The following is a 144,179-nucleotide window of genomic DNA, read 5'->3' as shown; positions in this document are numbered from 1 at the left end:
AGCGCAATCGACGGAAGCAACTTTGCACGTAATTGGCTGTTACAGTATCGGCACCATAAACACCTTTCACAATTTCAGCGGCCTGGATTCTCTTGCATTTTCGCCTTTATCAAAGAAAACCTGTAAAATTTACCGAATTTTTTTCTTTGTTGACTTCCATTATTAACATCTTGTAACTCACAACTGAGTGGAACAAACAAAAAACAGGAAGAGAATGTGTTTAGAGAACTAACTCTATCACCTTCAAACCTGGCTCCCAGCTATGGTTTACTGATGGGTCCAAATTGGAAAATGGTAGAACAGGGGCAGGAATCAATGGGCCCAAATTCAAAAAATCGATTCCGATGGGATCCTACCCAACAATATTCCAGGCAGAAATACATGCCATTGAAATATGTGTGAGAGAATGCCTAAGAAGGAAAATGAGAGGTACTCACATCTACATACTTTCAGATAGCCAAGCGGCTTTAAAAGCCCTTCTATCTACAACCATCACCTCTAAATTGGTAAACGATTGCCTAAACCTCTTAAACACGTTAGGAAACCTCAACACAGTAGCACTATGTTTAATTCCGGGACATGAAGGACATGAGGGAAATGAAATGGCTGACGACCTTGCAAAACAAGGAGCAAATATGCAACTTACTGGTCCTGAGCCTTTCTGTGGACTGACAAAAGGCCACATTAATGAATTCCTTAGGAAATGGGAGGAAAGAAAACTTGCCGCACACTGGCTAAACTGTGCCGGTCAGCGTCAAGCCAAACTATTCCTAAGTCCCAACAAAGGAATATCTGACAAACTTCTCTCACTAAACAGAGTAGATCTGCGTCTTTTAACAGGATACCTTACAGGTCACTGCAGCCTGAGGTACCATCTAAACAATATTGGTCTATCCGAGACCAATGTCTGCCGCTTTTGCGAAATGGACATAGAAAGCTCAGAACAGGTGCTTTGTGAGTGTCCTGCGTTGGGCAGACAAAGACTTCACCACCTTGGTGGTATCGTAGTATCTCCATGCAATCTTTGGAACAACAAACCCAAAACTGTGCTAAAATTTCTAAAAAGTCTAAAACTCTAGGGTTACAAAATAGGCCTTTCACAATAGATCAACTCTGGTCGCAGTGCGTAATGGCCTTCTAATAATAATAATAATGTGTTTAGTGTGAAATGAAAACGAGCATAAACTTTAAATTGTTTGATCGATCACTACAGTCATCTATCTAGAAAATAATGGGTTTATTTTTCCAAATTTTTCAAAATTGTTGAGATTACCAAATTTTTATTATATGCTCAAAACTTACAAGACCTCTCACTCACATTACGGCACGTCTATATCATAGATCGATTTACGTTTGCGTTTCCCATAATTTATAAAGCGAAAAATATTCATCAGATAATAGCTCATACTGTGGGTACCGAATTAGCTCTCAGTGCTGCAAATTTGAGTATGGTCGTGGACCCAAATTTGCCAATTCGACAGCGCAGGTACTGTCTGCCCACTGCGTGGAAGATTTTCAGCACAAACCTAGGCCTACAAACTAAAAAAGTTCAACTGGTGTAGGAATTCAAGTCACTGGACTATTGTTTGAGTATAGTTTGACGAATGGGTTGAAAACTGAAAGAGGAACCGGTTTACCTACATATACATATACTCGCACTAGTATTTATGTGTAAGGCTTTTTTCATTTAAATGGCTATAGAATGAGAAGAATCGGTACGAGATCATCAATATTGAATTAATTTCAAGGCACATTGAAAAGGTAGTAACAGTAGAGGAATCACAAAAATAGGAATTCATTTTGTTGTTACTTTTGGTCCCTGGTTGATCTACTAATAGGACTATGAATAAGTTCGTGCGGTTTTACAACAGATGGCGTAACTTGATTATTATTCCATCGATCCACATTTCCAAACATTCATTGGAGAGCTACTGTCGTAAGGCACAAACGTCAGTATAAGTTTTTTATTTGAAGCGTAAACAACAATATTTTTACCACACTTGAAAATGTCGAATTTCATGCCAAATAATGTGTTTTTGCGGGGAATTCTTCTTCATTATTTTAATATGAAGAAAAAAGCAGCCGAAAGTCATCGTATCTTGGTGGAAGTTTATGGTGAGCATGCTCTATCTGAGCGAACGTGCCAGAAGTGGTTTGCACGCTTTAAAAGTGGTGATTTTGGCTTGGAAGACGAAGAACGCGAGGGTGCGCCGCCAAAGTTCATGGATACCGAATTGGAGGAATTGCTCGATCAAGATCCGGCTCAAACGCAAGAAGAGGTTGCAAAAACTTTGGGAGTTGATCAATCAACCATTTCCAAACGTTTAAAAGCCATGGGAATGATCCGAAAGGTAGGCCATTGGGTGCCGTATGAATTGAAGCCAAGAGACGTTGAACGCCGTTTTATGGCATGCGAACAACTGCTTCAACGGCACAAAAGAAATGGTTTTTTGCATCGAATTGTGACTGGCGATGAAAAGTGGGTCCATTACGACAATCCAAAACGTCGGGCAACGTATGGATACCCTGGCCATGCTTCAACATCGACGTCGGCGCAGAATATTCATGGCCTGAAGGTTATGCTGTGTATCTGGTGGGACCAGCTGGGTGTTGTGTATTATGAGCTACTGAAACCGAATGAAACGATTACGGGGGATGTCTACCGACGACAATTGATGCGTTTGAGCCGAGCACTGCGAGAAAAACGGCCGCAATACGCCGATAGACACGACAAAGTTATTTTGCAACATGACAATGCTCGGCCACATGTTGCACAAGTGGTCAAAACATACTTAGAAACGCTCAAATGGGATGTCCTACCCCACCCGCCGTATAGTCCAGACCTTGCGCCATCCGATTACTATCTCTTCCGATCGATGCAACATGGCCTGGCTGACCAGCACTTCCGTAATTACGATGAAGTCAAAAAATGGATCGATTCGTGGATTGCGGCAAAACCGACCGAATTTTTCACAAAGGGAATCCGTGAATTGCCAGAAAGATGGGAAAAAGTAGTAGTAAGCGATGGACAATATTTTGAATATTAAATTTGTGACCATTTTACGTCAATAAAGTTTCAAATTTCGAAAGAAAACCGCACGAACTTATTCATAGCCCTATTATTACATTCTATTTGATGTGTCTGGGCTACTTCACTGGTTTCAGATTAGACTAGGTTAGGCTAGACGGGTTGCTTTTAAATATAACTAACTCGGTGGCACACAGAAGCCTACTGTACTACCAAGTAATAAGTTTTTTCATCCCTTCGGAAATTGTTATGCGGTGTTCTCAATTGGGCGATGATACGGCTAAGTGACAAGTGCTCCATGGGTATTCTCGTAAGGGGCCGTACCTTCGTTTTTAGGCGCTCCAGTTTATTCCGTGTCCTTCAATCATCACGTGGGGGCCAAAGTGAGTGTGTTACTCTGCCGGGCTCCGATGACTCTTCAGCTTACGAAAAAAGGCAACCGAGCAAAGCTTGCACTTTTTGCATTACATCCTCCTCTATTTCCTCACTTCTTTGAGCATAGCCATATCCAGCTATCTATAACAGATTCACGGTGTGCTATCGCAATGATTGTAGGAATCTTCGACCATTTTAAACACATGTCGATTTAGTCACTAGTCGCAGCGTGGCTGTTTAAAAGAAGTTTCGAAGGACTACCATTCAGTAGGGTACACGTTTGAAATCCACTGTGGACATAAAACACCAAATAATAGAAAAGATGTTTCATCCTGGAAGGCAATTGCAAATCTTCGAATGTTTTTCTGCCACGAAGAACCATCTGCTGTTCGGAGGTGGCATAAAACTCTAGTTCCCTCTATTTGTTTAACAATAACAAGACGTAGGCCACAAATATGAGGAGGAGTTTGGCCAAACACCCAAAGGATGTACTCAGCAATTAAACCCTTCTCTCAATGAGAGTCACTAGTAGAAGAAACTAGACATTGTTCAACTGCCTATTTTAAATCGTCTGTGAAGTTTGGATAGAACTATGTTAGGTTTTTAGTCATTATTGTTGTAGTTCATTGATTTTTGTGTGATTTATTTTGCGAAAAATGTATATCCGACTAAAAATACCCGTTGCGATACTCAAGTAATGCGACGTTCATGCTCAGCCTTAACCTTCGTTAGATCCACTGGGGATGGATGGATTGTGGATTGTTTATTTCTAACATCTGGAAATATACGTTAGCTGTATTTTAGCAACGCCGATTTTACTCTTCGAATTCATGCATGGTGCGCACTGAATTTATGCAAAAGTGATTGGTTGAAATTTACCCCAGTGTCTAGTTCGCATATTTTTGCATATACAGTCACTTCAAAAGAAAATATAGACCATATATTAGCAAGTCTAGGACATGCTCTTCGTCATCAAAATCAATTATTTCGTCATCTAAAATCCAAATCAGATTATTTTAGACGCCGACCACATTGCCATAATTTTTTTTTTTTTAAAATAACTTTTATAGAAATACATTTCGATGCATTTAGAACGCAAAACCTTTTTCGGATAAAAAATTTCTTTATGTGAACAAAATCCAATCATGTTATTATATTATCTGATATCTTTGAATAAATAATTTTATATAAATTTTATCTAAATACTTACAAAAAAGTGTAAATACAATAATAGCTTTAGCTCTGCTTGGGGAAAAAGTTTATGAATTGTGGTAAACTTATCTCAGTGTCCGTTGACATTTACGTAAAAAAATAAGTGTGCCTACCGAAGGTTAAATGCACATTTAACACTTTCGAACATTGTTTTTTCGAAATGTGTTCAGGATGTCCCATTTACTAAATTTGAGAATCCGGACGCTTTTCTTATGTCTTTTTGTAAAGGTGTTACTACTTAGTCCTGCCATAAGTTCTGTTCAGGTTAAGTCGGTTATAGATATGAAATTATAATACTTTTTTTAATGAAGTTAATTTTATTTATTCATTAAAATATTAAAAAAAAATGTTAAATTTTCAAGCCTTCAAACGGTTAGGCCATTCAGCTATTGCAGCACGCACGGTTTCCATGGATATTGACGTCGCTGCTCGATTGTTTGAGACACTAGAAATTTCTGTGAGGTCTTCACCAGGCCGTGTTCTCCAATTCTCATCACAAACTCTAGTCCAATGGATTCAGATCTCGGCTTCTGGACGTCCAATCTTCTGCGGGAAGCCAGGAATATTGTTTTTTTGCCACTGCAGGGTACTTTTTGCTTATGGGGTGGAGCGGAATCTTGCTGGCAGATCCAACGCTCTCCATTGAAGAGGGTGCTGCTCAACTGCTTCTCCACGCCTTCTAAGACATCCTCCTGGCCCACTTTTGCCCGGGGTTGGATGGCGGCCACGCTGAACATTTCGAAAAACATTTTTTGCGTTATTAGAAGTTTTAGCATGTCGCTTTGCTTATTAAAAACTTCTTCAACAGTGAACATTTTCACATCTGTAAAAAGAATATTTTCATGGCCGTTGACCGCGTGCCGCCGAAGAAGCTGCTTGCAACTGTCGAGTCGAACTTTCTTCAAGCGCGTTGTCAAATGATGACCAGTTGAGCCACTGAAGGCTTTTATGTGGAGATCATCTTTAATTAGTTTGCCATGGATTTGGTGGACACATTCATTTCTCGGACATGATTTTCTGCTTTCTACGGAGATTTCTGCGAATTCTTTTTCGAACGGCTTTTATGGCTGCACTGGTTCGAACCACGCGAGGACGACCGCTTCTTTTTCTGCCTGTCACTTCTGACGTTTTGGGAAAACGATTGATCCGTGCGGTAAACAAACATTCTCGAAATATTAAGTTTTTGTAGTAATTCGTAAACCTCACTTGTGCTTTTATTACACTTTTGCAATGCAATCACTGCAATGCGATTTCCCTCAGCTCCCAAACGATATTTGCCACGAAACTGAGTATAATTTATGAGTAGACAATGCATACGAACAAAAGCAAACATAATTAAACTTTTTTTGTGAATGCTTTCTCGCCGTATGCATTGTAAAACTTGTCACATAATTTATGTGAAGAAATGAAATCTGTGTGAAAAGTGTCAAATAAAGTTTATCTTATTTATGGTGTAGCAATCTTGGAAACCGTGTATTGTTAAAAAAGTGTTCAAAATGCTGTTCGAATTAACTAATGTTTCGAATATGACAGAGCTGCTTTCAGCATTCAGATTGTCAATGCAAAAACTATTTAGCTTTAGTGGCATTTAGGTAGAGAATTCTGTATGGATTTTGCATGAGTTGTATCAAGAGCTAAATTCGCTAAATGCACATTTAGTGTTCAGCATGAACGTTCTATAAATTATATAGTACGTAAAAAAATATCTCAAACTTGCTTAATAATTATTTCAACAACAGAGAATCTCTACGTACAGCTATCATGGTTACACTTCAACTTCATAATACTTAAATAATCACCACCAAACTCACACATCTTTTTATCCTTCGCTTCATTCTTCAATCTCTCAACGAATATCGTTCATGCATTCAACATCCGAACAACCGTACGTACATAGCTTTTCATTTAACTTTTTGTTGTGTTGACGACTATGGCTTCCATGAGGAAAGGTGATGGCATGAATGAGATAAGGAATCACACTTGCAAATAATGTTATAGAAATGTTTAATACGCACACCATCTGCGTAAAGGAGCACACACATATACATATACACATACAGAAGAGTAGAAAACCCTCAATCTTCATTCATGTAGAAGAAGTATAGTCATAATAATAATAATAAAGATTTTTTGCAAGAGAGTAGAGCATATGACAACTGCAAATTACTTAGTATGTATATGTAAGTATGTTTATATGTACACTAATTGTCCAAATGTTGTAAAGAACACAATTTTATGGCTGCGCGAAGTTTGACAAAAAAAAAAAAAAAAAAACCGTAAAATATGTATGTACTTTAATAACGGTACAGCGTAATTTAATTTTAGAGTCTGTTTTTGGTATTTTGCGAATTATTTGGTGCCATCTGTTTAGTGACACAGTGTTCCATTTTGCAAACTATCCATTTCTTAAAGGAATCTTAATGCCTTCGATGAATGGATTTGAATACCAAAAAAGCTAGAATATATGTATGTAATCCATTGATTGGCAAGACATGACTTTCTTCTGGTTTAATAAAGGGGCGATTCCTCAGAAATATGCTTATATGGCGGGTTTCAAATAGTAACACTACTCCACTCCACGAGGAAAACAGAATGGCTGAGTAGTAGATGCAAATATGTTGTGGTTGATGTTGAAGTGGTTGAGTATTTCCACTGAAATAATCCTAATTAGTGACCAGAACCGTTTTACTACCACCGTCCTTGTGTAATGATTTTTTTTTTTTTGTTGTTCTAAGTCAAATCCATTTAGTGAGGTCCAAGTATAGCAGCAAATTTTTTATCTCGATGTCTGAGATCTCATTAATTTGCTGCAGGAAAGGCTTACCAAAGGAGCGGAGTCGTGCCCTAGCTAGTCCTGGACATTCACATAAGTAGTGGAAAAGACTTTCCTTCGCACCTTCCGCTTGACAGCTCCTGCAGATAGGATTGAAGGGTAGATTGAGTCTAGCTGCACGATCCCCTACTTTCCAATGGGCTGTAAGGGTTGCAGTGATGCGTGAGATGTTTGGCCGGGAGCATCCTAACAGATCATTCGTCTTTTGGATTTTGTATGACGGCCATGTGTTTTTTGTTGTAATACATGTAGTTAGTTGCTTCCATCTTCTTTCGGCTAAAGCATGATAGTGTGAAGCAATGGATGCTTTTAATGCGTTGAGTGGGGTGGATACTGCCACCACCTCTGCTATTTCTAGTGTCGAGCCTTTTCTTGCTAGCTCATCCGCTATCTCATTACCCAGTATGTTCCTGTGACCGGAAACCCATATCAGAGTGACTTCAAGCCAATGACTGAGCAATTCCAGCTCCTCTCTACACTGTAAGACTAGTTTGGATGAAATGGAGTTGGAGTCCAAGGCAAGCCAAAGATGACTCCAACTTAGCATTTTTGCGGTAGCTAGTCTCCCTACATAGATTAAATAATCGATGTCAACTACAAATATCGAGTCTTACGACATTGTTAGCCTTAGGAGTTTCTTCAAGCTGCTCCGATCCAATGTTGGAGCTTGCAAGTCAATGTTTTGGTTCAATGCTCGCTTAGTTAGCTCGGGGCCTACATATTCAAGGGCAGATTAAAGGTAATCAAGAGAACCATTGCACTATATTTGCATGGGAAAAACAACGTACGGGTTCCCTGCTTCAGCGACTTATCAATCGAGCAGTTTGCTGAAATGCCTTGGGGACCTCATGCCAATAGAACTTGGCGAGAAGTCAGGCATTACCTGATGAAGAGCGCATAGAGCAAAGAACCTTGATTGCCGCTTGACTATCAGCATATAAACAAATGTTAAATAACCCCTTAAAGATTATTGCACTAGTGAGCAACGTATTCCACTTGGAAAATACTGCAGTGCTACGAAATCCTAAACGTGTGCTTCTAGTGAGGTCCTTCCCATCACGAGGACTCGTCCAATAAGTCTTCTGTCCAGCTTTCAACCATCTCTCAAAAGGTTCACTGGAGGTTGTTTCCAGATGTTGGAGCCCGTCAATTTCTCGCTTTAGGTAATGTAAGTGTATAATCCTCAGTTAAGGTGGTAACGAATTCGAAATTTCTAACAATTTCGGCGTGGCCGTGGGTAATCTAAACCTATATTTTGCTCTTCTTAGTCTGATTGCAGCGCAAGTTCTACCTGCATTGTATATAAGTAGGTGTCACATTTGGAATACCATTAAATGCTAGAGTAGAGATGGTCAGAAGTGCACCATTGATTTTAATGAGCTCAGCCAATTACAATATTTCTAACTGCTTAATAAAAGTTTGCTTGTTCGACAACATAATTGGTTTTATAATGGTTTCATAGAGTCAAAAATCTACCTTAGGCAAAGAGATCACGTTCTACTAACGGTCACCTGCTGCCATACAAGGTACCTGATGCCTTTAGGAAGCTTTTTGGGGTAAATTAATTTGCTGTTTCATTACCAAAGTGTCCACTAAGACCTAGTGAGAAATACCCTGCATTAATTAAAAATGATAGCAAACTAATTTGAAGTTATTTTGAACTCAATTCGTGCTTGATTAGCAGTCTAGCAAGCAGAGTAATTTAGTGAAGAACTGAGTTTCCTTTTCTGTCCATACTTCATAGTGGCGTAAGGCCCCCAATAAATAAGAATAAAGCCTGAGTTACAATAATCTAAGCAATTTCCTTCGTACCGAAAAAAAATTCGCCGTACACTCCAGGTCTGTAGAATTTTTGCAAGATAACTTCGAAAAATTATTTTTTTTGCCCTTTTACATTTTTTGCCATATCTTTGGCATTTATAGACGGATTCAAATTTTTTCAAGTACCCCGTTTTAGTATTTATCCACCACCTTTCAGTTCCTAACACTCTAACGTACCACCCTAATACCAGTCAATTAAAGCTCGCCAAAAATGTTCAAACTTAAGCTAGGGAAGTATTTCGATTAGTAGAAATATTTAAAAAAAAATTTTATTGTTAAGTGTAGGGGTATAGTATGGAATATCGACAATATGACGAAAAATAAAAAAAGACGACTACTACGTTTGAGCAAAAGAATTTTTGTTTTTTCGCAATTGCTTTGCAAAAATATTATAACAAAATAAATAACTAAATATTATAAACAAAAAGATAAATAACTGGTCCGAGCTCCTCCTATTTGTTGTGAGGCAGTCACGCACCCATCCATTCGGATACGGCGGCCGCCGCAAAAATATTATACTTCAGACTGTTTTAGAGGGATACTTTAGGGGGTTTATAGCGCTCTAGGGTGGTTCGGTCTAATGTACATATGTTTGTATGTATGAGTGTATGAATATTACATTGAAATTCTCATTAATATTATAATTTATTTGTATACCATCCTTTGGTTAGGAAAACACTGTACTTGAAGCGAAAATCTAAAGTTTCGGTAACTTGTGAGAGACGTACGTATGTATGTATGTATGTAGCTGGCTGAGAGACGGACGAGCATGGAATGGTAAGATAGGCCGAGGATGGTAGAGCGAATTATCAGTAGCTATTGGCATTCTAATAATAATAACGAATTTTGATTTCATTTCATTTCAACTCCTTTTATTACATTTATTTTTATTTTTGGGTGCAAATTAATAACGAACGAGTAAGCGAAGAAAATAAATGAACGGGTGAACAACTGAACAGTTGAATGGTTGGAGAGTGCGAACTAACGAGAACGGGCAAAAGAAAAGGGACTAATGGACGACCGGTTGACTTGATGAAAGTACGTAGCATAGAATAGATTTTTGAATGCTCGATTGGGTGGTTGTGACTAGAAATTGCTTAGAACGACTCAGCGCACGACCGAACGGCAGCCGGAAGCTGTTGTGAAGTTGGTGATACTTATTGTGAGGGTGAGTGTGAGAGTCATTCTTGCCAGAGCTACAATATTTGACTACTACTGCTCATTATAATTACGCATGTAGAGCATGAATAACTGGGCGGAACAGATTTAGTCTAAATAGTAGCAATGTAACAGTTGTTAATGATGGCGACAGCAATCGAAATGAATGGAAATGCGGAATAGCCGAAAGGAAGTCGAAAGGTAGACTAGTCGTCAAATGCGTTGCGCGCCCATCGAACACAATCAGCCTCCGGGTAAATGGACACGCGTTTGATTCTACACACATACATATATGTACATATATATAAGTATGGAAAGCTCCCAGCATACGATGAATGGATTCATTTCTCACACAAATACATACATACGTACACACTTACACACAAACAAGCACAGGAATACGCAGCTGCTTCTGAGTCACATTGTAATACGAGTATTAAACTTTGTATTTTAGTAGCAATTGTCAAAAAAGGGGATGTATCCGTGTGCTCAACTTAATACAACGGTAGTACAGTTCGATAAGTATCTGCTGTTACTGCTGCTGCTCGTTCTGATACGCAGGATAGGGTCGTTGAATTCGGTTACTACTATTTTATTTGTTTTCATATATTTATGTGTGTCTGTAAATCTGCAATTGTGTTTATGTATAAATCTGTTTATTTTCATTTGGGTATTGAAAAATTTTGAAGCGATGCGCAAGAAGCCGGGCAAGTTGCAAAAGTACATTAACTAAATATAAGTCCTTTATAGTATATATGTATGTACATATATGAATATGTGTATGTGTATGTAATGTATTAATATTTGTTTGCTTTCTTTGCTGGGGTAGCGCAGTGGGTTGGCAAATTCATAAGAAACATGAAAAGCTGAATAATATTAGAAAGAGGGATGAAGTTTTATAACTCAAAATCTAAATTACATCCATCTTAAATTATACCTTTGAAAATTTGTTTTTGTAATTCTGAATGCCCGTTTGTTATAAAACTAAATTAGATTCGACAAAGCGAGTTTTACGCAAAACCTTACACAGCTATGGGCAGAGAAATCGCGCACTTCGCCACAATAACATAAAATGATGATTATTTTTACTTGATGACCTTTTGTACAAATCTATTTCAGTATTATCAAAAAAAAAAAAAAAATAATAATAATAGTAACAATTCAATATCTACAATTATAAGGAGCTCGAAAAATCGGAATTTATCACATTTTGAACTGGACACTGAAATAACGCACTTTTACTGATCTGCTAGAAATTTGGGTAAATTTATATATTCATTTCTTACCTGATTAGTATTTTGTTCCATTATTTTTGAAAACTGCTTCACAGCTACGCGATAAACTTTCGATGGGATTAAGAGTTAGAATATATAGACTATTTTAGTTTAAGAAAAATATATGTATATTTATTTAAAACACCTTAACAACTAACTATGATACTACGTTACACAAAGACTGTAAAAAGACTGACTTAAAATTAATGTTACATTATTATTTATTGTTTAAATTTTCTCTATGTTGCATATTAGCACGGTGAATAATTCTTTGGAATTGTTTACTGTTTATTTGGCAAGTGCCCTTAAGGCAAATTCGGCAAAAAGGTGAATTTATGTTCAATAAGCAATTCTTTGGGCCAACCCGATTCTAAGAAAAGTATGCCCAAACTATCAAGTTACCCCCACTGTGTTGCACTTTGAGTTGCGATGGAAATAACATAAAAGTCGATGGGAAGTAAGAGCAAAACGACATTCAGGGCAGCAATTTTCGTATTTTAATTTCAAGATAGGTTGGGCAGCTCCAGTGAGAAAAGTAGGTCTGGAGACTGTTTTTGGGCAAAAAATGCGACATGCATAAGTAATTCGAAGGCATTTGTTGATAAACGTTTGGAGGAGTCTGCTTATGTGCCGAGAGATGAGCCATGTCTCTGATCCATACAGAAGGACCGATTTTACGCTGGTATTGGAATTTCTGACGTGGCCGAATGGGTTGGTGCGTGACTACCATTCGGAATTCAGAGAGAGAACGTCGGTTCGAATCCCGGTGAAACACCAAAATTAAGAAAAAGTTTTTTCTAATAGCGGTCGCCCCTCGGCAGGCAATGGCAAACTTCCGAGTGTATTTCTCCTAATAAAAAAATATCTGCCGTTCAGAGTCGGCTTGAAACTGTAGGTCACTCTATTTGTGGAACAATATCAAGACCTACACCACAAATAGGAGGAGCAGCTCGGCCAAACACCCAAAAAGGGTGTACGCGCCAATTATATATACATATATACAATATATTGAAATTTCTAAGTTTTGTTCTTAGTTACAGAATGCGGTGCGTCACAGTCGGTTAAGCTGACAGGGTGTCACAATCTTTTGTTATTCGGCCACGGAGGTAACAGAATTACATAAATGTTAGGGAATTCAATAATTTCGGTAAGAGTGTGCTCAGCCTAGTTTATATCATCAATTATATAAATCAAAGTATAATCGAAAACAAAAAAAAGTTTTGTGCACAATAAATTACAAATTGTAGGTGTCGTAGGTACGCCTTCGGGCCTCCTAAAGCAAAAACGAAGTTTCGCTCTCGAAGCTGTGCAGCTACCATTTTATGTTATATTATTTGGGAAAAAATTATTTATACAGTTTATGACACTCACAAGGTGGCGCAAAATTAATCACCCTATCGAAAGATTTGTAATTTTTGCGATTTTGCAAATAGCATCGTACGCTGTCATATTTGACACTTGAGAAATAGAAAGCTGCAGTATTCAAACAGACCAAGTATTCAAACTGTAAGGGTCTGAATGTAGGATTTCATCACACAAATTTATTATTTTTTGTTTAGGGAAAAAGTTATTCAAAAACAAAATTTGATGATTTATTTTTGTATGTACAATAAATTACTTTTTTTTTATTTTAATTTATTTTATTGCCCCACTGAAACAAATTCGCAAAAATATGTTTTCTGCCGCCACGTTAGTCCTTTATATGAAGAATATTTTTTCCAAAGCTATCAAAAATAACTTCAAAGATAAGTTCTGATTGTCTTAACTACATATTACTAAAAAGGAGTTAACATGCAAGGGTGTGAAATATATTGCATATCCTTCAACGCCTTGATTTTTAATAACGCATGGCATTTCAATTTTCATGGAACTAATGCGTGTGGACTTACGCTATTCAGCTTTTGTTGTCACAATTTCATACCAATGAAAAAAAAAAAATAAAATTAATATCAAAATACACACCGCGCAACGTTGCTGCCGAAGTAAACAAGATTGCGGATAATTATGTGGCACTGAGCTGTGAGATTATTTGCTTCGCGGCTGTCCTCACCTCTCTCAACTCACCACTCTTTCTGCAATTTCCCGTTTATGGTATTATGCTGCTGCGTACTGCCGAAAAATCACATATGCTCAAGTGTGTGTGGCAGCTTTCAGCCACTTACAGAGCTGCCCATTTGATTATGTGCATTGTTCTTCGAGAAAAAAAATTTTAACTGCGTAGTGTATGACTAGAAAAACAATGTTCTACGAAAAAGTGGAGGGTTATACTTCTTACCTTCTTCTATGGCCTATTGCCTCTGTACCTAGAAGAACGCATCAAACAAGTGCGTTTATGCAAAAGTACAGCCGAATGAAAGCAAATTGGATTTTACACCCTTCACTAAAGGATACCCGTTTGTTTGTAGAAAATGCGAGTATACACCATATACATAAGTATTTATGCGTATGTATGCATGCACATAACTGCGTAAAAACTAAATCTAGGTGCACGTGTATGCGACTTTCATTTGGTGAATATAAGCACATACATAAGTACACTCTTGTACGTACTTTTTGGTGCTTTGATTAATGCGCCTGTGAATAGGCAATAGGCATTGAATTTCAATAAATCTTTGATTAGTAGTTGTTGCTGTTTGGGTGCAAAGGGCACTGCTTAATTTTAAATACGCACACATGCCCGTAAACAAAAGTTGTAATATTACAAACGTATCCAACTGATGCGAATACAATAATTCTACACTTATACACACACATACATGCGTTTATTCAGGGATAGTATCTACATAATTTTTGGTGTACTATGACAGCTCGCAAAAGGCTTAACAAAAGTTAGGAAAATGGTGGAATTAAACAACGCTTTCGAAATAAGCTGCAACATTATTTCAACCCCTATTTTTTATTTTCATTAAATAAACACCTTAGAAAATCTGAAATTTAGTACTAAATTTCTCTCTTGTGTTATATAACTTCGCTGTTAGCAGCCGTCGTAATCACGAGGATTTATGAGTAAATCCTGTTTGAGTTTTTTTTCCAAAAGCAATAGCCTTTCAGCAGAGATTGGCAAACTGAAATAACTTTTCACAAAAACCATCAGGTTGCCCATTTGTGGAACAACGCCATGATGCACACCAGAAATTGTAGTTTGGGATAAACACTTTTTTAAAATGCCGCGGCGTTATATTAGTAATACGAGTGTCGTTCAATAAGTCGTTAGAAAAAGATATAAAAAATATACAAGAATTGTAGATATTTTCCAACATAGCCTTATTTTAACTCTTTACACTTTTTCAAGCGCTGCCCAGACCTTTTTAGGCCGTTCCAATAGTAAGATCTTCAATCTTGGGCGATAAACAAATGATGTGAGCCGTTCTTCAATCAGAGCTTCTGTTAAGTTTGGTAATAATAAAAAGCCACTAAGACCGCTAAATGTGGTGAATGTTGTAATAATTTAAACTTTAATTTCATGACTTTGGCCGTTGAAACTGCACGGGTGTATTTAATCAACACTTGAAACTCACTTCATTCTATTGTTCCAAAGTATTTTTGTTCAATCGGCAAACAAATAAAACCATGTGGGGGATATAACTAAAACTTTGACAGCTATCTAGTGAGTAATGGTGCTTGGTAATGGTAATGGCAATGGTTATATGGGTCAGGCTAAGGCCTTTATGCACTGCGACCAACTGGGTCTATTGTGCGCCCCTAATTACTTAATTATAATTATTTAGTATACCGAGGAATCGAACCAACTCCTAAGGAGGGAGGAATTTATAGGTGTTCCTTCTCTAGTAGGCACTAGCCCAGGATTCTGTGTCTCCTGTGGCCTAATGCCTCACAGTTGGTGATTAAGTGTTCCATAGACTCGTCCTCATCACAACAGAACCTGCATTATCTTTTACTAGGTAACCCTATTGTGTTAAAGTGTTTATTACAGGCAAAGTTACCTGTAAGTGCTCCACAGAGTAGTCTGAGGACTTTTTTATCTACGGTTAGAGCAGATTTTGAACTGTTGGCATTGAAGTTCAAAAACTTTTTGGAGTGATTAAGGCCGCTTGTGCCGTTACAGTGTTCCCTGATTTTAGTTTGGATCCATTATTTGGTTTCCTGTTTTATATTATTTTTGTTAAAGCCGAAAAATGGGGTTGGCCCAGTAAATAGCTCTTCTGCACCTTTTTTGGCATAAAAGTCTGCCTTCTCATTTTCTTCGTGTCCCTCATGTCCTGGTGCCCAAATCAGTGAGACCTGATTATGAGTGGCCAGTTTGTTGAGTGCAATGTTACTCTTTATTAGGACTTTTGACTTGAATGTGAAGCTATTCAAAGCTTTGAGAACCGATTGGCTGTTCGAAAGGATTTTAATTTTTACTTTCTCGAACCCTCTTTTAGATATGATTTCCACCGTTTCCATTATGGCAAAGAGCACCGCATGGAAAATCGTGGTACCTGTATTTAGTATTAGGGATTTGTATGCTCTAGGCTCCACTACTCCTGCTCCTAGTCCTTGGAGCGTTTTGGAACCATCTGTGTACCATAATGTAATGGTGCTTACTAAACACTGATCTTTCTCGACGCAACGATGAATTTTCTAAGAACTTAAATAATGATCCTTGTATTGTTAACTTGTATTCCACATACTGCGCCCTTGCATTTTCACTGTTGGGCGAATCATATGCAACTATAGGTGTTGCCTTATTATAGAATAATGCCATTTTTTTAGTTAAATTTTGTGGAATGGTGATTGAAAGTGAAATGTTTTTAGTTTCGTATGCGCACTTTCATTAAATATTTTCGAATTAAACAAAACCCATCCTTACAAGAGCAAATAATTCAATTTTTTATAAAAACGTATTCTGTTTTCAAAACAAAATTAAAATTATGTTCAACTTAAGTTTTTGTAGCAAATCCATCGTTTTTTTGTTTTGTTTGCCAAGTCTATTGAAGAGATCATCGCTATTGCTTACGCTACTTTTATCTGTCCGCCTATTAACCAGCTCCAGAAATTCTCAGGAAAGGCTCGAATCCCGATAATGTGGTTGTCATTCCATTTTATTGACATTTTTGGCGCTAAATCATGACTGAAGACATGAAAAATAGTTTTACTTTGTATCAATATTCTATGAAATTTAACTAAAAAAAGTGTGAATATTCTATGTATAAAAGGGCAATAGTTGCAAATGATTTGACCTCCACTGTAGTTAAGTTCCACTTGTTTTAAATGAAAATCGTTCAAAATTGCGGTATGTTAATAGAAATTAGAGAGTATTTTCCCGCCTTTTTATTCCTAAGTACTAATAATAGAAACTCGATTCTTGCACACCCCGATACTTGCGACACAATTTTTTCTCATTGCGTACCCAGTATTGGCGACATTAGAACATTTTTACATCGATAGTTGCAACATTTTTTTTGTCTTTATCTTTGGTCTTTTTACGTTGTATTTTTGAGAATAAAGTTAGGGGAAGAACTGTCGATGTCACTCTGGCAATGTAATTTTTTTTAATGAATCAGCTGAATGAATTTAGGAGAGGTACCGTCTAATTGATTTGCTGACGAAATGACAGTTTTGCGTTAATTTGCATGGTGTACTCTCATAGTGGTAAAGAGAAATTTTACGCTGCTTAAATAAAAGAAAAGGCTGACACTCGGAATAAATGAATTGCGGGAGTTTCCATTACTGCATTAGCTAAAAATGTTTACGGGCATAGAGCAACAATAACTCGTATTAAAAAAATGAACTGTCCATAAAGAGGTTTGTTAGGTGATCTGAATCTGGTCCAGGTAAAAGGGAAACTCTCAAGATTTTTGAGTTTCCACAAATGGAAAAAGCGTTGTTCAATTGGTTTGCGGATCAAAGGGATAAATACTTACCAATTACAAGCGATATGCTAAAAGAGAAAGCCAAGTTATTACATGCCAAAATTCTGGAAAAGCCTGGGGGCTTCCACGCTAGCAATGGTTGGGTTGCAAACTCTAAAAAGAGGCACGGAATATGAAGACTAAAAATTAGCGAAGAGAAATTATCAAATAAGAGTGACATTATTAGACAAATTTAACAAAAAAATTATTGTTTTAAGTTTGACAAAAGACCAGATATACTTATACATTGCCGATGAGCCTGGTTTATTTTGGAAGCTTTTACCCGATAAAACTCTTGTGCGCTCAAAAGAAACCTCGTGCCCGGGGCGTAAGATCAGTGAGAAGAGAATGGCGTGTAGTCCTTGGATTATATATATATACAATATATTATTGGCGCTTCCACCCTTTTAGGGAGTTTCGCCGAGCTCCTCCTCCTATTTGTGGCGTGCGTCTTGATATTGTTTCACATGTGGAAGGACCTACAGTTTCAAGCCAACTCCGAACGGCATATATTTTTATGAGGAGCTTTTTAAGGGTAGAAATACATTCAGAGATTTGCCATTGCCTGCCGAGGGGCGACCGCTATTAGAAAAACGTTTTTCTTAATTTTGCTGTTTCACCGAGATTCGAACCTACGTTCTCTCCTTTTATTACTTTAGCTTTATTTCAAGCATAGTTTTGCAGAGTATTTGTTCCAGAGGTTCATTTCTTGCCAAAAAAAAATATTCTGTTTTAATCAAAAATTTCTTAAATAAGTTCCTTCGGGCGCAAAATATTCCGGAAACAGCACTTCTTTTTATGCTCCGTGTCATCCCAAAAAAGGCAAGTTAATAAACTACGTTGGCCAAATATCGTAATATGCTTTCCTCCAAACTATACAGCTCTAATGCAGCCCATGGACCAAAACGGTATAAGTAGGCCTTATACTAAATTGAACTATAAAAAGTCCCTCTTAAGTCACATTGTTGCTCGTGGAAAAACTATCGATGAGTCACTGTAAAATATCGACCTGAAAAATACAATATGCTTTTTAGCTAGGACATGGGATGCTGCAACTTCAATTAAATCATCATTTCAAAAACTGTTTGTAAAAGCGTCTGACTGGGATTGTGACGATATCATTCCTCTTCCGACTACAGATAGCAGATGATGCATTCAATATTCAATTCATTGCCACTTTGCTTTGGGAAGTAGAACCATTGCAGCAAGGTTCCCGATCTGAAATCGTGCAATGGGTTGCAGAACTGCTTTCTGTATTGAAGAAGACGAAATATTCGGTAAAGAAACTAACGGCGTGATGCTAAAATCAAATCAAATTACATCGAGGGAGGCAATATCAGCATTCAATATATACTGGGATCGCGCAGAGCAAAACAGTGCTTGCTCAAACAATGTTATGTCCCTGCAGATGGTCAGAAACAGTGTAGTACTGAACAAGCGACTGTGTACAAAACAAATCAAATTCGAAAATGTCTTCAATTTAAAATGAAACTTATCGCTTTAAAGTGAATTTAAGTAATATAATAAAATCTAACAAACTTGGATTGCTATCAGTAAAACAAACTATTTTAATTTGTAAGGAAAAAACCCTTAGTACTTGCGACAGCTTTGAAACTTGCGCCGTGCCCGGTTCTCATTGCGCACAAGAATTGAATTTCTACTGAGTTTGCTATATGAACATATGTACATGCCTTCCCTTCTCAAATCACACTATATACTACATACGAGTTCGATACATTCTTCAGTATCCTTAAAACCAAGGTAAAAAGTCAGAGCAGGTAGTTCAAAAATTTGTGGTGCTTATGGACCCAATACACGAATATTCTGTACACTGAAGTGCCGCTCATTCATTCACGCTATTCTGCTTTAAGTGAATGTGATAGAAACTCTATGAGACGTGATGTGACGTCATAACACCTGTACAGTTTATACATGTGTGTTATTGCGCAATTTTTTCTTCTTGCATTTTCACATTTCTCTCACGAATCTGGGCTGGTGTGACGTCGCGCTTCTCTGATGGCCGTAATCTTGTCTTCTATCACTCTTGGACCCATTTCGTTATTAAATGCAATAACAAAGCGGTGATTAATATTGATAAATCACGGAAATCGTCCATATTGGATCCGACCTAATTGTCTAGGAATTAGTCAGAAAACGTTGAGCATCTTTTGCCCCACCTAATATACATTGGTGGCCGTCGTAGCCGAATGGGCTAGTGCGTGACTAAGAAAAAGTTTTTTCTAAAGTTTTCGCCCCTCGGCAGGCAATGTCAAACCTCCGACTGTATTTCTGCCATAAAAAAGCTCCTGATAAAAAATATCTACCGTTCAGAGTCGGCTTGAAACTGTAAGCCCCTCCATTTGTGGAACAACATCAAGACGCACACCACAAATAGGAGGAGCAGCTCGGCTAAACACCCAAAAAGGGTGTACGTGTCAATTACCATACATATATACATTATTACATAAGTATGTACAAGGTGGCTTAAAATTAATCACCCAATTTTGTTTTTGAATAACTTTTCAACAAAATAAAAAATATATATTTTGAGTGATATAAATCTTTATTTAGGCTTTTACGTGCTCCATTGCTTGTGTTTGTCCATGTTCATAAGTATCAAATTATTGACGTAGAACGCTATTCGGAATTAAAATCTTCTGATAGGGTGACTATTTATGTACCAGTTTGTATTAGTATGACCTATACAATTTTTTTTCGCGATGCTACCTCCAGCATTTTTTTATTTCCAAAATGCGAATACTAATTTTTTTTTTAATATACTAGGTTGCTCATTAAGTTTTGCGGTTCGATAAGAAAAATACAATTTTATGGCTCAAAATACACTTTATTATTCAGTTTAGACTGCCTGAAAGTCAATACACTTGTTCCAACTAGATTCCAATATATGAATTCCATCCCTGAAGTGAGAGTCTCGAAGGACTGCAAAATTCCCATCCACAGCTGTTATGACCTCATCATGAAAAACGCTTTCACGCACGAATTTTTTTAGGTCTGAGAACAGATGGAAGTCGCTTGGGACCAAATCTAGTGAATACGGTGGACGTTCCAACAATTCGAACTTCAATTCAGGGATTTTAGCCAATGACACTGTGTATTGTCTCGATGAAAAATATTTTTTTTCTTTTGCAAACTGGGTATTTTTCACAAATTTTTTGCTTCAGCTGGTCTAAAAAGTTACAATAATATTCAGATCTTATTGATTTACTCATTTGTAAGTAATCCACAAACAAAATTACTTTCGCATCCCAAAAAACTGCTAACACCTTCTTGGCCGATTTCTAGACACGAACTCGTTTCGGAGCCGAAGGGCCAGGTTCACACCACACTTTTGCTTCTTGTTTTGATTTAGGATCATAGTGATAGACCCAAGTCTCATCCATAGTAATGAATCGGTGATTTCAAAAACGCTTAAAATGTGGCTCAGAAAGTCGCATTTGAAGGTAGTAGTCTGGTCAAATACTCATTTTTTATAGATATATTTTAGCAATTTGTTTTTTAAGAAAATAAAATGCGATCGTTTTGATTTCATAGTATGTTACTATTGACATCAAATAATTTTTTGTAGTAGTGTGGCACCAAAGAGAAAGATAGCTGGCTTGTCAACAAGATTTTGGCTCTTCAGGACATTTGAAACGGAAAAGTTAAACTGATGATTATTTTGTAAATAGGTTTGTCATTTTTCCATTCTTCAGTAAAAATATTACTCACACTGCCCAGTGAGATGCCTAGGGCTTCTGATAAATCTCTTTCAGTCACTCGACGATTGTTGTTGCTGTATTTGGACGTCCTTTACGAGGATCGTCTTCAAGGCTTTTACGACCACGTTCAAATTCAGCAAACCATCTTCAATAGTCGTTCATAAATTTCCTCTACTTTTAACTTTGCTTTCACTGCACGATACTTGATTTTTTCCATTTTAGAAAATACGTCGATGCCAAATGACTTGTTGTTGTTGTAGCAGTAACTTTGCCTTGTCAGTGCAATTTAAATCACCAGTCGTCTAACTCATCTAACGGTGGGCACAGGAAATGTGCTGTTTCGACATATTGGGTTCAGAGGGAGAGGAGTGTTAGGTGAGTAGGTTTGATGGGGCATGCGAAAATGTGGTTAGTATCGTGCGGTTTACCTTTACATGCAGCGCATATGTTGGGTATGTCGGGGTCGATTCTGGATAGGTATGACTTTAATCTGCTACAGTATCCAGAACGGCCAATTGGGCAAGAGTTCGCGCCTCTCCGGGTAGTTAAAGCTCTTCATCTGCAATAGGTGGTCGGGAGTTTAAGAAGGTGGTAAGTGTGTCCCGATGAATGTCCTTTAGCGTCTGTCTGTTCGGCCCAGTAGTTGTAAGTTCGTTTTGTCCTGACGTGCCTGGGAGGCGGCTCAGGTTCTAACAAGTGTCTGCAGAGGTGAAACCTTCGGTAGTACTGAAGCAGAAACTTCTTGCTGAGCATTTCATTGTGCTCCCTAACGGGAATCATTGTTCTTGTTGTTGTTGTAGCAACATACAAATTCCCCATACATATACGGGGAATGCTGCTGAAGTGACAGTCCTTGGCCGGATATAAATCCGGGTCGTCCCGGTTCCGTACAACCGACTGTCGTGGGAAAGGACGGGAAGCATGAATACCTCATTCTGTAGGTAGTGTAAGGGGACATTAGAAGGCATCCCGTGGCTATTCTGATTGCAGTATTTTGACATGTCTGAAGCTTCCAATGCGAATCACTAGTTCCAGGCGATCAGACAGGTGCATCATAATTCAAAACCGGCCGACCAATTGCCCATAACATTTCTTTGCCTTTGCCTCAAGTACTGCCGGCAAGCGATATGAGGACCTTGTTGCCGTTTCCACGACAGTCGGTTCTACGTTACCGAAACGACCCGGATTTATACCCGGCCAAGAAGCCAGTCACTCCAGCAGCATTCCCCGTATGTAAGTATGGGAAATGTTTATGCTGCTACAACAACAACAACAGGACCTTGTTGCGGTTTTAGACTTTAGTACTAATTCCGGTTGCGTGCGCAGAAAAAAGGAGCAAACTATCGAAGATGATTCCTAATATTTTGGGGTTGTTTACTGTCGGTTTTGGTGTGCCATCGACTTTGACCTTTAGCTGCTCCTTTGTCCAGATGGTAAAGAGAGTCGCCGTGGATTTAGTATTTTTTGTAATAAGAATTAAATGTTTTTGTTTTATAAACATTTATGTGCCATGGATTTCATTATTATTTCTTTTGCAGGGGTTTTTTGGGAAAATATTTAGAGTTTTTTCATCTTGCACGATTTTCTAAAGAACGTATCGTCCGTGTAAAAAAATTGTAGGGCTTATATGGTACACAGCTATGGCAATAATTGTATCAAGAGGTGCCGGTGATCTAGAGCTCGAGAATTTAAGGTATTTTCAGGAATTTTTTTACAATAAAAAAAGTGAAATTCGATATTTAAATTTTTTAGGCTTTTTATTTAGCTTCTTTTACATACGAAAATGAAAAACAAAAATTTTAAAAATGGCGCTGAAGTTGACCCTCCAGAAAAATTGGACCTGAACGGTGTGGTCTTCTATTTATCTGAAACCCAAAAATCAAAAAAATTATTAATCAGTATGACTGTAGCTATGTTCCGTACTAGAATAAACAAATTTACAAAATGGTGCAGTTTTGAATTTGACACTTTAAAAATTGGGATTTTTTCAGTTATTTAATAAAAAAAATATGAAATAATTGAAAGAATAATATGATTCTAGTACGGGCGATAGCCATTGATGTTGTGAACAACATATTAAAATTTCAGACGATTCGGTTGAATTGTTTGTTTTTGTTTTTAAGCCACCAGGCCGAAAAAAGTCGTTTCGAGATAAATGGCCTTAAAATTTGAGGTACAGGAGCACGCGGACCGCTCGCTGCCTAGTTAACGGGCTGTAGAAGCTTTAATATTGGGAATTTCCGCATGCAAATTTCACATTATATTCCTAAGATACTATACTTTCGAAATACCGAAAAAACAAAAAATCGACTTTTTGAAATTTCTAGACCACTGGCTCTCCCTAAGTTCTGCATTTCTCTTACCCACACACTGATATTCTTTTCTAATACTCAACTACCAAAATTCGTTCGCTTTCTAAATCATTTCTAATTCCTATTCCATTGAAATTATTACTCATTTATTTACTATGCGCTTAATGTTGTTGGCGTTGTTACAATTGTTGGTGCTGTTGCTGCTGCTACTTGCTACAGTAGCCCTTGTTGTTGTTTCTGTTGCTGCACATTGCTGCTGTCAGCAACAATACCGCACCTTAATTCGCCGGTTTTACGGTTTGTTATTTTTCCTTTTTCTCATTTTTGTTTTTCATCATTTTCTCCTTTTTGCTATTGCTTCAGGTTCGTTTTTTTAGTCGTGCATTTTTTTGTTTTGTTGTTATCTTCACTTTCGTATGCACACACAAACGTAGCACTAAAATAAAATGTATATAGTACAATAATAAAATTGCAGATATGCTTGCGTACGCATTTTATAGCTTTGCATGTATCTATGTACATACTCTTGCAAATGTATACAGTGCAGAGGTAAATACGTCGAGTATCTCTTGCTACTCATCATCAGCCATGCCACATCCACTTTCTTGCCACAATCTTCTTCTTGGAATTTTACTCAAATTTGTAATTCATTCAATATTTCCTTTTAACGGATTTTGCCTTCTCTCAAAATGTGTGCGAACTGCAATATTTTTCTCTCCATTTCTCTTGCGTTGATACGTAGGTACATATGTATGTATGCATTTGTAATAGGTATGTGTAAGTGTTTGTTTTGGTTGTGCATATTTGAATGATTATCTGCAGTTTTGTTTGAGTTTCCTTTAAGATTGTCCTTTTTAACCCTTTTTAACTGGCAGTATGGCTGTGTACCTACATACATAATACATATATAAATAACAGAGACGACTTTATTTTCCTGTTTTACTTGAGACTTCTTATTATAATACCTCCTTGGAATCCATAAATTTGTTGTTGCGTTGTTATAATGTTTTTTACCTTTTCTGGGGCTCAATTGAGTACACAAATGGATATACGTCGATGCCTACACATATACATATGTATATGTAAGTACATATGTATGTACATGTCGGATATTTCTTTTGCTGATTAATTGCAGAATATTTGCTCAAAGAATTCCAAATGCATTCTCCAGTGCAAATCGAGCAAGCATTCCAGTAGGAAATTGAAATTTTACGCTTGCCAAATATTTTGTCAAATATAAGTAAACCATAGCTTAAAAATATTTCGCAACAATAATATAATAATATTTAGAATTTTCACATTTTACGTCAAAAAATCTTTTAATTCTTCTTTTGTTCAGAAATGCCTTAATACCTGTGGAGCAAATTTCTAAATACTTCCATTTTAAAGTTTGGTCCAGTGATCCAGCCCGTCTCATTCGGCTGCCTACCGCATCGAAAAGTTTAAACTTTTTTTTCGAAACTATACTTTCCAAGTCGGCCGGACTTATAACTTGCATAAAACTTGTATATTTGGCTTGAAATTTGAGCTCAACTCACGACTACTTTCTTGGAGTTGTGCATGTTTTCAAAGGAAAATGTACCAAAGTAAGAATAATGCGGTTCCAACGAAATATACCATATACTGCCAGTGACATAAATTTTAAACTATTTAATATCCATAAATACTTTTTTCTTTATCGACATACGAAGTTTTTATGCAGCGGCTGGAAGGGGCTTCCCGTGAAATACTCGGAAATTATTTTTCAATATCTCTGCAAGTTTTTAGCTTCAGCTAGAACTACGTAACAAGCTTACCAGCCTCACGTATATATGCTCTAATTTTTTATATATAAATAGAAGAGAACACTCAACACCAGCAGCAAAAAAACAGTCAAAAATGCACGCGATTTTTGAACAACTTGAAACTTGAAAAGGCTATAAAACTGCATACCTAACATTTTTCAAAAAATACTGATTAAAATTTTTAAATTTCCAAGGAAATTTGTTGATTTCTTATTAACACAAAGCTTGAAAATTCTATGCAATTAGTTTTTGTAAGAGAATTAACTATATTTCCATAAAAAGATTATAGTTATATAATGTTGTATATAATGCAATACCTCCTGGGTTCGTTCCGCTTAAATGAAATAAATTACGACACTGATCACCACTAACAAGTATGAAAAAGCTGTATGGTGTTCAAGACGCAATTTTCAATGCCTCATTTGCGAATCAAACTTTAAAAAGATTCATTTATGAGTGTATAAACAAAAGGTAAACATTCTAGTACTGGACTATACTATTTTCCTGAATTTCATTTAACATTTATTATTTGTGACTTTTGTTACTTCTATACGCCCAAAAATATACTTCATTCATTAAAAAATAGTAATATTAAACTACTGCAGCACCTTTCCCTACTGACCTTTTTCTTTTTGATAATTTCACACACACATTTGAAGCGTAACACCAAACACCCAAGTGATTACCGGGATTCTATCCTTTTTCTTCTGTTTCAGAATAGCGCTGCCCGTAACTGTCGCTGCTGTAGTCATTGTCGCTACTCTAACGTTTCTCTATGTGAATACCTAAGCATAGAGCGAATATCGTTAGCAAAAATAGTTAAGGCAGCATAAAATCTTAAAATATTGAGTACATGCGAGAGTGAGAATGTTCAACTTCAAATAAATATATTCATTCAAATAAATATGAATCGTCCGTTCAAATGTGTTATTGACTATGTATGCATGTGTAAGTATGCCCATCTGTCAGAATCGCTGTTAAATCAGGGGATGCACTGACTATGGAGTACAAATTCTTCTTGGTGCCAGCAGCAGGCGCTATGTTTTTTGTATTTACAATTGTATCTCTCGTACAAATATGCACGTGGGTATATACATACATACGGCTGGATTGCCTTAAGCATAGTCATATTAGCTTGACAGACATTGCCTTTGTAATCACCACATCTTACTTCACAAATTATACTAGTTGAACTCGATTTACTTAACATAAGGAAGAGAGCTACAGAGAGTAACTGCACGAGTGTGTGTGAAAACAGAGAGCAATCGTACGCTGGTGCGTATTGTGAGCGAATTAGAATTAGTATTCCTAGTAATAAAACAAATCAACACAAACGAATATGTATGTGTATACGAATTACAGATATGAACAACGATATTACGAACCAACCCATGAACGAAGAATGAGCCGAAGATGCGGTCAAATTAAAATGCGAATGCTCCTTCGTTGTCATTAAACAGTGGGTTATATTCGAGTTAGACTTGTATCTACCAAACGTATTATGGAAGAAAAGGGAAAAATATATTTATGTTAAGCTAATTACTACTGGTTTGGTGAGTGACTAGCATTCGGGAGTACGTAGGTTCGAATCTCCGTGCATGAACATCAAATAATAAAAAAATATCTAATAGTGGTTGCCCCTCAGTAGACAATGGCACACCTTTGAGGGTATTTCTGCCATGGAAAAGTTCCTCACAAAATCATTTGCTGTTCGGAGTCGGCTTGAAACTGTAGGTCCCTGCATTTGTGGAACAACAGAAGGCACATAACACAAATAGAGGAGAAGCTCGGCTAAACACCTAACAGAAGTGTACGCGCCAATTATTTATTTATTTTAACTACTATTTTAATGGATATAAGTATTTTAATTACATGATTCTTAACATATTAAAAAAAAAATAAATAAAGGCTTTATTTTATATCTTAGTACAGAAAAAAGAAACTAATAAATATACTAAAGAGCACGACTAAGTTATAGTGCATTCCAATTGGGACTTAACATAACTTTTGCAAAGTTCTATCGGAAATGTGTCAAGGCTTTAAAATATCACAACTACGCAAAATATGCCATAATATGAACTTAGAGATTCTGAATTTCTTTAAGCGGTGTATAATCAATTGACTCCTCTAAAATCCAATTGGTATTTTCTAAAATCCAATTCGCCTCTAAAACCCAATTGGCGCTTCTGAAATCCAATTTACCCTCTCTAAGACTTAATGGACTATTTTGACGTTTTCTAAAATCCAATCGACCATTTCTAAGTCCAATTGAGGCCTTCTGAAATCCAACTGGAAATGGTGTAGTACAAAAATATTGAAATAAATTGTTGAAAACAGTTCCTGTCAGATCTTTTTGTAGACCGTGAGCTACGGGTCCAACGAGAATGCAAAATTTTTTAACAAATTCATTATAAGTATCGTCTCGTTTTTAGTTTTTATTCCCTGATCAAATAATAAAGAAATATATGACTTTACATTTACAATTCATATATTTTTTATTATTTCTTAATTTTGGCAACAACGAGATTCTTTTAGGAAACTCAACAAAAATGTTGTAACACAGATTTTTTCATTTTATCGAGGCTCGTTATATAGAGGTTTCACTGCATTAATTTTATCTTACTTGCATTTTAGTCCATATAAACGAGGCCACGATTTTCTTCTGATACGTTTTTTATTTCCGCCAGCAGCCGTTTGTTCTCAGAACCTTAAAGTAACATTATTGCCATTTATTTGCCTTCAACACACCACTGTACATCGTCAGCAATTGCTTGCTGTTATAAACAATTTCTTAGCATTATTATTGTTTTTGTTGCTGCCGTTAATATGTCTTACATGCGCTGCTCATATGTTCTACAGCTTCTACGCTGACTGCTGCTGCAACGTCGTTACAGTTTTCTCACTCATTTTGTTGCTTGCCGCTTGGTGCTCTCTTTTAGTGCGACGCTATTGTGAAGCGCTCAGTTAACTACTCGCTCTACAGCTACAATTTGCCATGCCAGCACTGCTACTGCTGAGCGGAAGGCAATACACGTGAGTGTATGAGTGTCCATGTGCGTTTTAGGGTAAGTGACGCTGTGTGTGTTTGTGTGTATCTGTGAAATTGATTTTATTAATTTTTGGTTTTTTGTTGAGTTGTGTTGAATTTAAAAAATTTTTGAATTGCGCGCCCCTAGTCATTGACTAAACGTACAAGCGTCAAGCAACAGCGCAATCAGCGGCTAAGCGGCAATACTCCACTCTACTCTAGTACTATACAATTAACAACAAAACGAAAATAGTGGCAAGAACAGTGTTTAGCAGTGTGGCATTAGTGGCGAACTGACAGTTGCGGCATTTGTGCAGAGCGAGATAATACGAATATGTTGGTGTTAAAACATTAGCATTTGCATTTGATTTTCTGAATTGGTTAGACGTTTTGCTTTTTATTGTTTGCTTTACGCTTGAACTCCATGAGTTTTATTTGTGTTAATTTTTTGTTGTGTTTCGTGCTTGCGATTTCATTAGAATTACTAAAGTGAAGTGCTATCTTCGAATACACTCATAAACGGTCTTCGGGTGCTATTAGTTTTGTTGGCGCCACCCACAAGATTTTTGAAGTTTGATTTAATGAATGGAATCGATTGGAAATGATGCTTTAATAATAAAGTGAGAAAGTGCAGGAAATTGACATGATAATAAGTTAATGTGAATTGATTAAGAAAAATTTGGAAATGAATAAAAGTACGTGCATGTATTAATGACAAAAACTAAACGATTCCAAAAATAAAATTAAGAAGCAAATTCACGAAATTTGGTTATTAAAAGAGAGTAAATGAATTTTCAAAGAAATACACTGTAAAACGAGTTCTATAGAAAATGTACTGAATTAAAAATTTTGATTGAATTCACATTTCGGAACTGAGCCAAAAATCATCGGTAAAAAAATTTTAACAAAAATACTTTCTTATAAGTGCATAAAAAGGCTTACCAGGATTGAATGAGCAAAATAATTGTTTTTCTTTTAACAATCATTGAGTTAAGTGAAAAGGACTTAGTAAAAAAATTAAAAACATTTTTTAATTTTTTAAAAACTTGCGCACACAAAAATAATTAAGAGTTTTAACTAAAATTGAATAATATTTGCAAAGCAAAGAAAATGTTTAAAAAATTTTAATAAGAAAGTGTAATAAACCAGCGCCATAAAATTTATTTCGGCTCGTTCTTCAAAAAATATAAGGACAAAACTTACGTGTGAACATTTACTTGCAAAGATATCAAGTGAATGAATATTAAATGCGAAAGTAATTAATTTAATTCTTAACTAGTGCAACTGCATACAACTTTTTCGTTCTCTTGCGCTTCTCTTTACGAAGCCTAATGCCGGTAGAGAAAAATAATACATTCACTATCATCCATACAACCCAGCTCTTGGAGCTCAGTTGCGCTCCGGATATTGTAGCAGGTTACACTCCTAAGCACGACACTATACACGTACCCCGTTAAATCCCTTCATCTAACACCGCTCTCACTGCAGACCGCCCCCGCCGAGTTGGACCTACCGTTAGGTGAGGTTGACGACGACGATCGGTGACTTTGCCGTGCCCGGCAGGACTTGATATACTACTACAACAACAATAATGCTTGTAGTTTTACTACTTGTCACAAATATAAAATGAATTAGAAAAAAACAAAACACTTACAACTTTGTAAACATCTTTACAAGTAAAAAACTTTAAAATCCAAAACAAAACTTAAAATTCAATAGAAATTAACTAGACATGCTGTGAATTTTGTGCGGAATAAACGAACAAAAATATTTGTCTCCGATTCGTTAATTAATAAAAAACATATAAAAGTGCGTGGCGGTGTTTTAAAATTGTGCAACTACAAAACCAAATCTCTGTTTCGACATTTGATAAACTTTCTGAACTTCACTACTCAACGTTTGTCACAGATTGTGGTCTTGAGCTTTAAATAAAAACATCCTCGTCTAACATTTTATACGCAACACGCACAAAAACGGATTAAAAGTGGAAGACATCACGGCAAAAATGGTAAATATGCAACAAAAACAACTAATTCTTTTAAAGTTTAATATCGACACTTAGTCGAATGCCTGTGTGCCTAACTACTGTGTATTTGAAAAAAATATATCTAATTAATTCATTTGCACGATAAGCTAAATCCGAATTGGATGTATTAATATTCATTAACACACAGCCATGCTTAGAAAAATATAAAAATACGAAGACAAAGGCAAAAAATAAAAATGAAAATATTCACAAAATTCGAACATTAAAAAAAAGTGGAAAATTACTTTTATTTTGAAAAACTAAAACATAGCTTTCTATGATTTAATATATTTTTTGGAGCAATACTTTATTATATGATACAAAAACTAAAGTGAGCGCAAGTGCGAATATATTTTGTTTCGAATACTTCTTTATATATGTAATTTATGAAAATTACGATTTGTGCACTTGAAACTAGATATGAAGCGATGTTCCATGGCTGGACATGGAAGTAACACATGGGCTGAAAAGTCGCGGACCTTACACATAGATGACACTAGTTTTATTGCATTCACCCCTTTTTCAGTTAGTACTAACCTTAAAAGGGCAGCTGTTCAAATTTCATGATATTCTATTCATTAGTTCGTGAGTTATTGTGCTAAGAGCGACACTAGTTTTGTTATTTTCAAAGCAATGGATCAAACAGTATTTCGTGTTTTAATTTTACATTGCTTTTTCATGGGAAATAAAATATCAAGAGACTACTGGCTGTTCACAGACCTAAAAGAAATGTTCGCCGGTAGAAATTTACCTCGAATGAAGAGGTTATCGTTGAAACTGATCCCTATTTGATGAGGCAAAAGTTAAGTCTTCCGCAAATGTGGGATTGAATTTAAGAGCGACTCTGGAATGATTGCGTTGTTTTTGATTGAAATTACGTTGATGAATAAAATTAATTTTGAATCAAAAAACGTGTTTCGTTTATTAGGCCCGGGACTTTTTAGCCCATGCGTTGAAAGTGTTTATGCCTTTTTAATTATCTCAGGTTCCCCTTTAGAGATCAGCATTAGTGTTACTTAGGTTCGTTTTCTCATCGAAAAGATAAAGTGGTTTGATATTAATGGACTCTCTTACCTCTTTCTAACTACTATAAAATGCAATTAAACTCTCTTTGTTTTCTGAATTACTTGACAAAGCTTTAAGCTGCCTTTTTCGGCATGATAAAGGGGAACACTTCGAAATGAGGACACCCGATTTTGACAAACCACATTTGAAGTTTATCGTTTTAGAGTTATTCGAAATTCAAATTTTTAAGTATTTGTTAACCACACAATGCTATTTTCCTATGAAAGTAGGCACTCATTTCAATTTTTTATGGTCACACACACTCAATAACAGTTAAAACTGCTAGCATCTCTTTACTTTAGAGTTTAGGTGCGCAAACGGCAGGGTCTAATAAGTTGAAGGTAGACTCAGATTTTGTTGCTCGTTTGCACAAAGGTCAATATGTACTTACTATGACATTTAACTTCTCTCTCAGGTTCAGGTGTGTTGATTATTTAGTACTTGAACTGAATGGGCTATATTCTCAAAGGAGAAGTATCTCATTTAGTTCAGAGTACTAAAAATATATGTATGCACATTCATATGTATGGTTATCTAGACACATATATACTATATAATATTCAGAGGAAAAATTACAGTTCCAAATTTGACGAAACATCTGCTCTGACTCATCGTGAAAAGATTTAATGGTGTGGCCAATATCAGACCGTTAGCCGGCATTCAGCAAATTTGACAGAATCAGCGGTTGAGCTGACGTAGCAGGAGTTATGAATTGGTTTGTTTGCGAAAAAACTAAGAATATGTTAATGATATAACAAAAAAATTAACGCAATGTCACTTCGTTGCCATCTGAACAACAACAAATTTAACGAGTGTGTTAAATGTGTGTGTGAACAACGACTGATTATCGTGCAGATTTCGGCTAGCGAATGCTTCCGTGACGTGGCAGTCGATGTTCCCCTCACAATTTTGTTTTTCACCATAGTTATTGGCTAAACCTGGTATCTGTCATCTCTTGCTCTGAGTTGCAATTAACAAATTCACCACTCGCTGGGACAGAGAGGAGATTCGGAGTGAAAAATACCATCGAATTCCCATTCGGAAAATGCACTTTTTCGTAACTTTGGTATACAATTTATTACAGATCGATATTATTTAATTTCCCCTCAGAAATGTCCGTTGGTGAGCTCGAGAAAATATAAATACAAATTTATAAATATGCCTCATTTTTTTTGGCCAAAAAATCAATTTAGGGGTAGAATCAAAAAAGAATTATCTACTTGTGACAATCATATTAAATAAAAGGGGATGGTAAAAATTTAGCAAAGCGCATCTGTATTCGGCTGATTGATTTATGTTGCTCCTTTGCAAGCCCTGTCGATAGTTATTTTCAAAGCCGCATCACAGGTGCGTTGAGTTACGGATCTTGCTGATATCTATGTATGTACTTATGCATTTGCACTTATGATCAGGCGGTTATTAGGTCAGTAAACAAAATGAAGTATACGCAAAATGAAGAGGTCATATAACACCTTCTCTGCCACTAATACACCTCCTCTCCTGGCATATCTTCCAGTTTCCACTGTCCAGCACTGGCTTGATGATCTTGTTGTTATCAGGCACAGGATTTATTCTCAAGTGGTTTTCGCGAATCAGCAATATTTTCTCTTTGCGCTATCGCAAAAAGCCTTGAGTCGAGATGAGTTTCATTAGAGAACCATTTTCATCTAAGTTGAACGTGTTGCCTTTATTGTTAGTTTTAGTGTTGGGTTGTTGTTGTTAGTTTCAGTTTTGGGATTGTTGTTGTTAGTTTTAGTGTTGGGCTATTGTTGTTGGGGTTGTTGTTGTTCTTGCAGACTACTCGTTGTCTTAGTCGAAGTCCTAGTCTTATTCGAAGTTCTTTTTGGTCTAAAGATGAACAGAATAACGATGGAATATTTTTAATTGTAATCAATTTGAAATCAATTTCAAGATTATTATTGATTTTTTTACTAACTATTCACATTACTCACTGAGATATTAACTTAATATAGTTACGTTATATTAAATTGAAAATTTGCCTCGACTCTGCTCTGAATATCTTAGACATAAAAACAAAAATAGTTTTCCCAAGTTACATTTCTACAATAAATCAAGTTTTCAAATACAATAAAATAAGTTCTTCATTACTTTTTATTAAATGTTTTAGCTTCTTAAAGTATCGCTATGAAATCTCCTTTATTGCATTTACCTTTTGGGGAACTAATTTAGTTACGTACGTGCAAAAAAGTTTGTCTCTAATATAATCTTCATTAATTTTATCATCACCGCGATACCGTCGGCTGAAGCAGTTGTAAAAACCAATTTCTCCAAATATACCTATAAACGTAGGTATATGCATTTGTATGTACACATGCAAATATAAGCCACTAAGCGGAAATTATTAGCTTCCATAGTCATTCATTAAAAGCACTTACTAAGCGCAAAGTTCACACCCACGAATACGAGTAATAAGCTATACAAGCACATATCATGAATATTTATACATACAAATAGTAAACATATGCTTGTATGTAAAACAAAGACACTACGCTTACTAATGGGTGACTAATTTGATTACTTACTAAAAACAATGGCATCGAACTGATAAATAGGAGCAGAATTAAGAGGGTAAGACAACCGGTAGTAGCTATTTCGTTTTTTTAAGTATAAATGTTTGTTTGTGTGTGTAAGCAAATGCTCCCGCAACGGTAAAGTAAATGCTCTCGATTTTGAGTCATTCCTGCGTTTATTATTTGCTTAATTGAAGTACTAGAAATGTTTAAGATGCATATGGAAATAACTGAGTGTCATAAAAGTTATTGAGAAAAAGAAATTGTTTATCGAGAAAAGAAAAGGAAGCAACAAGGTTCAAGTTAAAGCGGAAGAAGAAGAAAACACGCACATATTTCGCTATTTATAGTAGAAGAAAATAATACATATATATGTAGGAGACACAGGGTGTTTCGTATATACGATAGTGATTACAAATCGGGGAAATTGTTTTTGATATCTATGAAATTGACTTTTTTGATGGATAATTTTTTGGCAGTTATGTTGCAATATGGTTTTGAGGCCACTTCCGCTACTGGCCCCTCAGTACGTAGCATAATTTGGACATCTAATTTTCACAGACTACGCAGTTGATTCGGCAAGTACTCAATTATTTCTGCTTTATCGATGTACAGTGAGTCAAAAAAGTATTGGCACACTCGAAAAATCAAAGCTCTCAGTGCTATAACTTTTCTTCTAATGGAAGTATAAAAAAATAGGAAACGGTATTTTCTAATATAAATGTATTTATTTCTTACGTATCTGAGCAAAAAAAATTTATTTCGACTTATGTTTACAAGCCCAACCTTGAAAAATAAGTCACAAACTCACATGATAGCGTAATCAGCTTGTTCCATTGCAGCTGTAACGCGCTAATACTTTGTGGGTCTTCCTTTAGACTGAATATCGAATGTTTGGGGTCATTATCTTGTTGAAATTGCCATGGTGTCCCATTAAGGCCCAGTTTTTCGACACTTGGACTTCAATTTTCTTTAAGAATGTCGCGATACACATGCTTGTCCATTGTCTCATCTATGAACACGAGCTTTCTGACACCAGATGCCGCGTAATAAATACCTAAATACATTTAGAAAATACCGTTTTGTATTTTTTTATACTTCCATTAGAAGAAAAGTTATAGCACAGAGAACTTTGATTTTCCAAGTGTGCCAATATTTTTTTGACTCACTGTCGGCATGCGACATTACATACTCATATTTCCAAAGCAAATAACCAAATATTTGCCAAGTGGATTCTTGTACGACTTGACCATGCGTGATGGAATTGGAATTGGAAATCATCATAATGCTATGAAATTGCCAGAAAATTTCAATAAAATTCACTCGGAAGTAATTTATGACCTCCCATATCTACATAATATTTTCTGTTGAGGCCATCTTTGCACAATAAAGTTGAAAGTTACCTCGCGTGAGTCTTCTTCTGATAAATTATCACGCCAAACTTACCCCAAAACACCCGCGAAATGTCCAATCAGCTGTCACAGAAAATAGTGCTCCCAATTTAGAGTTCTTTACTTCTAAAACAAAACCTTATTGTTTGTACAGAAGTATTAAAATAAATCGTTACTGTTGTTCGATCGTAATTATACAGTTTATAATAGTTTAAGTCTTCCACTAAAATATTTCAAAAAAATATTAAGATTTAATTGAGCTGGTCCGATTGCAAAATACTTCCACAAATATGGCTTTTTTATAAATAAAAGTTTTATTTCTTAAATGGTAATTTTTCGAAATATTCAGATAATAGAATCTGAATTAATTTTGTCAATAGAATTAAAGTAAGTAAACATATTTGCGAAGAAAATTTGGGAAGGGATTGAGAAATAAAAGGAGGGTGGGTAATACCTATATATACATTTCCAAAATTGTTCATTTTCATTATCATTAAAGTTTTCCCTAAACCTATCCTCCAAAAAAAGTCAAAAATAGCGTAAAAATCTGCATAAGGCTTAGTTGATCTTATTATTCTTTTTTACATTTTACTGAATTGAAGAAAAGGCTTATTAAACAACTAATATGTGAAAAAATTTTGCATTTATTTTCGCCAAATCCAATTTAATATACTTTTTTCGGGTAGCTCCTTTTTGATTTCTCATTAAGATCACTCGAACTTTGATGTATGGCTACCATTTTGGTATTTGAAATAAGCTGTCACACCGTAAAAGATCAAATCGTAAGTTACTTAAGTTTTCTGAACATTTTTTTCTCAGCACGACAAGCAATTTTCTTTCAATTGTTTCCTCCTGACCATACCTTAAATTGTCGGGTGACACATTAAAAGGTTTCAAAAATTGTGAATGTAATATATATTTATGTATGTATGTAGGTATATGGGGCTCAGCTCTAACGCTCTTAGAATTAGTCGTTTTTCAGTCAGTCACTTACACAACCTTAGTTTTGGTGTAAACAAACCGCTGCCACGTCTCCTATTACGTCTCCTTGCCGCAGCACTTGGAGAGAAACTAGCGTTTTTCGTTGTTTTCTTGATGGCGGCATCTTTAAAATGGATTTTCTTATCAGTTTACTTAAATAAAATAAATAATTGGCGCGTACACTTCTGTTAGGTGTTTGACCGAGCTCCTCCTCCTATTTGTGGTGTGCGTTTTGATGTTGTTCCACAAATGGAGGGACCTACAGTTTCAAGCCGACTCCGAACGGCAAATATTTTTATGAGGAGCTTTTTCATGGCAGGAATACACTCGGAGGTTTGCCATTGCCTGCCGAGGGGCGACCGCTATTAGAAAAATGTTTTTATAAATTTTGCTTTCACCGAGATTCGAACCAACGACCTCTCTGTGAATTCCGAATGGTAATCACGCACCAACCCATTCAGTTTACTTGCAGCCTGATATTTTCAAGTGATTTTTGGCAAGTCAGATGTATGAACAAATTGAAAGCCAAAACTTAAACGTACTAATTCACAATAAACAGTGTGTTGCCATTTGTGAATTTATCCTGGGTTCCATTCCCTATTTTTCGCAAACGACTTACTGCAGGAGTACATCGTTGTCTTTGCTTGCATTCCTTATTGTTGTAGTTGTTTTAAGAGTAATAGAAGCATTCCTTATCTGCAACTGGGGTGTTGCTTTCTAACCAGAAAAAGGTCTAGATATTTAGCCTTTTCCGTTACGCTGAGATTTTTCCCCGCTAGGGGTATTTGTTTAAGAGACACGTGTTATGTCTCTGAGATTGTTACTACAAAAATTGTAGAAACTAAATGTAAGTCAATGTTGTTGTTCTAGCGAAGACATCTTCTATGAATTCGCCTTGGACCACCCTGCACTTGAGTTGTCTGTACGAGAATTCTTACCATTTGAAATTCCGAATAGATTAGGCCTCTTCTTTTCGCCAAGCATTAGCAAGTGGCGAATAGATGAAGCAATTGGTATAAATGAACATAGGTATATGTATATACTCGTATTGACAACGCGGGAATAGAGCTGCTTTAAATTACATGCGTTTGTAAGGCAGTGAGTTATACCAGTCCAATGAGGTACAACCCAAGAATGATAGAAAGAAGATTGCGCCCATCAGAGCGTACGTGACGTCACGTTTGCTGAGTTATGCAGTATTGCCAACCATTTGCTCTTCGCAATAAATTTAGTGCTTTTTTCTACCGAAAATGCGAAAATTTTGAAGTTTCGTGTTTGTTTCTTTTTTTTAATTTAAAGCTACCGAAACTTTAAATTAAAAAACAAACTATATTATTAAACAAAAAAACGTTAAAAAAGGTCACTCTGAGAAGATTTTTAGTTCTAATGAAAATAAGTTGCTTCTTATAAAATTTTATATTTTGAAAGTGTGAATTTAATTTTTTGGTCCTTTTAAGGTTATGCAAGAATATTAAAAGTCCCTCTCTCAACTCTTTTTAAGATTGAAAACCTTTTTACACAGTTTCTTCCGACCATCAATCCTTAGTGGACATAGGGCATCAAGAGGTGTATTCATTGTAAAAATAAGCCGCAAAATACCAGAAAGTACTAAAGAAACCATACTGACATTTTTACAAAAAGAGTACCTTATCTAATATAGTTACATAATCTCAAATTTAGCAAATACGTCGTTCTCTTAACAAAAGAGTCTCGCTTAACAAAAAAAAACTCATAAATTAAATTGTACATAAGCATAACACATTTATTAAAAAAAAAAACGCACATTTTAAAGACAATTTGCCACGCATACAAAGTTCTATAAGTGATTCAATAAAAATTTGTTGGGTTATTTTCTTTGAATGGGCATTTTAGTGCGTTTTTATATCCAAAGCTAGGCAACACGGCAGTAGCGAGAGAGAGATTTGACTGCCGAAAGCAGAAGAACACCAACAACACCTGCAATCGCGGGCAATGCCACCAGATGTTAAAAAAAGTAAAGCTAAATAAAACTGAGTGAATTATTTAAAAAATTATTAAAAAATGTATATTTTACAAAATTATAAACATGACATTTTAATTAGAACAGCTAAAAATTGTCATGAAGAAAGAACTAAAATTCCGAGACAAAAAATAATAAAAATCACAAAAAAAAATGCTAAATCAAGTTAAGAAAATGGTAATCTGGCCATACTGGAGCTAAAATCACGTAACTAGTTGTCAAATTCGCTGAGCGCAAAGTAACGGGACCACGATAGGCGCCATCTCATTGTTCTTTCCATCATGGGTACAACCATACTCGCTAGCGGCGAATCTTGCTCGATAACTTTGTTGTTGCTCTCGCATGCAAATTTTTCGTTAAGTGAATTGAGCATAGAGGAGATAGCGAGCGGGGAAATCACGAATAGAAGAGGTCTGTTCAATGACAGCACTCCACGACTTTCGAACTTACGTTCGCTGGAGTTCGAAACCAATGATACCATATTTGTAGTTTTTAAGGAATTACAATGGATTCAGTGGTAGGGCTGATCATTACTTTTAATGGTCTTTACTAACATTATTTTATTTTTAACAAATTATTTTATTTTATTTGTTTGTGTGTGCACAATTGGTCAAAATGCCATACTCGCATACCTGTAAAATATATGTGCATATGTATGTTTCGCATCATGTGCCCAATTCCGCTTAGTTATGAATTATAAATAAAATTGTTCAATAACACATTCATAAATTAATATCTGCTATTATAGGATACTATACAAGAATGTATACGTATACAAAAAATATGTATGAGCAAACATATGCACTAATCTACACACATACATACTCGTACATTTCTTAGAAGCCCATAAACACTCAGCCACGCTAAACAAAATTGTGCTAAAGTCGATCGAATGATAAATCATACAGCGCAAGATATTAAATATGAAAAAACAAATGCAGAAGAAGCAGTGACACAGCTGCAGCAGCAAATTTTAGTTAGTTTGTGGTTGTGAATGTGTGGAGGAAAATAAATGAAAAGCAATTCTTAAAAAAAAAGAAAATAAAAATTAAATTGGCGATGCATACTAAAGGAGCGAAGAATCATTAGCGTAGCAGATATTAAATGTATAAAATGAGTACAAAAACAACAAGGGGGAAAGAGTGGTGAGCTGTGGAAGAACCGAAAGCAATTCATAATTATTTACAATTGGCCACAAAGCGAGTGAAGAAGAAGATGCTGATGTCGCTACAGAATGGTGGTTAAGTGTACAGGAGGAGTATCTGAGAAGTGCATATATGCGTACATATGTACATATCTACATACACTACATGCACGCCCATACATATGTAAGCCTTTATGTGAGCAATGTATGAATACGCAGATATGATTTAAAATCACAATGTGCGAAGAGACGTCCAAGGGGTGCTCGTTGGAGCTGCAGGAGTATTTAGTAGCCCCGTGCATTTGGCACTTCGCATAAGCAAACATACATACATAAGTGTGTATTTACATACATACATACATATTTGCAGTTATGATTTTGCCACCACGCTATTTTTAATAATTCCAACACACACACAGTCACATAACCCTATAAATTTATTCGTATATACCTATGGACTCGTAAATATTTATACACGCATATACTTACGTATGTATGCACATACACTTATGATGTACGTATGCATTTTAAGTTATAGATAGACCGTCAGCCAGGTACGCTAAAGGCAAAAATCAAATGTTTTTCATCTAAGCGAGCAGTATGAAAAAAAAACAAAATTAAATCATAGAATTTCTGTGAATATAAAAATAACTCAACGGAAGAGCCATTTCGTATTAGCAAATTAAAAAAAAAAAAACAATACTTAAGCAGGCTCCCAAAGATGCAAAACACATTCAAAAGTGATGTGCAAATGAAATCGAAATCGTAATGGCTGGATTATGGTGAGGGAATTAAAGGAATTACATATATGTACACATGCATGTGTACTTACATTTATACGCATATACGCCTAGGTAGGCTATCCAAGAAGTAGCTACATTGTGGTAATATCCAAATGGTGGCATTTTGCGGAAGTTTGAGGAGATGGGATTTGCTTTAATACACATACAAATGTGTGTGTTTTTGTTGCTAGTTGTTGGCATACGCAACAGCACAGGTCAGCGGCCAACAACAGCTGCTGTATTTTGCTGTTACGCTTCTGCGTTTACTGTTGGTGGTGGTGATGCACTTCGATTTCCTGTTGATAGTTAATGCGTGATGATGTTGCAACACTTTGAGTGGCATACGTACAATAATATGAACATGCATGTGTATTAGTTTGGTAAAATATATGCTCATATGCGCATATGCATGCAGATAAGAACACATACATACACATATACATATGTAGGTGTATGAAATCGAAAGTAAAATTATGCTTTGTGAACGATCCTTTTCAAAGGATACTTTTTTGCAGAGTATGATTACATACTGTAACAAATCAAAATTTTTTTTATTGGAACAACCATACATACATATTATATATCATGATAAGACCATTTTTATAGATCAGCATAACTAATTCTTTTTACAGTGGGTCAAAGCTAACAAATTTTGGTCATGAAAAGTTTTATTCAAAATTAATCATCCAATTTTGATTTTGATTAACTTTTTTACTAAATAAAAAAACTAAGCAATGATATTTACAAAAACTATAAATTTTTAATAATTAGTTTTTATAATACATAATTAATTTCGCAGGGTGATTAATTTTGCGCTTCCTAGTAAATGTATATAATTAACGTGTGTAATTCTTTCGGAACATTTTAAGCTTCCTTTAACGGGTTAATTGGACCCTCTTGTTGAGAAAAGTCCAAAGAGAGGACTTTTGAGGACTAAAATCTTAGAATTTTTTTATAAATTAAGAAATTAAATGTAAATATATAACATAAATAGATTTTCCGAAACTCAATTCTCCGTTGAAACCTTTTATACAAAAGCATTTCAAATGTTCGCTTGTGTTTAGCAATTTTTGTTTGTCGGTTCTCGATTAAATAATATTAAAAATACCTGTAAAAATCGATTTTTTTTAATGAAATCAATTTAAAAAAAAATTCAAAAAATCACTTCAGGTAATATTTAGAAGAATGTAAACTTAATAAATTTATCAACGGAATCAAACTAAACAGATTTTTCATAGTTGTTGTTGTTGTTGTAGCAGCAGCATAAACATTCCCCATACTTACATTCCGGGAATGCTGCTGGAGTGACAGTCATTCGCCGGATATAAATCCGGGTCGTTTCGGTAACGTAGAACCGACTGTCGTGGAAACGGATTATTCATAGCATTTTTGCCTTGTTTTAGAAGAGAGGTTTCAGGATCACTGGTATACCTCAGCCAAATTTTGACCGATTTAGACTTCTAATGTATCACTGGAAAGGTATTTTCTCTCCCTACACTTCTGTTAATAGAATTTTGTAATAATTTTCTGAAAAGTTATAAGGCTTAGACGGTTCTTCTTCTTCTTCTTCTTAATTGGCGCGATAACCGCTTACGCGATTTTGGCCGAGATTAACAAAGCGCGCCAGTCGTTTCTTTCTCGTGCTAACCGGCGCCAATTGGATACACAAAGTGAAGCCAAACCCTTCTCCACCTGATCTTTCCAACGCAGAGGAGCCCTTCCTCTTCCTCTGCTACCACCAGCTGGTACCGCATCGAATACTTTCAAAGCCGGAGCGTTTGTATCCATTCGGACGACATGACCCAGCCAACGAAGCGGCTGGATCTTTATTCGCTGCGCTATGTCTATGTCGTCGTAAAGCTCATACAGCTCATCGTTCCATCGTCTGCGATATTCGCCGTTGCCAACGTGCAAAGGTCCAAAAATCTTACGCAGAATCTTTCTCTCGAACACTCCAAGCGTCGCTTCATCGGATGTTGTCATCGTCCAAGCTTCTGCGCCATACGTTAGGACAGGCATGATGAGAGTCTTGTAGAGTGTTAGTTTTGTTCGTCGAGAGAGGACTTTACTGCTCAATTGCCTACTTAGTCCAAAGTAGCACTTGTTGGCAAGAGAGATTCTACGTGGGATTTCAAGGCTGACATTGACGGTTCTATCCCATGAATAAAAAAAATATAATTTTAAAAACGAATTTCCTTAACAAAATACTACATTTTTGGAGATTTTTTAAATCTCTCCAGCTACACAAATCTTAATATTCTTCCGAAATATTTTGGCGGAAGTCTTAAAATAAAATATATTTTGAAATTTCAATGGAAAAACAATCTGCATGAGAACTATAGATATCGATAACTATGATTTGATAGCTGAGAATAGCAAACTGTGTTGGCATTTCTGTTCAGTAAGGTTTGCTAAATCATCATGAATATTTTAATGCCAGAACGACGCTTCCAAATTCCGAAAATTTAATTTGAAAAAAAAAGTAATATGTTCGCGAAGCTCATAGAGCATTGGCGGCATTGGCGGCATCATCGGCCCTTAGAGTTTTCGTAATGAGGAAGGAGCTGCTTTCGCGCCATGCTCACTGAATTTTTGTTCCCACAAATTAATCAGCTAAATATCGTCGATATTTGATTCCAACAAGACCGCGAAACTTGCCTCACAACGCTCTTAACAATCGATTTATTGCAGTGTTCAAGCCACCATTGACGCCATACTGCCAGATTTATTGGAAAAAGTAGTCAAAAATTGGACTGTTCGAAAGGATGAAGTAATTGTAGCCGCGGCGGACATATCCCGGATATCATAAATGCCATGAATGAGATCTCGAATTCTACTGAATACGATTTTACATTATCTAAACTATGTTTTTTCTACTGAATTAAACTGTATATTGTAATTTAATTTTTTAAAAACGACATTTTTGTAGTATTTAGTGAGTAAGAAAAATTATAATTTAACTTGATATTCTTTTTTTTTGTTAAATTTACTTTTGTTGTCACTAGTCAGTAAGCACAATTGTTTATTCATTCCCATGGCAGCCGGTTTTACGTTACTGGAATGACTTTGGTGTTTCCCGACCAAGGGCTGTCGCCACAGTAAACTAGCCCTGTATAGTGAGCCGTAATCAACAATTGTTTATTGATTTCTGAAATTAAATAAATTAAATTAAATTGTTCACCAGACTATAATAAAGCAATATTTATGGTTTGTATTATAAATTTAAATTCTTGAGCTCCTGATGCATATACGTACATATGTACATATTCTGTAAACCTTAAAGATTTTATAAACCTTCAGATTGATGTGTGAACCTTATTTCTAAATCTATCTAAACTTGATAAAAACTTTTTTAGAAAAATTGGGGAAGTTGCTTTCTGACCACATCATTCTCGTGTATCATAAAAAAATATGGTCATATAATATAATAAGTACAAATGTCGTATTTCGATTACTGATCGATTTTCACCTCAGGTAAGGTAATTTATGTTTTTTTTCTTATTTTTTTCCAAAAATTTCACCACTTCCGGGCTTATTATTTACTTTTTTATGCGCAATAGAAGTAGGTGAAATATAGCAGAGAGCGTATGGCAAGTCGAGGCACAGCTAATATGGAGTACGTATGTATGTATGTGCCTCCAATTGTTTATCATATTGAAACTCAGAATGTATGCATTTCAAGTTTATTTTCAACTTAATACATTCTAACTTCTTATAAGATACAACACATACATACATATGTACATATACACATATTCTCGTGTATGTATGTAAGCAAGTTATTGCATTCGTTAAAAGTTCTGTGTAAGCAATTTCTCCTTGTAATTCAATGCAAATAAGTCACTGCTACTTGCAACACGTCCCCCAATGGATATGCCATTTGACTTACATACATACAAGTATAGCATACATACACACATAGCATGTGCAATTTCCAGCTATTATTCACATATACACACATACATACATATATGCATGCATACTACAAATAATACATATATATTCATGTACGTATAGGCAACAAATCTGGCTGACGCTATTTGAGACGCGCATTTAAAACCAAAAACAAATGCATTCACTGCAATTTCATATTAAACTAAAAAGACAAGATTGTGAAGAAAACAACAATCTTTCTAATAAAGCAAAACAGGCATAAATTGGCAATATAGGCAAAATAGCCCACAATGCCCAGTGGAACTACAAAGAAATATTTATTTTATAACGAATTTATTTAGCTATACTCTATGTATGTATGTGTGTTTGTATAAAGCACAACTACAATAGCAGTAGCAATAATATCAATAGCAATAATGACTACTACAAAAACGTCGAACTAATGAAAAGCATAGCAATTCGTTGTGGCAATAAATAAATTAATTGATTATTATTCCTTGTTTTTTATATATTGTACATATATACACATACATATATATACAATATCTTTTTTTGGTTTTTTTTATACAATACTCGTATAGTATAAATGTGTTATTGTATTGCCTACTACAGCGGAACTACTCAAATTCATACAGGGCGCATACAAGTGTGTTTGTATGTGCGTATGTATGTGTTTATACGCATACACAAACACAGATGTGTGATTTCTTTAGAAGAACACTCAATCGATCTACAGCAGCTGGGCGCAAATGGGCTGGGAACATACCCATACACACATACATACATATATATATATACTTATTGTGGTGGGATGGGTGAAGCGCCGCTTAGGTAGTCGCTGTTGGGTGGCTGGGTGGCTTAGCGATTGGGTGGCTATGTTATTTAACCGCTTCCCTGCCCATTTGGGTGTCGTTTCATACATACATACACAAATGCATTACTCAAATATACGTATCAAGTTAGCGTCTACGTTTGTATGCACCTATTGACGTCTTATAAATCGCTAGTTATGGTTTTGTTGCATTTTTTATAGCATTCCTTAGGCGATGATTCAAAAAGAAAAAATTGCATAGTAAAGATTAAATGGATGGTTATAAAAATGAATTGTAATAATAACTATTGAATAATTTGTTGAGTACAATTTATTGGGTTCTAGTACGTTAGTTTTGCTTAAATCGTTTGGCAATCAATAGGAAAATCACGCGCGCACAGATGCCACAGCCGCACGCAAATGGACGGATAGGTGCATCACAAATCCATATGCAAATGATTATTCATTTGTGTGCATTTGTGTGAATTAAGTGCATATCCGCCGTTTGTTGTTTCACAGACATACTTATAGCCCACTACAAATGATAGCACACCAATTTTTTGACCAGTTTTGACTATTTTTCTTCTTTTTTTTTTTTAAATATTATTTATCATTTTTTATAATAGTATATCTCATTGTCTAACAAAAATCATTTAAATGCAATTTTAAAATTTTAAACAAAAATTAAAAAAAATATGTAAATTTTTCATCTTAATTCGACAGATTTTAATTAAAATTTTTAGAAACAAATTTGGTAGTTTTACAGTTTATTAAATTTCTGTGTAATAAAGTCCAAGCCTGAAGGTGCAAATCATCTCGCCAATTTTTTATAATTTTTCCCTATCGGTGTTGCTCACTCTTTCCATATAAAAACAAAATGTGCAAGGAAAACAAAATTCAGCGCAGTTGGTCTGGCTGGCCCACGCTTTTTAAGGAAAGGCCTTCGTTGGTGAAGAATTGTGCAGGCGCCATTTTCCTTTACAGTAGTTTGAAAATGTAAAATAAAGTTGTGCACTGAATAGTATGCGCAATAAGAAGGAACCTTTTTAGAATTTCGTTTTATTTTCTTGTCTCTTTAAAAAAAAAGATGAATTGCAAATTATGCGTATTTCCTTCTCCGCTACAGTGGCTGAACTACTTAAGTAAATTAAAAATAAAAATGGTTACCATTTGTAAGCGACCAACTACTAAGCTACTTTCCCGGTCGAATGAAGCGCAGGAGGTAGCATTTATGTTCTCTAACACATCCGTAACAAACCACCCTGTATATAACCGTGTGGGCACAATGCATTGTGCACTCTAAGAAAGAGATACAAAACTTTACTACGCAAATCTTTATTGAGTCATAGGTGAGTTTTAGTATTCTTTTCCATTTCTCTTATAAAATAATTGCTCCCCTCAACATTTCCCTGCACACCCACAATTATGCTTCAGAAAAAAAAGAAACCAAAAAAAAAAAACAAAAACGGTTTCAGCAGATAAATGAATTTATACGCTCAATTCGGTGCCTTCAATCAAAACATCAACTTCTTCATATAAGCCCGTACTAACACATACACTCGCACAGCAAAAACATTAATACACTCATGTGTGTGCACATTTGTATGTACAATAAACAACAATCGCAGTGGATTTAATGCAAATTCGTTCCATCACTCAAACACACATTAAAGACGTACGGCTTGAAAAAAAGGTTTATGTGGAAAAAATGCAGTAATTGAACAATAAAAGTTGAGCAGAGTTAGGCAGAGTATAAAAAGTTAGAAGAGTAGCGTGGAGGTGAGGCAGTATTTGAAATGTTTGTATGTGTGTACATAAGTATGCGCAGCTGCATTTTAGTGACTTTGATGTGTAAAGAAATTAACACTCTATAGAGGCGAGTAACGTAGTTAATTGAAGTGATGGAGAGAGCTGAAAAAAACCGGCTAAGAAAGATCCTTAGAGCAAAGAATTGTGAAGAAAATGTAGAAACGTCAAACCTAAAAAGTATTTGTAGATTAGACAGACTATTGTCAGAACTGCCGAATACTGATATCAAAGTAGGAAGCAAAAAATAGATAATAAAAGGATTGTTTTGTGTTAAAAAAATAAAAAATCAAAAGATATTAAAGCTGACAATCAATCATCGCGTCACACCACAAAACAAAAAGAAAACAATAAAAAAATCCATGCATGCATTGAGAATACCTTTGTGCCATGCTAACCGCACATGATTGAATGTATGTAAGTGGGTACATATGTACATACAACCCTGGAAATGTTTTTTTGTGTTTATTGTTGTGATTTTAGGCAACGTCTAACGAAGTTTGACAAATCATGTCACTTTTAAGTTAAATATGCATATACACACACATGCATGTATGCATACATACTTGCAAACATATGTACATACCAACCCCCTTGCAGCCAAACTTAATATGTAGTTGTGAACTATGTAGTTTAGTGCCAGTTTGCTTAGCTGCTGAATTAGTTCGTTTTATATATGTATTTTTTCACTGCCAGCAACTGATACGGCTAATATGGCGTTGCCCTACGAAATGTCAATTGTCCACCTCTGCATCAGCATCATAATATTATATTTAGGCAACTAGTCAGCCTCTGTAATGGTCTTATGCCACTAAATGAACTAGTTCATAAAAAACAAACAAATCTTGACCAATTTGTGCCGAAAATCACCAGTTTCGGACCAGTTCGAAAAGTAAATACAAATTTCAAAAATATCTTATGAATTAAAATATTGCACAAAATTGTTGCTAACCTTTTTAAATTTATTGTCCGACTTCATATGATCTAATTTTTTTTCTAAATTAAACATTTTTTTTCGTTTTAATTTTTTTATTTTATATATGTATATGTATTTCTATTTTTTTCTGTATAAATAACAGACACGAAAAATGTAAAAAAGTTGGTTGTACAATCTGATATACCTCCGTTAGCTACGACCACCCAGAAGTGAAACATTTAAATTTTATGCAACCGTTGGACCAACCTATGTTGATACAACGGTTGGAACGTATATATATATATATATATATAATTGGCGCGTACATCCTTTCCGGGTGTTTGGCCGAGCTCCTCCTCCTATTTGTGGTGTGCGTCTTGCTGTTGTTCCACAAATGGAGGGACCTACAGTTTCAAGCCGACTCCGAACGGCAGATATTTCTTATGAGGAGCTTTTTCATGGCAGAAATATTTTCGGGGGTTTGCCATTGCCTGCTGAGGGGCGACCACTATTACAAAGAACTTTTTCTTCACCGTGATTCGAACCTACGTTATCTCTGAATTCGGAATGGTAGTCACGCACCAACTATGTATTATAATGAATTCAATGCTATATCGCCACAAAGTTCCCTCTGCCGCTAACAAAGGAAATTTTGAATCGTTTCAGGATTAACATTCTTTACTTTGCATTCGTCACTTAAAATTCATTCCTTATCACCCAAGGATGCTAGTTGACGAGGCTTGGTTATCCGAAGCGAAATTGTGAGAGTAACTCTGACTGCCACGTAATTAGGGATTGGGCTGCAGAATTATGCTCGTTAAAAGTAATTACTTCAACATATATTTCATGAAATTTCCTTTTAATTTTAGTATTCAATTGCATTTTGTTGGTCTGCTATTTAAATATTCTGTTTATCTTTCGATTGATTGTCCACGTTTGAAGCATTTTTATACCTATTTGTATAGTAATTGAATAATATGCATTTTGCATGTATACACCTCTAAATGATCATTTTGCAACTGGTTGCATTCTAGTTACTTTCGAACTAGCACGACTTCTTCCATCAAGTGCCAACTCATGTTGAGTACTTTGGCTTTGTAATGCAGGGATGCATTTCGTTAGTTCCGCACGTGTTGCAGCGCCTTTTCCATACATTTATAATACATACACATCTAAGTAATATTTGTCTACAATTTAAATTTAATTTAAAATGGAATGAATTGAAATCAAAGTGTTGTAAATAAACATTCCATCAAAAACTGAAGTGCCGAAAAATATTTATGCACATTTGTGACTACAACTGCCAGCTGTCTTCCACCAAAGCGGCGCGTATAAAATCCCACTACGTGTATATATGTATGTACGTATGTTGGCACTGCAATCGGCCTATTGAGATATGAGTGGTCGTATGTACTTTCGGTTTAATATTGCACATTCATGTGAGTATCGAACATTTATGCGACTGCCTGCGTGCCTATATATGCGTATACATACACGCATACAAATTCTTGTAAACTTGTTGCGTTTGCTATGGTTGTCTATCAATTAAATTTGATTCTTAGAAATAACTTTCCTTACATCTTTTTATATCAATGTAGATATGTATGCAAATTGGTAAAGGATTATATTATTTGGAAAATATTTGAATGTTAAAATATATAACCTACAGGTATAGGGTTATTCAATAGGTGCGCTTCAACTTTTTTCCGATAGGGAGGGCGAACGACGCAATATTTTTAATTTTTCGCTTGTCATTTGTAAACTTCATTAGTATACATTTCATCATGGAACGCTACACACTTGACCAACGATTGCAAATCGTGCAAATTTTTTATGAAAATAATCGTTCTGTTGCTGCTACTTTAAGAGCATTACGGCCATTTTACGGCCCATTTAACAAGCCGTCCCGTTTTGGGGTTATGTGAAGTCATTGGTCTACAGTAACAAGCCGGCGACGATTTGTGAGCTCAGAGCCAATATTGAACGCGAAATTGCTGGAATTTCGGCCGATTTATGCAAAAGAGTGGTCGAAAATTGGGTTCAACGATTGGACTTCGTAAAACGTGCACGCGGTGGTCATGCAAAAGAAATCGAATTTCAAACTTAAATGTATATGTTCAAACTCGATAATAAAAAAAAAATTAGTTAAAAAAGTCAAACCGTTTGTGTTTTATTCAAAAAAGTTCAAAAGTTGAAGCGCTCTTACTTTACCCTTTACTAACATTTAAATTTCGAGAGTAAGAAGCGAATGATCTCGACAAGTAAAAGTAATGGTTGGGTTGACTCAATTGATCAACAGTGGTCTCACATAGACCACAAGTAGTTTATTGTGTTGCCAAAAGATTCTTCATGTCAGTAACTGGAAAAGCTATTTTCGAATATTTGCAGTTTTTAAAGTTTGAAAGTTCCTAAACGGAACTTGTTTTTATATACTACTACTCACATACATTCACAATGGGGTTTTTTTTCTCGGGAAAACAGAACTTAAGATCAAAAATGCAAAAATACATAAATATAAATATGTATATAGATATTTATATTTGTACATATTAGGTAAAGTATCATACATAAAAAGTTTTCAACGTATTTTCTGATTTGCATGAAGGATTCGCCAAGTTTCGGTTCTCCATGTTAATATTAATCGTCTTAAGGGGATCTAGAATTTTCAAAAAATCGACTTTTTTTCTTTCATATTTTGATATAGGCTTTTAAGAATATATAACCAAATTTTTGGAGGGATATTCCCAGTATTCTCGGTTCTACAGGCCGTTTTAGCAGGTAGAGTCAGATTCGTCACGCGACGGCATCAATGGTCGCATTTAAATGGTCAGAACTTTAAACTCAATTGCCTCAAAACTACTTTTTTCAGCCTGGTGTTGTCAAAAAAAAAACTATTCAGCCGAATAGTCTGAAATTTTAATATGTTGGCTATCGCCCGTACTAGAATCATATTATTATTTCAATTATTTCGTATTTTTTGATTAAAAAAATTTTTTTTTATTCTAGTACGGGACATAGCTACAGTCATACTGACTAATAATTTTTTTGGTTTTTGTGTTTCAGATAAATAGAAGAGCCAAAATGGACAATACCGTCCAGGTCCAATTTTTCGGGAGGGTCAACTTCAGCGACATTTTTAAAATTATTAAAATTAAAAACAAAAAATTATGTTTAAGGGTAAGTAGTAGTAGTAAAATGTTTCAGCAAGTCCACACACTTTACCATACAGCGGGGTAAGCTATCACCTTCTGGTCGAAACGACCCGGATTTATATCCGGCCAAGGACTGTCACTCCAGCAGCATTCCACGTATATAAGTATGGGAAATGTTTATGCTGCTACAACAACAACATCACTTTCTTGTCGTGTAATTCGAATCCTTTAGACTACTTTTTAGGCATACGTCAAGCCGGTCTGGGCTTAAGAATAGCTACGATTTGCAATTCATACTGAAATAAAGACGCTTATGTTGGAGAATGGCGAACGAAGTTTACCGACCGTCAAGTGGACGTTATGTCGTAAAGTTCAGTCGGTGTAGCTATTTGTGAAAAACTATTTACAAGCACTAAATTTCCTAAATTTTCTATCCAATTAAGTCAAAATATTGGCCTTTCCATTGATTCACATCATTACTAGCAGATCCTCATCTTCGCTTGACATCGTCCACTTTTTTGCGCTATAGGAGAACACGGCGTAGATGGAAAACTTACAGAATAACGTTTTGATCGACATATAGTATATAGATACATATTATACATATACATATATACGCAGAAATTCGTCCGCACTCGCGCCCACTAATTTATTTCTGTATTAAATCCTGGTTCCTACCAGTATCTAAGTAATGATAATAATAATTTGGTTCTCACACTACTAATCATAACTTAGTTTTTAATTTTTAATTGTACTAAAACCAAATAGTTAATAGTAATAGCATCTTAACTCAGAAAACATTGCTAAACTCATAATAATATGTATATTCTCAGCAAAAAAAAAATATATTCTACTGGCACGTTTTCGCAACCAGAAAAAACACCACTCTAACTAATTTTAACCCTTAACTCACGATCAAAACAAAACGAAATTAAATTTGAAGGAAAGTGTTACAGTCTCTAATGAGCACAAATTTCTCCAGCAAAAGAATTTATGCGAGAATCCACGTTCTTTATAGGAAAACAGTGTAGAAGCGTTGGAAGCGCCAAAGCAAAGGAGGGGAAAAAGAAAAGCCACAATGTAGGCAAAGCGCGTTCGGTTGATGAAGGCAAATGTGGCAAAACAATAAGATTTGTATTTTCTTGCTGCTATTACTGTTTACATAAATAAATTGTGACTAATTGCGATTGGCTGTCAATTGGTTTGCATGTTGCAGACAAATAAATTAATGGCAGCGCCAACATGTACATATATGTGGATGTGTATGGTATATAGCGCGCAAGCATACATACCCACCCAATAAACGTTTAGGGTGGAACCAAGATATTTCTCAAATAAATTGGAAGATTTGACAATCAAAGCTTTCTCAATAAAAATTGTGATTTTGAACTTGACCTCAAATATATGGGAACTTACATTTCAGACCATGGTCAGAATTAGCTTTCACTGTTTTTGATCTCGAAATAAAAATTTTGTAAATAAATTAAGCGAAATAAATTAATTTTAAAATTAAATCAATAAGTGTACTGTACAGCACTCGGCTGAGTTATGGACCAAACTATCCCTTTTAAGTAAAAAAATGGTTTTTCCATTTTTCAAATTGAGCCTCCGAAATCGAGATATGGCCCTTTGAAGTTCGTAAGTAGTTATTGTATGCAAACAAATAAAAAAGCAGAAATATGGCTCGGTTTGCTTTTTTCTCTTATTTAATGGTATGTAACTCTTTTTGTGCAACTTGGCTGGGGTCAAAGTTAGATCTTCGAAAAATTAAAAACTTTATATTTAAATAAAATGTATGGCATCTATGTATGTTATAATATAATTTTGTACAAACCAGATTATAGAGGTATCGCCCTTTTTCGTACTTGCTCGAATTTTTTATATGAAAGACAAAAAAAGTGCCAAAAATCGCTCGAAATTTGCACTAAAATTCAGTGAGCTAGAAAACTGCATAAAATCTTAAACGTTGCGGTTGAAAAGATGTAAGTTTTTATGAAACTTTGAAATTTTTTGCACAGAGTTTTAAAATTTTGCATTATATGGGTTTTCTTGTGAACTATGAATCAAATGAACTATATTATATTTATGCAAAAACACGGAAAAAAATGACGTGTCAATACGTAAAATGTCAGCTCTCTTAATTTTTCATACCTGAATTGCATTCATTTTTTTTATTTTAATTCAGTTTGCACCATTGGAAGTAGATACAAATTGCTGGGCCTATGATCTGGCGACTAAAGCGGATGGAATTATTCTGGTACGCTGTACTCGGCTAGCAATTTCTCTTTCTTCCATAAATACTTCATTAGCTTAGTCTAGCAAGAACTTTTTTTCTTTTAATTAAAAGCAAAGTCATTTTATCAAAATTATAATTCAATTAGTCTAAATAAATAAGAAAATACATACATACATTTGGTTAAGAGTTGACATCAGTGGCAACTGACATCTCGTCCTTTCGAATTAATACATATAATATTAACATATATATAACAACTACAGAAACATATACATATGTATATCTAATTAGCTGCTAACATGGTGACGTAATCGGCTTAGTTGTCTCAGCATACAATCCATTTATTCTTCGGTTGCCTCCATTGTTTCAAGTAGTTCATAAATCATAATGACTTCTTTTTCTATGAATTTCCTTACCATTACCAAAAGTGTAAGTTGGGCCTGGATGTAAGTTGTAGTCTAACAAGAACATGGATTGAGCGTCAGGCATCCAGTGAATTTGACATATCAAACCAGATAACCTATTTTTCCGGTATTGCCATCCGTATTTTCATCTCCATTCATATTCAGAATTCTACTAAATGGAGTATTCCTATTGCAGCAGATTGAATATCTTCAGCTGCTTACTTCCTGCAAATCGATTTATTTTCTTGCAGAAACACAACGGGTGAGAGTAACGACGTTATTACGATGCCAAACTGATAAGGTCAATGGGGAAGTTAAGTGAGAAGAAGTGCAGGAATGAGGTACAGATTCTTGTTTTTAGTAAAATCTGTAATTCTCAAAAGAGTATCAAATCGCCTTCTTTGCTTTCAAAGTATTCTCAAATGCATATACGATATGAATATCAAACCGAACTGTTTACTGGGATTGCTAGTTAGATGCTCGTACGCGTGTGTGTGTGCGCGAGTACTTTGCCTGCCACCGCTTTGCTAAGTTAACACAATTCTTCATATTCAAAGAATTTTCCATGTTATTTGATTGTTTTTTCTTTTTTTTTGCATTTTTAATGCTGCTATTGTTATTTGTTTTGTTGTTGTGATCACGATATGCTCGCATATGTCGTGCACACGCGCCTTTCCCGATAGCAGCAGGCAACAGCAACAATCAGTCAACCAGTAAGCCACTTTGCCAGCGGCCATCAGACGCGAGCTACTGTGCGCAACTGTGCCCGAAGCGGCTGAGCCGTCGACATATTGGGTGAAAGAAGTATGAATATACATACATACATACATTCATTCATATACTATATGCCACGCGTGCATTTATATGCAGTTTAGCGCCCGCATGCAAGCAATCAATGAATTATATTAGAATTTCGTTTCTTTTCACAATTTAGCTGCTTCAAGTAAATAGTCGAGGAAATTTAGGGTTAAGCGAGTTACATTTAAATACATACATACATATAAAAATGTGTACAAAAAGGAAAGATTTCAATTATTTAATTGCAATTTACACACCATTTGTTAAATTTTTATTAGTTACATTTTAGGCACACATGCACAAAAGCAATTAAGATTAATACGAATATAGTTTGGAAACCGTTTACATGCGCATAGGCACACACATTCATACGTATGCTTTGCCTATACAGTGGCAGAGGGTTGCTATGCTTTGAATGTGGTACTAAGTCCAACCATACACAGCACATCTCTATCATCTGTGCACATTTATATTTATTCACTCGTCAACTCCCCCTTTATTTAGTATTTTGTCCATTTACATGCCTTTTGTTTGAAAATTTTATTAATCGAACGCAATTAGTCGTTTGTTGTGACGCCGTTAGCTTCACACTAGTCGCATGTACATCTTTAGCTGCACACATACATATATATGAAGGTATGTATATGCATGTAAGCTAGGGGTGACCCCTTAAAATATACTTTAAAATACTTTATACACACACGCATACATATGTATATTTGGATATGAGTATAGCAGATAGTACAAATGTTGGAAATTAGATGAGAAATTTTTGTAAATTTGCGGCACGTGCACTACCACAAACACAATATTAAATACACATAAATTCCCATTATATGTATTATTTATAAAGTTAAGTGCTACATACATATGTATATGTATGTATATGTAGGTGTATACACCGCGCGACCAAATAATGGAATATTAACATTTTGACCAATTTGTCTTATTTCTCTTTTTTTGTTTTTTTTTTAATGTTACAAATATAGCAAAATGCAAGAAAATGTATGTAAATCTATTTCTTGATTTCTTTCCTTCTAAATTTTTCCATATAACGAATGCACAGCATTTTTGTAACAAAAAGATTTTTTTAGCAACTTCAAACTTGCAATTTATTATCATCATCGTCAATCCCTTTTGCCCCGAATGGAACATAGGGCCTCATTATAAGGTCCTAATAATACTAAAACTTATTAAGCTATAAAACTGCATACTAAAATTGTTTCTAGAAATTAAATAGGGATGAAAAATATGTGGAATTTTTGCATAAAAATTGAAACTTGAGCTTGACATACGGTTCAGTGGAAGCGAAGTTATTGCGTCTAAAGTGTCAGTATGTTCGTGCCATCGGTACAAAAATGAGTTTCGATCAAAGAGTTAACATCAAATTTTGTTTTAAAATCGGTAAAATGTTTACCGAAACATTTGAATTGATGAGAAAAGTGTATGGCGATGATTGTATATCTCGTGCCAGAGCTCATGAGTAGTTTGCACGTTTTGGTTGTTGTTGTAGCAGCATAAACATTCCCCATACATATATGGGGAATGCTACTGAAGTGACAGTCCTTCTTCTTCTTAATTGGCGCGATAACCGCTTACGCGATTTTGGCCGAGCTTAACAAAGCGCGCCAGTCGTTTCTTTCTCGTGCTAACCGGCGCCAATTGGACACACCAAGTGAAGCCAAGTCCTTCTCCACCTGATCTTTCCAACGCAGAGGAGGCCTTCCTCTTCCTCTGCTACCACCAGCTGGTACCGCATCGAATACTTTCAAAGCCGGAGCGTTTGTATCCATTCGGACGACATGACCCAGCCAACGAAGCCGAAGTGACAGTCCTTGGCCGGATATAAAACCGGTTCGTTCCGGTAACGTAGAACCGACTGTCGTGGGAACGAGTAGTTTACACGTCATTCATTTAGGCTTACGAAAGGTATGTGAACATTTCATTCCTCACAAGTTAACTGAGGACCCAAAATTACTCAGAATTAAACATTCGAAAGACCTCATTAAAGAGGCGAGAAAAGACGAGAACTTCCTTTACAACATTGTAACTGGTGATGAAACGTGGTGTTTTCAACATGAACCTGAAACTAAGCGCCAAAGTGCCGAATGGAAGGCCCCAGACGAGCCACCACCCAAACAATCGCTTTTGGAGAAGTCAAAAATCCAGTCGATACTCATTTGTTTTTACGATTCCAAGGGAGTTCTCCACACGGAGTTCGTGCCAACGGGCCAAGCCGCCAGTGCATTTTCTATCTTGTCGTTTTGAAGCGTTTATTGCAACGCATTCGCCAAATTCGCCCTGAATACCGCGAAGGAGGAAGCTAGCGTTTATTGCTTGATAATGCACCATCTCATCGATCCACTCTTGTGACTGATTTTTTTGACTAGACATCGCATTTTAACCATCAATCACTCACCGTATTCGCCTTATATGGCTCCCTACCTATTCGGAAAATTGTATTTGGCCATGAAATGAAAACGTTTTGCCTGCGTAGAGAACGTCCAAAAGGCTTGTACCAACATCCTGAAGGACATTCCAGTCAATGACCTGAAACACTCTTTCGAAAACCTAAAAGATCGCGTAAAAGAGTGTATCGAAGCCAGAGGGAACTATTTTGAATAATTAAACTCGAAGTTTTTAGCTCAGTCTTGTTTATTTAGGACTTCAGCTTGTAGACAATGAGCTATACTTTAGTACAAAAATAATGAGTATTAATGTGCTATCATTTTGTCGCGGGGTATATCTATATAATACAAACATACACACGAACATCCACATGGGTGACGTAATTGGGTATCTACTGTAAATAATAGATGGATGGGCCCGAGTTAATTGCTACAAAATACCACTCTAAATTTCTCTGAATTGATGTACTGCGTTTCCTATTTTTGTTGTAGTTAACAATGTTTAATGGGTTGAGCCAAGTAATAAATTAATTTAAAATTCTATTAATTTCCTATTTTCGGTTAGTGTCCGCATTTGTTTTTGTATGTAACACGTTTGTTTAAAAGCTTAGTGACGAGAAAGCTGCTAAAATCCAGGCGTTTGGATTCGAAGAGAGTTGCTAATATTTCTATATTTGTATGTAACATAAAATTTGCGTATTTTGGGTGAATTATTTTTTATTACCTATAGCGACACAAATCCCTTTAACAATACCAATACCATTAGCATTGCTATGCTCTCTATATTCCATTTTTAATACTACTTGTAAAGGGTCTTGCAAAGGACGCGTCTAGATGTTGTTCTAAAATAAAATTTGTGAAAATTTAGATTCTTTCAGGCTTCACTATTTTTATTCAAAATACGGCTCCCAATAATTATACGCGGAAAATGACGTCATTTAAATGTCCACCATGGACAGGTCTACAGGTAAAATCCGCCAAACAGCCGAGACATGAATGCCTAATTGTTGCGAACGTCGAGATATCCGATGTTGAAGGTTGTTCAGCAACACTTTGCGCTACAGCAGCAATATTCTCAACAGAAGTCCAGTTGTTGGTCTGCCAGTCCTTTTTTTTTGTCGTCTACAGAACCAGTTTCTGGAAATTTGTTCACCGACCTTTGAATTGTCGACTCATTCGGGCGATTATTTCCACTAAAAAATCACGAATTTTGCAATATGTTGTTCTTAAAGATCGACAATTTTCATAATAAGTTTCAGTAATTTTAATGCGTTGTTCTATCGTGTAAAATTGTACACCTGTCTGCTTGACAAATATCAAGGATGACATAAAAAAGGTACCGTCTAGGAATTATGCATTACTGACATCTTTTTGAAATTCTCTTTATGATCATTACCACAGCCGTGAAAAGTTAAAAACATCATTATTACTCTATTCACATATCCTAGTTATACTATTGTTATTAATACACTCATTATCATTAGTATTACCTTCGACTTAGGATATAAGCACATAGTTTTCTTTCCGTGAAAAGTTAAAAACATCATTATTACTCTATTCACATATCCTAGTTATACTATTGTTATTAATACACTCATTATCATTAGTATTACCTTCGACTTAGGATATAAGCACATAGTTTTCTTTTGTCACCAGAAAGCGTACTTAGTAGGTACGCAGGTATATTATATTCACGGATTTTGGTTTCGCCGTGCACCCACTTACAAATAAGCGTGAAATTTCTATTGAACACACCCATAATATCGCATGTGCGTGTGTGTCAAGACACAACATGTCTTGTAAGTAACAAAAATCCTGCCGGCGCACATTTTTGTAAACGCCCCCTAGGCAGCAACAATGCAAATGAAACAAAGAAACAAATAACAACTGGCAAATAACTTCAAACCAAATTAAATTGACACAAACACTTTGAAGAAAAAGGAAAAAGAAAGAAAAATTATAAAATACCTAAAAACGAGTTGACAAATCAGAATTTCGTATAGCAGTTGTTATTAATCATGAGAATTTAATGTAAACCAGTTCAAAAGGTAAATTTAAAATGACATAGGTACCTACACATAAACAAACAAAAGTCCAAGAAGAAAATAAAACAAAACTGAACGCGCAATACTTGACAGAATTTGAAAAAACAAAAACAAAAACATTTGAATTAACCAAGAACAGCAACGCAAAAAAATAAATAAAATAAATATTCGCGTTAAAAATTTCATGATATTGCACAGGTAAGATTTAAAAAAGAGAAAAAAACGCTAATAAAGCTAACATGCATGCATATATAATTAAAAAAAAAAAATAGAAAATAAAAGAATAAAACAATTCTAGCTGGCGCACACTTGGCCAGAATGAGGCCACCAAAATTTGAGTTTTTGGTTATTTTTTGTGTGTTTGCTGAAATTTTAAGAATTTGTAGCGCAAAAAAAGTTATAAGAATGCAATGCGAGAAAAAGCAGTGAAAAAAATGCTATCGAATTGAAAAAGAACAATAAGAATTTGCAAGGAGGCTAAACGGGTAGGATTAAAAACTGGTTAGATAATTTTTTTTATTTTTATATTTTCGCAGTATAATTGTAATTAATAGGCGCTTAAAAGTTAGCGTTGATGCTTATAAATGAAAAACAGCATGGGAAACGCATAAAAGGGCAAATGAGCGATCACTTATGTATGTGCGTATGTATGTCTGTACACATGTATGTATGTAGCTAGATTGTTTCATGTTGAGAGTTGTAGCACAACTAAAAAATATATAAAAATTCTGAACTAAAATTCATAAAAGGGTATATTAGGTATGTAGCTACTGCCACTACGTTTACTAAATATTAGACTGGCGCATACATGCATACATGGGGTTGCCAATAAGGGCGAGTGAATATTGAAATAGAATAAAGCAAGCTGTGTGTGAGGTATTAACGAATTTGATTTTTTTTATTCATTTCCTCTTTTATTTGAAAGGACCATGTCTTTATGAATAGAATGAATAGAATATGACAGCATAAAAATGTACAATGTGGATTCACATAAGGTCACGAATCCAAGAGATCTAATATTTAATGGCTCTGATGCTGGTTATGATCTGACAAGCAATACGACCTCACAATTAATATATATTTCACTCTAAAGAGTGTATGTTGTTGTTGTTGTTGTAGCAGCATATACATTCCCCATAAATGCACGGGGAATGCTGCTGGAGTGACAGTCCTTGATCGAATATATAGTATATACGGGTTATTCTGGTAACGTTTAGCCGATTGTATCGGGGGCACGCTCTAAGTTGGTCACAGGCTAACTGCCACCTCTCAGTTGACAAAGTTAGTCATATCCCTCAATTGTGTCAAAATATACTTAGAACATAAGCACACTATTAAGAAAGCTATTTCCAACTACAAAAAAATTAAATCACCAAAAACAAATTTCAAAACAAAAACAAACACACTCTTCTAAGACCACTTTCTATCCTTAAACAAGGTCAACGCGTTTTGAAGTTAAGAAAATTCTCTATGGAGTCTTGTTGTTCTTGTTGTAGCAGCATATGCATTCCTCATACATGCACGGAAAATGCTGCTGTAGTGGCAGTCCTTGTATATCCGGGCCGTTCCGGTAATGTAGAATCGAGTGTCGTAGTAACGCCTCTATGGAGTGTCTCCAGCAACGGTTGCAGCCTTTCATTCAATATCACAAATTACCTGTCAAATTTTGGGCTGACCTATCGAGTTGACATTATTCCACACCAGCCTAGACAATTAAGTGAATGTGATCCCTAAACATTTGAATCGACTTAATTGTCTCCAGCTCCGCCCCACTTAGAAATTTTGGGCGTAAAAATTTTCCAAATCTTAGTTATCTTTCAGAAGTTATTGACATTTTTAAGCGTTCAGACTTCACAAGAATAGTTCTGCGTATCAAATCGCACTATTTTGGTTGCTAGCTCACGTCAGATAGTTTTGATACGTGCAACGACGAGTAAATATGATACTACTTGATACTTTGTTAAAATACTGAGAATTTTTAGTACTCGAGTTTTTCATGCATGCATTCTGTAGTACACGCACACACTTAGCAGTGATTGTCTCATCAACGATGCTTCCGAAGAAGTTCGGGCCCGTTCCCACGACAGTCGGTTCTACGTTAACGGAACGACCCGGATTTATATCCGCCCAAGGACTGTCACTTCAGCAGCATTCCCCGTATACGTATGAAGAATGTTTATGCTGATACAAAAACAACAACAAAAAGTACGGGCCCATGACGCCAGAATCCGCCTAAAAACAGTAACTTTTTATGTGTGCTAGGCCTTGGGTAAATAAAAATAAGCTATCTTTCGAGTATCTGAATATTAAATAAAAATATTTTGTTTCTAACAGCGGTCGCCGCAACCGGGTTGTTTTGAAACATGAAACATCAAATGATAATATAGGAAGGGTTTTTTTCTAATAACGATCGTTCCTTGACAGGTAATGGCAAACCTCCGTGCGTTTTTCTGCCATGTTTGCGGAAATATTTGGTTCTTTTTCAAGGATATTCCAGTATTCAAGTAAAATTTTAATATTGGACTTTTATTCAATTGTCACGACTTTCTTCTTTCGTTTGTCACTCATGTCATTATACTGCGTGAAGTTAAAAATATGGTTTCGATTTCTTTAGTTAGAACGTTGGGTTCAGCGCACTTGATAGGACTTGCTTCATTTTCTAGGGCAGTTTTTCTTCAACTACATTGACAAGATCCAGAACTAAATACAACAATAACTACTGGACAGTTGATTCCCACGACAGTCGGTTCTATGTAATCGGAGCGACACGGACAATACTACCCACCTATTTACATGCCTTACTAAACCCACTCACCTAACAAGTCTCTCTCGCAGGACCCTACACATCGAAACAGCATATTTCCTGGCCCTACTGTTAGATGAAATAGACGATGACGACCGGTGATTATGTACACCGTCCTGGTAGGGAAGTGCCAAAAATTAGTTTAACTTTAATTAATTAATTAAAATTTTTCTCACATATCCATTGTAGTTTTAGTAAAATTTCTTGCCGGAGCTGCACAAGCAACACGTGCAAGAAATACCACTCAGCCATATACAATTTGACCAACAGATTAACTGATCTACAATTAGTTGCCTGAAAAATTTGTCACTCTCCATTTCGGAGAATTCCATTTCATCGAATAATTTTCCTATTCAAATTTTTATCGTTATTCTAATGGAACGAATGTAAATATTCTACAAAAAGAAAGGGGAATTTCTACGACGGCAACCATTAACTCATACATCACACCATTTGTTGCAGGCAAATACTACGCACGTACACACAAAGTCACGTACACACATACATACATACATATAATACAATGTTTGTTGCTGATTGTTTTTGTTATTGATAGTGTTGTGTTGTTGTTTCTTCAACACAACGTATTCCTTAATATGTTTACATGCTTCTGTCATTCTTGTTGTTGTTGTTATTATTGTGCTCCTTGGGTGCTTTTGATGATGACGAATTGTCGCCTGGCACATTCCTTTGCCATACAGCCGCACAGAGTTCTCAGTTGATGAACCGCCAAACCCTTTGCTACAGCACTGCTTCCTTCAAATTGAATGATGATTGCATATCGTTGTACATAAATATGTATGTATGCATGTATGCATGGATTGTATATGACACCCAAGAGCTGCACGCAAGAGCATGCATTTATTCGAGTATTCTTTGCGTATACAACAATGCATATGGATGTATGTATGTGTAATAAGTATAGTGTGCATCAATTTGCGTATTGTCGTAGCCTTCATGAGAAATTTCTAAATGAATTTTTGGGTGTGTTATTTGATTCTGAATTATATTTGTATGTATGTATATGAGTAAGCATACAAATATATGTACATATGGGTATGTAGCTGCTCCTACATACATAATTATGTAAATATTCAAACTCCGCCTTGCATTAAACGATATCAATATTATGCAAGAAACAAAAAACAGAAAAAGCTGTTCCTTAAGCGATTTTAATCTTTTCTCAAAATGCAGCAACATGATTTTGATTTCATAGCCACTTCAGACGCTTCAGTTTATTTCAGATACTAAATTAATTGTTATTCGAAATCGTTATGGTGAAGATGCGATTGGGTTGTAAAAAATTGTTTTTGTTCTTCTTCAACCGCTTTCCGCGAATCGTTCCCTATAGCGAATATTTTCAGAGGGTTTTCAATATTTGAAATTATCAAAGGAAAACAAAACACGTGCGAACTAAGAGTTGAAGACTTCTCCTAGCATCATTCGCGAAGGATTAAAAATTAATGATTTGCGAATGTGTATTTTAATAAATTACTGAAAAACAAATGCTCGTATGATATTCATATTGTTAAATTATGTGTATATGAAAATAAAAAAAGTAATGACTCGTGAGGGAATGCAATAAATATTTAAAATTAATTTGAAAAAATTAAAATTTTGTTTGATATTTACCCGGAGAGTAGGCCAACTCAATTAGATTCAGAGTTAAAAAATGTTTCATTTTTTTTTTATAAACTTTTTCTTTGTTTAAAACCTTTCCAACAGCCAATAGGTCTCTCTATCCATGGTCTATGGCTCATTAAGGAAGCCGATGTAGCCGAACGGGTTGGTGCATGACTACCATTCGGAAGTACACAGGCTCGAAACCCCGGGCACGAAATACCGATTGATTGAAAAAGTTTTTTTTTACTAGCGGTCGCCCCACGGCGGACGATGCAATCCGCCGAATGTATTTTTGCGATGAAAAAGCTTCTCCTAAGAAACCATCTGTCCTTTGGAAGCGGCGTAAATCTGAATGCATTTGTGGAAACTTTCAAGACGCACACCACAAATAGAAGGAGGCGCTCTGTTAGTTCATTCATTTTTTTATAAAAATTATGTTCATTCTTCAAAAAATAAATCAAACGCATTCAAGCCATTTTTTTTTTTCATATGGAGAGAAGGTGCAACGAAAATCTTGAGCTCCTTCAAACTTGAAATTTATGATACTAAGATTTTAAGGGCTACAAAACTGCAAAGTTATATTTTGATGAAAATTTGTCGGTTTTTTGCAAATCTTGTACAAAGTTTGAAACTTTATTTTACAAATGTGATATTTGTTCTATTTATTTATAACAAAAAAAAATTAAATGATGAGTGAAATAAGCACAAGTAGTCAAAACTGGTCAACTGGTGGCACTATAGCTTTTCCGCGGCCTGTTTATTATTATTATTCTATGCTTATTTCTTTCATTTCCTCCGTCATACAACATAATCTAAAAGCTAATAATAAAAATATTGTGCTTTTAATTTTCACCAGCGCACAAATCGAGTTTCTAATTTATTGCTAATAATAATAATAAAAGCGCTTACGTGCACATATGAATATCCATAAAACAAAAAAAAAAAAACATAGTACTCCACCCCTTTTTTCAAGTGTCACACAAGCTTGGTTGTGCGCGCCAACTTCTTACATACATACATATGTATGTATGTAGGTAAATGTGTAGACTAATCTCGATCAGTTTTGAGACGCTACCCTATTAATATTTCAATCACATCTGCAAGTCAGCACCAAATTCATGCATAGGAAAGCATCCAATATATGTAGTCGTAGTGAAAAAAAAAAAATATTTAAACAAAAAACGACAACTCTTGAGGCTAATCATTCAAACATCTGCTTGGGGGAATTTGAATCTAAAATATTCATATACATACAGACATACATACGTATGCACATTAAGTACGTGTACAAGTCTCTACAGCTAGCTCGCAATCTGCTTTTGGTCTCAGCTCTTTGCTTGACTTTATTTTCCACATAAAAAGCGCAACTTCTTCGCCCTCAACTCGTACACTGTTTTAATTCATTTTCGTATAACTGCGCTTTATCTTTATAATCACCTAATTTTGATATTTTCTCACAAAAACTCGCTGCGCTAGCTGCTTTTAGTCCCGACTTTAGGATTAAATAAATGCCATTGGTGTTGTTTCAGGAAAAAAAAAAAATTTATTTTTACTCGAAAAATCTTTTCCTGCTAAAGTGTCGCTCGATTTTGACTTACTCGCGTTTTGATTGCTTGTATTTGTCATCGACAATATTTATTATTTTTTGTTTTTTAATTTTTTATAACTAGCTTTGTTTGTATTTGTCATCGTCATCGCCATCGCCATCGTCATCTTCGCCTTCATATTCATCATTGCTTCCAGCTGCAGCTTCAGTTGCTTTATTATGTACTAGTATTAAATCGATTTCAGCTTCTTTCTACGAAGCTACACACCCTAATTCTAATTTCTGTATTGATTGTTGACATTTGATTTGGGTTTGGGAGTCGATTAATCTGTAACGATTGATCATTTTTTGCGTCTTCGTTTCTCTTCTCTGCCTAAAAGCGATCACATTTCAGTGAATTCAAAAAAGAAAGCAACAATAAAATTAAATTTAAAAAAACTGGAGTGCATGTCCATGGCAAGCATTAGTGATTTCGTGAGATTTTCCATTAATCTTGGATTAAAAACGTAGGCGAATGCGAACTGCTTTCATCAGTTAGACCTTCGATTGCTGCCTTTACTCTTATTAAAGTTGTTAATTGAGTACGTTTGGACGTTAGCTGTGACACTTATACAAGGTGCTTCAAGCTCAAATTTATTTTCTAAATTAAAATAAAAAACATATCTTAAAAATGAATTGAAAAGTTGATTTAATTCTACTTGGACTATTATTAAATATTAAATCTGTCTAAATACTATTAAAAATACCATTTGTGGAACACCACAAATAGTAGGAGGAGCACCTGGTGCCTGGGTTTGTGGAAAAACATAGAGTCGCATACCGCTAATAGGAGGATGAGCTCAGTAAAACACCTAAAAAGAGGTGTAAGCGTATGTTTATATGATGAATAAATCGTCGAGGGTTGAATTAAAAATAAATTAATATAGAAATTATTGCACTCCAATCGTTTACCTGATCTTTGAATTTGGTTAATTAAACGCGATTGTCCATGGGTGGGCTTATGCCAAATACCATCTCTCCCTGCCTATGTATGTGTGATATATTTTTTATAGTTCAACTCTCCACAATTGCACCGATTGTTGGACAATATCCACATGTAAATAAAGACTTACATTAATGAAAAGCCCATAACCGAACAAAGTTAGCTTTGCTTTGCCTTTGCATTCTGTTGTTGGTTTAAAGACGCAAATTTCTTCGTACATACATATTTACATATGTGTGTATGTATGCATGTACTTTGTGTCGCTTGCTTCTGCATACGTATGTTTGTAAATAGTTTACATGAAGTCTTAAGTAAATTTACTTTTCGAAGTATCCAATAACAACATTTTAATTAAATTTTAAACCTTCCGTAGTCTAATTAACTAAGCAGCAATTTATTGCTAAGTACACATACATATAGACGTACATTATTACTGCTTATTAAATTTATCATAGTAACCGCTTTTGTGGTGTGGCTATGGCAGCACCGCCGATGCCTTCGAAAAAGTCTTCGAATTTATTTATTTAACTTTATTAGTATATCTTTTTGCTGGTTTCTTAAAACAAACAATTAGCCATACCCCAACAGCGACTTTATCGCTCTAATTGCGATTGTCATTGTAGGAGTATTCGAATACATACATACATATGTATGTATACTCGTATATGTACATTTTTCACAATTTCCCCATTTGTTAGTATTATTAACGACGCGCGTACATATAAAATTATGCATACACCATTTTTTTTCATAATTTCATTTACACAGCGAATCTTTTATAATTCAAGAAACAATAATATACAACGCGCCTAAATAAATATTAATTTCCGATTAACCAAAAGAAGGCGAGAGCCAGCAAAAAATGTATGAACGCAAGTAAGCAATGAGCAATTCTTATAAAAAGCAACAATGACAACAAAAACACTAGGCAGAAGCATTTTGCTAGCTGGCAGCAATACTTAGCAATAATAATGGCTGATAATAATTAAAATAAACGCTGCTTAAATAAAAATGCAAAGCTTCCTTTTAGAACGCACACATGCGCATGCAGTGCGGCGCATACCCTGCTGGGAGTTGTTTTCCTTAGGCTTTATGTAAGGTAAATACTCTGAATTGTGATGATGTAGATATGCAGACACTCAATTCACACCTTTGATTAAATATGTGTTGAAATGTTCCTGGTTCCGTTCCGGTCAAAATGAGATAAAAGCCAGTCACATTCTCCTTGGAGAATGAACAAATGAACAAATTATGCAACTAATGTTGCTGTATTTAGAACTTTTAGGGAACTCTACTTGTTCTCAAATTCTTCAGTTCTAGGCTCTCTTACTCAGAAACCCATTTTAAATTATTATTGAATAAATCAACTAGTTAGTTATCACTTTATACTATGTATTCATATTCTCGGCATAATCTGTATGAATTGCAATATTTTCAGGATTATTAAATAAATAAATAGTACAAATTTGTAATTTCCAGGGGATTTCGCATCGAGAAATTGCTCCTCAAGAGCAATCGAGAAATTGCTTTCCAAGAGTTATGTTTTGCTCTTATTGAAAAACCTAAATATTTGTATCGCTGTACCACTAAACCTTAAGTATAAGAAGTTGCAGACATTTAATATGAAATTTGTTATCTTTTCAAAAAACCATGTAACCAATTTAAGTAGGGCATGCCAATGATGGATGGTTAGTCACAATAAAGTTCACTCTGCCTAACATATGTATGTGATTAACTGTCTATAGAAATTTCTCATCATTCCTGATTTTCTTGCAATTGAAGGGCTAGGAAAATAATATAGGGCCGTTGAAGTAAGTCCGGAAAACATTCAGCGAAGTATGAAGCAGTGACTTTAGGCTAAAAACTACTGATAAAATATACATACATTTTAGTGTATCCCCTGTTTAACAGCAGAATATAACCAGTAATATGTGTTATTGCAACGATGTGTCGAGAACAGAGGACAACTGGGGTACTGACATTGCTTCTCGTCGAAAAATGCCCTAAAGCGATAATTGAGTGGTTTTGCTATAAAAAATACAACTTTACAACTTTGTCAATGATCATTCACGATGCATCTGAAGTTCCTCCCTTGATGTACACTCCTACAACTGCCCGCCAAATTTATGGCCACCTTCAAACTTGGACTGCAATCACTTTGATTATTACGTATTTGCCGTAATTGAGGTACTGGTTGCAGCAGTGTGATTACATTGAATAGCCGAAGTTCGACTTCGCAATGTTTGGTCACACTTCTAGGAATATTTAACAGTAGCAAATGGTGTTAAAAGTTTCCTAGATAACTTGTGGAATTCACATCTCGAATAGGCGTACGTCAGATAGTTCTCGCTAAAGTGACCTATTTGTATTGACTTCATCCTCTGCTTTTTCTATGCAAACCTCTTAATAATGGCATGCTATGTATTTAATGAATCTTCCGTGGACGTATCAATGTTCAGTTTTTAAGAATTGGTACCATATGGACTTATGGCTAATTTGGTTTAAGAGTGTCCTAACCTAGGAAAATTAGCCGTCGATTCCTCATGTATGTTGTGCAAAACATTTATAACGGTGTCTGGGAAGAATTATTGAATACAAAATTATGCAGACTACAGAGGAAAAATCAACTGAACGTAATTACAGATAAGATGCGTGAGAGAGTTAAAAAGATTTTGTCAAATAGCGATGATTTGCAAACAAAAATGGAAAATTTATGTTAGGTTAGTCTAAACGAGGAAGATAACAGAAAAGGAAGGGAAATAAGCAAATAGTTAAAAAAATATAACAAAACTCTACAATTATAACAGCTCAAAGCCTGATTGTGTGACAGGCGCAATCTTCTGTATTCTCTTTATTACGAGAGCTGCTCTTAAAAGGCGGCCGTCGTAGCCGAATGGGTTGGTACGTGACTACCATTCGGAATTCACAGAGAGAACGTAGGTTCGAATCTCGGTGAAACACTAAAATTAAGAAAAACATTTTTCTAATAGCGGTCGCCCCTCGGCAGGCAATGGCAAAACTCCGAGTGTATTTCTGTCATGAAAAAGCTCCTCATAAAAATATCTGCCGTTCGGAGTCGGCTTGAAACTGCAGGTCTTTCCATTTGTGGAACAATATCAAGGCGCACACCACAAATACGAGGAGGAGCTCGGCCAAACACCCAAAAATGGTGTGTACGCGCTAATTATACATACATATATGCTCGTAAAAGTATCTCATTAGAAGAAATTTTGTATCTATTTTTACTTAGAAAGAAATAGAAAAAATACTCGATTACTCGGTTTACTCGATAGTTAGATTTTTTAGAATATGACGTTGTTTCAGCAAACGCGCGATATGTGAAGACATTATTTTTGTACCATACAAGATTTCCAACAGGGTAGGTGCTTATAGATGAAAGCTTTTTTGTAAGCCTGCTTTCAACGAATTAGGGATGGGTGTAATTACGTCTACATCGACGAACATAAAATAAACTTACTACCAACGAGGCTCATTTCAGCGCCTTCCACTTCATGAGGTAAATGAGCAGCTGCTTTAAGCAGCCAACAACATATATATATAATACATATAATACATACATATTGTTTTATATTTTCCTCTACAATTCACTCATACACATACATACATACTTTTAATATTTATAAGAAATCTAAATTCTTATTTAAGAAGCTATAAGTTTGCATATGATAAACTAAATTTTTTAATTTTTAATATACCCATAAATATACAAATATACTATACATACATACATATGTGCTTATGTATGTAGTAAACAAATTTACGATGGATGGGTACGATTCGAACAATGCGTGGCAAAGAAAAATAAAATGATAGAAAAGTCATATAACCAATAACAACTTATGGGAGAAAATATTATAAAATAATCATCCACTCCAACATATGTATATGCATATATACATACATACATATGTTGCAAACGCTAGATAGCTAGATAATACACATTTATGTATATATGTGTGCATAGTTAAAAGAATGAACAACTTATTTGTTCTTTTACGGTTAAGGTGGGGTAGGGTATATTATGCATGCACTTACATACATACCTACAACAAAGCTGGCAACTACAATAATAAATACATACTAGGGTTGGGAGGCATATAAAAGCAAGCACACCCAAATTAGATTGACGACTAAGACATATGACAGGCGTCTACTAAGTATGCAGCAAAAAATTATTTTTTGTTTGTTTTGGAAATTAAAAGGAACTCAAGGTATAATTCTTTAAACTCAAACCCATCCTCAATTTGTTTTATAGTTTGACAATGGAAATTTTTGGGCGCACTTCTCGAGTATCTATTATGTTTACTTAAAAACTTTAGTAATTCTATGATAATCATTGCTGAGTTCTGAGTGCTGTGAAATGTTTGCCATTTTTAATTACGTATCGCACCTACTATGTACGTTTGTATTTAAATTACTTTATAAAAATTCTTTCAAAGCGTGTTTAAAATTTAAATTTTACATTACTAAATATGCCTAATAATTACAACAACTCAAAGCTAACTTAGGCGCGTAGATACTTGTAAAAACTAAAAGCTTTGTATTCAACGTCAGCTGCCGGCCAATGCACGCGTCACTTACGATCTTCACGATCAGTGAGACTGTACTACCTACTTATTTCTATAGCGCAATTATTATAAATATTTTTACACGCACGTTTTAGAATAGAATGGTGAATATTTTGTAAGCGATTCGCATACAAATTAATTTCAAATAGAATAATTGTTAGAGATACATAGATACCTAAGTGAGCATAAGGTAAAAATGCGCAAACTATTTAATAAGTGATCATCAATGAATGATGTCGTATTGCAAAACCGCTTGCTTTTCTTTAGATTCTTCTGGACTGCTCGTTACTGAAAAGGGCGAAATGCCATTGAAGCTCCAAAAATATGTATATAACAATAGAATTTAAGCTTAAGCAAATACTACGCAATCTACCCCTTTTCATCATTAGCCATCAGAACGATCAATGTGGCTAAAGTAGTGCTAGTTGGGAGCAGTTGAAATTTTGACGGTAATGAGCTCACATGAAACAGAGTGTATTGAGCTATACGACAGTGGTGTATAGCTTGTGTTCCGTTCAAACATCTTTGGAATACTTAAAGATAAAACTCGACTTCAAATTGTTGACGCTTTGGGGGCGACGCTTACGCATTAAAAGATAAATTAGTGCTATTATATGAAAATTGCGATGCAGCCACATTTTGAATAGGCTAGAAAGCCTAGAAGTATCCAAATTGTTATCCAACTTTTCTCAGATTTCGTAGGCTTTTCACATTTCTGGCTAATTATATCAATTATGAAATTTATAAATTTTCCCCAATTTTTGTATAAACATTCAATGTTCAATGGCGGCCGCCGTAACCGAATGGGTTGGTACGTGACTACCATTCGGTTTTCAAAGAGAGAACGTTGGTTCGAATCTCGGTGAAAGACCAAAATGCAGGAAAAGTTTTTTCTAATAGCGGTCGCTTCTCGGCAGGCAATGGCAAACGTCCGAGTGTATTTCTGCCATGAAAAAGCTCCTCATAAAAATATCTGCCGTTCAGAGTCGACTTGAAACTGTAGGTCCCTCCATTTGAGGAACAACATCAAGCCTCACGCCACAAATAAGAGGAGGAGCTCGGCCAAACACCCAAAAAGGGTGTACGCCAATTATATATGTATATATGTATATTCAATGTACTATTAGGACAATTAAACGGGCAGAAAACTTATTTAACATCCAAATATTCAAAAGTACTTAAGGGGTTATACGCAGTTATGACTTTCAAAAAAATCGATTTTTTTTATTGTATTTTTGTAATGTACAAATATTCAAAAGTATACGCACGAAATTTTAAGTAGATCTAAGCAATACTTTCGGAGTTATACCTAAATATGTAGAGATGCCTCGGCACGTTTTAGGGTAGGTATTGAAACTTTAAACGTGTTTTTTTCAAAACGGCATTTTTCAAGTCGGTGTACACGATATCTCGAAAACGGCTTGTTTGATCGGTCAACCGTTTTAACTCAATCTTTAAAGATACATTTTCTAGTAATTAATCGTTCCTTTTGTAAATCTGATACTTATTTTCCATTTTATAATCAATTTACGGCCAAATTTTAACGTAAAAATCGAAATCATTTCTTTTAAAAGCTGCCATTTTGTGAAAATTCACTATTTTGATTAGCCGAACGATTAATTACTAGATAATCTAATATATTAACAAAATTTGTTTGGTTTTTTGATTTCAGATAATCCAATCCTGAGTTACGATGTACACCGTAAATCGTCTTTTTTTAAAGGAGGTTCCAGAAATCGCTTGCAGCGCGCTCTATAAACAAAATTTTCATAAATAAACAATTTTGTTACGTTCTTGAAGGATGCTTTTATAACCGCCAAAAATTTTCAAATTAAAATATTCTGAAGTTTCTTCAGGATAAATCCTTGACAACCCGTCTTTTATTTGCTTCATAACTGCGTATAACCCCTTAAAGCAACTCTACAAAACTTTAAACTATTAAGATTATACAAAATACAAAGTTTTCTTTGTAAAATATCGCATCTTCAAAACCGCGACTTTAAAACCGTATATGTATGTGTGCACTTATGAGTGTACGAGTATATATGTATGTATAATTGACACGCACATCCTTTAATAGGTATTTGGTCGGACTCCCCTCCAATTTGGGATGTGCGTATTGATGTTCTTCAACGAATAGAGTGTTTCGCCGTCACCGATTGATAGATGGTATACTATTATTTTTTATGAGGAGCTTTTCATTGGTGTTTCGTGACCAAAGCGGACTTCGAAGCTGAACACAAGCCAATTGCAGCCATGCGTCAACCCATTCGGCTATAACGACCACCAGCTTTGAACCTTTGAACCTTACTCCATCTTAAATTAGTTCGTCGAGTCAACAAACTGGAGCAGCTGCCGTAAGACCAACATCAGGCCGTTAATCGGGGCCACGTCAGCGGGTTTTTTATGAAAAAACTGAGATTGTGTTGGTGATATACGAAAAGAATCAATTTAAAAAGCATTTTCATTCGTATATTAAAATTTTTAGAAACGGATTCAAAATTATAATATAATTTCACTAAGTTCACATCGATTCTTAGCCATATATGTACATAAATAGATACATATTGTATTGGGATTGTGAGTTGTTGATAGCTATAAAAATGCTGTATGATCAAAACTCCAAATATGGTTAATTTTGTTTTCCCAAATATCACCGCCACAAGACGAGGGTTGCTCCACATATTTTGGTATAGTCATGTAAAAATACATTTTAATTCCCGAAAATTTGTTGCTTTTCAATACATCACCAATTTTGAAGAACTTTTTCGACTACAATCGAGACCAACCAACCAACCCAACGATGTATGTAAGTGCTATGTGACTATTTCATATTTACTTTTTGACGATCAGCGATCAGCTTTATGGAAATTTCTTCACAAAATGTACCAGCACCACGTGTCCGGCCTCAATTTTTCTGCCAAAACTCTGAAAACCTGAAGGCCTTCCCCGCCATTCATAATCCTTTCCCCAATTAATTTTCAAAACATATTCCATGCATCTTCAATACTACGGATCTTTAATACCTACACCGAATACAAAATATTAACAAAAAATTTATATATATAAGTATAAGAACCACCTGGTCATTAGTCAACTGATCGTGCCATATATTTTACGCAAATAATAAAGAGCTTTTACGTGATTTCGACAATACGAGTAATGTTCTTCCTGTAGTCTTTACTACATTTCACACATGCATAAACCACATTAAGACACCACATCAGCGCCACATCCGCGCCACATCACTAATACCCTCCTAATATACACCAATATGCAGTACCAAGCTAGATTGATTACCAACTACAGCAATTAGTTAAATATTTGACCAAAGAAAATAATTAAAATAAAAATTCATCAAGTCATATATATATGTTTACTCAACACACATTTAACCGACTTGACGAACTACCTTCAAGTTTTTCAGCCTTAATTAGATAATAATACCTCCACCCATTTAGTTGATGTTGGCAAATATAGTATTTATTGTATTAAATTCTAATTAAAGTCATGAGTTTGATTTATTTTATCGTCACACAGTTTATGTAGTTGATTTTTTCTTGTTCATAAATATAAAAATAGGTATTTTTGCATTTTTTCTTTTTTTTTCAAATCACTCAACTACATAATTTGTTTACTTCGTCACTTATATGTAAGCACATTTAATTGGTAAATAATTCCTTTTATTAACTACGAATATTTTGTTGTTGTGTCGTCAAAACAAATAGGTACATGCATGGCATTTCATGGTACTTTTGTTGGCTTTGGCTGGTGGCAGTTAATTGTTGGAAAAAGTTTTGATAGAAGAAAAAAACCAATAATTTATATGATAAGTCGATAGGGTTTAGGTGAACTTTTCGTCAATTTGTGCCTATAAGTTTGATGTTGAGTAATTTTTTTTTATAAAATACATACTTAATTCATATTTATTACCATTCGTCATTCGAGTTGACTTGTGTTGGTTGGTTGACTTACTTACATAGGTTGATCACTGCACGAGTATATAAAATGAACATGTGACTTTGAAGGGTAATTGGGCTTACTAGCAAAAATTTCCACGGTATACAATAAAGTACAGGTTTCTACAAAAACTCTCTTTAAGACTCTATACAACAACAATGTACAGTTCATATCAGGAAACACGCTATTATTCAAATAGCCGTATATGTTTGTGCGTGTTTCCGGTGTTTCAAAATGCGGTCGACCTCGTCAAGCAATGCAAACTTCCGACTGCACTTCTGACATAAGAGGCTTCTCATAAGAACCAACTGCCATTTGGAGACGGTAGGCGGGAAAAAGATTTAAGATGATTCATACGTATGATACCATTAAGGTTCTCCCATTTAATACTGTTTCCAAATTTTTTTTCTTTCTCCGAAGTGTCGTCCTATTCTAAATAATTGTCATCTTCAATTACTTTAGACAGGGTCACCTGTGAAAATTGGAGGCTGCCTATAAATGTTAGGAGACTTCTACTGGAGTAAAGGATCTTAGCCGGAATCATTGTTATTGAACACGCCTTTGTCCAACGCAGCTTTGCTTCGATATTAAACCAAATATTTGTTTATTAAAATACAATAAAGGCTCAAATTTATATAGAGAATTGGTCTTTTCCCATTCATCTTATCTCAGCTCATCTGTGACATCAATTACCGGGAGTTCTGAAAATATCTAGAGATTGAAAAAAAAAATAAAAATAAAAATAAAGATTGCAACCCTACTGCTGCTGCTATCTGTTTAATGTGCCTGCCATGTGCAATTGATTGATTCGATGCATCGAAATGAACTTATACATAAACAGGTCTAGATTTTTCGATACATCGAAAGGCATACATCTATGCAATAAGCCTTTTTTTCTTTAAACAATATAAAAATAAAAATTTTAATTCTTAAGTCATTTAAAATTCTCCCATAAGGAGACCCGGTGGCCTAGAAATTTCAAAAAGTCGATTTTTTGTTTTTTCGATATTTGGAGAGTATAGTATCTTAGGAATAAACTGTGAAAATTTCATGCGGTAATTCCCAATATTATAGCTTCTATAGCCCATTAACTAGGCAGCGAGCGGTCCGCGCGCTCTTGCACCTCAAATTTTAAACTCATTTATCGGCCTGTTGATGTCAAAAACGAAACTATTCTCCCGAATCATCTGAAATCTTAATATGTTGTTCATATCATCAATGGCTATCGCCCGTACTAAAATCATATTATTATTTCAATTAATTCGTTTTTTTTTAACTAAAAAAAACCCGATTTTTCGAGTGTCAAATTCAAAACCGCGCCATTTTGTCAAATTTTTCTTTATTCTAGTACGGGACATAGCTACAGTCATACTGATAAATAATTTTTTGTGTTTCAGACAAATAGAAGAGACAAAATGGACAACACCGTCCTGGTCCAATTTTTTGGGAGGATCAACTTCAGCGCCATTTTTTAAATTATTAAAATTAAAAAAAAAAAAATGTTCATTTTTGTTATAAAAGAAGTTAAATAAAAAGCCTATTAAATTTAAACATAATTTTTAATTTCTTTTATTGTAAAAAACATCCTGAAAATACCCTAAATTTTCAAAGTCTAGGCCACCGAACCCCTTAATTTTTAAGATTTTTGGAAAAACCCTGGACATAACAAAAAACAAAACAAAAAACATTTTTAAATAATCCTCTAAAACACATGTCTTTGAAATACTTAAAGTAGGACACTGGATAATTAAAGAAAGGTGGCGAGGAATTAAAATCAGGGTCTGTAGTTACAAAGGCCTTTGAAACCACTAGAACCTCTTGAAAAATTGTTCAGGAATGTAAATTGATGTTGAACTTTGTTGCAAAGCGAAATGAGTTTGAACTTACATATGTGGTTGCTGAACGAGCTGATGAATTGGCAAACGTTGATTCCTTGGAGTGCCCAGTTGGCCTGGAGCTAATTTTAAGGCCAAGCATATCGAGAACAGTTGGATATATGAAGGCTGTCAGTAATAAGTCTTATGAGTATGCTCGACAGGGTGATAGCAAAATTTCTACTCAGACAGAGGAGGATTGAGCTACGGAACCCTGTTGGGACTAATTACGGGGCGCAATGCATGGTTACGATGTATGGTATAGCTATGGTGCCATCATCGACGAGCAGTTTCTCTGCTGCGGTCCGAATTTCTCAAGTCTTAGATGGTACATTTTTGGGTCAGACGTACCGAAAATGGACGTTCTCCTAACAAACTGCTAAAGTTTTGAAACAAATCTAAAAAGTTTACTGCCTTAAGTGTAAGAGGCAATATCGCCTGAGTGCTTGGGAAATATACCGGCCATCCACAGTTCCAGTTCCATTCCATTCAAATATATTACCTAATGCCAATAGGGTGGTTAAATTTCAAGGGCCGTCTTGAATGTAAATCACACCTAAACGTCAACGACACCGTTGGATTTCTTTATTTGGGGTTATTTGAAAGAAAAAGTGTACGTCGGTAGGTCAGCAATAATTCAAGAGCTAAAGGATGAGGTAATTCGGCACATTAACGGCATAGAACCTCAATTATGCCTCAGCGTCATCGAAAATTTGGACCATCGGATGGAGGTGCGCCGCCTAGGCACACTTGTTTCATACGTAATTGAGCCATACCAATATTATCATAATAAAGAGAAATGACAATGATTTCCTAAAAAAGTTGTGTTTATTCAAAACCAACACCGGCCCTTAAAACTTAACCACCCTTTATTACCTAATTACTTCTCTCGAAGTAAAATTATAGTAGTATTATCATCACTGATTGGTGATTTCATATGTGTGGACAATAATGGGTTCAATACTTAACATCACACCTCGGGGAACTTTTGCAAAAAAACACCCAAAATTTAAGGAAGAAGAAATTCTACGAAATGCAGCTTGCGGTCTTCGCTACTTACATATGTAGACTCGTATCAACTTTTAAGTCGAAACTTTATTTGCATGTTTTGTAGTTTTTTAAACAAACATTGATTCGAACTAATTTATATTCCACACCCGACGCCACCCAATCGCCATTTATGGCAATGCAGACAAATAAAATATAATACAATTAATCATAGCGAAATAAAATGAATCAAAATGAAATGAAGCGTCTAAATCGGTGAGTACTTAAATAGAGAAAAACGACACCAAAAAGTTTAAAAGAAAGAAAAAAACGAATTAAGCGCGCTGAATAAGCCATAATCCAAGTCTTCACAGGCGCCGAGCCCGGGTATGAGTCTGTGCACATGTGTATGTATGTCTGCATGTGTTTTTGAATGCCCCGTGATATTGGGTATGACGACGTCTTGTACGCTGACTCATCTCAATTTTGCTAGCAAAAGGTATTACGTATAACTACTTACATACATACATATTTATGTGTGTGTTCACCTACGTACATACAAATCTATTAATTTGAAAATATTGCAACAAAGCATACGACAATATTTGCATACACATGGAAATAATCGACGAATAAATGAATAGAGTTTCGGAAAAAGGGGGAGCATTCGCCTTGAGCTCCAGCGCTCCATTGCTCCAGCTTTGGCGCGAGCTTGTGGCATGAGTAAATAAACTAGAATGTTAACACATAATTTTCTGGGCGACAATTTATTGCAGCAAGCAGCACAAATCAACAGTCGGCTGAAGTATGTGGAGCACACAAGGCGGTTGACTGGGCTCCGTCCGACTAGCTGAGTGCCTTGTGTGCGAACACCTGGACTTATCCGAAGCAGGAATCATAGTTCCGTAAATACATACATATTTACGTACTTATGTATGTATGGGCTTACTCCCATACAAAAGTAAAATGCGCAGTCGGCAGCACGCGTATAGCCAGCCTGCAAAAGAGACTTTACACGTGTGAAGGAATGAGGAAATGGCTGTAGCGGTTGGAAGAATGGTGACTGGGGTGATAGTTGATAGATGAGCGCGCGCGGAAGCATTGTTGTTGCAATATTGACACACATGCGCACTGCGTCATAAGGCCGACCGGTCGTCGCGCGCAGTTCCACGTGCAATATGGGCCACTGCCGGCAACGCCAACAACGGAAAGCATAAATGTTTACTTCTTTGGCTGGTCGTCTGTTCGACGGCCGATTTGTTTGTTTGCCTGCTGCTTGACTTTGCCCCCCTGCCGGCTTTGACAGCGACTTTGGTTTGGTTCTCCGTCTGTCTGTCTGTTTGTCCGTCTGCTTGCGTTTGACTTACAATTTTATTATTTCGTTACACTTTTGCACTTCATTTTGTGGCTCTTCTAGCAGAGGCGGCGGTGGCAGAAAAATGCAATACCAACTTTGAATTGGCAATAAGCGTGTTGTTGTTATTGTTTGCTGTTGCGCTTTTGTTATTACTTTTATGGTTCTTGTTGTTGTTGTTTTTTCGCAGTTTGCCTTAGCCGCTGCAACGTGCATGATTCATACAAAATTGCTGGATTTTTGTTTTGCAAAATTTTCATCATTTTTTTCACTATAAATTTTATTATTTTTCCCAACTCATGTTTTTTCTTAACCTCTTTCCTTTTGTTCAATAAAAAATTGTTTGGTAAAAAATTAATTTTCGCCTTGCTGCACACAATGTTCAATTGTACAACGTCGTTTATGCATTTGGACTTATGTATTATTGATTTGACTTTGTTTTATTTTTTTGTTAAGTTGTTCAAGAAGAAAAAAACTTTTTTTTTGTCGATTCAAGAAATATTGACGACATTTTAAAAAGAATTCACAGCTGGATTGAGTTGTAAGGGTTGAGAGCGCAATCGGCCCACTTATAGAATGAACAAGTACACATACAGATATGCACAGATATTTGTATTTGTCTTCTCGTATGCACTGTTGTATGTATGCACGTGTGTAAGCATTTTGCTGGGGGGTTCCGAAATATGTCAGCTCTTGCTACGCTTGCAATAAAATTGTCATGAAAACTTTGAATATGATACATTTCAACAACAGTTATTTCGACACATTTTAAACATAAGTGCTTTGATTCACTGAATGTGCTTACATTCTTAGGTACATGCGAGTATATTGATTGCACTTTGATCCTACAAGTTCGTAATTGGAATCAGCGTCCTATTACAAGTATTGCATCGAGAAAATGAATATTTAAATTTTATTGGGTTTAGAAGCTATAAGTGCCGATACTTAACAAAGAAAATTGAACAAAAAATATACGAAGGGCGACAAGCGATAGCGTCTCAACATTTTGACCAGGTTTACTATTTTTCGCCTGGTTTTTTATTTTTCTAATTTTTGAATATTAATTATTTGTAGAAGTATATTGTATTTTTTTAAATATATTGTATAATAAAAAGTTTATAAATCTTAGTTTAAAAAAATTAGAAAAATTCCACAATTCATCACATTTCCATGGTATTTAAATATAATTTCAAGAAAAACTTTTGGTATCTTATTTTTTAGTATAATGAAGTGCGAGTTTGAAGCTGATTGAAATGGTGATTCTCCAAGAATCCACACACATCCTCGCTATGAACGTTGATTACAACTATGGCAGTATATACAGTGTTTGCTGTCTCCTCTTGCTCTTTGTTCTCTTATGGACCAGAAGCCAGTTATCTACAGACTGCCGTGAGTCTGCAGACATCCATCCCTTCGTTTCATGTTTATCAGTGGATGCTTTCTATTTCAATTGAACCGGGCTATTCGGGACATGTTCTTCGATTTCGATGTAATTCAAATATGTTGCTCTCTGGTCAAATTAATGAGACACGTATTTTTTTGTTCGCCCCAGAATTATTAAAATCGGTTCATTTTTGACTAAGTTATGGGAATTAAAAAAAAAAAAATTTTCTTATATGATTAAAAAAAATCGATTTTGAGCCGAACAACAAAATTGCCGATAACTCTTGAAAAAAAATTTTTTCGGGCGAACAAAAAAATAGGTGTTTCATTATTTTGACTAGAGAGCAACATATTTGAGTTACACGGAAATCGAAGGACATGACCCGGATAGCCCGGTTGAATTGAAATGGAAAGCATCAGTGTTGACTTTTTTCGGTGATTGTAGGTGGGCCATAACATTCTGCTAACTTTGTATGTCGTCTGAGCTCTCCACCCACTGTACAATCCGCGATTAGGAGATATTTTGAAGGTATTTCATTCGCGTTTATTTTTTAGCTGACGGTGTTATGAACTTTGCATGTCAAAAGTATTAGTTTTATGGAGGAAAAAATAACTGAAAAAACTGGTCAAAAGGTAGAAGTTATATCGTATAGTCGCGGGCTCTATAAATGTATCTACTTATAATTATGTGAAAGTTAAAAAATGCCCACTAAGGCGTAATTATTAGATAGAGTAGATTAGTGTTTGATTGTGCGAATTATTTTTATTTTTAATTTTATTTTATAGGAGCTTACATAATAAAAGAAAATATTACATAAACTATAAGAAACGCAGCGCTACAGAGACTTTAAGTTGGCTGCTTAAAGGGTTGTTTTAGCTGCGTCGGAATAGATCGGCGTCCTTCAAGAATTTGTAAATTTTGGATACGTTATCACCTGTTGGATCTTTTAAAAGAAAGAGTGCACTAATACGTTTGAAATTTCATTCTCTTTGAGTATTAAGAATAAAATTTAATACTAAAGAAGTGCGCCAATAGTGAAAATCCCCTTAATTCTTACTTATTTTGCACACCTTTCCACTTGTGAAATTAATTTTCATGGAAAAATTTACAGCTGCTGCACTAAAATATTAAAAGGTGATTTACTTAGTTTCTTAGCTGAAAGTAAGAGAACGAAATATTATATTAGTTGGTATTTTTTAATAGAAATATGCACGCTAATTAAATGAAGCAAAACTTTGGATTTTCCCTCAGTGAATGAAGTGGAATCCCCTTAGTAAATGAAGTGCATATATTCCGCACTAGAATTGAATGAAATTTATATGTAGCTGTGAAGCTATAGTCTTGAGTCAAAAGTATTGAAAAATATAGCCGTGATTTTATTGTCAGCCACAAACTAGAAAAACGTAATGAAACCGTTAATTGCGCAAATTGCTATTAGATTCGTAGATGAGGGAACTGGTATTTTAGTAAATCTATTGTGACCTACTAGCGATATGGTTATAAGTCATTTTTGGACCCGACTATTTTTTCCAAATTTTTTGTTTTGGTTTGATAAAATTTATTTATTTATTTAATCCGCGTTTTATAGTCGTTTAGTCGTTTCTGCGAACAATACCAAGATATTCCAATGCACCTTCTCCTTGAATGCAACGCTATAGCGTGGAGAAGGTTGAGACATCTTGACCAATTGCAGCCAGAAGAAAGGCGCATACGCTCAATCCCATCCAGCTCTATCTTGAGTTTAATAAGGGCACTGAGTCTGGATGAGGTACTGTGGTGAGTAGAGGGCACAAAATACTATGAGGTCGAAGTGTAAACCTCAAATCTTTCTATGTCTATATATATAGCCTAACAAGAAGATTTAAAATCTGAGAACTAATTTAAACTAGAATCGGCTCATGTCTTAAGGTTGAGCCCTGTACTCCCACGTCACTCTTCAGAAGGCTGGTAAATATTTTCTTCGCAGACCGCTACGGCTTGTTGCATTACGTGAGGCGTTTGCGTTTTCGAAATCATTTCCAATTTTTCGTACATAAAAATTATGATTATTTTTCTTATAGATTTCCATATATGTACATATGTACGATTATGTATGTAGATGGTTGTACCGAAATTGTCCGAATGGCTTTCTACATTTCCAGAGAAAAATATATTTTTTTAACAGCACTTGTTATTAAACTGACTTTATACGCCAATCACATGGAAATCTACATTACCCACAAAATTTTCCCATTTCATTAACAATTTGCAGTGCAAGTGCCGAAATTAAAGTTTGTTCAACAAAAAATTTAGGAAAAAAATATTAATTGATGCATGAAGATAAAAGATACATTTTACAATAACATGCAATGGGTGCGCTTAAGTCAAGCACATGCGTTTCGAGTATGTACTTATAAGCACACACACACATACATACATATATATGTTTAGTACATGGGCGTATGCGCGCACATTGAAAGTGAAAGATGCAGAAGGGGTGTTTTATGATCGCCAAAGAATTGAGAATTGTAAAAGAAACTGTGTAATAACGATCGGCAATCGTATAAATGCCAATTGAAGTGAGTCTTGTGAGGAAATGTTCCTTCTTTCTAGTGTTGTTTTTTTTTTCTTTTTTTTTTTTCTAGAATCTTATTTGGTGATTTGCGTTTAAACTAAAGCAAAAGTATGGTGTGGAATACTTAAGTGAAAGAGCAGAATAAGTTATAAAATACACACACACGCAGCAGTTAAATGCAAACTCATGAGTTCAAAAATATCCCTAATTTATGCTTCAGATGCTTCGCGAGATATGAAATGGAGATATGCAGATATTCCAAACCAATTCTTTTCAATTGGATTTTTTCCCCTTCTTTTGTTGTTGCTGTTTTTGTTTTGCTTATTCTTTCGAGAAGCTAATAGTGAATACTGAGTATGGAGTGTTGAGTGTTGAGCGCTCAGCATTTAGCATTTGTGTCGTACGTGCCTCAGCCTGTTCCTGGATTCCATCCAATTTTCTAAGACCGTGTGCTACCTTTTTGCTCTGCTACCTAGCTTAGACTCATATACATGCATACATACAAGTACATTTAACTATATTCTTTTCAGTTCCTCACGTCTCATCTCGGCTTTGCATGATTTTTTCGTTTATATTATTGTATTTTTTCTTTACTTAGTTTAGTTTAAGTCACTTAAGTTATGCGAAGCATTGCTTCGTCTGCGCGACTATAATTTTTAATCGCACAACTTTTATAGCAATAACAAAAACAACTACGTACATATGTATGTATGTAGGATTATATGTGTGTGTAGTACACAAATATAGAAATAAAATTAACGTCAACAATAACGTTCATGATAGGTAGGAACGTGATCTTGGCGTATATCAACGGCATTAAGCGACACTGGAACATTACCGATGATGTGTGCTATACAGGCGATCAAATGAAACAAAACAAAAAAAAAAACAAAGAGAAAAGAAAACAGTTCACGAAAATACAGAAATACTGACCAGTGAAATGATTCAAATCACAGAACGCATGCGCCAAGCACATACTTCTAGAGAAGGGAAAAGCGAAAGAACGCTGAGAAGCAGAAGAATTTTGCTTCCAAGACAACTATTCTTGAAAACATGTGCCAAGCCACTTAAATTGAAGCAAGTATGGATTTAAAAGTGTAATTCGAAAGGAAAGTATTAAATGGAAATATAAATCTGTGTAGTAGATGCATTTAAAAAAGAACTGGTTTAAATTAGAATAAAATGGAAAGAGGCACTTAAAAGAAATTATTAAAGGAAGAGCAAGTTAAGTGAGGGGCTATAGAAGATATGGAAAACGCTTATTTTTAAGTGGCGGAAGGGGGAGATAATTTTAAAATATGTATATTCCCATATAATATTTGTGCATATACCTTCTGTTCAAAAAGTACTCTGAGTTTGTCAAAAAAAAAAAAAAAAAAAATCAAAAGAGTTGAGTTATTCATTGATATTTATTTAATTCTTTCCAAATTGGCATCCATGGTGATCAAAATACACACAGTTCAATACTTCTTCCAATCTTCAAATCACTTTTCATAGGCAGATTTTGGAATACCATCCGGCACTGTACACGAATTCTCTTTTATGACCTCACTTGTGTCAAAAAGCTCTTCGCAAAGTGGTAACTTTTGTCGTGAGATCAATGAAAACTCACACGGCGTCATGCCAGTTGAATATAGAGCTTGCAAATGGCGGTATTACGGCTATTAATACTTTTGTACACCACTTGAAAATGAATACTCGCTTAAATGACGACTTTTGGTGCACACAAATCAACAACACACGTATATAAAGGGTTTTCCAAAAACAGGTGTTATTTTGAATAGCCCACTATTTCGGTAGATGTCACTTTTGAAGCTGTCATTTTTTGATATTTGACAAGTAGAAACTACGCCATTAATAAAAATGGAACGATACACGCTTAAACAATGCATCGAAATTATTAAAATTCAGTATAAAAATGGAAAACATTTGGCAGAGACGATTCGTAAAACTCGAACATTTTTGAGTCATCGTGAAGCACCTTGTCGGACCGCAATAGAGAAATTGGTGAACAAATTCGAGCTGTTGGGACAAGTTAGTGATGTGAAGAATAAAACCCGTGCACGTCGCTCAAGAACAGCCGAAAATATTGCTGCCAAATATTGTTTGTCCATTCCTCGTCGTTCTTTAGAATTAGACATTCCACAAACGTCATTACACCGTATTTTGCATAACAAGTAGTACAACCAACAGTTAAAAACAAACAAAAAAAAAAAAAAAACAATAAACCAAGCAAATACTCTCTTAACTCTCATATAGCAACAATATCAATAACACACACAAAACCATTTTTTTTTTTTGTTTTTCTTTTTAAGCTATTTTTCTTTTATGTTTAGTATACTTCAGTGGAACATTAAAGGCTACTGGAATAACTTTCTCGGTCTCCAATTGTTGATAAACAATTTAAACCCAGACATTATATGTCTTCAAGAAACACATTTTCCCCATACTCAAAACAACACAGTACTCCCAAAAGGGTACACCGGATACTTTGCAAATCTACCTACAATAAATTCCTCTAAACAGGGAATTGCTATATTGATAAGAAATCATATACCTCATAAAAAAACACATGTTACTTCATCGATCGTATCGATAGGAATTGAAATAGCAATTGATTTTAGTTTCACAATTATAAATACTTATATTCCACCACACCAAAATTTTTCCACCAACGAATTAGCCACAATTACCCGCAACGCCACACCCCCAATAATACTCACTGGCGATTTTAATGCTTGGAGCCCTTTATGGGGTTCAAAGAAATCTAATGAAAGAGGTACCCTAATCGAAGACGTTATTATTTGCGAAGACCTGGTAGTCTTGAATGACGGATCAGCCACCCACTTCTCCACACATCAGTCGTTTACCCATGTAGACCTCACCATATGCTCTCCTATACTAGCCCCAAAGTGCACTTGGCAAATTCTGGACAGCCTTCACGGTAGTGACCATTTCCCTATTGTCACTAGCATGCAATCCACGCTCGTCTATGAACTAATTAGACCTAAACTTAAATTTAAAACCGACATGGCAAACTGGCCTTTATACCAAAATCTTTGCTCTCATTTTTCCTCTCAAACTAATCACTCACACAACATAAATAAAGAAGCGGCTAAATTAAACAAAATAATTCGTTCTGCAGGAAATATGTCAATTCCACAATCTAAACCCTTCCGTGCAAAATCAGTTATACCCTGGTGGAACTCAAACATTGAGAAGCTCAGACAAGAGAAACAAACCCTTTGGAAAAACTATAGAAGATCTAGAAGCGAGGAAAACCTCATCTTATACAAAAAAGCCAAATACAACTTTAAAAAGGCGGTCAAAGACGCCAAAAACTTGAGCCTAGAAAACCTTACCTCAAAAATTAACCCAAATTCCCCTATTAAAAAGATCTGGAATGACATAAAAATTCTGACAGGTAACAGAACTAATACTTCTATTAAACTAGTAAACACCGGTTCAAAAATCATAACAAGCGCTTCAGAAATTGCAAATTTTTTCGGTACAAATTGGTCTCTTTGTTCCGAAGACAAAAACTTCCATGCAGAGTTTATTAGGCAGAAAAACGCAACACTACACAACAACTACAGACCATCCAGCATCTCAAATCTTGCAAAGAAAATAGAAACTAATATAACTTCTATAGAATTAGAGCAAGCACTAAAAAGATCAAAGGGGCAAACCCCAGGTTTCGACCGCATCAACTACCCCATGATAGCAAACCTTCCTCCGACAGTTAAAAGCCGAATGATTCATTTATTTAATAGCATTTTTGATAGAGGCATTTACCCTCAAGACTGGAGAACGGCAGTGGTTGTTCCAATCCCCAAGCCAAATAAACCTACATCGGAAATTTCCGGATACAGACCTATTTCACTTTTATCGTGCGTTGCCAAAACATTCGAAAAAATTATTGCCAAAAGGATAATGTGGTTTGTTACCAGAAACAACTTAATTAGCCCCAACCAAACTGCTTTCAGAGGTAAACAGAGTACAACCGACGTGCTGCTGCACCTGCAACATTACGTCTCCAATGCACTTTCATGCAGAAATCACGTTACCATATTGGCAACGGATTTCGAAAGAGCTTTCGACCGTATCGGTGTGCATGTGGTCCTTCAACAGCTCGAAGCTTGGGGCACTGGTCCAAAAGTCTTTAATGTAGTTAAAGCTTTTTTGACCTGCCGCAAGTTTCGGGTTACAATTAACTCTCAGTATTCAAATACCTTCCCTCTTCACAACGGTATGCCCCAGGGATCGCCATTATCGGTGATTCTGTTTATAATTGCTTTTGAACAACTGAGCAAAATAATATCCAAGTACAAAAAAATAGAACATTCAATTTATGCTGACGATGCTATACTGTTCACAAACATAACTGACATGGATATAATAAAATCACTATTCACAAATATTTTAAGTGACATAAAAACATGGGGCAATTCGTCCGGAGCTAATTTATCAATTAATAAATGTAAAATGCTTCACATTTGTAGAAAAATTAACTGTAAGAAATTTAATTTGTACCTTGACAGCATAAATATTGAATTTGTTAATCATATTAAAATTTTAGGAATAATTTTCGAAAAAAATTTTAGTTTTAAACAACAATGTATAAATTTAAGAAATAGCCTAGCAGCCAGACTAAATATTGTAAAATTTCTTTCCTCAAAACATAGTTTAATTCATGTTAGCACCCTAATTAACGTTACGAAAGCATTAATACTGTCAAAAATCGAATACGCTCTGCCCGTATACGGATGGTGTGCTGTCAGTAATTTGAAACTTATTTACAAACCTTACCACACCGCAGTGAGACGAAGCATCCATGCCTTCCCAACTTCGCCCACATTTGCCATCCTTGCTGAAGCAGGACTACCAAGTATTTTGGAGCTAGTAACTAAATCTACATACAAGCTTATCCCCAAACTTTATAACGCCCACAATGAGCTCCTCTACAAGGATGTTTTGTCAACAATTAAAAGCAAAAAAAATTACAAGGTCGAGTCAACGATTCGGCGATGTGTACGCTTTGCTAAAACATTAAAAATCATCCTTCAACCTCAACTGATCAAACCGGAAAACGAACCACACTGGAACTTAAACCAATCATCATTTATTTTGGAATTAGAGAAATTTCCTAAAGAAAGTACTACCAGTGCCACCTTTAAACAATCCTTCCTTAATATAATTGAACCATACCGGAAGAAAGGGTGGAATTTTTTATACACTGACGGTTCGAAAACCGATTATAGCACTTCGTTTGCAGTTTTGAGAAGTAGTGGCACGCTAATTACCCGAGGAATCATTGACCAACATTGCTCAATATTTACAGCCGAAGCTTTAGCCTTAAAATTAGCTACCGATTACGCAAAAAAAAATAAGGGGAAATTTGTAATTTGTTCCGATAGCAAATCCGCAATCAATGCAATACGCAACATAGGCAACGCTAACAATATCGTATCCGAAATCAGAACGACATGTATTAAAAACAGCAATAAAATCCGAATCATGTGGGTACCAGGGCACAAAGGTGTAGAAGGAAACGAACTCGCAGACCGCGCTGCAGACGATACACATTTAACACCTTGCTTCACGTTTCACACAACAAGCAACAATGACATTTTAAACGCAATTTACAGAACATTAGCCCTTGATAAACAAACCAAATGGCTTAATTATAATAATAAGTACACATTGATTAATAAACATGGAGAAAAAGCTATTTTCCCAAGCACATCTACTCGACAGCAAACACAAACATTCATTCGCCTTCGTATTGGCCATACTCACCTCACACATGAACACTTATTACAAAATTCACAACGTACAGCGTGCCCCTTTTGCAACAGCACACTGTCCACGGAGCATATTTTAAACGACTGCAGTCAACTAAATGTCTTTCGACTAAAATTTTTCGGAACTATTTCACCCAGCACACTTCTAACTACTATAAACCTTGAAAACATGTCTAAATTTATAAACTATCTTAAAGCTTGTAATATACTACATAAAATCTAAATAATTTTAAACTTTGTACTTAGATATTAAACATAATACATGTATATGTACATTTTACAGGATTAACAAAAACGCAATTTTAAAAGAGAGTCGAAGGCCTTGGCTGCTAGCACTCCTGTTAGTTATTAAGTATAATAATTGTATTATTGTACCTAATCATAATAAATAAAAAATAAAATTTGGGTTTAAAGCTTATAAAGTCCAGTTAACACAAGAACTCAAGCCGGCCGATCATCAACAACGTCGTGTCTTTGCTGATTAGGTCGTTGAAATGCATGAAAATGATTCGGCTTCGTCAACAAGCAAAATTGTGGAGCTCAGAAAATCCAAGAGTTATTGTTGAATAGCCTCTCTATCCTCGACGTGTGACTGTTTGGTGCGGTTTATGGTCCGGTGGAGTCATTGTACTTTACTTTTTCGAAAATGAAGCTGGGGCAACAGTTACGGTGAATGGATTGTGCTATTGAGAGATGATTAACTATTTTTTATGGCCGGAATTGGATGATATTGATATGGACAACGTTTTTTTTTCAACAAGACGGCGCTACGTGCCACACAAGCAACGAAACCATTGATCTTTTACTGGGATCGATCAAGAAATAGCTTGCACTATTTTTTACTCAATCATCATTGTGTTTAGTTTTGTGAGTCAATGACAGTTTATATCAGCGCTGCCACGGCTGAGTTAACCGATTTGGAATGTTCCTTTGCAACCTGTCAACAAAAGCTACCCGTATGCTTACGGCTACTATGATATTAATCTGGTATCGCTTACAAGATGAGATGTTTTCGAGACGGTGCATTGTCGTGGTAAAAAAATCACGAGCTTTTTCTCTACAATTTCAATCTCTTGTGATGCGCATTCTTCATCAAAAGCTTCAGTATACTCATATAATAGCTACTTTTAATTTAGTATTTGATGTGCTAGAAAGAATTCAGAGAACACAAAACAACGACACTCGGTTTGGTTATATGAGAATCGGCATTTTGATGATTTTTGGTGTGTTACGATGCCATATTCACATACCCAGAAATTGATGACTTTGAGGACAAAAAAAACTCTCGTCACTAGTCACGCTTTATTCAACTCGTTTTAACGCTTCGCAGCGATTTAATATCGGCGATCCAATATTTGCTTGATATCTCTCCGTTACTCACACGACTATTTTCGAATAAAATTTTCTTAAATTGATTGATGTTTTCGTCTTCCACACATGGGGATATACGTTAAGAATAAGGCAAATCATCGAAAAGTGGCATATTTACAACTAACAGACGCACTAGCCTAGATAACGCAATGATTTTAACAGCGCGGTTCGTTTAAAAACGATGTTCCGGCTACTTTTCGAACAGAAGTTGGTATAATAGAAGACTTCTGCAGCTGAATCCAAAAGTGCAGTTGGGTAATATTATACAAAAATTTCGAAACTAAAATTGATTTACATAAGTGTTTAGTAAACAAAGAAAAACTAAAATGAAAGAAATTAAAATATCAAAGCACTTCAAGTCACAGGAATACAACTCGTACGAGTGCGTGACTGACTAAAATCCCAATATGCGATGTGGGAGCAATGGTGCATGAATACATTCTGGTTATGGTACAAGTGGTGCTGCTATGCTTCCAACATTCCCTTTAAATAAACATAAATATTTAAGTATGTGCACAGATTTATTTGTATGCATTTGCCCCCTTTATTCTCTTCATTGTTGGTTTTCTCTACGTCATCATCGAAATAACCACAATTTGTATCATAAAAAATGACATGGAAAACAAATAAAATAATAAAAAAAGAAATGAAAGCAATGACTTAATAATAACATAGTTATTTCATTTGTGTGTGTTTCTGCCGGTTTTTATTTGTGATACGTTTACATGCCACGCTTTGCATCCTTATAGCAAATTTTCACCAAAACTTAACATCAATTAAGAGCTATGTTAAGTTTCAGAAATATCAAGCATTTCCACCTCATTTGGAATTAAGCAATTTCGCTGACAACAGACGGCCACCAGAGCAAGCTGGATGTTTATATTTATAAAGAGGGTCATCTGAGAATTGAATGTTAACGGTTTGCTATTTTCGTACTGTCTTCGAAGGAATGTGACAGAATATATATATATTATTATACATATTTACATATGCTAAAAATAAGGGGAAATAATTTTCTGTATGAAATCTGCACCACACAAAACTTTTTTAATTATTCCTGTATTTTTTGTTACGACTCCAGCAGCGCCTGAAAGTATAATATCTTGTAAAGAATGTTTACACTTGTAATTGACAGTAATAATATAAAATTGTATGGTAGGTCAGCAAAGGTGCGTTAGCTCCGGTCTGAAAACGAGTGTACGAACTTCTTCAGCGGAACAACAATTCAATGGGTATTCGGGTGTAACTGAAGTTAAGCATTATTTGCAATTAAAGCTCGGTGGTAATAGGTTATTATGGCTACCTTTTTCAAAATTAATAGAAATCACAAAATATTAACCCATTTTATTTTATTTTATTTATTATTTTTAATACTTTTTTAAGATATTTTTTTGGTGCAAAAATCGTATTTCTATCTCTTATTTAATTTATGTTCTAAAACTCTTTAACATTAATACAATTTCTTTCTTGTTTACTTACAGGTAAGCAGAAAAAACTAGCATTTTCGTGCTGCTGCTGTTAAATCTGCATCGAAAATGGCTTGTGTAAGTAGAAAAAAGTTTCAAATTTCGCTTAAAATTAAATACTCATACGTGCGAATTTGCCCCCAAAAAATCTCAATGCGAGCTAATAAAGTAGAAACGAAAATGTTAAAACGCTTCCACCTCGTCATCTTTCAAACCACTTCTAACATCATGAATTCCCATCGGATAATTTTTTTTTGTGAACAGAGTAACTCACTTAACGTTTGCTGGGTTGCCTCGAAATCTACCTTTTAAAGAGTAGATATGAGTCCTAAGGCGGCAACTGCTGTTCATCACTTAAAATCATTTTATTTTAGTAAAAAAGTTATTTTCTTACGAAAATATTAATTTAAAGCGGAAACGTGAGAGATGCGTGCCTTTATAAAGTAAATTTGAGTTGGAATTTCGACTACTCGGCTATCTCTTTGTGTGCTGGAGTAATCCAGACTATCAAGGAGATTTAGATGCTTCAGGCCGGCGCCTATTTTCTCAACATTTATTAAAGTTTCTTAACCATAAATGCGGGAGGTTTGGCTGCATGTGCTTCTTCAAGATGAAATGCGATGGTGTTAACAAAAAGCGAATGTCAAAATTTCTATGAAAATATGAATATAAAAATAAGGCAGCAACAAAGAAGCAGGGCATTTTGGTATTCAATCGCAAAAAAAAATTGAAATCACCTGTTATAGTGAATTTACACTAACTAAAGGGAGAGACACGATGCAGGCCGTTGCCATGACAGTCAGTTCTACGTAACCAGAACGACCCGGACTTATATCCGGCCAAGAACTTCACTTCAACAGCATTCCCTGCTTTATGCTGCTACAACAACAATATGATGCAGCCTTACGCTCTACCCCTCATAGTACAGAAATTATGAATAGAGGCAAACTCAAGCTGGTGTTGTTGTTGTTGTTGTTGCAGCAGCATAAACATTCCCCATATTTACATACAAACTCAAGCTGTGTCAAGCTTAGATGACTTTATTCTTTTTTTCATAAAAAGTACAGTATAACCTAGAAAATTCTTAACATTTTAGTTAAAAAGTTCAAAGTTCTGATCAAATTTGAAAAATTCGAACAAAATTTTAAGCTTTGCGTTACATGGTTTTTTTGGAGTATGAACTACATATTATTAAAAAAAAAATAGTAGTGTGTTTGTAATTTTGCAACGGCGTGAATATGAGAAGAAATCATAGAAGGATACGAATTAATAGTGGCTACGGCAAATACATCATTGAGAGGTGTTTAGACCAAGCCTCTTCTCCAATTTGTTATGTGCGTCTTGATATTATCTCGCAAATGGCGGGCTCTAAAATTTTGCATCGCCTACGACGGGAAAATATTTTTCATGGCAGAATTACATTAGAATGTTTGCTATTATCTGGTAACTACCGCTATCTTGCGTTAACTTCTGATATTTAATGTCTACAATGGAGGTCGAGCCCAAACACAGAAGATCATCTCGGCCACATTTTTATTATTAGTCGTATTTGATAACACAAAAAGTTGCAATAGTTGTTCCTCATTTTTGCAAGTAGGCTTTCTTTAATGCCAAAAAATTAATCATCACTCAGAAATTGAGAGAGCAAAATTACACTCCGATGCAAGAGGGACGGACGCTCAATTTGTGCTGGGGAAATTTTAGCTAGCAAAAATTATCCATCACGAAAACTATGATATTTATTTTTTACGGAATGTGGCTTTTGTTCGCTTCCGCCTGCTCTCTGACTTGCGCCGGTTGACAATTTGCAGTTTACAATTAAATAGAATAACGATAAAATGGGAAATTTAACAACAAAAAACGTGAGTATATAAAATATATTTATGGTAATTTTTTTAGTCAACACAAAAATTTGTAAATAAACTCAGCTGATATGTCTTCTTCTATCGGTTTTTGCAAATGATTTTCCATTCGTTAGGTTTTTTGTTTTTCCTCTCCTTGCGAAAGAATTTCCGCGTACGCTCTTCATTTAGATTGATGGCTGGTGATAGCTAATTTTGTTATCGAACACAACTGTTGTTGACTTTAAATGTGGATAAGTTTGATCAGAAAAAATCTGAAAGATCCCTTCCCTATAAGGATTACGATACTGAACGATATGGTGGCATATTTTAAGTTAAATTAAAAAAAAAAAATGAAATTTATAGAAAAAAGGTCATATGAACACATGCAGTCACTGGGCCAGCAGCCTCCCAGGAATGTCACCGGGACGGTATACATCCCCACGACTCGGGAACTATCAAATGGAGTAGATTTGAGAAAACTTGAACCAGACAAGATGAGTGAGAGTGAATTGCGGTTATCAGAGGTCGATGAGCTGAGGCGGGAAAGATGTCACACTCCGTGACAGTGTCCCAGATCCACCTACACCGCGCAATAGCGGTAATGCTTAATATCAATATTATTTACTTTCGCGTTACAGAATTCTTTTCTGTGCAAGAAAAAAGAAAGTCACTCACTCATCATAGGATGCGATGCCAAATTGCACAGCACGGAGTGGAGAAGTACTAACTCCAACAAGTGGGGTGAGTTTCTATTAGAATTTATTATTAGCAGCGATTCATATACACACAATGTCGGATGTACCCCGGCATTAGTTACCAGAAATCGACAGGAAAATCTTGATGTGACCCTTAGCAACAAAGTGGCAGAAACTTTGTTCTCGGATTGAGAGGTTTCCTCCAAATCTTCACTTACTTGCCACAGGATCATCCAGTTTGAGCTGGGGGAAGAAGTCATTCAAAAAAATTTTAGAAGTTCATAATTGATTGGTGGAGGGCGTGCATTGTAAATGTGGTACAATTAATTTTGCAATTAAAAATTGGGAAATCCATAGAAAAGCTTTTCAATGAGATAATAGCATTAAAAAGTGTCTGGGATAATATTCCAAAATAAAGATATACGCGTACATATCATACACATATATGTATGTACGTATGTTGTATGGCGTTCAGTCGGTGAATATCGACAAATTGCCTGCCAAGTATCATTTTGAAACAACAGTAAGAACTGTTTCCTATTCATGATTAGACGATATTCGTTCTTAAACGATTTTGGACGAGTTGAACAAAGTACGCGTTAGTTTGTTTTCTTCGGCTTGCTGACGCCAATTAGAATTATGAATTTCATCATTTTCTAATTCTACTTTTTTATTTCACTCTAAAGCTATGCGATTCTCATTTATCTGCGCGATAATTTGTCATTTAACCTAGTTTACAATGGTCAGCTATAGACAAACGTCGCTGGAGTGCACATGGAGTCGCTTGTGATGTGGCAAGCTGAGGGTGATGCCGGTGGCATGTTTTTAGTTTTGTTTTTACGAGGGCGTATTACATATCTACATACATACGCGTACTAGCTTGGCGCTTCGTTTAGATTGTGGGCATGAAGTGCGCAGCATTGATCCAATGGAGCAACTCTTCTCGTTTGTTTTGTTTTTGTAGTTTTTTTTTCTTTATCGCTTTTAGAAAACACATTAAGATCGCGTACAAAGATATTAATTCTAGTACCATTTCATTATGCGCCAATAAGTGAGTGCTTTCAAGCATATTTATGTATGTATGCATGCTTTATATTCATACATACGTATATATGTGTGTAAATGTAGTGAAGTACTCCTCCATAGCACGCTATTCATGCGTTCATTTGCCCCAAACGGAGCTAACTGTCTATCGATCTATCTTTTTTTCTATGCCGCATATCTAGCTATGCATCTATGCGTAGACTTAAGTACATATCCAGATGAATTCAAATACTTTGTATGTGCATACATACATATATACATCCGTGCGCCCAACTTTCTATCTGTCTCTTTGTTCTATTCTTCACTGCTAAAATACTAAGCGTTTGCTTATTTTAAAAGCTGTATCGGGCGTTTGTAGGCGTTCGTTTGCGTTTGCCCCTCAATCCTTTGTGTTTATGCCTTTTTTGCTGACTTTTCGTTCTACTGTCGCAATTAATGTCGATCGAGTTCCATTGAAGTTTCACGTCTCTAAGTAATAATAATGTAGACGACTTGCGACTTATTCGCTTACAAGCTTGCTTCTAGCCTGTCTGAGGCGAGTGAATAACTATCAGTGCTTCTCACACCGAAAGTGGCAATTGGCAATATTATGTGTGCATATGTATGTATGTATGTGTGGATGTATATAAGTTAGTTAGTTCTTTGGCTACGTTGGTTGTTACTGTTGCTGTGGCTGTAGCAATTCGGGTCACTAACCGTTAACAATAAAATTCATTTACTAAACAAAAATACGAGCACAAGTATCGCGCAAGTACTTGAGTTTCATGTGAGCTGTTGCTGCTACTTAGCAGCGCAGAGCTGGCGATCAACCCGTATGGCTATTACCACAGCGCGGGCGGCACGCGGTTACAATACAAATATATATACAGTGAGCGCTACTGAAAATTGCACAAATATTTTTGTTTGCAATATTAGCAATTTTTTCAAAGTTAACTTTATTCTTTGTTAATTTTAAACCTCAAAAAAGCAAACCAAATATCCTCAAAATTTCATGAACATTTCAAAAATGTGTTAGAAATTTTTCAGAATTTTTTCGGATACGCCATTTTCAGCTCATTAAATTTTATATAGAAAGTTCAATTTTCAAGTGATTATTAAGAACAGTTTAGGAATTACCAAAGACTATAAAATATGAATACCCGACAGAAAGGATTGGCAGACTAGAGTCAAATCAGATGGTAGTGGTCACCATATTTATATTGACAGCTCAAAGAGGACAATAACACTGGATTGGAAGTGGACTCAGGGCAATCATCCTTAAATTTCCCCTTAAGAGTTGCAAACTGGTGTAGCGTCCAAGCTGAGATCTACGCTATAGACAAGGCAGCAAAACGATAAGACTAATGGATTTACCTACGGCAAATCTTACCATTTTTGTTGATAGTCAAGCAGCGATCAAGGCACTGACCTCAGCGCGCATCAATTCAAGATGTGTTAAAAAATGCAAAAGGTCGCTCCCGCTTATCAGCAACACACCTGGATGGGTCCCCAGCTACTCTAGAGTGGAAACAAATGAAAGAGCGGGTGAGTGTGTAAGGAAAGGTTCTGAGCTTAACAATATGACGAATGGTATTAGACAAAACAGAGTTAAATTTCAGGCAAATTAATTTTATTTTTCATTCAAAATTGTACCAGTCTGAAGCAACACACATGTGCCAACGTTTAACTCAGTCCTCCATTCACCCCTGGTAGGCCGACGAAGGGATGACCTTCAGCTCCTTCGTCGCATTCTCTTTAATCTCCTCTATCGACTGAAATCACCTTCCACGAAGTGGTATGCAACTTAAACTTGGGAAACAAAAAGAAGTCGCACGGGGCCATATCAGGTGAATACGGTGCTTGCACGATGGTATTTACTTGGTGTTTGGTCAAATAATCTAACACAATTTGGGTTCGGTGCGATGGCGCGTTATCATCCTGCAAAATCCACGAATTGTTTACCCACATTTTAGCCGGCTTACGACGTACAGCTTCTCTCAAACGCTTCAAAACGGATAAATAGTGACAGATGTGTGTCTTACAGTCCTACCAAAATAAGAAAAAACTATGGACCGGTTCCCACGTGCGCGGTTCGTTTAAATTAAACATTCCCGGCACTTTTTGATCATGGGATAAGAATCCCTCTAAACGAACTATACAATGCTATTGACTTGAGCGTAATCGCGGAAAGCAATAGAGGGTGATCTCTGACTACTGCAGGGTCTCCAAAGCGTTCTAGTCAAAACTGAATCTTAAAAGGACAAGATGTCTGCTTGAATTCAACAGATCAACTACCAGTATCCTCACAGGTGTTATAACGGGTCACAGCACTATTGGCACCCCTCACAATGGTTTCTGTAGGAGTTGTGAAGATGAAGAAGAAACTAAGGCGGTCATCATCTCCTCTGTGAATGTCCTGCACTTCAAAAAAGCGGTGCTAAATATCTTGGCGATTATTTCATTGAAGATATGGGAAGTTTGCAAAATTTCTCACTGCTTAAAAGATCTAAGTGGTTTAAGGAACTTAGTTAGAGGATGGAAATCAAATGTCGGTACCACAATCAGCCTTAGGGCCACCGAGTGTCTTGTCTAGACAAGCAACTTCGAAGTTAACCCTACAAGTAGTTCGAAACACAATTTGCTAGAAAGATCTACCACTTTTAGAAGCCGCCGAAGAGAAGATTTTTTTTATAAAAAGTTTTTCTTTTTTATGGCAGAAATACACTCGGAGATTTATCATTGGTTGTCAAGTGTCAACCGCTATTATAAAAAAAACGCTCATAGTAGGTTTCGAACCTAAGCCAACGATCTTTTTTAACGCTCAAAATTGCTCGGCTATGACGGTCAAAAATAGTTAATAATTTGAAAAAATAGCTGTACGACTTTTAATGGTACTCAATGTATGTACGTATGCAGATGTATGTATGTACGTATACATACGCACACTTTTGTTATTGCTGTTTAACGCGCGCCACACTATTCTCGGTGTTGAAATAATAATCATATAGAAATTGTAGAAATTGACAAATGATTATTCGTAATGGTATTATGTTTTGTTAGTTAGCAGTTGCCCAGCAGTTGAATTTGTGTGGCGGCGCGGCTGCGCAATTTCACGTTCAGTAGCCACTTTGAGGCGGTATGAATGCCAGCGGGCAACAACTTAACTGCCCACCACCAGCAGGGCAAGCGCAAGCTTAAGTAAATACATACATATGCAAGTGCGTGTGTGTGTGTGTGTTAAGTTAGCGATTGGTATGCTGGGACATAAGACAATGACATAAGCTTGACAGTGATTACTGTTCCATAAAAAATTAATAAAATCTATGGTACTTAAAGATTTTTATCTTATATTTGTGTTTTTTTACTTTTGTATTATAAATATTTATATAGATCGTATATTTATTATCACGTTTGTTTTTGTATGCATTAAATTTCATGGCGAATTATTATATATGGGTACGCAAACATACACACAAACACCATAATCAACAATAGTAACCAATAAAAAATAAGCGTGGCTTACAAAATTGATTAATATATACCTATATGCATGCATGTACATACATATGTGTATGTGTTTTATAAGCACATACGTACATACCTATGAAGTATTTAAAAATATGACTTTAAAACATGCCCGCGCTTTAATGTTTTTCTTGCAAATTATGTAGTTATTGGACTGGTTTCAAATACAAGTACTTATTGTCGCTTCGAATACAATGCCTTCAAATGAAGCAGGTCTAAGTATTTACACTTACACACACACATCGAAATGTATTCCACATAGTACAGAAACAGATCGAAGAAGTATAGTTCAAGTTATTTGTTTTCATAACAGATATTCCTAAAACAGGATTGTGCTGCCGCCATTTAAATCAAGGTCATATTCTACGTAATAGGCATGCGCGTGTGTTTATTCTATGGAAAATTTCGTTTTAGTACTTAGCACATGAATTAGGATTAACTCAAGGCATTCCACTTCGGCTGTAACTAATGTTCATTGCGTTGTAATGTTATTTAATGATTTCCTGCTTCAGTTGAAAAACAAACATTATTTGTGTTAGTTGCATATGTAAGTGTGTATGTACTTAAGTATAATTTTCAATCGACTAAGAACAAATCAGCTCAAAACAATGACCTTAATAGTATGGGTACTCAAACCAACTACATTAAAGGGACCATATTTTGCATTTACATACTTTGTATTCGATTACATCATTTGTCTGTAATTCTGTGAAGAGTTACCTATTCCCTATTACTTATCAATAGTTATGTTAATTAATGTATTATGCTCGAACTAAAAAGGATTAGCGAAATGTTTCAACATTTTAACACATTGAGATACATTTCACACATTTTCTACGACACCCAATACTTCTTGGAGTGAAGTCCGTCACACGAAAGCGTACGACAGGGGTCACATTAGACTTTATCGTACACTTCCTGTGCACTTTCATACAGCTATAAATACAATTTTTGGTATCTTTAGAGTATGTGGACTGATATTCCGTTAATTCCAGTTTCGTCATATACATAAGACCATGATGAAATGGTTGAAGTGCCAGTCTGGCACTCCTCAAGGAGCGCAGTTTTGATAACATAAGACCATATCGAAAAAAACATTCGAAATATGCATACATAAAAACAGTTACAAAAACCAAAATAAACTACTAGCAAATTGGGGAATTCACAGAAATCAATATAAAGGGAGGTCCATATGCAAGTTTATTTTTTACCTGAAGGATAATGACCAAACAGGTGGAAAAAGGAAGTAGAGGCTTTGGGTTAGAGATTGACGACAAACTGTGGCTAATTTCGTTCGTGTAACCGCTCCAAGCTACTGTTGAATTTCAACAGATGTGTAATATTTAAACTGGCAATATCCACAGATGAGATGATTCCATCTCATCCTCCAGACATCTTCTGCAGAAATGACTTAAAGCTATCCCAAGTCTCGCCACATGGTCGCTTAACGGACAATGTCTGGTAAGGATACCTACCAAATTCGAGAGCTGCGGCATTGTTAGCCTTAGAATTTCGCTCGAGCATCCACACATCTACTTGTGGCCAGAAGGATATAGCTACTTTGAATGTTTGCGCACTAGCCCAGCACTCGCTGAGTTCACGCGAGGCCCATTGTTCCAAGAGTAGACCACAGATTTTCAAGAAAAGTCCAATCTTCTCATTTTGCAATGAAATCGTCTCCTTTGTCGTCCCCTGTCTAGCCAACTCATCAGCCCAGCAATTTCCCTTTTGCCGCTGTCACCACGAATCCAAATGAGCCTAATATCGAAGTATTCGGATACAATCGAGAGAGAAATCAGGTATTCCCCGGCTAATCTCGAACGCACAAACAACGAACCCAAGGCTCTAATTGCAGCTTGACTGTCGGAGTAAATATTTACGCCATTTACAGTAATTACAGAAGTAAGCAACAAATTTACTGATTCCTTAAATCCGGCTACATCCGCTTGAAAAAGACTTCTGTGTTCCGGAAGCCTAAATTTGAGGTGGATGGGGAGTTCCTCGCATAAAACCATCCTACCAACTCTTCCGTCCAACTTCGAGCCATATGTAAACATGTTTGCCATGCCCTATCTCCAAAGGTTGCACCTCGTACATAATAATCGGAGCTCTATGGAGAACTGCTATGAAGCTATGGAGACAAGAAGATTTGCGCTTAGATCAGTAGCACAAAGCGATTGATAACAAAAAACAAAAGACTAAAAATTTTTTCCCACAAAAGTATGATGAACTATTGTATAAGTATACAAATTACTGGTACTTTCAACGAATAAATTAAACCGACATGGTAAATAGAGTTACTATTTATTATTACTTTTCAAAAAACTGAATAATTCTGCTTTGTTACGGAGAACAAAATTTCCAACACTACTTGGCATGCATATGAATTTCTGCATTTTTTCCACACGAATTCGTATCTACTCGTAAACATATCCACATGATATATATTTTATCTCCAAAGATCATCTGTCAGCACCTCCAACCTTTTTTTAACTCTTTACTTAGTATTTGAATGCTTTTCTTTTGCTGTTGTGTTGTTTTTAATTTTTTCCTTTTTGTTTTCAGCTGCGTGTTAAAATATGTTGAAATTAGATAAATTTCGAAATTGTATAGAAAAACTTTCTTATGAACTTAGGTATGAGTACACTCCTTAAATTTTGTGCTCCAGGCAAGTTCATTCGCCTCCAGCCTGAATGAGCGTGAGTGGGTATGAATAAAAACACAAGCACGCGCTACATACTTGCATATATGAATATATCAGTACATATGTATGTATGTTTGCATGTAGATATAAATGTTTTAGTGCGTGCGTACATACACACCCCCGCACTTAGCCGACAACTTTAGAAAACCGCAACTTTAACTTCACTAAATTACTTGTATGAGTATATGTGAATGACTTCAAGAGTAACAACAACAAAAACACATTCATCACAGAGCGAACATTTATCAGCAAACGCCACAGCCACCATCACTACCGCCGCCACCTCCGCCGCATTTCACTTTGGCCACAAATAATTTCAAAGCACAAACATATTTCTTATTTTTTCTGGTACAAATTCGCTATTATTGTGGTGTTCGTTCTAATTTTGCTTTATTGTAATAATATATACATACATACATACACATTTTGCCAACTGAGTGCCTGTTCTTGGTGTGTGTATAGATGTGTTACTATGTGAACACTTAGGTTTTCTTGTAATTTTTGGTGAAATTCTTGCAAAATACTCTGGGTGTAATTGTGTACACGCACATACTTTTAAAAAATTTTTTAAAGCATACTTATGTAGGTAAGTATGCATAGCGCGTTAAATAACCATAGCTCAAGGACTTTTTGGCAAGTTTTGAAAATTTTTCTGTTTCATAAATAATTTCGAATTTTTTTATAAAAATAAAAAACTTCTATGAATCCAAAATTCAAACTTCGTGCAAATTAAACTTAAAAAAAATTTACAAATTTCCGTAAAAACTTCAAACTTTCAAATCAGAATTTTTAGAAAATTTTCTTTATGCAGCCCATTGAATTTTGGTACAATAAAGTACAAGCTTGAATTGGTTCCAAAATCGTGTTGATGTTTGGCAATTTATTTTTGCTGTGCATTTTTTTCTCGGTGTAACGACATTACTCGAAACTTTTTATATATGTATGTATAGAAGAAAACATCAAATTCGAATTTTTTTCTAAAAATTTTGATTAAAAAGGTTGAAATTTTGATGATAATTTTTTGAACTTTTTTTTTGGTTTGAGACTTGATTTTTGTATTAGAATGAACTATATTTTGATGATATTTCTTTGAATATATATATGTATATTTGGCGCGTTTTTTTATGTTTTAGGTCGAGCTCCTCCTCCTTTTTGTGGTGTGCGTCCTGACGTTGTTTCACAAATGGAGGAGCCTACAGTTTCAAGACGACTCCGAACGGCAGATATTTTTTATGAGGAGCTTTTTCATGGCAGAAATACACTCGGAGAGTCGCCACCGTTATTAGAAAAAAACTTGTTCTTCATTTTGGTCTTTCACCGAGATTCGAACCTACGTTCTATCTGAATACCGGATGGTAGGCACGCACCAAGCCATTCGTCTTAGGCGGACGCCTAATAAATAATCATTAAATTGTCGAAAGTTGTCAATCGTCAATAAATCTCTGTCCATAGTTAGTTTTAACGCATTGTATAAATTACAGAGAAAATATTTCGAAAATATTAAAAAATATTTCGAAATTTGTAGAGACTATATTTCAAGTACAAATAGAAAAACGCTGTATTTTCTCGAAGCTTCGTATGAAGTGACAAATTTTTTCAAATTTTCTTCAAAATACAACTACAACTTGTGACCATCTTTCAAAAACTTCACATCTTCACAACTCGTCACCTTTTGAACCGATTATCAAATCGATCCCTTTATTTTAAAAAAATTGCAAAAATTGCACTCTTGACTTGCTTAATTGACCGAATGAGGTAAGCATCGGAAGGTACTAGATAAGTTTAGTGGAGTAACATTTCGCACTTCAATGTTAATGTTATCAGCTGGGTTTTAACGACCTTGGCGGCATGTGATGCTAGCAGCATGAGCATACTCATGCTGGAAAATCACTTTGCCCATACCTTTCCTCGATTTGTAGGCCTTTTTCTCGCAATGATTGGCTCAAATACATTAGTAGTGAGCTACGGTGATGGTTGCACTAGGTTGTATAGCGTTCATACAGGGTCCGGCACTCGAAGTGTAACCAATTAAAAAGGCCATAAATTTAGTTTTGAAAATTTCTTTTATTCAATACAAAATTAAAAATGTGTAAAATAATTGAAAATTAAGAATCAATTTACTTTAGCTCGATATGATCACTTTTTGCCTTGACCATGGCTTTGAGACGGTCCCGAAATTAATCGCAATCTGCCCGAATGTGACTTGCAGGTATTTTGGCCCATTCCCGAACAATGGCTTTTTTCAGCGTTTCGAGTCTGGTGAATCTTTTAGTTCGGACCTTGGCCTCCAAAATGGTCCAAAGAGAATAATCCATCGAATTCGTGTCTGGCGAATTTGAGAGCCATTGTGTGGACATTATAAAGTTTGGAACGTTGTTTTTAGCCATTCTTGGTTCACTCGAGCTCCGTGAGACGGTGCCGAGTCCTGTTGGAACGTACATGGTCTGCCATCGAAATATTTGTCTCTCCACGGCTTCAAAGCAACGTCCAGAATACTTTCCCGATAATATTTCGCATTTACCTTGACGCCAAGCTCCATGAAAACGATTTGAGAGCACCCATCTGCGGTTACAGCGACCCAAACCATTACCTGTGGCGGGTGCTGCCTCTTGGTGGCCACAGCATACAAAATATCAGATTCAGAAATAGTTTCCGCTAAGCAACTTAAAATCAAAATTCTTGACCATTTTTATTTCTAAGTACCGATTAGTCACACCTAAATTTTCATATTTAGGTACAATTGTCGGGGAAATTCTGCACTCATTCAAGAACTCCAAGTTTGAGAGGAAGCGCCATCGTTCACTCACGTCTAGCCAGACTACTTAATTTTATACTTAATTTTACAAATATAAATTAGTGTTAATACCTTCTTCTTGATTGGCACGATAATCGTCTTTCTCCACCTTATTTTTCCAACACAGAGGAGACCTTCGCCTTCCTGCACCACCAGCTGGTACCGCGTGATGAGAGTCTTATAAAGTGTTAGTTTTGCTCGTCGAGAAAGTAGTAAAGTCTTTTCTCATTTGCCTACTTAGTCCAAAGTAGCACTTGTTGGCAAGAGAGATTCATTCTCCGTTGGATTTCTAGGTTGATATTGTTATCCGTGTTATTGATGGTTCCTAGATAAACAAACTCTTTTACAACCTCGAAATCATAACTCTCAACAGTGGCGTGGGTGCCGATACGCAAGTGCACTACTGTTTGTTTGATGACAGTTTTAAAATCAGTCACGGTTGATGTAACTATAAGTAAATATATAGTTGAAAGTCTATTTAGATGGCTTATCATTTGCTGGCTTTTGGGATAAAGAAAAATATATGTGGAATAAACCAGAAAACTTAAAAAAAAATATTTTTAGTGCCGACACGATAATTACATATGTTCTTTTTAGTTTTTTACAGACAATATAAGTCTATATACTAAAGGTACAAAGCAAAACAACCATCTGCAGAACACGACTCAATTAAGGGAACTTAACAAAAAAGAAAAATTATGGGCTCCAAAAAACTACCCCAGAGAAAACGTAGCAATCAATCATCAATAAAAATAACAACAACCTAAATGTGCAATAAGAAATTGTTTTAAAAAATCTTAAAAGAAAAAACTTTGGCCTCGAACAAGTTTCCATTGCCACCGAGCTCAGCACATTGTTCCTAGCTCAGCTCAGCTATTCATTCTATTTATTTATTTATTAAGAATATAATTACGAATAATTATATTAAATTATGAAAGGCACTAGTAGCTAAGCTGAGTTTTACCTAAAAAGCCCTGGAACGTTTAAAACGATGAAAAACGCGAGCAAGTGTTGAACTGATTTTGATTTCAGTAAAAAAATTTACATTTACTTTTCAAAAAGCGTTTACACCAACATAAAACAAGCGAATTAATATCTGTCACTACTAAATAACTAGTAACAAGAAGAAAGGCAACAACAACGATCCATCGTAACAACACTACACGCCAGTTTGAACAATTATTGCTAATGCAATAAATGTAAGGCGGAACAAAACACGGATAATTTTTCACTACTCGATTGTGAGCAAAACAACAACAAAAAAATAACGCAGTCAAAAAAAAAGTAAAAATAAAAAAATAACAAACAAAAAATTAAGAAATGCTTGTCTTAAAATTGGAGAAAAAAACTAAAATTAATAAAAAAGAGTTATTTGATGTGGGTTACTATTTGTTTTGTTTCCTCCTTTTTTCACTTGCACGTTGGCTGGCTCACTTAAACTTCTTTCACTGTGAAATTTCATTAGTCATTGCTGCTTTCAGTTGCTTTTGCGGCTTTTTAAGTCATTTGCGCGGCAACAAAATATCGAAACCCCAAAAAAATTAAGCCTTTTTGTCTTTCACCAAACGCATTAGTGGTGGGTGCGTACATAGCAGCTATGGGTGTAGGTAAGTAAGAAGCTTGGTGCGGCAATCGCTATGTAGCGTACGTAAACTTACTTGCCAGTATTTTAAATGTGTTGCCATTTAAAGCAAATGAATGCGTATCGCAAAGTTACTCGCATTAGCATCATACAAACATGCATACATATGTATGCATACATATTTGTTGGTAGTTATGTGTTTTTAAATAACCGCAAAAGTAAATGCACCACAGTTGATCGACTCTTTCATGGTTTCAATAGACAGACATAGATCATGAATAATGCTATTGTTGTTGTACATATTTATATTGTGTTCATATTTACTTACATACATACATACATGTAAATACAAGCACATATGCGTGCGCGTACTCGCTTGATTATTGTTTAATTTCTATTTAAACATTTCGTTGATCTTTCTGCCCAAACTACCCACACATATTCGTACGTATATATACATACATACATACTTACATGCAAGTATTTACCATATACTCAAATTCTCGTAGCTACATCCTTTTGACTTTGATTCATTCAAAATACTTCAAATGCTTGAGTAGAGGCTTCTTTCACTTAGCCGATTTTGACTGATTCTTTAACCTGTATGTGTGTACTTTTTGTAGATATGTAATTTTTTTACATTAATGTATTTGTTTTTTTTTGGTTTTTAATCACATCGCACAATGATTTGTTGGATTTTTTCTGCCATGCCTTCTTATTCGCATCAACTTACTTACATACATTCGTTTAAGTACTTTACTTAAGTTTTGAATTTTCTATGTCAGTATGTGTGTATGTATTTTTATTCCATAGCTTTGTTGTTTGTTATTAAATTTCATTTGATTTATCTGGCAGTGATGGAGCGGCAACTAAGCTGCCAAATATACAAAATAACGACAACAACAACAACAATAAAATTGTGACTATAAAAGGCAAATAGCCACAACGACTACCAATCAACCAACAACCAACTCCACGGCAATAACCGAAAAAGGCGCAAACAAATACGCCATCTGAAAAATTTCTCCATAATTTCCTTCTTATTATTCATTTTAAGTGTTTGTATATGTATCGAAGCAAGAGTAAGAAAAAAAAAATTATCGACTCGTTGAAATGCTCATAATCACTAGCGGCATTAATTGCTCGAATTCAGATTGATTGCTGCCAGACGCATTTAAGTATAATACATTTTTCTGTTTTGCTGCTTTTCGAGTAGTTTTCGAGTTATTAAAATAGGCGAAAAAAAATTTAGAACTTCAAAGTTAGGCCGCTGTGAGTAGAAGCGTATCTGCTGGCAAAGCCAAGCTACTCGAAGTGGAATTCAATTGTAGAACAAGCAAATATGGAAGAAAGCATAATATTAATCGTTAATGTAGCGCGCCCCGTTTGAGCAAGTTAGTTAGAAATTAGGCGGAAAACTGCAACAAAAACAAAAAGCTTTTTATAAAATTTACAATATATAAATTAAAAAAGGTATGCTATCTACAAAAGTTAGATATTGCTTGCCGAAGCGTGACTGCTATAAAAACACACTTTTCCTAATCTTTGATGTTTTATATTCGAGAAATTTGCCCATAGCCATCTTAACACGTTCGCGGACATTAAAAATTTTAGGGAGCTGCAAAAATAGACAGGCAACTATTTTTGAAACTAGTTGTAATATCCAAAATCTGATTATACATATATAAAAGAGTAGTCAGAACATCGTATTTTAGCTGTTATATGAAGGTACTTAATGGATCAAGTGGTCATTACTTTGAAATGTATATTAATTACAAAAACTTAAAGTGACATGAAATTAAATGAACAAAACTCGGCTTTAAAATTTACGTCATTTTGCATCACTATAAAAATGAATGCTATAGCATTCACGTCCGCGAACGTGTTAAATCTAAAAATAAAGTATACCAAACCCTTAAACGAATTTTTTCTGCCGTGTCTTTTATGTCAACCCCAAAAGCCTATTATTTAAAGTGTATTAGTTTCCTTGACCGTTTCAATAACCTCCCATATCTCTTCACATCACCCATATTCCGCCAGCGTGTTTATCGGCTGTTGATCAAATAGATTCCATCAGTAATAACCGATCAATGAAATTTAAGCAATAACCAGACTTTTTGAGACCACTTTTCCAAAATCTCCTTACTTCTTCCCCCCTTCCTTCCTTAGAATGTAATTCGATAATACAATATTAACTACGGAAATTATAAAATTTAAATATTGTCCAAATAAATATTAATTAGTTATTATAATATATTAATAATAAATATTTGTGTATTTGTATCTGCTGATATAAGGAAAAATTGAAGGACGAAGAGGAATTGGCATAAAATAAATGCCTTGGCTTGACAACATGAAATAGTGGACAGGTCTCAAAACAAGTAAAAGAGACGAACTAAGACAGGCAGCGAGAAACATACGCAAATTTAATGACATCGTTAATAATATGTATGGCCTTGGCCAAAATAATGTTTGTATGTAATTGCGAATATCCAGCATGAGTACGCCGATTAAGAAGATATTTTTATCGGATTGCAAATACAATTTTTACATATTCAAAATGTAATTAAACTTTACCAAAAAATTACTTTTTATCGATTACATATTTGTAACGATTTATTTTTATTAACTGTGTTTATTACCGATTTTTTTATCGGTTATCCACGCAGACCGTGAAAAAGCTCCTCGTAAAATTCCATCTGCCATTTGGAGGCGGCATTAAACTTTAGGTCCCTTTACGTGTACAACAACATCCACAAATTGGTGGAGAAAAGTAGTAGCTTATCGAAAAGTAAAAAAAAAAAATAAGTGTATCTAAAGGAAATTATAACTAAACTCTTACTTATTCCAGATACAGTGGCTCACAGATATTTCATGCAGGCGAACTATTAAAACTTCGAAAGCTTGCTAACACCTTATACGCAATTGCAGTATAAAAAAGGTACTTCATATATTTTTTTAAGCTTTAAATAAAAAATATAATATAAAAAACAAAAATACAGAATAGTTCAAAATTTTATGTCACAGCTTATTTCATGCAGTATTCATTTTTTCTTAAATTTAAGTTAAACCAATGATTCAGTACTTTGTGTGGTATCCTTTGGCTTTATTAACAGCTTTTAACTCTTCTGGCATTGACTCCACTAGATTTTTCGTTACTTCCGGTCCGATTTTGTTCCACTCCTCCAAAATTACGGTTTTTATCTGATCTCTATTGCTTATGTGATGTGTGCGGATTTTTGTTTCCAGTAATGACCATAAATTCGAATGTAAATGTAATGATGACGTTCATGTCAGGTGATTGAGCCGGTGGTTGCATTAAATGTAGACAGTTCCATATGAGCCATGTCTCCACGATTGTCGCCTTATGTTTAGAGTCATTGTCCTGGTAGAAACGGAAATCTTGAGGTATTCCAAGTTACACAGCACTTTAGAGTACATTATCTTTTAGAATATTGGGATACATTGTTTTGTCTATAATACCCTCGACAAACACTAAATTTCCTTATCCGGCTTCTGACATACATGTCCATACCATTACACTGACACTACCATGTTTCACAGTCGGTTTTATGTTGCTTTTGTAGAGCTCTGGATTAGGTTTCCGCTAGACGTAAGACATTCCATCTGAGCCGAATAGGTTGTATTTGGACTCGTTAGAAAATATTGCCGTTTTCTAGAAATCAAAATCTTTAATTTCGAGCTCTCTGGCGAAGGCAACTCGGCTCAATTGATTTTTTTATTTATAAATGGCTTCTTTCGTGCTACTCTACCATTAAAGTCCTTTTCACGTAGTACCCGTCACACTGTTTCGACGCAACAGATTTTCCCACTTCCTGCAGAATTTCGTTTAGCAGTTTTGGAGCCGATAGCCGCAGTATGGCTGCATTTCATCCCGTAGTGTGAGTGAGACTATATTTCCACGAATTCTGCTCTACTCATTATGTTAGCAAATCTTTTAACTAAATATTTACACTCAATTTTTTTTTTTTAAATTACGACAATTTTTCATTCTGCAATAATTTAGATTCATAAACTGAAACTGCATGAAATTAGTTGTGAGCCACTGTATACTCCTTTACTATACTCAACGGTATTAATTAATCCAACATAAAATTTTATCGATTTATCCAGACTGCCGTGGCCGAATGGGTTGATGCGTGACTACCATTCGGAAGTGGGTAGATTCGAATCTCCGTGCATGAAACAGCAAAATGATTGAGTTTTTTTTTCTAATAGCGATCGCCCCTCGGCAGACAATTGCAAACCGCCGAGTGTATTTTTGCCACGGAAAAGCTTCTCATAAAAAAACCATTTGCCGTTCGGAGTCGACTTAAAACTGTAGGCCCATCTATTTGTAGAACAACATTAAGACGCACACCACAAGTAGGAGGACGTTCTCTCTTAATGCCGTATGGTAGTCACGTTCCAACGAATTCGGCTACGGCGACCGCATCTACTCCTATAAAAATTACAAAACAAACAATTCCCTCCAATTCCCGCCAATCAACTTTGGCGTATGGAGCATGCCTGTCCTCATGCGTACTGACGAGATGAATGGGAAGGTGGGATTTAATTACAATGGTCCGAATGTATAGTTTTAAACGCTATTTTTATGATTCGCTAAAATCAGAACATTTTTCATTTCAACAACGCTTTTCATTGTCGGTTGGTTCAGTGCTAGTTATAACCCTCTAAAGTTTAACGGAAATGATTTTTATTCCCCCATTACCCTGTACAACACTTTTCTTAAATCGTAATGAGTGTATTGTAAAAATGATAAGAATGTTGAGAATTAAAAAAAAAACATAATAAATAAATAACGAATATTTGAATAGCGTTACAATTATTGAGAAAAGATTATAAATCGCTCGTGGAATTCGACAGCTGCCTGTTGCCAATCTGCATGCGTAAAATGGAAAGCGACCACATGTACACACATACAAGCTGGCAAGAAAAAATAGAACAAAAAACTCCTTCAACAAATGTGTACCTATGTCAGACTGGCTGACTGACTGACTAACTGTGAGCGACTAGCAAGACAACATTCTTTTACAGTTGTGTTATTGTTACGAGCAGCTGTTGCTATTTTATGGCTTATATTATACTATAGTAATACTATTTGCCACCTTCTGTGGCTATTGTTGTTGTTATTATTGCATTTACTCTAACCGTTGTCATTTTTTGCTATGTATTGTTATCGCAAGCAATAATGGCAATAATTTTTTGGTTTGTTTGGTTGTTATAGCTTGACAAAGGCGGCTGTTGCTTAGTGATTTTATATTTGCTTCTATTTTAACAGCCCAGGTTTCCTTTATGCCTTCCAACTATGTTTTTTCCTTCCTAGACCTAGACTTGTTGTTGCTTACATGTCACCTTTAGGTGCTTTGTGATTGTTGTTGGCGTTGTTGTAGTTGTCACAGATTTGTGCCTGCCAGCTTAAATTTCACAGCTGCGGTCACAACTGTCAGTTGCACTAAAAAACAACAACAACAAAAAGAGATACACACATACATACAGCCACCCATACCAACACGCGCCGCACACCTCTCTGTTGTAGTACACGCAACTGCGTTTAGCCGTGAGCAGCTAAAAGCAAACGCAGATTTTAGCCTAAATTGCAATTTGGCTTATATGTAAGTATACACTTGCATACATACTGGCATATGGTTGTGTATATGTATGCATGTTCGCATGTTCGTTTCTACTTTTTTGGCTGCCCACAAGCATCTCACTCTAGTTGTTGTTGTTACGCTACTCTTGTTTAGCTGGCCCATTGTGTACCTACTCTAATTTGGCGCACGTACGATTAGTACACGCCCGATTGCTAGCATACAGCTGTTCGTATGTATGTATGTATGTACCTACCTACATATCTACACTCATTCATATTGTTACATATGTATGTATGTACGTACTTCCTCGTGTAATCGCTGTTCCTACGCGCATGCGCGCCTTCGCTTACTCATTCATCACCCATTTCGGCCAGCCGGCTCGCCTCACTGGGTCTACGCATTTTTCGTATTTATTTACTGCCACTTTATTTATTTTTGCCATTTTTCGCGTCTATTAGCCTTACTTTTCACTTTATTTAAATACATAAATGGGATGTATATATGTATGCATGCACGCATGTATGAGTATAGTGTTTTCGTTTGCAATTGACAGAAATGTCAGTGAACTGAAAGGAAGCATAAGCATACATACGTACTACAAGTGATGCGAATGAGCCGAGAAAGTTGTAGTAAAAATATCTCATCAAAAGTAAAACAAAAAAAAAACAGAACAATTAAAAAAATTAGGAAAAACTTCAATTCCATTCCAAAGTATTTTTATAATCCTATTCTAATTTATTTCAGAAACCAAAAATTTCAGAAGCAAATTTTATTTCCACTTCTCATAGAATTTCAAATTTGTAACTCGAAAATTAGCAGTATTTGTAAGTCATACTGATTGTATTTTGATCTCGAAACCTGGATATCATAAAAAATTGATTTATTCAATTAACTAATAAATTACTCGTCAACGTAGCACACAACTACCCCTCTCTCAGTTGTCTTAGAGCTGTATCATATCGTTGATAACGAAAGCGCCATTTGAATCTTGCAGAACTGATTAACTCATGCACAGCAAAAACCAGCAACTATCTTTTAACGCTCCCAAGGGTATTTCTAGTGTAAATTACTTGGGAACCGGCAGAGCTAAAATGGTAAAAAGTTCAACAACACAGAATAAAGACTATACTAAAGGTACCCTGGAGTTTGTACTATGTGATTTCACAGAATTTTCGTTAAATTCTACTATAGAAATCTGAGGGCTGAAATTTTATTTGAAGTCGTTTTATACAAGGGTTACCTTTTACCAGGGTTGTCTTTACAACACTAGCTGCGATGAGTTGCAATTCGATATTTTTGCCGAAAAGTTTTGTATTTTTTAGCATAATAACCAACCAACATATCAACTTGATCTAAAACTTCCAGGAACATATTCAAAAAATTCGAACTACCATATAATGTTTTAACTTATGAGCTTTATTTGCTCTTTTTCAAGTAAGTTGAATTCGTGACAATTTTGGTGCGATGATTTATTACGATTTGCGACGTGGACTATCGACTCACACAAGAAAGTTTTTGAGCTCTCGAAATATGAAATTAATGGATCATCTACCTTACAGCCCTGAGTTGGCACCCAATTATTTCTTTTTATTCCCAAGCAACAAAAATAAAATGCGAGATTAACGTTTTTCAACATATGAAGAAGCTGTTGAAGCCTTTAAACAGCTGGTTTTGAACGTATCCACTTCTGAGTGGCAAAAGTGCTTTGAAATTTGGTTCAAGCGAATGCAGAAGTGTATTGACTTCCAAGAAGAATATTTTGAAAAACAATAAAGCCATTTTCATTATTATTTTTCTGTGCTTTCATTATTGGGCGCGAATGTATAGTATGTAGAAGACAACCCTCGTGCATAATATTTTCGACAACTTAATTGAACTTTCGGTCAAAATCTTAAAAATGTAACCCCCATTGAAAAGAAATCCGACCGTCGGCAAAGTTGGTCTAGTTGAAATCCGCTTTCATAATTATTAGCGTTTGTTCGTGTTGTTAACCGCTATTGGGCGGGCAGTGTTATTGAGCAAAGTATGAGATGTATATGAATCGGGATTGCGTTAGGAAAACTTGAATTTTAGCTAATCCTTGGATTAGAGCATTAGTTTAGCTCGCAATCGTTTTACGGATATGTAAAATGTATTAAAATCCTGTTCAGAATTCTAAAAAAACATATAAAAAATTAAATCTGCTTATTTAAGCTGTATGTTGTTTATACTGAAAAGAAATGTAATGCGGTAAATGTGCTTATGATTTTATTCCCATCTCAAGTTCCCACATAAACCCAACAGGATTAGTCAATAATTTTGCTAATTGGTCAATTTAAAGTCCATTTACTTCTGCTATATTTCGCTGTAAAGCTGACACTTTAGTTTTCCTAATATTTTTGTTTACTTAAATTATATTTTCGTTTGTTTATATTTATTTAAATATATGTACACTTCGGAGCTCAATTTGAAGAGACGGATTCCCTCTCAAAAGCTTGACATTCGCCCCCTTTTATTATATTTTGCCAGCCAAGCACTTGAAATGGCTTAGAACACTTGAATTTCATAAATTACTTAGAATTTCTTGATTACAAAATTTTGCTCGTCCAAATAAATGAAAGATGAAAAATGTTATTTTTGTATTTGTTTATTAATTAAAATCTACTGGTTTGGTTTTCTTATTACATTTCTTAATATATTTCGACAAAGCAATTGCGTAATATGTTCTTAGTTGAATTTTCATATACATACATACATACATATACTTATTCATATGGATCATCTACCATTTATATGTATATACATATATTTATATATAATTGTAATAATAATGGAATTGTAATAATAATCGGAAATGGCTAAATCTTAAAAATTGTACATTTAGTGCATCGATCTTTTGAAGGTCACTCTGTACATAGGAGAAATTTTTCAACATCGTGTGTAAAAAAAATTGTTATTATATTGAAATTTTACGGACACTAAAACTGTATGCCTAGAAGTTTTCTAAATATTCTGATTAAAAAGTTGAAAATATTTGATGACAATTTTTTTGAATTTTTGTGATTTAGTACAAAGTTTGGAACTTTGGTGATTTAAATTTTTTTGTTATGCAATGGACTGTAGAAAAATTTGTTCACAAAAACTAGGTTGATAGACGTCAATACTCAAGTGATTATAAAAAAATAATAATAATTGACGCGTACACTTCTGTTAAATGGTTGGCCGAGCTCCTCCTCCTATCTGTGGCGTTTGTCTTGATGTTTTTCCAAAAATGAAGGGGCCTACAGTTTCATACGGCTTCCGAGCGGCATGCGGTTTTTTACGAGCACCTTTTTCAAGGCCGAAATACAAAGGTTTGCCATTGCTTGTCACGAGAGGCGACCGCTATTCGAAAAACACTTTCTATCATTTGGTGTTTCATGCTTGGGCACAACCGAATCTTAAAATCTAATCAAAAGATTAGGGGAGGAAATGTTTCAATTCTTCTATTTTGCATTTTGTCCAACCCCTCTTAGTCCGTTGTGTACCGTACCGAACTTGACACGCCTTTTGATCGAAATTACCCTTTCGATTCGGTCGGATTCAAACTATACATTGTGGCCGGTTAGATTGAAATTGTAACTGTACTTTTTGCATAGAAGTACGCATGGATTTTCTCGATATATTCGTGTTTTCAGTGGACTTTTTTTAAATTTTGAACTTTTTTAAATTTTGAACTTTTTTAAATATCAAAAAAATTTTACGCATTTGCATGGCTGTTTACCGTAAACTAGAAATTGCAGCCATGCTTTTAAAACAACACTTCGGCGAAAAAAAGCTGTACAGCCAGCCGCTATTTTATTTTATTTTAATAAAATAAAGAAAATAAAAATAAAAAATAAAGAAAATAATTATTTTTGCAGTTCACGGCATGTTCGTTGTCCCGCTGAAAAAAAAAAATTCTAAAAATACACTTACTTTTAGAGTACTCCCAGAGAGACATTCTTATTACTAATATATGTACTTATAATATTGGGTTGCAGTAATCAGTGTTTAGAAGTTCTCAGCAAATTTAAAAGTTATTGCAACTAGTATTTATCTAACCCAGCCAGCTTCTTTCAAAGAAATACATGTATGTAGCTTATCTTTTTTCAAAAGTAACCACTGACATATACTTCATGCCTAACCCCAATTGTCTAATGAATTTACGTTCAGTAGTACTACGCTGTAATCTTTTCAGAACAAAAATGACTTTTTCTTTGTCATGCGGTAAATTTTCTTATTGCGGTGAACTTAATTTTGTTCACAATTGGTGATTACTTTGAAATCCGTTATCAATGTTCTTGTGGTAATTTCGTCAAATAATAGTATTCCCTCTGCTGAAGGTATATTTTTCAACGGTATTTTTTAGTCACTTGAAATGTACGCTTTGTTATATTAAAATTCAATGGGCTATAAAACTGCATACCCAGAAAAATTCTAGATGCTCTTATTTAAAAATATAAAGTTCTGATTAAATTTTTGAAAATATTCGTGCAAAATTCTAAACTTCCATTACAAGGTTTTTGTTATGGTATAGTATGAACCATAATTTTATAAAAAAAAATGTGGTGTGTTTATAATTTTGCTACGGGGGAATATGAGAAGAAATCGTGGAATTTTTGTCCACTGCAATTTAAAAGTGAAGTTTCACCTGACTTTTTTCAGTAGTAGACCTTAATCAGAAGTAGTAACGATAGGGGACTAAATTTGGGTTGGTCTTGGTGTTAGTGCGTATAATAATTCATATAATTAAGTTTTGTTAAAGGATTTGGATGAAAATCGCTAAGGTTATTCAATGATTAAAGCTTTAAAAGACATTTTTGAAGTGTTTTAATACAGAATAACTACGAAAAAAAATTATTCTTTCAGTTGATTCCAATATTCTTTGAGAAATAACAGTCTTATATGAGATATTCCGAAAGAGACGAGAATCGAACCAGGGAGTGTGAATTTGAGAGCGTGGAAGTGAATTTAGAAAACCCGAAGATGTCAGACAGGTTTTATTAAAAATTAGAGACAATATATGAAGTTTTTTTAATATATATAGTTTATTGTATTTTTTTTTATAAAACGAAAATGGCAAAATTTTGTCGAAATTAGTTTATTTCAAATGGCTGGCTTTGTGAGGACCCATTTGGTTAAACAATCAAATTCGTCCCTTGTGATGTCATTGCACTGGAAAAAAGGGAGAGAGGGCAGGAAAAAGGTGAAGATTTAGAAGAAAACTGTCTAAAAAAATTGATTTGGTTTGACCAATTTTTTTATTGTGGATTTTATTATTCGTTAAATTTCACCTTTTATTTAAAAATAGAAAATTATAGAGATTAATAATTTGGGCCAGTAGTGCTTGAGCTCGAAACGTCGAGTATGAGAAAACGTTTTTTTATATTAGCGGTAGCTCATTTCCGGGTATATCCGCAAACTTCCGTATGTATGTATTTCTGCCTTGAAAAAAGCTGCTCATAAAAAGCCATTTGCCGTTCGTAGGCGACATAAAACTGTAGACCCCTTAATTTATGGGAAAACATCAAGGCGCATACCACAAATAGGAGGAGTAGCTTGGCCAAAACACCCAAGAAAGGGTGTAAACTAACTAACTAGCGTGGCGCACCGCGTTTTCCCTACAACGCTGGCCAACGCTCACTACACTCACGGCACGCCGCTCATATGCAGCTTCGCGCACGTAATTTCACTAATCACCTGTCATTGCAAATGTACAAATATTGTACTTTATTCTTACTTCTGAAAGAATTTATTATTCTTACGCTTTATTTTTACTTACTCTGTGTCGCACTTTGCCACACTGTTCAGAAACGCACGAAATTTGCCTATCAGCGGTTGAAGTACTAAAAAATGTACTGGTATTTGAACTTTAGTATTTGAGGCGTTTGTCTTGTTGTGGTTAATGCCGCCACACTTACGACAGTTCGATGACATTTGTTTTTAGATACAGATACGAACTAGTTTATTTATCTTATTTTTATTTAAATTTTTGTTTTTTTTAGTTCTTTTACTTGTAATTATTATAATAAATTTACCACAAGTACGCTAGTGCCGCGACCCTGACGACAAGAACAGTAAAAGGAACTAAACACGCAAATTGTTGAGGAAAAGCAATTGAAAAGAAAAAAATATTAAAAAAATTATTTGAACTTAAACAAGCGGCACATGTTTAAACGGCGTTTTTTTTTACTGTGAACCTCTAACATTTAACGCATTTACGAATGTATGTATGTATGTATTTATGTACACATATATGTACATATTATCTTTCGCTAAGCCGCTATGTGCTTCTAACACCGTTGTCTTTAATGTTTTTTTTTGTTGTTTGGTAATTACTTACATTAAGTTTAGGGTACAGTTGGCTGACAAATTTGTTTGTAAGTATTTATAATTTATTTTGGGCTACAGCACTTTTAAAACATTTTTAAGTGACAACTTTACAATTTATCTATTGCCCACACATTAACGCACATACATGCATACTTATGCGCATAGGCTTGTATTACACATGGCATGTTATAATTATGTACATATGTATGTGTATGTACATTAAATGCTACAGTATTTCCCATATCCAGTAGTTTATAATTACGAATTTCACTGAATTTACCCAAAAGAGTCATATGTTTGTGCTCCCAAATACATACTATACAAATCACATACAATTGGGCTCCTGAAAACTTCTGTTCGCCTGCCAAGGTGTGGGCGTGCGTCTCTCTGCAGTGCTGCCTACTGTTGGCTGTTGACTGTTAACTGTTGACTTGTGACTGCCTCTCGTATTTTGAAACTTGGCTGTTACACACATGCATACATACATACATACATAGATGTAAGCTTGCTGTTTTGGTTTACTGTGTTGGTGTACATTCAAGTACTTTGGCGTTGATAATTGTGAGGTCAAGAGTCGTTGTGCTTAACTAACTACATTTTGTAAATATTTTTTTCTGTTTTTTGTTTTTGTTGCTTTTTTGAATTGGGGCAAATAATGTGTAGATATTAAAAATACAATAATTTGTATGGTGTCGCAATAACACAAAAATTATTCGCACTAATATCTGTTCTAAAACGTTTATGACTGCAGTGAAAGTCAGAAAGTTAAGGGACTAGTTATGTACCAATACAGTTGTACAATGTTGCAGAAAAAACGAATTATTAGAGTTTTTTAAAACCAACTGCGTAAAAATGTGGTTGCAAAAATATTCTTGCCCTAACCACTATTAATTCGCAACGCTCCTCTACATCCCGTTTAAAAATTATCAACATGCCACAATTTTTTTATATAAAAATTTGTTTCATACTACAACAAATACCATTAAAATTTTATCAAAATTTCTTATTTCATATAAAAACAATTCCAGCACCTATTTAACATGGAAAAAAGGGCGTAATACCTCAGCGAAAAGAAATTGTCAAAAATCAACAGAATTTTGTAGTCTCTTTAAATTTACACCTTGTGCAATTTAATGGGCTATAAAACTTCATACCTTGGAAAATTCTAAAAATTCTATTTAAAAAGTTTAAGTAAAGTAAGAACTTTTATTTAGTTTAAGGCTTGAACGATTTATTGGAATACTTTGTAAAACTCTCTTCGACTAATTTTTTAGCTCCAAAGCGTGCGGAAATATTGCGTGGACACTTACGACCTTGATCAACTATAGGCTAAGCTAATATCTCATTTCGTATTGTAAAGCTTGATATTCCGCACAATAGTGGGGCTTTTTGTGCACGTAGTTTAATACTGCTTTCAGGCGTGTAGCTAAAGTAGTATCAAGTGGTAATCGGAAACACTTAAACGAAATTTTAGCCAAATAAAATCACCTGTAATATTTATTAATGTATGGGCCACGAGTTATGATACGATGGCCTAATGTTGATTCATGAGCTTTCAATGCATCGCATATTTGATCAGAATACCACAGAAAAAGAAGTTGTGATTTAATGCGCGATAGTGCGCCATTTCAAAGATCAATACATCTGACCGGGTTTTCGACTAGAATTCATATTGATATACGGTATATTATTATCTTGTCGAAACACTGTATTTACCCATTATAAAAAAACATTTTGTGGAACATGGAAATGGTTTTTTCAATAAGAACAATTATACATACAAATGTACATATATGGCTGGATGGATTTTAGTAAGCCGGCATATCATACTTGAAACCCCCAGCTGTCAGGCAAATATACCTATTACACGCGAAACCTAAAACAATTTGTAGAAATGGAAAAACGGTCAAAGAAGAAGGATATTACGAGGTTTACTCCTCCCAAAACTTCCTTGACTCTTTAGTAATTCTAAGAAATCTGTTGAGTGATAAAGAATGCAACTGAAATTTATGTAACTGAATATTTCTAACCTAAAAATGGATATTTTCAGTATAGCAATCAATGACACAAAGAAATTTCGTTGTATTGAAGAAGAGCTACGATCTCTCGGCTACAATAAGCATCATCGACAACCCAATATTTGTATTTATTTGTTAGCCACATTGTCTCTCGTGCTATATGTTGCACTCATGGATTGTGGCCCGCGTTCGTAGCTCCTTTTTTTCAGCTTGACGTGGTAAGAGAACTACTAGGGATGACCGATATGCATCGATGCACCGAGCATCGATTAGTTTTCGATACTTCGGATGCATGAAATCAACAAATTGTAGTTTCACAAACATTTAAATGTAAATTTATGATTACAAAATTTTGTTAACCGCACATCTACACCACATTTCTGTCACTTAACTTTTTTAAGGCAATCTGTAAGTGTAGTTTTTTCAGATTTGTGCCAGAATTGTAGTAGGTGAAAAATGGTTCTCTTTTTTTACTTTGATTGCATTTGGTTAACCATTTTATAAGTGGTACATATTTCAATTTCTTTTCTACTCGTTAACGTAAAATTATTTTATGATAATTTGAGTGTTTTGCATGAAAATGGGGCCAAAAAAGAAAATCGTACATCCTTAGGAACTATCACCCTGTTCGGATTTTTCATGATGCCTTCAATTAATTTGAAAGTGTCGAGACTGCATCAACCAACGGTCCTTGTGCCTTTTGTAAACGAGGTCCGGGATGAACCTCACGGTTTCTTTACAAGCCACAGCTCCACAGTTCGCCAGTTCATAAGCCTTACTGGAAGTGCCCCATTGTTATAATACCCATTTGAATTCAAGCATATTGCGATGGAAATTAGCCTCTATCTACATTCCTGAATAATTGATGAGATTCGAGTGTTTCCCAGTGCCTTTACGGACGCCTGCGAAAATCTGAGAAAGTTATATTGAATCTTTATTAAATAAGCAATTATGATTATTTTCAATTTCTTTTTCCCTGCTAAGCAAAACACAATCAATTACGAGACTACGGCAACGCTCGATAAATTTATTTGAAAATTGGAATTCAAACTCAAATTGACTTATCAGTGGTAGTCATTATTTTAAAGGTAATATGAACTAGCGCTTGCGAAAACGAAAATGCGTTTACCGATAAGGTAACCTGTAAAGTTAAAGGTTAGCTGAGAAAAACTAATGATAAAAAAATGTTCGGCAATATGGTTTTTTTCTTTATTAATTGAGGCATTTCTTGAAGACAAGTAAGGTTCATGAGCGCCTTTTCTACCTGTTATGCCGATTACTATTTTCAAATAATATTTACCTATATCCTCAGATAGGCGCGACGGTTCTTGTGCTACTAGTGATGGCTGTTGTTTGATTTTCCTCTAAATTTGTAAAAAGTTAAATTAATAAATACAATATGCGATTTTATACTTTGTGTCCTCGCGTCCTTTCTTCTTTGGAGTGAAAATTTATGGCGCTTCATCTGACAGATTTGAAAACGGCCTTGCAACCACATTGAATTGCACTATTAATTTAGAAATTACTTAAGTTCCAAACTGCATACCTTTACAACAGCCACTTTTACATAATACGCCAATTTTTTGTTTGTTTTATTTATTTATTTCATTATTTATTAATTTTATTCATTAATATTATTTATCGCCATAAATTAGTACACATTTGCGTTTTTTGATTTTCTTTCACATATCTTAGCACTTATAATTCGTATTCAATAATTGCTTCAGATTACTCACTTCCTTTGAAGTAAGGCTGCCAACATTTCGTAAAATGGCTTCAATCATGCACACATTTTTTCCACATTGCGTATAAAGTACATGCACACATACATACGTATACGTGTATTTAAAAAAAAATCGACCATTTCAAACCAAATCGCACGTTAATTTATTGTATTAATTTAATTGAATTGTATGTTAGTCGGTATAGCTGTCGAAGTAAAAAAAAAAATGGGAAAATTTTAATATCGAAAACAGATGTTCATAACGGCTGCCGACCAATCAACGCGGCCCAAATGACTGCAACAAAAAAACAACAGCAATATACCAAATATTAACAGACGGGCAAAAGTACAATGCGTTCGTCAATGGAGCCGTCAGTGGAAAGGCAATTAAAAATTGCTTGGGTGTTTTAAGATTGTTTTATAATTTATACGTTCGGTGCACGGAAATTTCACAGCTACTCATTTTAAGTTTAATGTGCATACATATACACATATGTATGTACTTATGTAGATACGTATTTATATCCTTTTGAATTCACTTATTTTTTAAATTATTTTCGATTTTATTAATCTTACAATCAATAATGCGCCATTCCGTATGCAAAATGTGGCATTTTTAAAAAGCAAACAAACAAAGGGAAGAAGTTAGGTATTATACTCGTGTATTTGTATGGATGCCTATGTAGGAATGTATGAATGTGCTTCGGCGAGGGTGTAAAGGGTATTTAAAAGCTTAACTGTCAGTACACAAATCACCCAATCGAATGAGTGGTTGTGCTGGAATGCTTCGCTGGCTAACCATAATGACTGAAGCACTAAGAGAATTTTAAATCATTAAAAAAGATGGCGAATAAGAGGAAGAAGAAAGAGGTAAGCAGGCATTAGGGAGATCCAAGAGCATTGTATGCGTCTATGTAATATAGTATTTGGTGGATAAATCGCGAGAGCAGCAGCTGCCTTAAATAAAGCAGTCATCAACGCCATATTAAATATGTCTTCCAGCGTCAAAGCCACAAAAACAAAACCAAAACATTAGTAAAATTATTAATCACCTAAAGTAGTGAAAAAAAAAAAAATATTAGCCAAAAAGCCTATCAAATCAAATTACATGAATAATACAAAAAGTATATAAAATCGTTACGGATGTGGTGTTACAAAATTTGGAGTGTGTGCGCGATGGAGATGTAGGGATTAAACATTTTTCTCATTTGAACATTTGATTGTGGGAGACCACAAGGAATATATGTATGAAAGTATGAGTTGATTATCAAAATTTTCTACAGCTGAGATCAGCTAATTTGGAACCCTCCTTTTTGGGGCATATACCGTTTTGCCGAAGTCTTTCATTCCATTGCCATTCGAAATATCATACAATTCTGTCATTCTAAGGTCGTAGGATAGCCAGCGTTGACGTCCTATCTCCCGCTAAATTATTATAAATAGAGGCAGAAAGAGATAGAGAAGTTATGTTTTTTTTTTTCTTTTTTATTATTATTATTTACATGATAACTAATTATAAATAATTAATCCACTAAAGATAAGCGCTGGCTAATATGGCCTTCGGCAGAAGTTATGTTACTTATAGGATTGTACAATGTGAGAGATCGATCGATAGGCGTTTTTTGAGTAAATGTTCTAATTTCCTAAATTTTTTCCAACACTCACATCTTTTTATATCTAATCTATATCTATATCTATCTTTTTATAAGTAAAGGCGAATTAGAAGCGCCATAAGCGGCTAACTTTTTAAAGGTTTTAATATTTTGAATCAATTTTAATATTTCGCATGCTTCATCTCCCGCTCATTGGACACAAATCTGTGGAAATTAAAACAAAATTACTTTGGCTTAACTACTGCTTACCATAAACTACTTATCTAGTGGCTTTTATGAGGAATATTTTAATTTCTAATCTAATCCAATTGCTATGTAATTCGATTGTATCTTCTTGGTATACCGAGAATGAAGTGGTCAGATAAGCAAATATGCTAAATTATAAATTGGCTTGGGGCTGTCAAACATAACCAAAGACATACATATTTCGAATTTTAGCAGCTACTATCCCGAGACATTGACTATAAGCTAAGCTAGGCAAGTTACAAGAAAAGAATAGGGATACCCTTTTATAATAACAATAAATCTGAGGCAGCTATCAGCTAGACGATAGCGAGAGCATGGCCCATCATCTCCTGCACGAATGTTCCAGCCTAGCATTCTTATGTGGCAAAGTTATAAATAATTTTTTATGCGCTTTCGATCCAGAATACAACTTTTTCAGTACTAATGGATCATTCAATATTTTTTTTTGGCTTTCCAAGGCTCACAACATAAGTAGTGATCCTCTTAATATATTTGTAGCACAAATATTGAAATTATTATAACCATAGGTCGATTATATTTCAATCTTCAACTCTCTCGAAATGTTTGTCCCGTCTTTTTGATCGTTTGATATGCAATTTGCCTCAATCGTTGCTATTTGGAACTCTACCATTTTCCATGCTTCCTCTTCCAGCAGTTGCTAGCAGGATGCTATTCAGCTGTACTTCAACTGAAAACTAATTATGGCATTCCGTGTTCGATTCGTATTTGATCAAGCATTCTTCGTATGTCCTTCCATTCGAAATCCCTTAAAATTTTCGCTTTCGCCTGAAGGCTGACATTTTTTTCTCAATATTTCAAATAAAGGAATATTCAAATTTGTATCATACTTTTAGGAGTTGAAACGAAATTATATTGTAATATCTCAACTTATCTTAGGATACTTTTCGGAAGTTAAGAATAATTTAATTTTCTGCCTTTACAAAGTGCTGCAACCCACTTACACCCACTAACTTGAAGCGCAAACAACAAAAAAAACTATTAACATCAAAAGTCATTCAACTGCTTACTTAAGCTTGCCTCATGCGTCTGGTGGCTGCGGCGGCGCGCCTGTCAGTCAGCCAACCAGCGCAGCCAGCTAAGTCCATCGGCCTTATTCGCCGCTTAATGGATAAAAGATGAAAAGAATCAAAATTATTGAATGCGAGAATTTATGTGTTTTGTTTTTTCAAATAATTGAGTGCCATTGTACCCCAAAAAATTGACGTACCCACACATGCATACATACATATGTATGTATTTATTATAAATGCATGTGTACACAAATGTGTTTATGAACTTGTGTATGGTTTATAATGACATGCATTATTTGTTTTGAATTATTTTATTACTTTCAAGTGTTCTATTTTTTAAGTCCACACACAATTAGGTACATACATACATACATATATCACGTATGTATGTACATCAGCGATTGCGAAGTGGTTATTCTGATGTGCTTTCACTATGATTTTTTTCTATTTTTTGCTGTTTGAGTACTGCATACATCGAGCTGTTATGAAAATTTGTCTGAAAGCCTCCTTTTAATGGAAGCTGTTAAAAATGGTCAATCAGCATTTATTTGTGTGTACGTATTAAATACGTTTCTATTCGTTGTTATAAACAAAATGGCTGCTTTCTGGTCATACTTTTAAACAGATTCAAGTATTTGTATATGTGTATGTATGTTTGTGTGTAGTTACTAATAATAAATACGCGTAAATAAATTCAATCGACTAAACAAACTAACCAATCAGCGTCGAGTCTCTTTTAAAAGCGCTTAGAATGATTCTAACGAACTGGTCTGGTTGCTGTTTTATTAATGAGATTTTTATGCGGTTGCTGTTGTACGATTGGTGGTATTTAATTGGCTATCAAGTGTGTGTACATATGTATATATCTATAATATAAAATCAACAAGCGGTTAAAAGTTATATATGTAACTGATTTTTTAAGATAGAAGAAGTGTACACATGGACATATGTATGTATGTGTATAATATGTGATTCAGATGAATATCTATTTGTTTGTATTAATGCTAGAACTAGGATAGCATGCATTTTAGGAGTTGTGCCTTTCGGCACTTTATTCAGATAACAAATCTTGCAGCTGAATGAAGCGGCAAAAATCACAACGCCGCACATTTTTTGTTTTTTGTATAATCGGTCTTTACCGTATTCACTTATTCTTTTCAAAAAACTCATCATCTCTGTGTATTTTTATATTTACTTTGTTTAAAAATCGAGTTCATTGATTTGATAATGTCCCCAAATAATTAATCAAATTTTATGGTCTGACAGGCTTCGCATAAATAAGTGAATGTGACTTCAAAATATTTATGCACATATGCACACACATATGTAGGTATGTATAAGGGCTCTTATATATACATATATATTATTGGCGCGTACACCCTTTTTGGGTGTTTGGCGGAGCTTCTCCTCCTATTTGTGCCGTGCGTCTTGATGTTGTTCCACAAATGGTGGGTCTTACAGTTTCAAGCCGACTCCGAACAGCAGATATTTTTATGAGGAGCTTTTTTATGGCAGAAATACATTCGGAGGTTTGCTATTGCCTGCCGAGGGGCGACCACTTTTTCTTCATTTGCCCGTAGGCAATTTATTAATATCAAATTCTTTGCCAGTAAAATCTTGGTTCACACTCTCATCTAATACAATTGAAGGAGAAGGTGAGTGAATAGATTTGCGACGAATAGCGACATAAGAAGAACAAAAACAGAATTGAGTAAGAATTAAACATCGCTCGGCAATATGTTAACGCATTCCAAATGAAAAAAAAAATCATTGCACTTAGTACACTGCACTTTAGGATGCGATCGCTCAACTTTTTGCCCACATAAACAGGGCTTTGTGGTAAAATATGTATATTGTTATGAAAGCTTGTTATTGTTATGAAACTAATGTGGAGTCGTTGTCTCACAAGCATTAATCACTATAAAAGTATGAACTGTTGGCTATTAACAAAACACAAATATCAATAGCGAAAAACACGTCCTCTCGCTTTAATTATACTTTCAATAACGATTCCACTGGAACAAAAGAAAATGGAGCCAGTGAGTAAACTTTATCCATAAAGGTCTATTAAAGAATTTTACGATTTCAATAAACAAGCCCAAATTGACTTCCCTCAAAATGACTAATCTACTGAATCTTCTACCGAACCCAAATACAAGCAAGCCACTAACATTTTTTCTTCTTTCTTTACAGGTTAATAAACAATATTCAGCCACCGATTTGGAGGCTTTCATGAAAATCGCAGTCAATTGGCAAACGAATAATCACAATTTGCTGGAAGGTGTCGACATGAAAGGAGGTAAGAACTTAATTTATGAGCACTACGGAAAAACCAGCAGATATATTGATGATTTTTTAACGTTTGCCTTAAGAGTCTATTGAGTCCAGAAAATGAGTGTTGATTGTCGGAGAAAACTCAAACGTTAGGAAAGAAAATAAGCTTCAGAAGTCAAATAAATTTAACTCACACTCGTGCATGAAGAATCAAAATTCAGTACGCTCGACTTGCAAAAAAATATTAAACTTCTAAGCGAATGGAAGCGAATGACATGTATAGCATATGGTATATATGGTGATGTATGGTTTACTTACTGCTGCGCGATATATCGCAATGCCTACCAAGCTCTTAAATTTTTTTTTCAATACTGATTGGGATTCAAAGTTTAGTTCTCGAAAAAATCTTGATCTCCGGAATATTTCAAGATAGCATAACGGGGTTTTTATACTTGCATTACTTGGACCATGTACAAATGGCCTGTGTTCTTGTACGATTTTTCGTATCAAACTGAATGGAGCTCATTAGAAAAAAAAATCTTTCATAGGTTGACTAATATTTCATGCATGCATATATTAGTATGTACATATCAGCGATGCCATGCTAAGAGAGCAAAGTACAGTAGAAGCCCGATAAGTGCAATACCGATAACTGCAATTTCGCGGAAAGTACAATTCGATTTTGAGTCCATAGAAAACTCGAAAAGAGCAATAAAAAATTGCAATTTTCGGGCGCAAAAGAATTCTTGTTCGAAGAAATTTTTTACTTAATACGGCAATGTATGTGCGTTCATCACGCGCGAAGACACAGCTTTATAGCTATGCACAGTTATGGTTCTCGGAATTATTGCGACCTAAAACACTGTTCTCACGCTTTGTGATTTTTGATTTTTACAAATAACTGTAAAATTGTAGCGCTGATATCATAAAATATGGCATCGAATCGTTTGTGACATTCAACACGCGTTAGTTTCAAGCTGGTTCTTGAGAGTAAAACAATCGTTCGGAGTTTGAATCATTTTTTTTTGCTTTCATCAAATAAAATCATGGGAAAAGTGAAAAAGAATCTACATTGAAAGAAAGAGATGAGATTCTCCAAAAAATTGAAAAAGGCGTTAAACAAGGAGATCTTGCCTTCGAATACAAAGTTGATTGCGCAACGATTTGCCGAATAAAAAAACAATCCCGTTCATTAAAAGAAAATGCATACAATTCATTTTCACTTGGAAATAAACGGAAAACTTTGCGGTTTGGCAATCATCCAGAGCTCGAGAAGCGTTTGTACCAGTTTTTCATGAATCAGCGGCGACGAAATGCTCCTGTTTCTAGCTTGATATTGAAAAGCAAAGCATTAAAAATATTTGATGGAATAAAAAAGGATGAAGAACAATTCAATGCAAGTGATGGATGGTTTTCGCGATTCAAGAAACGCTTCGGACTTCGCTATTTGACTGTGACTGGTGAATCATTATCTTGTGATCCAGAAGCCACTGAGCCATTTAAGGAAAAATTGACGGCGTAAAGGGCTGAAAAAGGATATGTAACATCACAAATATATAATGCTGATGAAACGGGGCTCTTTTGGAAACTTTTGCCAAATAAAACCTACGTTTCGAAAGATGAAAAGAGTGCTCCAGGCAACAAAGATTCAAAAGATCGAATCAGTGTTCTTTTGTGTGCAAATGGTGGTGGCAGCCACAAAATAAAACCATTAACGATCGGCAAATCTATGAATCCGCGTTGTTTTAAAAATTTTCGTCTACCGGTGAATTATGCTAGCAACAAGACTGCTTGGATGACGCGGGATATTTTCAAAAAGTGGTTCTTTGATAATTTTGTCGAAGAAGTGAAAAAATTCGCCAAAGAAAATGATGTTCCACCCAAAGCATTACTCTTGCTGGATCAAGCCCCATCTCATCCGCCCGAAGAAGAGTTAGTTTGTGGTGGTATCGAAGTGATGTATTTTCCGGCCAATTGCACAGCGATTTTACAGCCAATGGATCAAGGTGTTATTAACTTGACAAAAATTCAATACAAAACATTGCTAATGGAAACCATAATTAGTGAAAAAGATTCTTCATTACATGAACTATTGAAGAAAATTGATTTGAAAACCGCCGTGATCATGTTGAGCCAAGCATGGGGGAAATTGCTGCCTGAAACGATCGCTAAATGCTGGAAAAGCGTATTGGGTACAAGCCCAACAGTTGACGCGATTATTGAATCTAATCTAGACGATATGCCATTGGATATCGAAATTGACGACCCCCTTCTTGTTGGAGGATTACAACGGTTAAATGAGATGGTCGAAAACTATGTGGGTGAAGCAGACACAGATGAAATCCGCAATTGGGTTTTGGAATTAGGAATAGATGAAGGTGATAATGAAGCCAATGAACCCGAAGATACTACTCAAGAAGAAACAACCGAAAAAGTCCAGCATGAATCGATTTTTGGCTGTGTCAATACAATTTTGAAATGGGGTGAACAGAACGATGTACTGTCATTCAATCAGATCGCTTGTTTGCATGATATCCGATCAAAAGCACTTGAAAAGTGTTACGAGAAAACGCAATCGAAAATGACAAAGTTTTTCCAAAAAAAATAATTGAATTTTGGAGCACACACTCATATGTCCTTCCGCATTGATCTCTTTGTATTAATAAATATGTGTTCATTTTTCTTGAATATCGATATCCTCCCGAATTCCATCTTTGAGGTTTGAATCGACCCTGGGCTGTTGGCGTAGACCTTCTCTTTCACGTAGCCCCAAAGAAAAAAGTCACAAGGTGTTACATCACAAGATCTCGGTGGCCAATTGTGATCACCTCTTCGAGAGATAGCACGGTCCGGAAACTTTTCCCGTAAAAGATCAATGGTTTTATTGCTTGTATGGCACGTAGCGCCGTCTTGTTGAAAAAAAACGTTGTCCAGATCACTACCATCCAATTCCGGCCATAAAAAATAGTTAATCATCTCTCGATAGCGCAATCCATTCACCAATAACAGCTGATATTGGAAAACCCTATAGAATATTCTAAAAAAGTTATTTTATTGTAGAAAAACTTTTTGTTGAAAATTTTTGAAAAAAAAAAATATTTTGTCATTTAAAAAACATACCCCTCTCGGATTTGTTTCTTCTTTTTACTTTTCTATGCTCTCTAATCCCTGCAAATTTCATATTAAGATTCCCTTAAGGGGGTCTTCTGGTCTCCAGCGAAAAAAAAATCGATTTTTTTTTTTTTGCATAATTTTGTTGTATGTGTATGCGAGAATACGCCACAGAAAGGATTTTTTGAAAATCGCATTTTTCTGGGCACCGAAGTGTACCCTCCTCCGGCCGTTTTCATCATAAACTTTATCTTTAAACGCGTTTCCCCGAAAATCGTGTTTTTTAAGCATTTTGGTCACACTTTTCATAGTAGTTATACTCCGATTTCAATGGTTTTGGTCTTAAAAGGTTCGGAAAAGTTACCGCTAAGTTTCCCCGTGTACGATTTTTGAAATTTTTTTTCATTTCATTTTTATAACCTTTTAAAGTTCAAAAAATGAGCAAAAAAAAATTTTTTTTGCAAATTGTTGCATAACTTTTGAAAAAAATTTAAAAAAAAAATCTGTCACGGGAAAACTTAACCAGGGCAACTCTGAAGACAACGCATATCTAATTTTTGCTTTCTGATTACCCAGGTGGAAAAACCGTGACCAAAATGGAGACCTGTTTCGTTTGGAAGTGGACGTCTTCAGCGCCATTTCAAGGTCGCGGGTGTTAATTTTTAATTAATTCAAATTTTTTTCAATTAATTTTTTAAAAGCCAAGACATGTACCTTTAAAATAAAAAAAAATTTTTTTTTAAATATTCACAGGATTTGTCACAATCAATCCCCAAAAAAACCCTTCATTTCAGGGCCTCGATACCAGAAGACCCCCTTAACTTTTTGATTTATATTCAAATATGTACCAGTGAAAAATTAGCGCAAAATACCAAACATTTTGAACAAATAAATTAAATTTGTTTCCAAAAATAATTTACTCAAAGAAGTTAAAAAAAAATATATGTAAAGAGTAATCATAATGGAGGTACTTTTTCCAATACGGTTTTTTTTGACAGATCACGCGAGACTACTGTCAAACTATTGTTGAAACATAATTTTTTTCACTGACATTTCATCATGGAAAGACGCCTCGACAACGTTTACAAATCGTACAAATTATTACGAAAATCGACGCTCTGTGAAGCGTGTTAATCGCGCGCTCAGGTCAACTTATGGTGTTCAGCGATGAGGCCCATTTTTGGCTTAGTGGCTAAGTCAATCTTCAAAATTGTCGTATTTGGGCTGAAGAGCAACCCGAACACCGTCGCGCCATGATAAACGACTTTTTGGTGCCAGAAATTGAAGCCCGTGATCTCCACAACATTTGGTTTCAACAAAACGGCGCTACTTGTCAACCAGCTGGTGAAACAAGGATTTATTGAGTATTCGTTTCGGTGAGCAATTTATCGCCCGCCTCGGGCCAGTGGATTGGCCATCAAGATCGTGTAGTATCACTCCTTGGACTTTTATTTGTGGGGATATGTAATGTCTAAATGCTTTGGGAATAAACCAGCTTCGATTGAGGCATTGGAAACCAATATTACTAAAGTTATTTACGAGATACCGACCGAAGTCCTCCAGCGAGTCATTCAAAATTGGTGTTTCAGTTGCGGCCAACATTTGAAAGGGATTAATGTTAAGAAATAGTTATCAATTTACTCAAAATTTTGTTGTTTATACTCAAGCTTACGAATAAATCAAGTTTTAAAAAAAATTACGGCAATGTCCAAAATACTTGGATTCCTCGACGTCGAATCTCTCTTATATATTATATGTTAATATTATGTATATTAAAAAAGCAAAAAGTTTAGAGCATTTTTCGCTTTTCTAACATAATTTGATATATTGGATTTATTTAATAAACAAAATTTACTATTTCTTGAAATAATTAGCCCATTTGTACTCAGGAACTCAGATTAGCCGGTATTTGTTTATTATGTCTTGTACCGATTAAATGTCTGTATAGTATATTAAAAGCAGACAAAAGTTCAGGCCTTTAGCCTTTGCTGCTAGTTGCCTTAATTGTGTAATATAAATAATAATTTATATTTACATTTCATGTAAAATAAATACTTAATACATAAATAAATAAAATATTCAACCTTAACTTCCAAAAACTTTTCGATATTTGAAATAAATTCCATTTAATTTCGAAAAAAATTTAAATTACCACCGACTGATTTTTTTCGTAACAGCTTAAAGTAAGCTTTAGTTAGCCATCAAAGTGTACCTACTTAAAAATTTGTTCACAAATGAAGAACATTTCATGGCGAGTCGAAAGTTATGATTCGCATATCGTGACCTACACAACCTTCGTGTCCAAATAGTCTGCTAATTTCATTCACCTGTAACTCTCAATCGGACTATAATATCTAAAAGGCATAAAATGTATTTAACCAATGAAGTTGGATGACCAAGAAACTTTAAGGAAACTTTTCAAAATTAGCCAGTTTTAGTCATAAAGGTTCAACTATGTTTTGTACTGATAGTTGAAACCAATACCAGTAGCACTAAGAAGGTTTAAGTCTTTAAGCCATAATTCTCGCCGTATTTGTGAATTCCTCGTTATGTATTTAGTGATGTAGCTCTGAAAACATTATTACTTTTATTACAATATTTACCTCATATTTAATTCCCACTTCCACAACTATTTTATAGAAATACAGCAATACATGAACAGTCCAGCAATGAACATGTACAAAAAGCGTGAACGCACACAGAATTGGAATCATCAGGAGAAGAAGTTCTTGCTCGATTTGTGCCGCAAAGATATGCGTATTATTGAAAACAAACGGCTCGATGCGGGCCTGACAGCGGTAAAGAATAAAGCTTGGAAGATAATTCACCAAAAATTCTCAAGTCAGTTTGGAACAGATCGTACGTGTAACCGCTTAAAGGAGCAATGGCGGCGCATGAAAGGTAGATGAGTGTAGTATTTAAATTAAATGCGATTTAAAAACTAAAAAGTGAATAAATAAATCCACTGAAATTAAGAAATATAAATTACATGGTTGTTAAAAGTATAGTGGATTTGGAAAATTTGTTTTTAAAATATGTAGATCTCGCTTTTGGATTTGTCGAATAGTTTAATTTGCCTGAAGCTTTAAAAGAAATCGCATTATCGTTTACTTTACTTCGAATTTATTTAAATGGGTTATTTCACTCACAACTTTTTTGGTTTCTAGCTTGCACGCGTAACGAAATTTTGGATTACAACAATCGATTGGCCAGATTTGGTGCAGAGGTTGCCGATCGCAAGAAGCCATCGCCGTTCACCTTCGAAGTGTGGGAATTCATGCAGGAGGCGAAGAAAGCATGCAAGTCGGAAGCTTTGGATGGAATCGACTACTCAAAGATACCATTAGCGCTGGAGGAGGACTACGAGTATCGCGAGGATGAACAGAATGGCGAAGATGATCACGACATGGATGAGTTAGTAGAAATGCAATTTCAAAAATTTCAAACAATAGGGGTACTCACGCCAGTTTCGTTACATTCACGGTTTGTGTTTTGACAAGTAGGCTAATGTCTTTTGCTATGAACATTCCTTTTTGTCTTATTTCTGTTAATTCGGGAATGCTCTTTCGTTGGATTTATGAAATCAAATTATACGCAAAACTGCCAAATGACGAAGCAATGAGCTCTCGGTGTGAAGACCCCTAACAATTTTCACAGTTTTACTTTATACATTTAATTTATTTCGTTTGCGCTCCTTTTACAGCAGTCGCACTCCACCACAGGAACTCTGTGATGTCGACATCAAAGAGGAGACTAATGAGACCTTCAACGACACCATCAACCACAATGAATCGCTGGCGATTGGTGAACGTCGGCTCTCCTCCTCGCCGAATGTGAGCCGCCTGAGCGCGCACGACATTGAACGCGCCAGCCTACACAGCCCAGCCGGCAATTTGGCGACGACTAGCGATCTCGCCACCTCCAGCTTTCTTACCCAAAATGGCGCTAGTGGCGGCGCAGCGGTCGGTGGTAGCGCCGGTGACATGGGCGCCTTTCAGCCCGCTTTCAACATGAGCAATATCTCCGCCACACTGGAAGCGTTAAATGCGTTACGTGCCGCACAATTCCCCCCCGCAGCCGCTGCTGCTGCTGCTGCCTTACAAAATAATTTTGCTGCCGCCGCCGCGCAACAACAACACAATCAACACCAACAACAAATGTCACAATCAAGTAGTGAGCAACCACTGACGAAGCGTCCGCGCAGTTCGAGCGGTAGCGCCAATGGCGAAGAGGTGCTGCATGATTTGTCGATGAATGGCGCCGCCGCCGCTGCCGCTGCAGTATCAGTAAGCAATCCAGCAACCGCACAACTCGCCGGCAGTGGCGGTGGCATGAGCGTTGGGGGAGTTTCGACTAGCAGTACGCCCGAAATGCGATCTTTCATGGAGATGCAGAGCAAAGAGCATTTGCTGCGTATGAAAATACTCGAGGTGCAACTGCAGGCGGCCAAATATAATCGTGATCTTGTCGAGATCAATAAGACATTGGCATTGCAGAAGTTGCAGGAATTGGCTAGCAAGCGATTGACAAGCTAAGTTTGGAGAGCGGTGTAGGCGAAATAGCTGAAAAATTAAAGCAAAAAAATAAAAGTAAAAGAATATTCGGCAGAAGTATTTATGGGAATTGCTTGCAAAAAAGGACAGGCGTGCTTTACGAAGGTGGGCCGGCGAGTAAGCGAAAAAAAGGCAGCGGCGTCGCGTTGTAAGATGTGTTCGCGCGTACTTGAAGCTGCTCGTATTTTGGTTGCCTAACTACATTTTAATTTTTGTTTTACCAATCAATTAAAAAATTATATTAGTTTAGTGCGCTCTTTTTGTATAGAAACAACATTCCTGTTAGCGTCAGTTGAACACAAAACCTACTTTATTGTTATTAGAAATAGTATATTTTTTAATTGTTATTGTGTTTGATGTCACAAATTTTAAAGGAAGAAAAGAAATATAGAAAAAGAATTGGAAAAAAAACTATTACTTAATTTTTTGAAATAATTTTTGCCACAACAGTATTTATAAAGAGTAGAACACAGAGAAGTTTTATAAAAAAATCTGGTAAGAAATCTTTAAAGAATAGTCAACGTAATAGCCCTAGCTCAGTGGTCACAAAACAACAAAGCAAAAAAAAACAAAAACAACTTATAAAAAGTCGATAAAGAACTCTAAAACTAAAAAAACAAGGTCAGATAAATGATTATTGGACTAAAAGAAATAAATTAAATACACTTGGAATGTTTAGAAAGCATGCTGTAGATGTTGCATATTTATGGGCGCCTAATGAATTAATCTCAATTTTTCCGACTAAGCATTGATTAGTTTAATGATCATTTAATTTAAGAACCACAGATAATGTAGTAGTAAATGAGTAGGCTTTAGAGAAGGTAAATAGCTGCGCCTCAACAAGTTTGGCCATTTAACGCGCCTAAAAGCCGTTGATTGTAAATTATAACAAAAGCACGAAGAAGTTCCAAAATTAAGCCCACATTTAAGGGCTGTTGTAAAAAAAAACAGATTTTTACGAATACACAAACGTGCCAAATGCATACAAAACACAATTTAAACATTGAAGGGAAATAAGAATAATAAATGTTTTCTTATAAGAAAGCGGAGTAGAATAAAAATTACACTTAAGTTTTGCTCCGTTCAAGATAACTGTATGGAAAGCAGCAGAGTGTTATAAAGGAGCTGCATGTCGCAGAAATTAACAGGAAAAAGAAAAATGCAACACATAAAACAAATACATAAATCAAGATATTTTTGTACTTATAACATTTGAGTAGTCTATAAAATTAGTAGTTTAGAGAAATCTATGATAAGGTTAAACTATACAATAAAATCAATTAGAATAAAAATTCAAAAAATTAAAAAAAAAATTAAGAAACAAAAAAAAAAACAATTAAAAAAATTAAAAAGTAAAAAAATGTAAACAAAATTTAACGCAGATAGTGAAATATAAAATTGTTTTATACAATTGTTACAAAACACAAAATAAAAAATCTCAAAAAATAAGCAGAAATTATAAAATATGCAATATAATGCATAAACGTGGATTAAATACTTAATTTTATAATAAGCAAATATTTAAAACAAATAAGCACTAAAAAGGCGCAAAGTATTGAGTTGAGTATTGTAGTATTTTTTCTTTTTAGTTCTAAGTTTTATTAAAAATGCTGACTTAATGGCACACGTTTAAAAAAATATTAAAATACTTAGTCTTGCCATAAATTCTGTGACAAACAGAAAAAAGTTCCGTTATTTCTGCTTTTGTTCGTATGCATTGTCTACTCATAAATTATACTCAGTTTCGTGCCAAATCTCACTTGTTAACAATGGAGTGAGGAGCTAAGGAAAATCGCATTGTAGTGATTGCATTGCAAAAGTGTGATAAAAGCACAAGTGAGATTTACGAATTGCTGAAAAAAACTTAATATTTCGAAAATATTGGTTTACCACACGATCGATCGTTTTTCAATGAAAATACTTTTTCATAAATGAGGAAATGATGAGGCGTAGGGAAGAGTTGAGCAGTACTCTCTTGAATGGAGAGCATTGGTTCTTCCAGCAAGATTCCACTCCAGTCCATAAGGAAAAACCACCCAGCAGTGGCTTAAGCACAATATTTCTGGGTTCATAGCCACAGAAGTTTGGCCATCTGGAAGTCTAGATCTGAATCCGTTGAACTACAGTTTGTGGTCAGGATTGGAGAATATGGCCTTTCGAAGAGCTCGCAGAAATTTGGAGAGTCTCAAACAGTCTTTGGTTCGAGCAGCGACATCAATATCTATGGAAACCGTGCGTGCTGCAGTAACTGAAAGGCCTAATCGATCAATAACTAAAGGTCAATAACAATGAAGAATCTCTCTTGCCAACAAGTGCTACTTTGGAATAAGTAGGCAATTGAGTAGTAAAGTCCTCTTTGGACGAACAAAACTAAATAACTAACTCATCAAGGTTCTCATCATGTCCGTCCTAACGTATGGCGCAAAAGCGTGGACGATGACAATATCCGATGAAAGGTCCCTTGGAGTGTTTGAGAGCAAAATGCTGAAGAAGATTTTTGGATGTTGGCGACGGCGAATATCGCAGGCTATGAACTTTACGTCGACATAGGCATAGCGCAGCTAATAAAGATCCAGCGGCTTTGTTGGCTACGCCATGTCGTTCGAATGGATACAACCGCTCCGGCTCTGAAAGTATTCGATGCGGTACCAGCTGGTGATAGCAGAGTAAGAAGAAGGGCTCCTTGACAGTTGCTCTCCTTCTCTGTGCACACAACAGCAATTGCTACTAAAGTCCAAAATCGCAACAAGGTTCTCAAATCGCTTGCCGGCAGCACTTTATGCAAAGACAAAGAACTTTTGCTAGCGACTTTAAGGCAATTGGCCGGCCGGTTTTAAATTATGTTGCACCTGTCTGGTCGCCTGGAATTAGTGTCACGCAGTGGATAAAGCTCCAAACTCGCCAAACACCCTCTTCAACACCTTCACAACGAGGCACAGTTATCTACTCAGCAAACAGTTTCTACTTGGGTGCTACTGCAGGTTTCCCCCTTGCAAACACCTGTTTGAGCCAGAGCCACCTCCCACGTACGTCCGGAGACACCTTCTCAATTACGTTATCGCGACAATTAAGAAGAAGAAGAATCGTTGGAAGGCTTGTGTAAAAGTAAATGTTTACCCTTTCGAATGAAAATTAAATTAACTTTATTAAAAAAAATATTATAATTTCATATCTATAACGGACTTAACCTGTAACAGAACTTATGGCAGAGCTAAGTACAAAAAAAAATATATATTTTTTTTAATATTTAAGTAGAATAATGAATTAGGATAATGCTGCTACAAAACTTTTAGTTGTATTATTCCATTATTAAACATATGTATGTTAGCAGAGGAGGAAATAAAACCCAATAACCCAACGCACTATAGATTTTTCTGGTCGCAGCGCTAAATTCCCTCAAACTAATAGTTTTTCTACAATATTAAGCGCATGCTTCTTATTTCGCACTTGCTTCGGTTATTAGTTTTGTATTACTTATTTGAAACATTTACTTATTTTATTTTAAATTCTATGAAAATATTTTTTTTTATTGAAAAATTGTATTTTGTTAATTTATGTTTTCATTTGCGTCAAAATATGTAATATTATTTATAAATATATGTTAATGAAATTCGTTTTGCCATAGAAACAAAAACAAATTTCTTTCGATAGATCATTAATCGTTTAAAACAGTGCTGGCCATAACTCACTCAACCACATATGTAAATTTTGATAAACGATGAGAGAATGAAGAGAGCGATTCGCTCACGCGTCTGTTATGCACGCATTTGAGTTGCTAATTGTAGGAAGGACATTTTTTTATTATGTAAATAATGTGAAAGGCAGAGATTACATTAATTAACTTACCTATACATAGATTAATTTACTTACACTTCTTGGTTAGATTTCTAATTAAAATTTTGTGTAGAATTAAACAAAAGTGTAAAATTTGTTAAATTAAATGTATAAATATTCTAATTTTGAATTCAATGAAAATTGATTTTTAAGTGTGTAAATATAAAAGCTTGGAATAATATTAAAGAATTCATTTTTAAGGTAGTTACATATATCTTTTTTATTTATGTATGTACGTATTTTATTAACGTAACATTGGTAATAAAACTAAATAATGGAAATGAAATGTCTACATTTTCTAATTATTAATTAATACTTCAATACTAAGTTCATGTTCATATCTAGTAATTTTTAAGAGATCTTGTTATTGTGGGACCGTTAGACTGCTGTTACGGCTTTGTTGCTTAAAATTTGTGTATCGATTGACCGGGTTCGGACATGGCATTGTTTGATGCTTCAACTGGTAACTTTTGGAAGAGGGGAATACGAAGAAAGGAGAGAGGCACCGAGTTGCTCATGCTTCGTTTACATGCTTTGTGTTCGCGTTCTTTTCAATGTTCTCGTTCTTTTCAACACAATTACAGCAACGGAGTTGCCTTGTAGGAAAGTTAGAGACAACACCAAAAAAGAGAATTCGTAAAGTGGAAGCAACAAAAATGTCCCTGTATGAACACAGTCACTGAGCACGATCACAGCAAGATAATAAGCGTCGGCAACACTACTTCATAGATTACGCTAATGTATTTGTGAAAGCAGCGCTGCTTTTGTCGTGTACGTCTGAAATCAGAAGAGAATAAATAGGTACGTGTGCCTATGCAATGGCCAGCTCTAGTTTATAGGGATTCGAAAAATTCACTTAAATAAATTCAATTGAGACACTTAAAAAAAATATTTGTTAAAACAATATCATTTCATAGAGTACAGTAGACTGTAAATAAATGTATACCTACATACATATAATTAAATCAGAACTTGTTACAATATTATATACATTTAAATAAGTACTGTACATGTGTAAGAAAAAAAAACAGTAAAAGCTGAGAGTATTTGGTAATTGCATTCAATAGAAATACATAATTGATCGCATTGTATTGTAAGATTAATACAGATGTAAGTTTAAATACTTTTGAACAAAAGCTTGTTATGCAACTATACTACTTATATATATATATATATATATATATATATATATATATTATATATATACAAATATACATATATCACAAATAAAATCAAATTTTATTATTATGAAATTAAAATCCACAACAAATTTCAGTATCCAACTGCTTTTTTAGATTATTTTTTAAAGAATTCAACCTTAAACCACAAATGTCCATTGTATGCCCAGAAAATAGGACTTTTATTTAACCTGAGTAGTCTAATTATTGAAACCTGGAAACTCCGCCAACCAAAGCGAGTCCTATCGCCCGATAACTCTCCTTTCCCAATAGTGAAGACACTTGAATCCATCTTAGTCATCCAGTTCTGCACAAAAATTTCACCAATGGTTTTGTCTTGTTCGTTTGGAAGAGTCTACACTTCTGGCACCTTACTGAAATAGTCTACAACTACGAGTATATAGGTATGTGTTGCCGGAATCACTAGTTAGAAATGGAACCGCCACATCCGAGTTCACTCGCTCAAATGGTAAGCCGGCGTTATATTGCAGTAGTTTTCCACGACTTTTCTTCTTTGGACCTTTCGCTGCCAAACACTTTGTGCAATTATGAATGAAGTCGTCAACTGACAATTTACGCAGTAAAACTGCTGTTTAACTACTCAAACATTTTAGTGGTACCTAGATGACCTCCGCTTGACCCATTGCGTCTCAGTTTTTTGATCGTCTTCCTTCAACCTCTTTCACTTCCACAATTTTTTCGGGTCAGCATCATTCAATTTACTTCTTATTGCATCGAGCTCCTACTCATCAACGTGTTGCATCAATGTCAACTATTTCTTCGGATCCCTCTACTGTTCCTAAGTAATGGATACAATATGTAGAAGTCGCCAAGGTAGTGCATCAGCACTTCTATGTTGTTCCGCTTTACGATGCTCGATATTGACGTCGAAATTTTGCAGCATTTCGATCTACCATGCGATTTTTCCTTCTGGATGCTTGAGCTGGGGTAACCACCTCAATACTGAGTGGTCTGTTCTTAGCAGGTTGTATGTTTCCTACGTGGAAAGAAGGCCTACGCAAAAATTCTGCAATCTTACAAACAGCCTTTTAGCGCCTCTGTAAAATTCTACCTCCATATGACCTTCGTTCTGTTTTGAGGTGTCTGACAACACTAACCCTTTTACTAAATTATATAATTTTAACAATAAATTACTTAAAAACTATAAGTCTCCGGTTTTCAGTTTTAGTATGAAGATATACCCCTCCATCCCCCCTTTATATTCTTTTTTTTTCGAAGCGTAACTGAGCGTCAGTAGTGTAAATTATGCGTTTATAATGAAAGTGAAATCAACCTTGGGCGCCGCACAGTGTGCGTGAAAATATGAAAGATACATATTTTTTGATCAAGTTTGGACATGGAACTCATAGTACAAATATATTATTATCCCTATTTCATATAGGTTTTTATGGGATGTCTCACATACACTTCTTCAACCTAAACTATATTTATTTTAAAAAGTGCTAACATGACCTGCTGGTATACGATAAATGTCCTCTTAATCCACATTAGTTGAGATTAACAGCTAAAGCAGTCTGTTCATCATCTAAGAACGTTCGGACAAACTTTCATTTGCTTACTACTTACATATATATTCTTCTATTTTTTGTCCACCGTTTTATGAAGACCGAACACTGTACACCGGTCTAAAACACAAATATCGCCCATTTATGTAAGGGGAATGTTTATGCTGCTACAACAACAACAACAACAACAACAAGAAATATCGCCAGTGAAGTGGATTTTTTTTTCATATGAAAAATGTAGCGCCAAATACACATAGTACAATAGCTGTGAAGCGCCAAAACTGAATATTAGTGTATGCCAATTAATCTGATTGAAACTGGAAATACAGCTCAAAACTTTGTTAAAAATCAAAACTCAAAAGTTTATCCAGAGACGTCGTAAGCCTCCCCAAGGATAAACTGAGAACGCTCGGGGGCATTCTAGCGGGTCATGAGAAAATAATATTAATTGATGAATCCGGTTTCAACTATCATCTTCGCAGATACGAGGTGTGTTCAAAAAGTATCGCGAATTTTGAATTTTCGCAGGTTACGTACATATATTCGAATTTCGACCGACGAGTTCGGCCATTTTGAATGTTCAGTTAATTGTTGACAGCTGCTTTACTTGCACGTGTTTCGGCTTGTCTTCGATTTTTACCTATTCAAAAAGATGGTTCAAAGAACCTGTATCAAATTTTGTGTGAAAAACGAAATTAAGTGCGCGGATGCATTCCGAATGTTGACTGTGTCATACGGAGAAGCTACTTTTAACCAAAGCAACGATTATCAGTGGTACAAAATATTCTCAGAAGGCCGAGAAGATGTGAACGAAGAAAAGCGTGCCGGACATCCGAACACTTCAACAACAGACGAAAAAATTGATGAAGTGAAGAAAACGATATTGGCCAATCGTCGAATCACCGTTAGAGAAAATGCTGTGGACCTAGACATATCGATTGGCTTGTGCCATTCGATTTTTTTTCAATGATTTGGGCATGAGATGGGTCGCCGCAAAATTCGTACCAAAACTGCTCAATTTCGACCAAAAGCAGCATCGCATGAACATTGCTAATGAGATGTTGGACTCTGTCCGCGACGACCCAAATTTGCTCCAGAGGGTCATAACTGGTGACGAATCATGGGTCTATAGATATGACGTGGAAACCAAAGCTCAATCATATCAATGGAAGCTGTCGCACGAACTAATATATAGCTCCTGGAGACGCTCAAGCATGCTTGCCCAGCAGCTTATATGTGTGCGTGTCGGTTGACACACGTACTTGCTTCGTGTCACACATTCTTGTTGTCGGCTTTTGCATGAAGAAAATCAAAAATTTTAGATATTAGCGTCATGCACCCGACACGCACACATATGCTGGACATGCATGCTTGAGCGTCACCAGGAGCTATAAGACCGAAAAAAGCGCCAAGTTCGTTTTCTTTGACTGCAGGGAGCGTTGTGCATCATGAGTTCTTGCCACAGGGTAAAGCGGTCAATAAGGAATATTACCTGCAAGTTGTACGTAATTTGCGCGAAGCAATCCGCCGGAAACGCCCGGATTTGTGGAAGAACAAAAATTGGCTCTTGCATCACTATAACGCCCCTGCTCACACATCGTTGCTTGTGCGCGACTTTTAGGCCAAAAACAACACCGTAATGCCATATTCCCCAGTCACCGTATTCCCCAGATCTGGCCCCCTGTGACCTTTTCTTGTTCCCGAAACTGAAGAGGCCCATGAAAGGACGACGCTACGCTACGATTGACAAGATAAACACGGCATCGAAGGAGGAGCTGAACAAGATAAAAAAAATGATTTTTTGAGGTGCTTCGAAGATTGGAAAAAACGTTGGCACAAGTGCATAATATCTTGAACGGGACAAAATAGATATAGAATAAAAAAATAATTTTTGAAAATACACAAAATTCGCGATACTTTTTGAACACACCTCGTATAAAGCTCGATAGAGGATAAATACTTCAGCCCATGTAATAGTTCCAACAACAAGAGGAAGACATGTTTCATTCATTTTAGCATGAATTTAAATTTTATTATACATTCTGAAGTAATTTCTAACTCAACAGTAAATTCAAATATTTTTATAACATTTCTTGATGGATTATTTAATAAACTTGATGAAAGTAGCATCGTAGAAGCATGGTTGGTTCTGGACAATGCCAGAATCTATAAAACTCGGGAAGTACGCGAAAAGATTAGTGAGACTAATCATACGTTACTTTTTCTATCACCATATTCCCCCATGTTAAATCCTATAGAAAATGTATTTTCAAAAATAAAATTGTCTGCACGAAATTTGCTGGCCGATCCACAAAATAATCAAAATTTGGTACAGATTATTGAAGAATCAATGACCACTGTTAGTTCGACTGATAGCAACAATTATTACGTTGACATGTCTAGGAAACTATCGCTGGCTGTAGCAGAACAACCGTTGCCTTAAATGCTTTGTAAAAATTGCTTTATTTAACTGTTTTTGATTCGTATTCTTGTTAGTATTCATTTTTTATTGTAAATATTCAATAATACATTAATAAACTTCAGTTTGAAATTAAAAATCTTTAATTTGAATTAAAAAAAATTTTATTTGAAATATAAAAACTTTAATTTGAAATTAAAAAACTTTAATTTGAAGTTAAAAACCTATAAAATTGCATATTCTAAAAACACATTTTTTGAAGTGAAACTTCTTAGGCGTAGATGGACGCGCGGGAATGGAGGGTAAAATTTCAAGGCCATGCAACGTTTTGGGCATTTTCGTTCCGCGAGAGAGAAAAAAGATATAACGAAGACGAAAAGGAGAGAGAGAGCTATACCATATATATATCTTAGATACACTTCAGGCTATTTTTCCTGTCTTTTTTCTTGTTTGCTAAATTCTTGTGAGAAATAACACTGCCTACTTTTTGGCGCTTGTTGGTGCAAACTTGTAGGAAATATATTTTTGGTGCCTACTGTTTGGGGCGTTTTTTGGTGCCAATTTTTTGGGGGTTTTTGGTGCCTACTTTTTGGCACTTATTTCCGTTTCCTGGCTATTGCTTGTGCGTACTATAAAGTGCTATCCATTCCGGCGTCGGATTTATTCGTATTGCCTTGCGGTAATTTGTGCTGTCGCTGGGGTCCTGGAATCGCTGCGATTGTGCGGGTGATAAACGCTCGGAGTAGTGCGCGTTGTTGCCACGGTTTGTGTCCGGCGTTTATCTACACCGGTCGACCCTTCTCCGTTTTTTGTAAATTTTGTCTATTTGTATTCTCGGCAAATGTTGTGCATTTATTTAGATGTATATTCTTTCTCTCTCTCTCTCTCTCCCATTCTCTCTCGGGTCTTTCCCTCTTTCTTTGTCTGCCTTGAAAGTTTCATTTCTGTTATGTGTACTACGCTACACGCACTTTTTTCTACTTTTTAGCGGCCAAAGAATTGCCTATTAGTAATAACTTTTCATATATTTAAGAGTTACTAACATCTCAATTTTGAAGTCAAATTGCGTGTGTCTAATTTACTTAATAGAATTACTTAATTTTTTGGATGATGGATGATTTAATTTCTCACAATACTATTTAAAAATTATTATTGCTCGTGGTTTTCAGTACAGCAAAACACATACATGTATTTTATATAGTTGACGTTCATATATTTGAAATACGCTTTTCCTTTTTGTCGAATATAAATTACCAAATTTATTATCAAAATGCTAATGCAAGCCTATAAAATTTTTTTTACACAAAACACAAGGAATTTGCATTTTTAGGATTGATTACGGTTTTTTTTTTATTTTTTCACTGTAAGCGAATTCTTCACTACGCACTCTTCAATAGATTCGCCTTTATTAAAACCGAAGCAGAGTATAACTCAATCACTTTTAGTATCATTC

The 144,179-nt window shown here is 35.3% G+C and overlaps 1 protein-coding gene across 3 annotated transcripts; it reads left to right on the top strand.

Annotated features, from left to right (window-relative positions):
• The first annotated feature begins 28,545 nt into the window (after window positions 1-28,545).
• On the top strand, window positions 28,546-138,747 carry LOC128868625 (uncharacterized). 3 transcript variants are annotated; one of them, XM_054110923.1, is made up of 6 exons: window positions 28,546-30,407; window positions 91,101-91,163; window positions 126,025-126,130; window positions 131,857-132,117; window positions 132,384-132,630; window positions 132,923-138,747. In XM_054110923.1, the coding sequence occupies exons 2-6, from the start codon at window positions 91,155-91,157 to the stop codon at window positions 133,749-133,751; spliced, it is 1,452 nt and encodes a 483-aa protein (XP_053966898.1). In that variant the 5' UTR covers window positions 28,546-30,407; window positions 91,101-91,154; the 3' UTR covers window positions 133,752-138,747. The 3 variants fall into 3 exon arrangements, with proteins under 3 accessions (XP_053966898.1, XP_053966897.1, XP_053966899.1); XM_054110922.1 differs by having other exon boundaries at window positions 28,547-30,407; window positions 132,920-138,747; XM_054110924.1 differs by lacking the exon at window positions 91,101-91,163 and having other exon boundaries at window positions 28,547-30,407; window positions 132,920-138,747.
• The last annotated feature ends 5,432 nt before the right edge of the window (window positions 138,748-144,179 follow it).

Source organism: Anastrepha ludens, chromosome 6 (assembly GCF_028408465.1).
Source record: "Anastrepha ludens isolate Willacy chromosome 6, idAnaLude1.1, whole genome shotgun sequence".
Classification (NCBI taxonomy): domain Eukaryota; kingdom Metazoa; phylum Arthropoda; class Insecta; order Diptera; family Tephritidae; genus Anastrepha; species Anastrepha ludens.
The sequence above is the reverse complement of the archived record's forward strand: the minus strand, read 5'-3'. Positions and strand labels throughout refer to the sequence as shown.

Bases quoted from the DNA above. Each gene is read 5' to 3' on its own strand.
- LOC128868625 (XM_054110922.1), top strand. The intron at 126,131-131,856 runs GTAAGAACTTAA...ACTATTTTATAG, and splicing joins AGGTGTCGACATGAAAGGAG to AAATACAGCAATACATGAAC. The intron at 132,118-132,383 runs GTAGATGAGTGT...TTTGGTTTCTAG, and splicing joins GCAATGGCGGCGCATGAAAG to CTTGCACGCGTAACGAAATT.